The 144,179-nt window shown below is 40.2% G+C and overlaps 1 protein-coding gene and 1 pseudogene across 3 annotated transcripts; one reads left to right on the forward strand and one right to left on the reverse strand.

Moving 5' to 3' along the window:
* Positions 1-49,604: 49,604 nt before the first annotated feature.
* On the reverse strand, positions 49,605-88,131 carry MAP3K7CL (MAP3K7 C-terminal like). 3 transcript variants are annotated; one of them, XM_032865461.1, is made up of 6 exons: positions 87,684-88,131; positions 87,119-87,172; positions 85,511-85,619; positions 72,337-72,398; positions 61,697-61,812; positions 49,605-50,763 (listed from the first exon to the last, which is right to left on the reverse strand). In XM_032865461.1, exons 2-6 carry the CDS (start codon positions 87,152-87,154, stop codon positions 50,583-50,585), a joined length of 504 nt encoding a protein of 167 aa, XP_032721352.1. In that variant the 5' UTR covers positions 87,155-87,172; positions 87,684-88,131; the 3' UTR covers positions 49,605-50,582. The 3 variants fall into 3 exon arrangements, with proteins under 3 accessions (XP_032721352.1, XP_032721350.1, XP_032721353.1); XM_032865459.1 differs by lacking the exon at positions 87,684-88,131 and having other exon boundaries at positions 49,605-50,314; positions 50,554-50,763; positions 87,119-87,166; XM_032865462.1 differs by lacking the exon at positions 87,119-87,172 and having other exon boundaries at positions 87,684-88,129.
* Positions 88,132-111,525: 23,394 nt separating this feature from the next.
* Positions 111,526-128,140, forward strand: LOC116872358 (annotated as a pseudogene).
* The last annotated feature ends 16,039 nt before the right edge of the window (positions 128,141-144,179 follow it).

A 144,179-nucleotide genomic window follows, 5' to 3' on the forward strand; every position in this document is an offset into this window, starting at 1 on the left:
CCAACACTTGATTTCGGTTCAGGTCATGATCTCAGCTCGAACCCCATGTTGGGCTCCATCATGGACATGGAGCCTATTTAAAATTCTCTCTCTCCCTCTACCCATCCCCAATCATACTTCTCTCTCTTTCTAAAAATAATAATAATAATAATAACAATTTTTAAATCTCAGTAATAAAGTTTTATGTTGACTACATGTTAAGATGATAGTTCAACATATTGGGTTAAATAAAATATACTATTAAAATTAATTTTATCTGTTCTACACAATATTTTTAATGTGGCTACTAGAATTATAATTCTATCAGACTATTTTGATCTACATAATTTTTTAGGAAAGAATATAATAGCTACCCAAGATGTTTTAAAATAAATTATAGCATATATACATTTTTTATGTAAAAAGGGAAATTCAGCTCTTATAACCTTTTATTGAAGAAACTACCTGATGAAATCCAGAAAAGAATCAAAATAAAGAACTCAAAATTAAGGGCATCTGGGTGGCTCAGTGGGTTTAGCCTCTGCCTTCAGCTCAGGTCATGATCCCAGGGTCCTGGGATTGAGCCCCACGTCGGGCTCTCTGCTCAACGGAGAACCTGCTTCCTCTTCTCTCTCTCTCTCTCTCTGCCTGCTTCTCTGCCTACTTGTGACTTCTGTCTGTCAAAAATAAATAAATAAAATCTTTAAAAAAAAAGAACTCAAAATTAGAGAAGTCATGGTAAAGAGGACTAGTAATGAACACTGTATGCATTTAAATAAACCAAAAATGTGGAACTATGGTTGCAAAGGAGATACACATCTTGATGATATAAGAAGTAACAATATAGTAGGGGTCAATAAACTTTTCCTAAAAAGAGCAAAAGACTAAATAATTTGGGCTTGCCAGCCCTATGGTCTTTGTCAAGATGATTTAATTTCATTGCTGTAGTTCAAAAGCAGGAATAAACCATATGCAAACTAAATGATGGGGCTGTGTTAATACAAAAACTTTACTTACCAAAACAAGACCATATTGTCTCCATCAGGACTACTCCTTTCAATGCTGTAACTCAAAAGCTAAAATAAATAATATATAAACAAATGAGCATAGGCAATTGAGCAAATTACAATAAAACTTTATCTACAGGGGCGCCTGGGTGGCTCAGTGGGTTAAAGCCTCTGCCTTCAGCTCAGGTCATGATCCCAGGGTCCTGGGATGGAGCCCCGCATTGGGCTCTGTGCTCGGCAGGGAGCCTCCTTCCCTTCCTCTCTCTCTGCCTGCCTCTCTGCCTACTTGTGATCTCTGTCTGCCAAATAAATAAATAAAATCTTAAAAAAAAAAAAAAACTTTATCTACAAAAACAAGCAGCAGGCCAGGTTTGGTTGTAACCCTATAATAGAGGGGAGGGAAAAGAAATGTATTATGATAAAATCCCCATCTTCTTAGTGGGTGTTTCAAAACTACTATCTAAAATTGAAATATACTGTTTTTAAAACACATAAAATACCCTGTGTAAATTTGTTTAATATATTTTCCTTTAAAAAGGAGTTTTTCAGAAAATAATATATTTGGGGGTTAAAAAATCAGTCTAGGAATCTTACACAGTCATAAAAAGGAGTGAAATCCTGTCATTTGCAATGACATGGATGGAGCTAGATAGTATTATGCTAAGTAAAACTAAGTTAGAGAAATACCATATGATTTCACTCATATGTGGAATTTAAGAAACAAAGCAAATCAGCAAACAGGGGATAAAAAAGGAGGCAAACCAAAAACAGACTCTTACCTATAAAGAACAAACTGGTGGTTTCCAGAGGGGAGGTGGGTGGGAGGGGAAGGGCTTAAGTAGGTGATGGGTATTAAGGAGGCTACTCGTGAGGAGCATGGGATGATGTGTGGAAGTGTTGAATCACTAAATTGTACACCTGAAACTGATAGTACACTGTATGTTAACTAACTGGAATTTAAATTTAAACCCGTAATTTAAAAAAAAAAAGAAAAAAATCTGTCAAAAATTCATTTATTTTCTACCCATTTATTTTCTCTATCAGTTCAATTCAAATAACATTTAAAAATTTTTATTTATTTTTTTGAAAAATTTTTTACTTTAAAAATTTACCCAATTATTTTCTGTGCTACAGGATTAATATATTCCATCACTGCTGCTTTTTAACCCTTTTATAACCACATACCCCAAAAATGGGTAAGACTGTGTTTCTTTAAAATGGTCACTGAAAAACACACTTGCCCATCCATGTCACTTGGAACTGAAAAACTTCAGGATGCAAACTAAGCTACTGTATTACGATCTGTCATATTACGTTCGATATTCTCCAGATTCGACCCATTGTAACTCGCTGCCTTTTGCCTGAGTTACCTGCTATTTTTCTGTATTGTGTCAGCTACACTTTAAAATAGGCTACTGTTTTTGTTTCTTCAGCTTACACTCTTTGGTCAACTCAGGTCAACTATCCTGATATTGCGTGATCCCCTCTCATATCATCTGACCCTAAAAATACATCCTTGCAAAATCAAAGACTGTGTTTTTCTTTCCGAGTCATCTTGACAGGTATCCAGTTCCCAAACTAAAGAATTATAACGAATTTCAGGCATCGAGAGCACTGGGGTGAGAAAATCCTTTCATGGAGGCCCCTGCACCCAATCACCCATGTATGCTCCAGTTTTGTCCTTTAGCGAGAAAAGAGAAGACCCAGTCTCTGTAGATGGAGAGCTATCCATTGAACACAACCAAAGTCAAAAGGGACTTCCCAGTTCTCTGAGAAAAGCAACAACTGGAGCTTTATAAGAAAGTGCCAGTAACTCATAAACAACTCAAGATATCTTTTACAGGGAGATTATTTCTAAAACAATAAATCTTTTGCCTGATACTTGTTCAAACATGAACTCAAACCACCTGAACCCTTTATCAGATATTGTCCTTCAGTGTGATTTCTTTCTTAATCCCTGAAAAATTGTCCTACAATTCTGTGCATGGCTGGAACACCTTAAACAAGGTTGCCAATCATTAACTAAATGCCAGGCATTTAAATTTTAATACTTGTGATAACTTCTACTATCTATTTGAACTTTGTCTAAATATAGTAGTTCAGGCCCAAAAGGAAGACAAGAAAAACTTTTCACCTGAATCATACACATTATCTCTCACGACTAATCTCATCTCAATAACCATCCATTTTCTGGAAATCCTGTCACTTTTTCTTAAATAAAAAGAAAAATGAAGTTCCTTGTACTATACTGATTACTTCTACTTTTCTGATCTCATCATGGCTCTTAGGCTGTGTCATCTCAGTGGCAATGTAACTTGCTGGATAATTCTTATGATAGATATATTTTACTCAAGGGCCATTCAAATATTTAAAAATAAATTTCTCTTAAAGAGGAAAATCTATTCTGGACTTCAGATAGGATAATTCTCCTGCACTCCTTAAATAGTAAGGTGCATCATCAGAAGCAAAGCACCAAACACTCAGGGTCCCTACAGAAATAGTCATTGTGTTTGTTCAGCTGCACATACCCTCACATATCTCAGCCCCATGCATGCTGGGTATTTTTAGTAACTGCTCAAGTTGCCTATCTCTCTTTAGCATATTCTTTCATAACCCTAAGAAACTTCTGCCACTCCAAAAATTTATTCCCATTTTGCTTATAGCCAGTGAGGAAGCCATCACTTCTCCACAGATTTCCATTAAAGGAGTTTAGATAAGAGAATGAGATCATATTAGCAATGCAGGAATCACTGCTGTCTGCATCCACAAGGAAGAGCATGGTGGTAACCACCCAAAGCCAATATGGGAGTCAGAATGGCTGGGCCAGTGAGGCATGTTTCTCTGCCTGCAGAATGTCTTGATTCTTACATTGTGGTCAGTGATAACAGACAAGAGTGAGTAAGGACCATGGTGAATTTGTATCAGTATATCTGAAATATTTAGCTGCTTTCTAGAGTCAAAAAAAAAAAAAAGGTTGTACTACTAAATAATTTTTCATTGAGCCTCATCTTTCATTCTAGGAACACAAGGAGAAGGTTGCTATATTTGTTCTTTTTTTTTTTTTCTGTCACCTATGAATAAGGAAGGCAGGTGTTTAAACAGCAATATCTGAGACCTAAATTCAATTCTGGAAGGATTTTTAGGCTGATCAGTTAAATATAGAGGTAATTTACTGGGTGAGGTTATATACTTCCCACATAGCACAGTTTTAAGACCTTGAGCCATCATTAGAAAACAACTATTTGCTTTGGACTTAAAAATAATTGCTTTAAAAAAATCTTGGGTCCAGAGACTTCAACATGTCTCTCTTGTTGGTATTAACAGGCTACCTGTCTAATGTTATAGTTATAAGCATGGCCTCTCGAGTAGAGTACCTGAGCACAAATTCTACTGCCATTTATGAGCTTGGTCAAGTTATTTATGAGCTTGGTCAAGTTAACCTTTTGGTGACTCAGTTTCCTGATCTGGAAAAGCATCTGTCTCAAAAAGAAAATTTTTGTAAAAATTGGATGTGTGAATTTAATGCTCCTGGCATATGGTGAGCACTAACTGTGATTGCTGCTATTAGTCTGATTGCACGTCTGACACTTTTACTTCTTATCAAGAATAAAATGCTTTGTTTAAATTTGATTTTCTTAATGTCCTTACAGAAATTAGCTACTATGGCAACCTGGCATAGAGACAAAGAGAGATACACTATTAAATGTTGTTATTCCTTACCTACCCACTTTACATATTCATTCACTTATTCATCCATTCATCTGGCATGTATTGAACATGTATTATGGACCCCATATAGTGCAAGACCCTGAGAACACAAAGATAAATAAAAAACAATCTTCAGGGAAGAACAGAGAGTCATATATGCTACTAAGCACATAAATGTCTCAGGTCTATGGTAGAAGAATGAAGAACACAGTAGAGGTGTAAGTGAAGGAAAGACAAATTTCACCCTGGGAAAGGGTTAGAAAAATCTCCTTCGAAGAAGGGGTGTTTGAGCTGAGTACTGAAAGATGAGCAAAGTTCACCTGGGTCTGAGTTAGTCTGAGGGCAGAACATTATATGTAAAGAAGGACACAAGGATAACCCTGATGGGTAAAACAGAGTCTCTCCAGCAACCTAGTGGATAAAACTGACACAGATTCTTCCACATGCCAGATAAAATAGCATAAGAAACAATAGCCAAGCTTGAAAGAAGTAAAGGAAAACAGCCCATAGTTTCAAGAAATGAATGGGACATCCAAATACAGAGTAGTAAATCAAACTGATGCAGCAAGCCCCCAGGGATTGTCAGCCTTCCTTATAGAGAGGGCTGTTAATATCCAGGCAGGAAAAAGAAAAGAATATAGCCCATGTGAGGTAGAGAGGTGGAACTGAGATCTCTGCACTTAGCTGGGCTATCTAGAAAAAGGGAACTAGAAATATTCTCCCCACCAGCCTAGAGAAGTAGCAAGAAAACTTGCCATCTGCCTGGAACTAAGGGTGGGGAAAACATTGAAAACCCCACACCCAAGGCACATTTGCATATGAGGGTCCAATTTATATTGTCCCCATCAAAAATCCCAAGCTAAGACATTAACATAAAGCTGGTCCAAGACCCATGAAACCACTAGAAAACTGGCACAATTGGTTTTTCCATTATGGAGGGCACTACTCCCACAGGGGGGAAATCGACCCCTACTGAAGATGATCTCACAATGAAATAAACTAAAAAATCACACACACACACACACACACACACACACACACAGATATTGGGAAACAATCCACCATCACGAGAGAGAGTCAGCGAACATTACAAAAGGAAAATTCACATTACAAAAACTAGATATAATAAATGTGAACAAGACTGTAAAATAAGTAAAGTTTAAATAGTCAAGGAGATAAAAGTATGCATAGAGACAACAGTGAAAGAACAGGATGATGATGAAAAAAAGAGCAGAGATTAATGCAGTACTGTCCATTTACATATTACTTGGAGCTCAGCATCTCTACAGTGGCATGTGGGATGAGGGGTGGAGGGGTGGGGAAATATGGGAAGGGAATGGAGAAGAGACATCAAGAGATAAGTCCTGGGACCAGTCGGTAGCAGAGTTGGTTAAGCATTGGATGCTTTTCAGCTCAGGTCGTGACCTCAGGGTTGTGAGATCAAGACCCACATCAGGCTCAGTGTTCAGCACAGAGACTGCTTAAAACTCCCTCTTCCTCTGCCCCTCCACCCTGCTATCTCTCTGTTTCTGTCTCTCTTTCTCTCTCTCTCTCCCAAATAAGCAAACAAATCTTTAAAAAAGAGAAAGAGAGGTAAGACCTGAGAGGCAGACAGGATCAAGTTATGTAGGGTCCTGTGCCATCCTAAAAAGTTTAACTTTATCCCTTAGCAAGGAGAAGATTTTAAAGAGTTTTAATCAAGAAAGTTATGAATAGATTTGTTTTAAGATGTTCTCTTTGACCATACTTGGAAAATGAATGAAAGGAGACAAGAAAGGAAAATGGAGACCACTTGAGATTTTTACAGTAGACCAGATGTCTTTAGTTCCAAGTGGCATTTATAGAGTAAGCAACATTCAACTGCTTTTATCAGAGTTCCAAACTTTGATTGCTCTACAAACATCAGCAGAGCTCCAGAAGCTGCAGGACTGTGTAGAGAATTTATGCTGTTAGATGGTACAAATGTTGGGGATACAAAGACGAACAAAACATAGGCTCTGTTTTTCTCTCCTCTAAGTGCCCATAAGCTAGCAGGAGAATCAGACATGTAAATAAATAATTACACTGTGATGTATATAAGAGAAGAATTAACAGAACGAGGGTGGTGTGGGGGGGAGTCAAGATGGCAGAGGAGTAGCAGACTGAAATGACATCAGATCCCAGGAGTTCAGCTAGATATGTATCAAACCATTCTGAACACCAACAAACTCAACAGGAGATAGAAGAGAAGAGCAGCAATTCTAGGAACAGAAAATCGACCATTTTTTGAAAGGTAGGACGTGTGGAGAAGTGAATCCAAAGCAAAGGGAAGATAGACCATGGGGAGTGGGGTGGGGGGATCCTGGCAAACAGCAGAGTAGTGGAACACAAAATTGGAACTTTTAGAAGTCTGCTCCACTGAGGGACATCACTCCAGAGACTAAGCAGGGTGGAGCCCTCACGGGGGCAATGTGGTCTTAGGACCCGTGGGGTCACAGAAAGATTGGGCATTCTGAGAGTGGCAGAGCTGCCAGGTATCAGAGTGGGGAAGCCGACTAAAGAGACAGAGCTGAGGAGTGAGCTTTCAGATCAGGGTTACATTAAACCATGATCCAAGGCACAGTTAGAGCCACTGCTCTTCGAGCAGAGACCCTACAAGTGGCAGATCCGGGGATATTCACCTTCCTCCCCCAGGAAGAGCAGTGAGACAGGGATCTGCTGGGTTTGGAGACTCCAAACAGGGCTATGTGCCAGAGATAGAAATGCTTGGTCACAGGCCAGGTGAGCTCAGAGTGCAGCTGGAGACCAGGGAGAAAGGAGGGATTGACTGCTTTTCTCTGAAGGTGCACTGAGGAGTGAGGCCCTGCATTCTCAACTCCACTGGGCCAGAGATTGGGAGGCCACCATTTTCATTCCCATCCTCCAAAGTGGTGCGCAGTGTTCTGGGAACAAAAGCTACTGAGAGCTAACCTGAGCAGATTACTTAGCCCAACCTCTGGCAAGGGTGGTGCAATTCTGCCTCGGGCAAAGACATTTGAGAATCACTATAACAGGCCCTTCCCACAGAAGATAAGCAAGAACATCCAGCCAAGACCAAGCTCACTGATCAAGGAGAACAGTGGAACTCCAGAGCTAGGGGAAAGCAAAGCATAGAATTCATGGCTTTTTCCCCATGATGCTTTAGTCTTGCAAAGTTAAGTTTTTTTAACTTTATTTTTTTTCTTATTCTATTTTTTAAACTTTTCCTCATTCCTCTTTTAACGTGTTTTAACTAGTTTATCTTAACAATACCTTTCTTAAAAAAATCTTTTTAAACCTTCATTGCTATAGTCATATTTTATCCCCTCATTCTATTTAACCTTATTTTTTGTATAGATATAGGGTTTTATTTTTTCTAAAAAAATTTGGGATACAATTTCTTCTTCTCTTTTTTTTTTAAGATTTTATTTATTTATTTGACAGAGAGAGAGAGAGATCACAAGCAGGCAGAGAGGCAGGCAGGGTTGGGGGGAAGCAGGCTTCCTGCCGAGCAGAAAACCCAATGTGGGGTTTGATTCTAGGACCCTGAGATCATGGTCTGGGCCAAAAGCAGAGGCCTAACACATTGAGCCACCCAGGTGTCCCTAATTTCTTCTAACAGATCAAAATATATCCTAATCTAGCACATGGCTTTGTTCTAGTCTCCAGCCTGAGCACATTCCCTCCTCTTTTTTTCCTCCTTTTTTTCTTTTTCCAACCAACTTATCTTACCAATTCCTCTTTTAGAATGTTTTAAAAATTTTCATCTTTACAGTCATATTCCATCCCTTCATCATGTTTACCCTTATTTTTGTATATATACAAGTTTTCCTTCCTTTAAAATTTTGGAGGGTAGTTTTTTCTAAGAGACCAAAATACATCCAAAATCAAGTGGGTGGCTCTCTTCTATTCACCAGTCTAATATATATATATATATATATATATATATATATATATATATATTTTTTTTTTTTTTTTTAATTTTTAAATTTTTATTTCTTTTTTCCCCCTTTCTTCTCTCCCCAATTTTGGGTCTCTACTGATTTGGTTAATGTACCTTTTGGAGAGCTCTTTGCCTCTCTTTTAGTATTTTATTCTGTCGTTCGTATATTCTTATCTGGATAAAATGACAAGGTGGAAAAACTCACCACAAAAAAGAACAAGAGGCAGTACCAATGGCTATGGACCTAATCAATATGAACACTGGTAATAAGCCAGAACTAGAGTTCAGAATGACGATTCTCAAGGTGCTAGCTGGGCTCAAAAAAGGCATGGAAGGTTAGGGTTAGTGCTGTGAAGTGTGTAAACCTGGATATTCACAGACCTGTACTCCTGGGGAAAAAAATATATTATATGTTTATAAAAAATAAAATTTAAAAAAAGAGAGATAAGAAAGTGATAGATGAAGATCAAAATATCAGTTTCTATTATTAATAAACTGATTGAGGATTATGGCTATAAATTTGTGACCAAAAGAGCTTATTACTATTCTTTGCTTCATTCTCTGCCTCTCAGTTAAGTTCCAAGGACAGCTCACTTGAAGCAAAGTTTGATTCCACAAAACAGATATAGCAAGCATTTCAAATTGCATTGGTCCTGAATATTTAGTATTTAGGAAACTAAAAATCCTCTTTATGGAAGCTTTCTTCATGGAAACATTTTTAAGTGAATATATCTTATTTGTTAATAAACTTTGCTTTTCTTTTCTTCAAAAAAAAAAAAAGGCATGGAAGGTATTAGAGAAACACTTTCTGGAGAAACAAAATCCCTTTCTGGAGAAATAAAAGAACTAAAATCTAACCAAGTTGAAATCAAAAGAGCTATTAATGAGGTGCAACAAAAAATGGAGTCTCTTACTGCTAGAATAAATGAAGCGGAAGAGACAATTAGTGAAATAGAAGACAAAATGATGGAGAATAAAGAAGCTGAACTAAAGAGAGACAAACAACTACTGGACCACAAGGTGAGAATTTGAGAGATAAGTGATACCATAAGATGAAACAATATTAGAATAATTGGGATTCCAGAAGAAGAAGAGAGGGACAGAAGGTATATTGGAGGGAATTATAGTAGAGAATTTCCCTAATGTGGCAAAGGGAACAAGCATCAAAAGCCAGGAGGCATGGAGAACTCCCCTCAAAATCAATAAAAATAGGTCCACACCCTGTCATCAAATAATAAAACTTACAAGTCTTAGTGACAAAGAGAAAATCCTGAAAGCAGCTTGGGACAAGAAGTCTGTAACATACAATGGTAGAAATATTAGATTGGCAGCAGACTTATCCACAGAGAACTGGCATGATATATTCAGACCATTAAATGAGAAAAATATGCAGCCAAGAATACTATATCCAGCTAGGCTATCATTGAAAATAGAAGGAGAAATAAAAAGCTTCCAGGACAAACAAAAATTAAAAGAATTTGCAAACACCAAACCAGCCCTACAGGAAATATTGAAAGGGGTTTTCTAAGCAAAGAGAGAGCCTAAAAATAGTAGATCAGAAAGGAACAGAGACAATATACAGTAACACTCACCTTACAGGCAATACAATGGCACTAAATTCATATCTCTTAATAGTTACCCTGAATGTAAATGGGCTCAATGTCCCAATCAAAAGACACAGGGTACCAGAATGGATTTAAAAAAAAAAATCAATATGTTATCTACAAGAAATTCATTTTAGATCCAAAGACACTTCCAGATTTAAAGTGAGGAGGTGGAAAACAATTTACCAGGCTAATGGACATCAGAAGAAAGCTGGGGTGGCAATCCTTACATCAGATAAATTAGATTTTCAACCAAAGACTATAATAAGAGATGAGGAAGGACACTATATCATACTTAAAGGGTCTGCCAACAAGAAGATCTAACAATTTTAAATATCTATGCTCCTAAGATGGGAGTAGCCAACTATATAAACCAATGAATAACAAAATCAAAGAAACACATTGACAATAATACAATAATAGTAGGAGACTTTAACACCCCCCCCTCACTGAAATGGACAGATCATCCAAGTAAAAGATCAACAAGGAAATGAAGACCTTAAATGACACACTGGACCAGATGGACATCATAGATATATTCAGAACATTCCACCTCCAAGCAACAGAGTACACATTCTTCTCTAGTGCATATGGTACATTCTCCAGAATAGATCACATCCTGGCTCACAAATCAGGTCTCAACCAGTACCAAAAGATTGGGATCACTTCCTGCATATTTTCAGATGACAATGCTCTGAAGCTAGAACTCAATCACAAGAGGAAAGTTGGAAAGAACTCAAATACATGGAGGCTAAAGAGCATCCTACTAAAGAATGAATGGGCCAACCAGGAAATTAAAGAAGAATTGAAAAAAGTCATGGAAACAAGTGAAAATGAAAACTCAACTGTTCAAAATCTGTGGGACACAGCAAAGGCAGTCCTAAGAGGAAAGTATATAGTGATGCAAGCCTTTCTCAAGAAACAAGTTCTCAAGTACACAACCTAACCCTACACCTAAAGGAGCTGGAGAAAGTACAGCAAAGAAAGCCTATATCCCGCAGGAGAAGATAAAGAGTAAAGACAGAGCAAAAATCAAAGAAATAGAAACCAAAAGAACGGTAGAACAGACCAATGAAACTAGGAGCTGGTTCTTTGAAAGAATTAATAAGATTGATAAACCCCTGGCCAGACTTATCAAAAAGAAAAGAGAAAGGACCCAAATAAATAAAATCATGAATGAAAGAGGAGAGATCACAACCAACACCAAAGAAATACAAACAATTATAAGAACATATTATGAGCAACTCTACACCAGCAAATTTGACAATCTGGAAGAAATGGATGCATTCCTAGAGACATATAAACTACCAAAACTGAACCAGGAAGAAATAGAAAACCTAAACAGACCCATAACCAGTAAGGGATTGAAGCAGTCATCAAAAATCTCCCAAACAAACAAGACCCCAGGGCCAGATGCTTCTCAGGGGAATTCTACAAAACATTTAAAGAAGAATTAATACCTATTCTCCTGAAACTGTTCCAAAAAAATAGAAATGGAAGGAAAACTTTGAGGTCAGCATTACCTTGATCCCAAAACCAGACAAAGACCCCACCAAAAAGGGGAATTACAGACCAATATCCTTTATGAACACAGATGCGAAAATTCTTACCAAAATACTAGCCAATAGGCTCCAACAGTACATTAAAAGGATTATTCACCACGACCAAGTGGGATTTATTCCTGGGCTGTAAGGGTTGGTTCAACATCTGCAAATCAATCAATGTGATACAATACATTAATAAAAGAAAATATAAGAACCATATGATACTCTCAATAGATGCTGAAAAACATTTCACAAAGTACAGCGTCCTTTCTTGATCAAAACTCCTCACAGTGTAAGTATAGAGGGTACATACCTCAATACCATCAAAGCCATCTATGAAAAACCCACAGCAAATGTCATTCTCAATGGGGAAAAACTGAAAGCTTTTCCCCTAAGGTCACAAACATGGCAGGGATGTCCACTATCACCACTGCTATTCAACATAGTACTAGACGTCCTAGCCTCAGCAATCAGACCATAAAAAGAAATAAAAGGCATCTCAATCAGCAAAGAAGAAGTCAAACTCTCACTCCTTGCAGATGATATGATATTTTATGTGGAAATCCCAAAAGACTCCACTCCAAAATTGCTAGAATTCATACAGGAATTCAGTAAAGTGTCAGGGTATAAAATCAATGCACAGAAATCAGTTGTATTTCTATACACCAACAGCAAGACAGAAGAAAGAGAAATTAAGGAGTCAATCCCATTTACAATTGCACCCAAAACCATAAGATACCTAGGAATAAACCTAACCAAAGAGGCAAAGAATCTGTACTCAGAAAACTATAAAGTACTTATTAAAGAAATTGAGGAAGACACAAAGAAATGGAAAAGCATTCCATGCTCATGGATTGGAAAAACAAATATTGCAAAAACATCTATGCTACTTGAAGCAATCTACACATTGAATGCAATCCCTATCAAAATACCATCAATTTTTTTTTCAAAGAGATGGAACAAATAATCCTAAAACATGGAATCAGAAAAGACCTTGAATAGCCAAAGGAATGTTGAAAAAGAAAGTCCAAGTTGTGGCATCACAATTCCAGACTTCAAGCTCTATTACAAAGCTGTCATCATCAAGACAGTATGGTACTGGCACAAAAACAGACACATAGATCAATAGAACAGAATAGAGGGCCCAGAAATAGACCTTCAACTCTGTGGTCAACTAATCTTCAACAAAGCAGGAAAGAATGACTCATGGAAAAAAGACAGTCTTTTCAACAAATGGTGTTGGGAAAATGGGACAGCCACATGCAGAAGAATGAAATTGGACCATTTCCTTACACCACACAAAAAAATAGACTCAAAATGGATGAAAGACCTCAATGTGAAGCAGGAATGCATCAAAATCCTTGAGGAGAACACAGGCAGAAACCTCTTCAACCTCAGCCACAGCAACTTCTTCCTAGAAACATCACCAAAGGCAAGGGAAGCAGGGGCAAAAATGAACTATTGGGACTTCGTCAAGATCAAAATCTTTTGGACAGCAAAAGAAACAGTCAACAAAACCAAAAGACAACTGACAGAATGGGAGAAGATATTTGTAAATGACATATCGGATAAAGGGCTAGTATCCAAAATCTATAAAGAACTTATCAAACTCAACACTCAAAGAACAAATAACCCAATCAAGAAATGGGCAGAGGATATAAATAGACATTCCTGCAAAGAAGACATCCAAATGACTAACAGACACATGAAAAAGTGTTCCACATCACTCAGCATCAGGGAAATATAAATCAAAACTGCAATGAGATACCACCTCACATCAGTAGGAATGGCTGAAATTAATAAGTCAGAAAATGACAGATGCTGGTGAGGATACGGAGAAAGAGGAACCCTCCTACATTGTTGTTGTAAACACAAGCTGATGCAGCCACTCTGGAAAACAGCATGGAGGTTCCTCAAAAAGATGAAAATAGAGCTACCTATGACCCAGCAGTCTAACTACTGGATATTTACCCTAAAGATACAAATGTAGTGATCCAAAGGGGCACATGCACCCAAATGTTTATAGCAGCAATGTCCACAATAGCCAAACTATGGAAAGAATGTAGATGTCCATCAACAGATGAATGGATAAAGATGTGGTATATATACACAATGGAATACTATGCAGCCATCAAAAGAAATGAAATCTCGCCATTGCAACGACATGGATGGAACTAGAGGGTATTATACTGAGCAAAATAAGTCAATCAGAGAAAGACAATTATCATATGATCTCTCTGATATGAGGAATTTGAGAGGCAGAGTGGGGGTTTGGGGGATGGGGAAGGAAAAAAATGAAACAAGATGGGATCCGGAGGGAGCAAACCATAAGAGACTCTTAATGTCACAAAACAAACTGAGGGTTGCTGGGGGGAGAGGGGGAGAGTGGTTGGGTTATGGACATTGGGGAGGGTATGTGATACGGTGAGTGCTGTGAAGTGTGTAAGACTGACGATTCACAGACCTGTACCCCTGGGGCAAATAATACATTATATGTTAATAAAAATAAATTTTAAAAAAGGAATGAACAGAACAGGGAAGGCTGGAGCAGAGGAGTGTTGACAAAGGGATTACAGAGAAAGGGACACGTGAGTTGAAGCCTGAAGGGAGAGTGAGAATGAACATTCAATGCAGGAAGAATTTTGTAACTTCGATGGTTCATGAATATAATGCCAATATGATGAAAATTCAGGAACTACTTTCCACAAACTTCATATCTTGATGATATTCTGACATATGAGTCATCCTGCGGTATAAATGAAGAATAAAAATTGATCCTTAGAGAGCTTTTGATTTAATAATAATTCCTTATTTTGGTATAATGGAATACTTTCACAAGACTTACACACATCCACTTATCCTTACAAGAACTCTGCCTGGTTCGTCTTATTCTATGCACTTTGGGATGAAGAAATTTATTAATAGAAAAGCAATTAAAAACAAGACTAACTAACAAGAAATAACTAACGTTAGCAACCACACAGAGTGTGTAATGATGGTAGTGGGTCCACATTTGTTTCCTCTCACCGGGAAATTCCCAACTATTCTAATCCATCTAGGCCAGGACATCATGGTTTTCCTTCCCACATTCTGCTTTGACAAGGTGACTGTCCGGTAGCAGAATATACCGTCCCCAAATATGTCACTCTGGTATAAAGATTATTTTGAGTTAAAGGCAAATGAGAGGAAGTAGACGTAGGAAAAGCTCCATGCCCTCTCCTATTTGCCTAAAAGCAGGACATAAACTTACAAAGGACCCGCCTCCTCCAAGAACAAGAGTTAATCACAGAGACAACTTTAGACCCTTATCAGCCTGGAGATGGCACCAGAGGAAACTACATGACAAACCTTCCTACAATTAGCATTATCTGATATTAGTTTCCAATTTATCTGCGTTCCCACAATTTGCTGCCATGAAAACTCAGAAGTCCTTTTTCTTTGTCTTGTGAATTTTCTAAAAATGTATTGTTCCTTTGCTAAGATGCTATATAAGCCCAAGTTCTAACCAATACTTTGAGTTACTCACATCTGAGTGCTCCCATAGGTAAGCATAATGCACATGTTAATAAACTTCTGATTGGTTTTCTTTTTTCCTATCTGACATGTTTTAATCAGAGAGGTAAAAGAAAGTCTTCTCATTTGAATTAGATAAACTATTCAACTGCTAGATGACTTCTACTGGCTTGAATTTTACATATTTTGAGTTTTGTTCATTAAAAAAGCAAGGATTGGGGTGCCTGGGTAGCTCAGTGGATTAAGCCTCTGCCTTTGGCTCAGGTTGTGATCTCAGGGTCCTGGAATCAAGCTCTGTGCTCAGCGGGGACCTGCTTTCCACCCCCTGCCTGCCTCTCTGCCTACTTGTGATCTCTCTCTGTCAAATAAATAAATAAAATCTTGAAATAGAGATAGATAGGTAGATAGATAGATAGATAGATAGATAGATAGATAAAATTAAATACAAAAGCAAGGATTTATAGGGGCACCTGGATGGCTCAGTTGGTTAAGCGTCAGACTCGATTTTGGCTCAGGTCATGATCTCAGGGTGGTAAGATCAAGCCCCACCTCCAGCTCCATGCAGCACCTGGAGCCTTCCTAAGATTCTCTCTCTCCCTCTGCACTCCCCTTCATGCTCTCTCTCTCTCTCTCTCTCGCTTAAAAAAAAAAAAAGGATTTATTTTCAGTTTTAAAATGTGCTCATAGGGGCGCCTGGGTGGCTCAGTGGGTTAAAGCCTCTGCCTTTGGCTCAGGTCATGATCCCAGGGTCCTGGAATCGAACCCCGTATCAGGCTCTCTGCTATGCCGGGAGCCTGCTTCCCCCTCTCTCTCTGCCTGACTCTCTGCCTACTTGTGATCTCTGTCTGTCAAATAAATAAATAAAATCTTTAAAAAATAAATAAATAAAATAAAATAAAATGTGCTCGTATGAGGCTGTACTATGTGGAAATATTTAATATAAAACTATAATATCGTATTCAAACATTTTGCATACATTCTTGATAGCAATCCAACCCACCCAACCATTCTTTAAGATATTCACGGCCACCTTGACCTGGTCTCATGGAGCCTTTCCTAGCAAAGCACAAAAGACCTTTTTTTTTTTTTTTCTCCCAAAACAAAACTCCCTTCAGTGAAAATGCTGGAGCTCACAGCCAATCACAGACCAATATAAAAGTCGTATTTTCCATGCCCCTGGACCATTTCATTTGTTACTGAAGAAGCTTTGGATCATGAAACAGAGAAACTACTGGTGCAGGAGGCAGGATTATGCAGTCTTTGAATATGTAACTTTAATATGGTCTCTCTCATGGAAAAAAAAAAAGGCTGGGAGAGGTTAGAGATGACTTACTCACTCTCATTTCCTCATAAATAATATTCTGTATCCTCATTTACAATTTTAAACCCTGGCAGGTAGCTCTGGAGTTGGAGACCAGTCATGCACCTGTCCCTCTGCTATGCAGCCCTGATCACTTCCATTCACAGGCCCACATGGGCCACACGGACCACCATCTCTTGAGCTTGCATGGTTAGTGCCTTCATCACCCATGCAGTAGAAGGTGAAAGCATCCAGGGCTACAGCTGTGCTCTCTGCCTCCTCCATGGTGGGATGGTGGGGGGGAACCTACCTTAGAAGACCTGCAACGTCCACTACCACCGGGACAAAGGGCTGTCCCCAAGCTATTTTTCTCTTATTAATGTGTCTTTCATCTATATAATGTATAGGGTCTCAGCTGGAGAACCTAGAAGAGTAGTAAGAAAAAATATTTTCTCTTCCCTGCAAGTACTCCATCTTTGTCCAGAGCACAAATAAAGGCCCTGGTGGGTTTTAGATGGTGGGTTGCCCATGGGCAGTAACCATTAATTCCTGAGAGCAAGTGGTTCCTGAGGGCAAGTGGATCAGTTCATCGTAGTGCTGACTCCCTCCATATCCTGGTCCTTCCTTCCCTTCCCAGCTCCATTTGGGCAAGTCTGTCCGTCCACACCTTCCTCTCATAGCCCCATTGCCCTTGCACTGGCCTTCTCACAGCCTCAGCCCCAAACTTACAAAGCGTCTATAAGTAAGCATCTGAAAATGCTTACGTTGGTGTTTGATTAAATTCTGGGGATTCCCCGGAGTTCAAGTGAAGGTAACACACAGAAGGAAAGGGAAATACACAGAAATCAGACTAATATTCAAACGAACTCTGCCATATGTGCTATAGCCTAAAGAAGCAATTGGAGTTCAGAGAAGGAACAGCTAATTTAAATGTAGGATAGGTGCCTAGGCCAGAGCTAGGCGAGGATGGAAAAGAGGTATTTAGAGAGGAGAAAGAACTTTATAAATTTGAGAACTGAAAGGGATCCTAGAGCCCTTAGAGTCTGCCCTCCCGCTACCCTCAAGGCTTATTCTTAGCAGAGAGCCATACAAGCCAAGGTCCAGCTTGGGTTACGTGGAGCCCTGTGAGAGACAGGCCTACCAGAGAACATCACTAATGTCAAGAAATGGTGGGACAACAGGAGGACGCAAGGAAACAGAGTCTGTGAATAATGAGCTTCCACTGACAAGCAGAAACAGTATTACAACCTTATTAAGCTCATAATTCCCGTCTGTTAAGAAGTTCATTGTCCTGATGACCTGGGAGACACTAGAACAGATTGTTCTTAAGAATACCGTTTGCTTGAACAGCCGATATTAATTGTTTCTTCCCACTCAGAAGTACATTAGACCTAGTGGGACTTAAATTGCTTTAATAGTGGGGAAGCTTCCTCTTGGTTGTAAATTATAGTTCTTTGCTTGGACATTAAATCTTCAGGCCACCAGCAAACCAGAGTAGATTACTATTCTACCATAATACACTCTCATTCAAATATGCAAAAATACTTAAAGTTCTGGGGAAGAACAGCCCTGTACAAATAAACTCGAAGTATGGAACTACATGAGGTCAGTAAACCACTCCTAGTTTATAGCACAGGAGCTGGCAAACTAGATCCCTGAGGCCAAATCTTTGTGCCACTTGTTTTTGTAAATTAAGTTGCATTGGAGCACAGCCACACCCAATCATTTGTGTATTATCTACTTTCCTGCTAGAATGGCAGACGTGAGAAGTTGTGAAAGAGACAGGATGGCGTGCAAAGTGTGAAATATTTACTGTCTGGCCTTCTACCAAGAGTTTGCCAACTCCCTGTTACTCTTAGTTCTGTTAATACAAAATGTGATTCAGAATTCATCCCAATCCTACCTAGTTCCCTCTGTCTGATAAACATTTATTGAGCAACTTACCATGTGGTAGGCCCCAAAGCAGACGCTCTGAGGGGGCGGGATGGGGGGAAGTACAAAGATGAATAAGACAAGGCTCCTGCCAAGAAAGGGGTAACATGAGTAATTTCAAGGTGTGTTAAATACTGAGATAAAAGTGTGCTCTGACACCACGAAGCCAAAATAGGAGAACGTACCGGAAACTGGAGAAGGCGTACTGGAGACTTCAGACCGCAGCCAAGTGACAAAGAACAAGTAGTAGCTAGCCAATGGGAGGGACTAAAAGGAAACCAGAGGACTTCAGAGACTGCTCTGGCAGTCCAAAGCCAACATCTGGCTCTTTCTCTTTGCATTTCTGCTGTCCCAATCTTCATGAAGATAATGCACACACCACGCTGGGAGACACGGGTGTCTGGAACGTTACAGAGTTTCCATAGTTCACTTCACAAGACCTTGCAACTTCAAGACTAATGAAAGAAACAGTGAAAAGCTTTACTATTAAACCTGTGTCAAATGAAGTTTTTGTCTCCATGAAACTCTAGTCCTATTTTTTTAAAGCCCCTTAGGACTTACTGATAAATAATTCTACTTGCAAAAAATATAAACTTTTTTTTAACCTATAAAAACCTGGGGAATCACCACTATGCAATAGGTGATAAAAGAAAGCTTTTTCGGCCTCATTTTTGGCTGCACCCCCAAAACCAATTCAATGAGTGACAAATAATCCCCTAGAAAAAAAATTCTTTGTAAAGTTATCTAGATGGTGTGAATTGAAGAGAACAGAAAAGGTCCTATGCTCCAGCAGTATCTCTTCCACCAACCCCCAACCTATCTTCAGTTGCAGCCCTTTGAGGCACGCCTGTGGGTCACATAGTTAATTTCCAAAGCCCAAGTACTGCTCAGGAGTATACATCTGGTATCTGAAAGCTATCACACATTAACATCTTTCCTTTTAAGTGAGAACTCTAGTGGGAATTATTTTTTTCTGACCACTCACTAAAAAGTAAAACCTAAGGGCCTAGGACAAAAGACCACAAATCCTGTCAGGGTTTAGGAGGGCAGGAAAGATTGTGAGCATAAGACACTGCACTGGAAGATTTAAATGGATTATACATTACAAAAAGAGGGCCAGAGGGATGCCTGGATGGCTCAGTCAGTTAAGTGTTGGAGTCTTGATTTTGGCTCCATTCATGATCTCAGGGTCAGGGGATGGAGCCCTGTGTGGAGCTCTGCACTCAGCATGGAGTCTGCTTGAAAGATTCTCTCCTTCTCCCCCTAGCACCCCAATACCCCCATCCCACAGGCACATGCATACACACACACACACACACACACACACACACACACACAATTTCTCTCAAATAAATAAATCTTTCAAAAAAGGCGGAGGGGGTGGGTAGTGCAGAGAACAAACAGGAAGTATAAAGATTGAAGACTTGTTTTTCCATATGTAGGATCTGTGAATGTGTGTCTGTGTTGGTATATTTGTGTGTCTATGTTTGGCAGGGGCAGGCGTTTCAGAAGGAAGAAAGGCAGGATAGTAACAAAAAGAACAGGTAGGCAGAGGCTGTCAGAAGTAAACATTCCCACATTACAATTTTGCTTAGGCATTTTTAAAAATTATCTTAATTCTGGGGCGCCTGGGTGGCTCAGTGGGTCAAGCCTCTGCCTTCAGCTCAGGTCATGATCTCAGGGTCCTGGGATGGAGCCCCTCATCAGGCTCTCTGCTCAGCGGGTAGTCTGCTTCCCCTGTCTCTCTCTCTGCCTGCCTCTCTGCCTACTTGTGATCTCTGTCTGTCAAATAAATAAATAAAATATTTTTTAAAAATGTATCTTAATTCTATAGGCAAAGTGTAAATACATGCTAAGCTTTGTGAAGGTCTTTCCACATATTATATATACCGTGTGAACTGTTCGGAGGTGTTTTGTGGTTAACAGGAGATGAATATTGGTATTTTTCCATTTTAAGCATCATCCCCGAGGGTTAGAAAAAGGCTTTTTTTTTTTAAACATATTTATATTCTTTGCTTTTATAAATCTTGTGCCTCCTAATTTTGAGATTGCTTCCACCAGATGCCAATTAATTTTCAGCTCGGTGAGGTTATCATGGTCCACTATATCTCCAGGCCTAAAGGGAAGCATTAGAACATCTGTGCATGATTTTCTAAGGGGCAACTCAAAACTTACCTACACCACCTCCCTGCAGCTTCTATACCATTAGAGTAAGATTATTAAGGATGCCTTTATATGTTAGTTTTGCATTACATTACAAGGGAGAGTGGGAGGAGGGCTTCTCTCCTTTTCTCAAGCTGTCTTAGCTCAGGCTGCTGTAACAAAAATATCATAAACTGGGTGGTTTAAACAACAGACATTGATTTCTCACAGCTTTGCAGGCTGTGAAGTCCAAGATCAAGTTGCCAGCCAATTCAGCTCCCGAGGAAAGCTTTCTTCTTGGGTTTGTCATCACAGGCCAGTTCTCGCCTGTAATCACCTCCCAAAGGTCCTACCTCTTAATACCATCATGCTGGGGGCTGGGGCTTCAACATATGAATATGGGGGGAGGTACATTTAGTACACAGCACAGGCCAAATTGCTCTTCAAAAGAACCACAACAGGGGCTGGCACACACGTGGGCTAAACTTTCCAGTACCTGCAAACAAGATCTGTGAGACGAATGTGCAGAAAAGGAGAGCGGACAGAGGGCTTGAAAGAGGATTGTTTTCTAGCTTGCTGCCTCATATGTGCCCAGTCTGTGCATAATTATCAAGTAATGAAACTGGTTTTCCTATGTGATCTATAATCCAGTCCTAAAGGAGAGACCCAATGAAAAGATGATGTTTTAAGAAATACCATTTGCATTACATTTGAAATAAGGAAGAGCTCATGGGGGGCTTCTTTGCAGGCCACTACTCATGCTGGTTCATCACCTCCTATCTTTCCTGGTGGCGGTGGCAGGTAGGCAGTGTACACATCTAAAAACTGCATCCTTTATTTAGCCTAGCCTCAAATTTCGAAGGCCAGTCAGAAAAGGATAAAATAAATCAAAGGACTTGATAAAGTCACTCAGAATTGGTAGACACAGGGGTGCCTGAGTGACTCAGCTGGCCCCACTGTCCAGCTTTTGGTTTTAGCTCAGGTTGTGATCTCATGAGTAGTGAGATGGACCCCTGCATCGGGCTCCACACTCAGTAGAGAGTCTGCTTGAAGACTCTCTCCCTTTGCCTCTTCCCAGACTTGGACATGCGTGCGTACACTCTCTCTCTATCTCTGTCTCTGTTTGTCTCTCTTTCTCTCTCAAATAAATAAGTAAATCTTTTTTAAAAAAATGTAATAAAAATAAAAAGAGAAAATGACAGACCTACAGCACCAGCGGTGATCTCTCTTTGTTGTGCCCTTGGTAATTTTCAGTTAAGCCTTCCCTGTAGACTACAGATGTAAGGGTATCTTGGACTTCATGTCAAGCATTTCTGTCACTTATATAACATTGTTTAGTGGACAACTTAATATTATTTTCAAGAAAATATCTATAAACAATGGCTTTACAAATATTATAAAATTTGTTCTCATCTGAGGCACAAAATGTTTTTCCCCTAAATCTGTAAACTAGAAAATAATGTTAAGAAATAAAAATGCTGTAAATTTTAATTCACAATGGAAAGAAAATATTCTTAGAGCTGAATTATCTAACACAGTAGTCACTGAGCACTGTAGCTGCTTTTTTTTAAGATTTACTTATTTATTTTAGAAAGAGAGTGAGTGAGTGTGCTGGGGCGGGGGCACAGTGACAGAGGGAGAAGGAAAGAGAGTCCCAAGTTGACTCCCTGTTGAGTGCAGAGCCCCATGCAGGACTGGATCTCACGACCTTGAGATCATGACCTGAGCTGAAATCAAGAGTCTGAAGCTTAACTGACTGAGCCACCCAGGTGTCCGCCACTATCGCTATTTAAATTTAAATCAAAATCAAAATAAATAAATATTCAGTTTCTCCATCATATTAGCCATGTTTCAAATGTTCAAGAGCTACATTTGGCTAGTGGCTACCATATTTAACTGTAAATATGGAGCACTGTCATCATTACAGAAAGCAGTATTGGACAATGCTATTCTAGAGTTTCAAAGCCAGTCATTTCTTGACACTGAGAAAACAACTCTTGTTTTCTCTGCATGAATAGATTCTTAATATTTTAATCTTCAGTGAATTTGAGCTTTTTTAAAGTGTGAAGATACGTGATATCAGAGGCTTGTAAGAACAGAATTTTATTCTTCATTTTAGAGACAGATCAAGTTCCCTTGATAACTTTATTTTTAAACATCTTACTAGTGTCAAAGGACAGGCAAAAATCCAGAGTTGCAACAGTTTTTCCTAGAAACTTAATGCCTTTCAGATTTCTTGCAAACCATTAAAGTTCAGCACGGGGGAATTTAAAATGTTGAGTTAGTGATCTCATACACTCAGCTGGTTCTCTGAAGCTTTCATTCTTTCTCTGCTAAGCAGAATGCCCTTTTTTGTATTGCATTATTTTCCCATATTTGCAATTCTCACTTCCTCTTTACATGATACATGTTTTCAAATATTAAGGCTACTCTCTTCACTGACATGAATAAATATGAGCACAAGGGTTGAAGAAAAGAAAACTTTCAGGAATATTTCTGGAATTCTATGATCTTATAGGCTAATAAAACTGGAGACCAGGCATCTCCTTGGAACAAGAACAGTTACGAGTTTTTAATGTTTTAGATTTCAGTATATAGCTCTTCTTCCCCATAAAAGAACAAATGGGGTAAATCTTTGTCAGAATTTAAATTTTCCTCTCACTGCTTCCTCTGGAAATACCTGGAGGCTGGGGTCATCAAAACCTACATTCATTGTGTAATGAAAACATGGGCAAATCTCAGACATTTTAATTAAGGTCTAGCCCAAATTTGTTATTTAATCTGCCTTCCATGGAAAAAAGTTGATATTTAACCTATAGAGTCTCACCGTGGTTTTGTTTTGTTTTGTTTTGTTTTTTTTTTGGAGGGAGAGTGTGTGTGTGCACAGGGCAAGAGGAGCAGAGAAGAGAGAGAAAGAAACTCAAGCAGACTTTAGGTGGAGTGGGGACCCTGACATGGGACTCATCCAAGGATCCCAAGAACATGAACCAGAGCCGAAATCAAGAGTCAGTGGCTTCCCTGACTGATTTGTCCAGGACCCCCCTGTATAATGTTTATTGTGGCTACCACTGCATGGTTCTGATAGTCATACATGTGAAAATAAATTATTGTGATGAAGAATGTTATTTTTTTATTTTATTTTTTATAAACATGTAATATATTTTTATCCCCAGGGGTACAGGTCTGTGAATTGCCAGGTTTACACACTTCACAGAAGAATGTTATTTTTAATACATGCAGAATTTATGTTTTTAACACTTAGGAACTTTTTTAAATAGAAGGAGATCATTAATACACTCCCCCACTCTTTCTTATGATTAAAGAAATACTTAAAGAGACCAACTTCAGAAAACTAATTAAAAGTGTCCAACAATCTAGAGAATGTTATTAATTTTCAAAAGTTTACTATGATCCTCATAGATTTTCCCAGACCCAGCCATAATGTTGGTATAAAACAAACCACATAAGATACTGGAATTCAGAGAAGGGAAAGAGAAACAAAAGTTTGCATAAAAATAATGCCAGGGACACCTGGGTGGCTCAGTGTGTTAAGCCTCTGCCTTCAGCTCAAGTCATGATCCCAGGATCCTGGGATCGAGCCCCGCATCAGGCTCTCTGCTCAGCGGGGAGCCTGCTTCCCCCTCTCTCTCTGCCTGCCTCTCTGCCTACTTGTAATCTCTATCTCTCTCTCTCTGTCAAATAAATGAATGGAATCTTTAAAAAATAATAATAATAATGGCAAAGATTTTGAATATCCAAGAAGGGAAGCATCCCAAGGAATTCTAGATGGAATAGGGAGTGAAAAAAGGAAATACCAGGGGGAAATGCTGTAATCAATGCTTTTCAGACTTTAAAATGTATGGGAATCACATCTCACCCAAATGAAGCTTTTGATGAAATAAATCTAGATTAAGGCCCGAGACTGTATTTCTTTTTTAAAAAAATATTTTATTTATTTATTTGACAGAGATCACAAGTAGGCAGAGAGGCAGGCAGAGGGAGGGGGGAAGCAGGCTCCCAGCTGAGCAGAGAGCCTGATGCGGGGCTCAATCCCAGGACCCTGAGATCATGACCTGAGCCCAAGGCAGAGGCTTAACCCACTGAGCCACCCAGGCACCCGAGATTCTATATTTCCAAAAGGCTCCCAGGTTTTGAGTAACAAAGCCGCAGTAGATTCAACTACTACCATCGGTACATAACTCGCATTTACACTGATACTTTGTTATCTAAGATTGGCCCTCAAATAGTTTCCCTCATTTGATCATAAGTGAATGAAATCGGATTCTATGAAATACCTGCTCTAATATATCAACTCACACCTTCTACACCTGTCCCTCCCAAGCTGGACGGCATTAGATATGTCAGTAATACAAACGTTCCATGCTCAAAGTTTGGAAAACATTGAGTCAAACACAGGTAAGTTTCTCTATGGTAAGACTCTCAGAGCCTTTAACACAATGTACGTTATGAATCTTCAAGAGAGAGAATTGACTATACGTAATGCCTTCTTCCTAGCTAACCTAGTAATACCTCCTGGAGAAACTTGCCTACAGGGTGAATAGTGGTTATTGACAAGTTCTGAAGTCGCAGTGGTTCTTAAGTTGATGGGTATTACTTTGGTCACTGTAATTAGTAACCCATTCTTAAGGGTAACTCACGGATAAAAGAGTTTTCATAGATGGTCAAGGCAACAGGTTAGAAACAATTATGGTCTTTATACCAGTCAATTGGATGGAGCTAAGCAGAGAATACTAGTGTAGGAAACACTAGGAAGAGCACAATGCTGATAATATACAGAAGGTATGTTATAGAATTAGGATGTTTGAAAACCACCACTTTATATGGCACAGCATGGCTGTAACCTCTAAAGAAATGTAACCTCTAAAGAAATGTAAACCTCTAAAGAAACCTCTAAAGGCTGTAACCTGTGTCCAAACAGGACAGACTAATCCTTTGTGTATGAACAGAAACAGAATAGCTCATCATACATAAGAGCAGAACTGCCCCACCCTGGGACACAGTTTAAGGAGAAGTTTTCCAATTATGCCATATAGTTCCCTGTGATCATCGCCTTTGCAGGAAAGGAGCAAACGGAAATGTTTTCTGGTGTAAGATCTGGAAAGACTTATCTCATCTCTGCCTGACATGACAACTGGGAGAGATCTTCTAACTGTGTGAAATATGTGAAACCCAAAGCTTCAAGAAATACTTCTCCGAGACCTCTTGAAACTGGTTATGTTGAAATAAATAGTAGATTGCAGTTTTGCCTAGAGCAAAGAAGCTTCGACCAAAATGACTTTCTCTTTTATAAAAATGTGGAACTGCACACTTTCCAACTTCAAGAGGAGGTAGCAAATAGACTCTTAGGACAACCGAATCTCCCTGATATCAAAGACCCATATCACAAACCTGGGATGTAATGGTCCTCAAAATATAATTGTATCTGAATCGCATGGAGAGCTTGTTAAAACATGGATTCTTGGGACCCAGCCTGGAGTGTCTGATCCAGTTGGACTGGGATGGAGCCTGATGATTTGCATTTCTAAGAACTTTTCAGGTGATGCTGCCACTGGCAGCCCAAGATCCACACTTTAAAGAACACGGCTGGAATGGAAGGAGCTTCAGTGATCAGTTGGGCCATCCCCTTTCCCTCACAGATGAAGAGTCTGGGGCACATAAAAGAAATTATCCCCAAAGATGGGGTCATAAACAACCCCTTTGACCACATGTCTGTGTGCCATTCCCATGCTCTCCTCTCCATTCCTATTTATACTATACTAATATTTATACTAATATGTTTATACTAGTATATTTATAATTTATACTAAATATACTAATATTTATATTATAAAATTGTGAAAGACTTTGATGTGGACAAAAAAGATGGCCATGTGTCCTGTCCATCTACCCTTCTAATGTATTTTTGTTTTCACTTTCCTTCAGGTATTTTACAACTCTGAAAGTAGTAGAAAACTAATCACAATGCTAATGATTATTTTCTGAAGAAATGCAAGTGTATTGGGATCTGCGAAATACGACTGGTATGTGGCTGTCAGCACTAACCAAATATGCATCATATGTAAAATCAGACAACATTCTCTTTGCCTGTGTATGTGTGTGTGCGTGCATGTGTCCCTTCCATACCTTCTTGAATCTGTAGCATCTTCCTGGGCCCCACATTAAGTAATGAGTTAAATAAAATAAAACTCTTTGGCATGAGATTATATAATATTTGTATTGATTTGGGTATCATGATTTTACCTTTTCAAAAAATTACCATTTAACCTCATGAAAAAAAGAAAAGAGTGCTTTTTGAATGGCAGAATAAGGACCTACAAAAATCTGCAATAAAACTCGGGCAAAAGTCAAAATCAACTTTTTCCCTATTCTGGACATTAACTAAAGAGTTCCAAAATTCCAAGTCGTGTTTATCAAGAAAAATGGCTGCATCTTGTTAAGAACAATCTTTCCCTATCAGCTTCATGGTACCCTTCAGGACCAAAAGCTTCATAACTGTGATAATCATCAAGCCAGCATTCTAACTGTAGAGAATAGGATGGGTTTGGAACTTCCCAAAAGCTGCATAATTGTCAACATTTGACCAGTTTCTGGCAGGCTTACTGAAAATCCCCATTCCCAGGATGAGTCTTTATTTGACTTGACTCAGAACATGCTCTGTACCAACATCCCTGATTCTAGGGAATTTGAAAGAAAAAAAAAAAAATCAGTGACAATTGTTTTAACATTGCACCTGCCTAAGATGATGTTACTTATTGGGGCTAATCAAAACACCTAAAAAGAACAGAGGAAGGCAAGGTCCAGAAGGGACTTTGAAAAGCTCACATGCTTTCTTGGAAATCTAGAAGAACATGTTCAGGATTGTGTGCATACACAGAAAAGACATAAGAAGGTTCTAATCTCTCATCTCTAGATTGCATGGAGACTCTGCACAAGCTAAGGCAGAATTGTAAACTGCCAGCAAGATCACGGAAGATATTTGTTTTTGTTTTTTTTTTAACAGATTTTATTTATTTATTTGACAGACAGAGATCACAAGTAGGCAGAGAAGCAGGCAGAGAGAGAGAGAGGAGGAGGAAGCAGGCTCCCTGCTGAGCAGAGAGCCCGATGCGGGGCTCAATCCCAGGACCCTGAGATCATGACCTGAGCCGAAGGCAGAGGCTTAACCCACTGAGCCACCCTGGTGCCCTGAAGATATATGTTATAAAGGTTGGGAGAGTTATTGGTTCAAAGCATTTATGGAAATCTCAGTCGTCTAATCATTAGCTGACCACTAAGCTAACCAGGTAGAGACTTCAATGGTAACACATGACAAAAAACGCAGGCTTTACAGAAAGAGTGCAGGAAAGTCCCTAAACAAATGAATAAAAAAACAGCAACACTATAACAAAAACAAAAAACAGCAACAACAACAAACCCTGGGGAAAGCATCTGATTTCCAGTGTTGCCCCAATATATTGTTTAAAACAGAAAAAATATGAGACACTTAAAGAAACAGGAACTTATAGCCCATGCAAAAGAAAACAACCAGTCATTTCTCCCTAACAAAGTCCAGACTTTGGACTTCTTAAACAAAGACTTTAAATCACCTAATGAACTAAAGGAAACTATGTTTAAAGAATTAAAGGAAAGTATGAGAATAATTCAAAAACACAATCAAGAAAACAACTCTATTTACAAAAGAAAAGAAATTAGAAATAAATTTTTTGAAGCACAAGATTTATACACTGGAGATCTACAAAACATCAGTGAAAGAAATTAAAGAATATCTAAATAAATGGAAATGTTTTTCCCATACTCATGGGTCAGAAGGCACTATTACTGTTAAGATGGCAATATTCCTTCCACAAACTGATCTAGGCATTCAAACTAATCCCTCTCAAAGTGCAAGCTGCTATTTTTTTTTTCAGAATTTGACAGGTTAATTGTAAAATTTATACAGAAACAGACTATCCAAAGCAATCTTCAAAAAGATTAAGGAATTTGCAGGGGTTTTTTTGTTTTGTTTTTGTTTGTTTGTTTGAGAAAGAGCGCGCAAGTATGCACACCTCAGAGGAGGTGGGGAGGTGGGAGACAGAGGCAGGAAGAGAATCTTAAGCAGACTCCACACCTAGTGTCCAACACAGGGCTCCATCTCATAACCCTGAGATCATGACCTGAGCCAAAATCAGGAGTCAGATGCTCAACTGACTGAACAACCATGGCATCCGGAAACTTATAGAATTTAGACCTCCCGGTTTCAAAATTATTTATTACAAAGCTGCAGGGATAAAGTAGTAGAGACAATTTGGTAATGACGTAAGTCAATAGATAAGTAATAATCTTTTCACTCTCTTGGGTCCTCACTTCCAAGATAACCAAGAAAAGAAGGAATAATGGTCGTGCCAGAAAGGGTTCTGGCCAAGTGCAGCTGGTGTTTGCTACACCAGCTCTGCTAGTTGTGTGCCCAAGGGCAAGGCCATTAAGAAGTTCATTATTCAGAACATAGTAGAGGCCACTGTCATCAGGGACATTTCCAAAGCAAGTGTCTTCGATGCTATATGCTTCCCAAGCTCTGTGTGAGACTACATCACTGTGTGAGCTGTGCCACTGACAGCAAGGGAGTCAGGAATTGCACTCATGAAACCTGTAAGGACCAACCCCCTCCCAACCTTGATTTAGACCCAAGGGTACTACCCCACAACTTCCACAACAACCCATGTAAAGAGCTAAGTCCTTAGGACCGAAGAAAAACTGTTCTCTGGGGAAAAAAATAAAATGGAGTGTATACTTTAAAACACACATACACAAAACAACAACAATAATCTTTTCAACATACAGTGCTGGAACAACCAAAGCAAAAGAATAAAATTAAACCCCCTACTTCATAAAATTAACTATATGGTTTACAAATATTATCTCCCATTCTGCAGGTTATCTTTTCACTTTGTTGAACATGTCTCTGGTAATCAAACTGGAAAGCCAAATGTGTCAAATGTATGTGACATACATACTACATGTATGCCAGCCACAGGGGGGTGGGATATGCTTGGTTGAACGAAGCTAGGAGCAATTTTAGAAGATGTGTAAGAAATGGCAACTGCATTCCCACTTCCAAACAACTAGCTTATAAACAAATTTAGATTAGATCCATTCTTCTACTCTTCAAAGAATTTTTTACGTGTGTCCTTTCTATTGTTGTTTTTAATCAAATCAACGCTGCATTCCTACAGAAAACTCCTGAACATATGTTCTGAAATTTTACCTCCTGTTACCCAGGGTAGAGAGGAAGACAGAACAGGGGTTTTCCTGAAAGTGTGGCAATCGTAATGACTCATGCTACTTCCTTATTCTAACCCTTTCTATGAGCGGGGTGGAGAAAGCTCACAATCAGGCCTGGGGGAAACCATCTTGACTGAGAGGGTGTCCTTACTGTCGCGATTGGCTTTTTGTTTTCCTTTTGCCACAATGCAAAGCAAGGAAATAAAAATTCAGAGGAAGATAGAGTTTAGAACCATAACTATAGGACGGCAAGAAAGAGTCATCCGTAAAATACATGCAACATGTATTAAAATGAATTCCTGAATGTATGCCACTAAGAAAGTCAAACTCAGCACATTTCTTTGTTTGTGTGGTCAGGTACTAAATGACTCTTTAAGCATACAAAGCCAATAAAGAGAACAGAGGTGACGGAGGAGAAAGAAGTGTAAGGAGGACGGTAAGTGTGAACATAGTTTTCCAACGTGGGTAATCCAAATAGTATCTCAGTTCCCAAAACTCTGTTTGTTTTGTAATTTCATTGCATTCCTCTTTGAGATGTTTTCTCTCTGAATGACTGGAAGTCAACAGTCTCAGACTCTAAATCTGTCCGTTGAAGCAAAGCACTCAGGTCCTTTCCAATTCACTCATAAAAAGAGGAGTAATTGAGGGTTTTATACCTTAAGAGATTTCTCGAAGCATTGCATAGAGATTAAGCATCAGCAATTATGTAAAGCTATTCATCACTTAAAACTGAGGGGAAAGAAGCCAAGTCGTTGAGGAAACCAGAGCCAAAAAAAGGATTGCTATTTACTTCACTGAGCCATGCTGCTTTTGAAATACTATAATTCAGATCATTCAGTGAAACTTGTTTGCTTAAAATCTCCTTTTCTTTATTAAAAAAGAAGGACTTGAGTAAGGAAGGCATGAACTGCTACTCCATGAAACAGGTATAATTATACCCCACTGTATATGGTGGTATGAAAATTAAATTTAAAAATTTATAGGTAAAAGACTTAACACAGTGTCCGGCATGTATTAAGGAATCAGTAATGGGGCGCCTGGGTGGCTCAGTGGGTTAAAGCCTCTGCCTTCAGCTCAGGTCATGATCCCAGGGTCTTGGGATCTAGCCCCGCATGCATCCGAGCTCTCTGCTCTGCAGGGAGCCTGCCTCCCCCACACTCACTCTGCCTGCGTCTCTGCCTACTTGTGACTTCTGTCTGTCAAATAAATAAATAAAATCTTTTAAAAAAATTTTTTAAAAGGAATCAGTAAAACTTGGCTGCCATACTTTTTATTATTATTGCTGGAATTAGCTTGGCCATTATTATGGAGGTCAATCTGTGAGTGACAGGGACGTTGCTGCTAGTTAGAGAACTGATTCAAATTATTCAGAATGCTTATATTGTATTTCATGGACATGTACAGAAAATAAAATAATATTTCAGTTTTTACATCAACATATAATTAGTGCCAGATTCTTGAAAGAATCCTTAATTTTCATGCTATTGTCCAAAATGAACTTCAGGGCCAAATTCCTGTGTGTGAGTCTTAGACCCCAATAGCTAATTTATTCACCAGTTAATTTCTAAATCTTTAGTTATTTATCATTATAAAGATGTCATATGCCCCAAAAGCACTTTTTTAAAAGATTTTATTAATTTATTTATTTGAGAGAGAGAGAGAGAGAGAGAGTAAAAGCAGGGGTTTAGGGAGAGGGAGGGAGAAGCAGACTCCCCTCTGAGCAGGGACCCTGACTTGGGGTTCAATCCCAGGACCCTGGAATCATGACCTGAGCCTTAGGCAGCGGCTTAACTGACTGAGCCACCCAGGCACCCCAACAGAAGCACCCTTCAAAGAAAGATTACATGATAAAAAAAAAAAAAAATGGGGCAAACTTTGAAATTTGCTAAGCATCTTCTAGCTCATCCCCTGAGTTATCTATGTGTTTGTTTCCCTCCAAGGAGGCCATTTCACCACCTTTTAGATACAGAAGTTAACTTGTGGAAAATTTATTGTAATGCAAATGATTCCTGTCCATAAATATGCAAATTGTATTCCTGTGGCTATTGACCAGTTTTACCAGTTTTTCATGTATTTGAGAATTCATGTCACATTCTTTATCTGACTATAAACTTGTGGTTCTCTTTTTAAACAAGCAAGAACGTCTGTTGGTCCCTCATTAATTCCTGAGTTAACGAAAACCTTTGATACATGTTTCATTTTATATTGTATGGAAGTCATAATTTTATCGTCATTTAAAATCTCTCCTTTAATAAACATAAGCATCCAGTTTATATGACTTCCTGAGAAACACATCTGAAATTCAAGCATAGAACCTTCCCCGGAAACGTTCTAGTCAAGGCCAGAATTAGCCCTTCTTCCTGTGGCTTCTGGACAGTCACTGTCAGAAAGTCAGTCAGTCAAAGATAGCTGTCGAAGCTTACCAAGTGAAGAATAGTGTCCTGGGCATTTTTAAATAGCTTTTTCTATACAAGAAAAGCCTGCAATGTTACAATGAGTTGTGGGGGCAGGGGGGTGGGGGTGGAAGGTAAGTATTAACTTCAGGGAAGTAAGATCCCTCTAGAGGGCTTCCTGGAGAGAAAATTTGGAAGCCAGATTTGGGTTCAAAGAGGATTCAACTTATAAGAATGTATTCAAAACTAACACTCTTTGAGCTTTTAAACTAAAATTTGGCTAATGTCTTATGAGAGAGCAAATCATTGAAAAGCATTTTGTTTTCATATTTTATCATTATAGTTGCTTAAAATACAAGAATAGAGGGACTGGCTGGCTCAGTTGGAAGGGCGTGCAACTCTTGATGTCAGGGTCATGAGTTCCAGTCCCACATTGGGTGTAGAGATTACTTAAATAAATAAACTTTAAAAATAAAATAAAATAAAGCATAGGAATAGAACCGTTCAGATTTTCTCTAGGAAGTATGCTGCTAAAATTTCAGGGCTTTCTTTTTATTTTATTCTTACATAATTACAGAATTGAATATTTTACAACTATAATACCATTCCACTTATGTAAGTAACATTTTATATAATTGAAATAATTATGTGGGAGGAATCTAGTCAACCCAACTATGTAACCATCATGTAGGTTATAGAATTATAAAGACATTTAAAATATATTTCTATGTGAATGTGTAGTGTTTCTAACAAAAATGTTATCAAACTATAATCATATAATAACTGAAGATTATAAATAATGACCATTTAATGAATATGACTAATTATATTAGTGGGTGTGTAATAAAAAAAGAAGCAAGTATGAGAATTTAAGTATGTGTCACCAATGTGGAACATTTAATAAAAGATTACAAAAAACTAATGCGAGCTTTTTAGAATTAATACAATATGTTTTTAAAACTAGTAATAATTCTTTTATTGTGAGTATCCTCCACACATTGACTATAATTATTTTGACTAGAAGATGAGAAAATTTTGTCAATCACAACTCAAGTATCACCTTCTCTACAAAGCCATGCCTGATGCCCATAAGACAGAATCAGATGTTCTTTCCTTTCTGCTACCGTAGGGTGTATGCTGAAAGGCTAAATAATTGTTATTTACCATCAGTCCTTATCTATAGATATGATATAATGGAAATAATATAGATGTTAGAGTCAAATCAGATTTGAATTCCAAATTAACTAAATTGCTGCTTGAATGATCACAGATGAGCAAATAAACATGAACTTCAGCAAGAGGTACACAACAACCATTTTAGTATTATTGTATATGCTTATATGCGCAGTAGTGTTATAATGTTACTACGTATGCTTATGTATGTACTATAGCATTACAGTAGTATTGTGACTAAGACAGGAAAATTGCCAGGTGCCTGGTTGCCTCAGTCCATGGAACATGCAACTTTTGATCCTGGGGTTGTAAGTTCGAGCCCTATGTTGGATATGGAGATTACTTAAAAAAATAAAATCTAAGAAAAAAAAAAAAGACTAGGGGAGATCGGATATGTTGCCACCTGGAGCATAGCCGGTGCTTAATAAAGATTATTTAAACGTTTCCACCTCTTACATGGATGCTAAGTAAGCTATTTTATCAATTTCCTTATATATTTACATATAATGCTAAATAAACGTTGTAAGAGAAAAGTGGGAAAGAGTGAATTATGAATGCCTTCAAAGTTGTTAGTATTTCCCATCTTGTTTTGGTAAGTCATTGTTAATACTTTCTCCTCGACTTGGCTAGAGATGCTGTTTTGACACCAGTGTTTGAAAAAAAATGCAAATGACTGAGCAATTTCTGACCCTTGCAAAATGTCCCTGGTGCTTCTTCATCATTGACAGGGAGAAACGAATGTCCAGCACTGCTCAGCTGGGTAGAGATGAAACGTTGGCCCAGACAGAAAGATCCTGCCCCGCCTGTTCCTAGGGGTGGGGATACTGGTGCTGAGGCTCTGACACATGGGGAGTCACCAGACCTGGCCCACCACCTAGCTGGATTTCTCACCACCCATTTCACACCTTCTCACACTGGCCAAACCAGATGGCAGCCAGTGTCTAAAACTGCCAAGGACTTTCCACCCAAGATGTCTCCTGCCTCAATTGCATTTCTTCCACGTTTTGGCTTGCATCCTTTGCAACCCAATTCAGTTCCCATTTTGCCTAGAAAATTTTTTCTGAATCATCTTTCTCTTAGATCTCTATATCACCCCCTAAAAGACAGAGGTAATATCACCTCTTATAGGCCATATTCCTCTCTTTTAGGGTAATAAACTACAGAAGGTCAAGTCAAACCTTTATTTTAATAAATAATGCATAATTATCAGCATTAGTATGCCCCCAATATTCCATGAGACGTATGTGGACTATGGGTTGTTTATCTGAAATTCAAATTTAACTGGACACCGTATATTTTTATTGACTTAAATCGGGCACTCCTGCTGGCCTACATTGTATCATTTCACTTGTCTTAAGTTACACCATGAGTCACAGCTGTGACCAGGCTCTCGAAGGCCAAGCTGAGTGTCCATCTGCTTTGTCTCACCTTCAATTCTACCTCAGTCTTCCTGATGCTCCATCACCAAATGCCCAGCACGGTACCTTAAGGACCACTGGGAGGACAAGAATAGGGTCCTCATGCATTCTTTGATTCCTACAGGTAGCAAATACCTACTCAACGCCTATACAGTGCCAGGCACTGAAGGATATTCTGGAGATGCAAGTTTAAACAAGACACAACACTTGTCATAAAGGAGCTTGCAACTCCTTCAGGAAAACAGACGTGGCAGAAAGCAATCTCAATCAGTACAATAAGTTCCAAAATAGGGTGAGTTGAGCACACGGGAGGAAGGCAAGAAACCCAGTCTTCAGGGGTCAGAGGGGTCTTCTGGGCAGAAAAGTAGCTAGGTGGAGACCTAATAATTAACAGGCATGAACCAGAGGGCGTCAGAGAGGGAAGGCATTCCAGGTCCCAGCAGAGAGAACAATACGAACAAAGCCCTAAGGTAAGTAAGACCACGGCATTCATGCTTCACTATTTAATCAAATCTGTCTTTTAGTTCAAGCTTGTTTGGCCCATGGATGCCACTGTCTTTTAAGCTGCTTCTTAATAGTTTTTGTTTTTGTTTTTGTTTTTTCCTCAAGGAATTCAGTGATGACAGCTCTTTTTCCTCTCCTATCACCTGAGTCTTCTCTAAGCTCCAGGCTGGTTTCTCTCTCCTGCTGTAATCTGAGCATCTTCTTTAAGAATGTCAAGCTGCAGGGGAGCCTGGGTGGCTCAGTCGGTGAAGCGGCTGCCTTCGACTCAGGTCTTGATCCCAGGGTCCTGGGACTGAGTTCCAGATGGGCTCCCTGCTCAGCGGGGAGCCTGCTTCTCCTTCTCCCTTGCCTCTCCCCCCTGCTCATGATCTCTCTCAAATACATAAATAAAATTTTTTAAAAAATCAAAACAAAAGAGGGGCACCTGGGTGGCTCAGTGGGTTAAAGCCTCTGCCTTCAGCTCAGGTCATGATCCCAGGGTCCTGGGATCGAGCCCCATATCGGGCTCTCTGCTCAGTGGGGAGCCTGCTTCCTCCTCTCTCTCTCTCTCTGCCTGCCTCTTCGCCTACTTGTGATCTATCTCTGTAAAATAAATAAAATCTAAAAAAAAAAAAAAATCAAAATAAAAGAATGCAGAGCTGACCATGGCCAGCTCACCTGGGCTCACGTCACACCGTCCAGCCTTCCCCTCTCTGCTCCTTCCAACATTCTTTCCTATCCTCCCCTCAGCTAACTCTCGTTGCCCCATGGTGATGGGTGCCGGCACCCACAGCTACTCTCTCATCCGCTTTCAACAATGCACCCTCATTCTGTACGTCCTACCTAACCCAGCCTCGTCCATATGGCAGCGGAGAGGACCCTCGCTCAGTTCCAGCCCTAAAAGGGCAAACACGAGAGAACATAAAGTCACGACCCTGGCAAGAGGGCTGACAGGTGAAAGAAGGAAGTTTGTAGGTAAAACCCACTTAAATAAAGCTGCTTCTTTACCAACATTCTTTGTAGTAATCAACTATTGTTGGTTATTTTCTCCTCCCTGGCTTGTGCTTCACACTCCGTAAACTTTGATGTAGGAATTCACCTTTTGTTCTCATTAACTCTTAACAAATGGCATAAACAGTAGCTCCCTTTCTGTACTATGTGGGAAGCCAGGAATTTTAAGTGCCAGGCGGAGTTTGTGACAACAGGGTATCCGTGATGGTTAACTTTATGTGACAACTTGCCTGGGCCCCAGAAGGCCCAGATATTTGGTCAGACATTAGCTTGGGTGTTTCTATAGGGGTGTTTGGGGATGAGATTAGCCGTTAAAGTGATAGAATAAAGCACACTGCGCCTTCCAAAGTGGGCGGGCTTCAGGCTGCACCAGAGGCTTGAATGGAACAGAATGGAGGACCCCCTCCCCAATGGAAGGGAATTCTTTCTGCCTGAAAGCCAGCTCCTCCTAGGTCTCCAAGGGCCTGCCTTCAGACAGGAGCCACACCACCGGCTGTCCTGGTTCTCAGGCCTTCGGACTCAGATTGGATGCGTACGGCCGGCTCTCCGGAGTCCCCAGCTTCCTGACTCACCCTGGAGATTTGGGAACTTGCCCACCTTCATAACTGCATGAGCCAGTTCCTTGTACTGGTTTTGCTTCTCTGGAGAGCCCTAAGAAATACAGTAGCACAGGAAACAAAGCAAGCAGAAGCTATTTTGATTAGAATATGTGTTTTTCAGGCTGCCTGGGTGGCTCAGTGGGTTAAAGCTTCTGCCTTCAGCTCCGGTCATGATCTCAGGGTCCTGGGATAGAGCCCCCCATGGAGCTCTCTGCTCGGCAGGGAGCCTGCTTCTCCCTCCCTCTCTGCCTGCCATTCTGCCTACGTGTGATCTCTCTCTCTGTCAAATAAATAAATAAAACCTTTAAGGAAAAAAAAAAAGCATGTGTGCTTTTCATTTGTCTTATAAAGCTTTCACGATCCAGGTGTATCCTGTCTCCCTGGGAAATGAGTTCACTCTTCACTACACATGGGCAATGTGATTCTTATAGGTTAAGGTACTTTGACAAATATTCCCAGTATATTTAGTAGGACTCAGTCCCTTTCATACATATAGTCCCATGAATGTTCTCCACGTGTTTATACATGACAAAGAAGCAACTCAGGGTACTGCCTCATATTAGAGGCAGTCAGAAGACAGGGAAATATCTGTGAGTCCTAATATTCAGGAAAGAGGAAAAAAATCTAAAACCAATTAATGTTTTCTCTCTAGATCCTCTTACCTCCTATGATGTTATGCAAAGTAAAGATTTGGGAAGAAAGAGAAGATTCGAGGGCACAGAGGGAGGGGTAAAGTGGGAGCTTTGTGGAGCCTTCAAGGACATCAAAGTGATAATGATACAGTGCTAAGAGGGGCTAGCTTCATAGGTGTGCCACCTGTGCAGTTGCCCAGGATCCACACTCAGAAGGGCTCTGCTCTGGTTTTAAATGCTCTACATCAGGGTCTTGAGATTCTCAATTTTTTAACAAAAGGGCCCCAAATTTTCGTTTCACACTTGGTGTGAAATTTCATACAATTTATGCGATTAGTCCTCATGTTACATAAAACTTCAAGTTTGGTAACCAATTACAAATTAAAAGTAAGCATTTATTTATTCAACATTCCACCAACTGATTATTCTGATGGCCCTATACTAGGATCTAATAATAGCAAACCAAACAGATCTCATACTCCCATGCCCTTCCCACAGATAGAAAGAAGAGACAAGAAAAGACTTTGAGCAAAAACAATCAGGAGTTGTATACAATTGATCTTTGTACAAAGCTTGGAAAGAGACGTAGGCTTCTATCAGCAGTTCTTACAAGAGCTTGGATCACTGTTCTGAAAATCAAGAACTAGACCTCTAATAGTGGGGTAACATCTACATCCAGCCATTGAAGCGGCTTCAAAATCCCCGACCTAAGACCCAGCAATTACACTACTAGGTATTTAGCCAAAGGATACAAACATAGTGATTCAAAGGGGCACATGCACCCCAATGTTTATAGAATCAACGTCCACAATAGACAAACTATGGAAAGAGCCCAGATATCCATTGACTGATGAGTGGATAAAGAAGTGGTGGGAGATATAGATATACATAGATAGATAGATAGATATAGATATAGATACAGATACAGATATAGGGAAGCCATCAAAAAGAATGAAATCTTGCCATTTGCAATGACGTGGATGGAACTAGAGGGTATTATCCTAAGTGAAATAAGTCAGTCAGAGAAAAACAAACACCATATGATTTCACTCATATGTGGAATTTAAGAAACAAAACAGATAAACATAGGGGAAGGGAAGGAAAAATAAATAAGATAAAAATTGAGAAGGTAGCAAACCGTAAGAGACTCTTAACTCTAGGAAACAACCTGAGGGCTGCTGGAAAGGGGATAGGGGGATGAGGTAACTGGGTGATGGGCATGAAGGAGGGCACTTGATGAAATGAGCACTGGGTGTTACATACAACTGATGAATCACTAAATTCTATCCTTAAAACTAATAAAAAAAAAAAAATCCCCAGTCTAGGAACTGAATAATTTCTCACCATTGTCAAAACTTTTTGTGATCCATCTTTCACCCTTGACAGTTACCTGGTGTAAGAAAAAGAAAATTCCAAGAAGCTGGGGGTATATTACTTGGTACACAAAAGTAATCACCCTTACTTCCATTTCAGTCATTAAAACAGACCAAATACCCTATTTGCATGTTTTATACACATATATTCATATCAATACAAACATGCATCACTGCACAAAGTGACAGAGCTTTCTATTTGTAGAGATATCTGTATTAACATACTCTGGATAGATATTGAAAATGAAGGAATGTGGATATGATTAATATTTTTCAAGAACTTTGAACTGGTAGGACAAAGGAAGACACTGCTGTCCAAATAGATAAATGGAGAGCCTGACTTGCTGATATGATTGTGCTCTTGGTCAGCTCCCCCAGTGAAAGACTGCACCCCTGCTGACTCACACATAGCCTGAAGGGTTTGCATTTCCTTCCTGTGGCAGAATCTTCTCCTTGCACCACCACACAGTTCACTCCACATACTTGCTCTTTTTCTGCCATACTAAGTTCCAGACAATAGGATTGTATTAGTAAGCATTCCCCAGAGAAAGAGAACCAACAGGAGATACATAAAAAGAGGGGGATTTATGATAAGGAATTGGCTCATGTGTTTATGGAGGCTGACAAGTCCCCAGATTTGTCATCTGAAAGCTAGAGTCCCAGGAAAGCAATGGTGTAATTCTCATCTGAAAGCCAGCAGGCTTGAGAGCCAGAAAGAGCCAATGTTTCTGTCCTCATCTGAAGGCAGGAAAGAGGCAACATCCTAACTCAAGGCAGGCAGGCAGGCAGGCAGGAGAAGGACTTCCCTCTTACTCAGAGCCTTATGTTCTATTCAACTGATCAAATGAAACCTTCCCACAGGGACGCCTGGGTGGCTCAGTTGGTTAAGCCACTGCCTTTAGCTCAGGTCATAATCCCAGAGTCCTGGGATGAGTCCCATATCGGGCTCCTTCCTCAGTAGGGAGCCTGCTTCTCTCTCTGTCTCTGCCTCTACTCTGCCTACTTATGTTCTCTCTCTCTGAGAAAAATAAATAATAAATAAATAAATAAATAAATAAATAAATAAAATCTTAAAAAAAAAAATCTTCCCACATTAGGGAGGACATTCTGCTTTATTCAGTTTACTCATTTAAAAGCAAATCTCATGCAAAAACATTCTCACATACCCAGAATAATGTTTGAGCAAATATCGAGCACCCCATGGCCCAGAAGCATCTTGTGGCACCTTCCAGGATAGCCAGCGCACCCTGTCAGCCACTCTTCTTCTATGTCCCTTCCTCGCTGTAGCCATCTTAAACCATAACAATGAGCTGCTGCTATCTTGGACCTTAATAATGAGGGAGATCGCTCAATAATGACAGAGAAATTTGAGGCTTTCAAGATTTTATGGAGCGTAACCTCCTACTCAACCCAGGGATCTACATCTCCAGTTTTTCACATCATAGAAAAAACATCTTTCCACTGTTACTTGATGGTGGTGACTGGGGGTAGGGGGCAAGCATGGAATCTACCCTTGAAACAGATTCTTTTTTTTTTTTTTAAGATTTTATTTATTTATTTGACAGAGATCACAGGTAGGTGGAGAGGCAGGCAGAGAGAGAGAGAGAGGTGGGGAAGCAGGCTCCCTGCTGAGCAGAGAACCCGAAGTGGGGCTCGATCCCTGAACCCTGGAATCATGACCTGAGCCAAAGGCAGAAGCTTTAACCCACTGAGCCACCCAGATGCCCCTGATTCTTTTTTTTTAATCAATTAATGAACATATAGTGTATTATTAGTTTCAGAGGTAGAGTTTAATGATTTCTTAGTTCCATACAACACCCAATGCTCATTCCATCAAGTGCCTTCCTTCATGCCCATCACCCAGTTACCACCTCCCTCCCTCCCTCCCCCTCCAGCAGCCCTCCGTTTGTTTCCTGGAGTTAAGAGTGTCTTATAGTTTACCGCCCTCTCTGCTTTCATCTTATTTTTCCTTCCCTTCCCCTATATTCATCAGTTTTGTTTCTTAAATTCCACATATGAGGGGCGCCTGGGTGGCTCAGTGGGTTGAAGCCTCTGCCTTCGGCTCAGGTCATGATCCCAGGGTCCTGGGATCAAGCCCCATGTCGGGCTCTCTGCTCGGCAGGGAGCCTGCTTCCTCCTCTCTGCCTGCCTCTCTGCCTACTTGTGATCTCTGTCAAAAAAAAAAAAAAAAAAAATCCACATATGAGTGGAATCGTATGGTATTTGTCTTTCTCTGACTGACTTATTTCACAGCAGATTCTAATCCTAACCTGATGTGCCTCCCCTTTTCTCCCATTGCACATTACAGAACAAGGTTACGGATTGGACAGTAAGTTAGCTAAAATACATAGGACTAGAAAGAAAGAAAACTGTAAGACATGCATAGCCCACCAACAGTACAGTGAGGGTAAGAAGAAAACTTCATTCAGCACAATAATCTTTTGTGTGTCTTTCACAACATTCCGTTTCTTTCCAAAAATAACCTTGCGAAGCAGAGAAAGCTTATATTTTTGTCCTCGTTTTTCTCTCTGAAAAACCCAGGATTGCCCTGCTTGGATGATAATTTGGTTTTAAATGATTCCTCATTTTAAGCTAAGCAAAACCATGCAGTATCAAGTGAACAATCTAATATCTTATTAAATAGATTGCTATCAGTTTACAAACATTTATGGGGAGCTTTAAAAACCTCTTTATAAATGCAAATTAAGCCTTAAAGCAAGATTCTGAGGTACTGGTAAAATTCTGTTTTAACATGATGGACATCAAAATGACTGCTAAATTTAAACTGCATTTCAATGGAACCCTCTGGTCACTGTGGAACAAGAGAATCTTGGGCCTGTCATTTGTTTGCTGTACTGAGTTTTCAATAAAGCCAGAAAGCCCCATTGTTGGTGTCACAGTGCATAGTAGCATTAAAGGCCAGGAGAGGGAGGCCTGGCTGGTTCAGTCAATGAAGCATGAGACTCTTGATTTCGGAGTTGTGAGTTCAAGCCCTATGTTGGGTGTAGAGATTACTTAAAAGTAAAATCTATGGGATGCCTGGATGGCTCAGTCAGTTAAGTATCTGTCTTCAACTCAGGTCATGATTTCAGGGTCCTGGGATGGAGTCCCGAATTGCATCATCGGGCTCCTTGCTCAGCAGTGAGCCTGCTTCTCCCTCTGCCTGCTGCTCCCCCTGCTTGTACTCTCTCTCTCTCTCTCTCTGACAAATAAATAAATAAGATCTTTAAAAATAAATAAATAGGGGTGCCTGGGTGGCTCAGTGGTTAAAGCCTCTGCCTTCGGCTCAGGTCATGATATCAGGGTCCTAGGATCGAGTCCCACATTGGGCTCTCTGCTCATCAGGGAGCCTGCCTCCTCCTCCTGTCTCTCTCTGCCTGCCTCTCTGCCTACTTGTGATCTGTCTGTCAAATAAATTAAAAAAAAAATCTTTAAAAAAAAAATAAAATAAAATCAATAAAAATAAATAAATAAAAATAAAATAGAATCTATAAATAAATAAATAAAGTTCAGGAGAAAACCTAAAGCTGGGAGAGCTCTTTAACTTTAACCCTGTGTTACTCTAACTTATTTGACCATGAAACAGTGTTTTCTTCTCCTTTTTTTTTTTTTTTAATGCTTCACACGTCAAACACTGATGTTGCAAGAGCATGGTTTCAGAAATCCTATACCACATTCTACTTCGAGAGCACTTTCTTCTAAACAAATGGCAGTTAAAGTCGAGGTTGGGAAAGGGCAGGGTACACCCACAAAGCCATCTCCACACCACCCTCCCTAATTAGGATTGATAGATTTATCCAATTAAAAATACTGGAGTTCTCAGTTAAAACTGAACAGCAGATAAGCAGCTTTTTTTTTTTTTTAACGCAATGTTTGGGACATACTAATACTATGTATATTTATATATCTATTCATTGTTTATCTGATTTCTGAAATTCAGTTTTAACTGGGCATCTCATATTTGTCTGGCATCCCTGCCCCTAATCCCTCCTCAGGGAGGAGGAGCTGAGGGCCCTCTTGGTTTGTGTTTCTGGACATTTAATGGGGTTTTACAAAGTAGAAAGAATGCTGGGTTAAAATCACAAGTGTGGCTATCCTACTTTTCTTATGCACTTCTGAGCTATTTTTACCTTTTTTAGCTTGTTGGTCGTCTGAGCTAAACCCCCCCCATGTGTCCCTGCCTTTCCCTCCTGCTGTGTTCCGGGGGGGGGGGGGACATGGCACGGACTCCCTATCTGAACTAAAGCCACAAAGTTGACTTGTGATTGGGTTTGTGCCCTGGGAGCCACCAGCAGAAGAGGGAAGGACAAGTATTTATTGCCCATGCCTCTCCCCCTAAGCCCAGGCCTCTCCCTGCTAAGCTCTGGGAGCCCTGTGGCCTCCCGTCCCCACCAAAGCACAAGTTCTTGAGGATGTGATGCAGAGAAACCTCTCCTCCAGACACAGTCTCCGCCAGGTCCTAGTCCTGCTTCTTCCCCACTTCATCTTCGGAAGCTTAGAAGACTTTCCTGAGGCTGCCAGTCCCCAGGGCTTCACCAACCCTCCCAGTTTCCCTTAACTCTCCCCCAGCTTTGTCAATATTCCCTTCGTTAGGTCTCTTCTATTGGCCCCTTTTGAATGTGCTCCTGTTCCCTACCAGGACATTGATTATACAAGGTAAGAGGGAGATTTGGGAAATTCCTCACCTGTACCTTAATCCTAAATCTCAAACTGAAACGAGGTTTGCAGAAAGTCTTGCTTTGGGGATTTTAGCACCACTAATAAAGAGGTTCCTTACTTCCCATTTCTGGATCAGCTAGCTAAAAATCAGTGAATGCCAATCAGTAGGTTTTTGGTTTTTTTGTGTTTTTTAAGATTTTATTTATTTGACAGAGAGAGACACAGCAAGAGAGGGAACACAAGCAGGGGGAGTGGGCGAGGGAGAAGCAGGCTCCCTGCCAAGCAGGGAGACCAATACGGGCTCAATCCCAGGACACTGGGATCTTGACCTGAGCTGAAGGCAGATCTTTAATAACTGAGCCACCCAGGCACCCCAATCAGTAGGTTTTTATAATTACTGCTATTTCAACCGCTATTATTGTAATTAGCACCCTAAATATCTGTATTTATAATGTTGCAACGGTCGTGCAACAGTTTGGGGGTGCAGGCCAGTGTATTCAAATGCCGCAACACTCATCTCTCTCTGTGAAAAGAAGAACGTATAATCATAGAGATTTGCCTGTAGACCACAGTGACTCCTGGAAAGTCTTGAGTCTTGCTTCTTGCCTAGGATCTGACCACTGTGTTCACTGTGTTAGTTCTCAGAAAACCCTAAAATTTGATTGGTAAACCAGATGTTGTCAGGATACTTGGGGCTTGACACAATTGCAAGTTAAACGAAAAACAAAAACAAAAGTGGGGAGAAAAAAAAAAGAAAGAAAGAAACCGTCCCAACTTACCCATGGCCGATTTCTTGCTTTTTCCCAGCTATTTTTAAATTATCAAATCACCATAGTATCTATGGCATTCTAAAGATTGCAGAGCTTATGAGTCATATCCTTATTTACAGGAATGATGGGGAAAGTCAGCATGTTCAGTATTTACTCCATTTTTGAGAAATGAGCAGACAAGAAGCTGGGGGGAGGGACGGGGAGGACAGTCTCTTTCACACATAATTTTACGTTGTCCTGCTATCTCTTTATCTTTCCCTTCCAAGAGTCAGATCTGAGAGAAGAGCCACTGCCCGGACATGTTCAGTGACAGACAAAATTGGTTCAGAGAAGCCGATTGCAAATGCGAATTCTTCCTCTCATTCCACTGTTGAAAAACTTGGTTCCTCCTTTATTCACACCGGCTCGGTCCTTCCGCTCAGAATTCATATCCTGAACGCCTTAGTCCAAAACCAGCCAATAACGAGTTTTTAAAGGACAAACTCCAGAGGGAACAACTGTGTGTTCTGGCTCCTGTGACTCAGGCCATCGCCTCCCCCATCATTATCATATTATCTACACTTGCAAAAGCCACCCACACACAAGGACTGACTAGGAAGGAATGTTTTCAAGGTTTCCAAGAGCAAAATGAAACTTATGTTTTTAACACTGTAACTTAAAACCTTTTTGAGTATAAGACATTCATTTCTCTTTGAGGGAGCATTTCTTGGTAACCGTGAGAAATAATATATTCTCCCTATGATGTAATATGGACAGTCAGAACTGGAAGGGTATTCAAGGAATCTAATGGTTCATGCTATCAGCTTCATGGTTATTTCACCTCGGACTATGTGCATTTTGAGTTTCTATGTTCATGTGTGATTTAATTTCAATCTCAGCTCTGACTGTTACGGTTCCTTAAAACAACAAGATGGGTGAAAACATTGTCTTAGAAGTTCGAATTGCTTCAGAGTATCCTCTTGCCCATTCTAGGCTTGGAAACTTTGAAATGCTTATTAAACATTTTTTTAAAAGGTGGGGGGGTAGAAATAGTCATGGAAAAGCAGGAATATTAGTGTCATCAAATTAAACATATTAATGGTGACTGTGAAGGTAGACTCAGTCTGTCTTTTATTCTGTCAGGACACACCATACTACTGAGGGTTTATTATTCTCTAAGGAGAAAAATATTCATTGAAATGACTTATCAAGTAAAATGTAGGCAATAACCTGTATAACTAACCCTATCTTCTGACTTTCTGGCCAGCTAGCCAAATACTTACAGCATAAATACCCTTCATAGCATTTCCAACAATGGAAGGTAAGGTAACTTAAAAAAGAAAAACTCTTAAAACATGTCACTGTAGAAGATAATGTGTTCACATTGTACCCCCTGTGCTTAAAATTCAATGACTTCCTAATGCTTTTGGGATTAAGGCCAAAATTTTTAATGTAATCTTCAAGTTTCTGCTTTATTCTACAACCTCATCCCAAATCACACTCTCCCAACATCTTCATAATCAGCCACATTGGTCTTCCTTCAAGGCTTTGAATATGCCACAGGGCCTTTGCACATTTTCATTCTGTCTAGATGCCTTCCTCCACTTGCCTCCACTTGTGTCTTAAGCTCTTATTCATCCACCAGATCTTAGCTCAGTACTTATCACCTTTAGGAAATCATTCCAGACTCCTTATCTCATTAGATTCTCTTTCAAATGTGCATTCATAAAGTATGTTTCTTTTCTGCTTGGCATTTACTTACCTCATTTCTATGGTATATCTGTTATCTATTCCTGCATAATAAATCCCCTTGAAATTCAGTGGCTTCATACAACAAACATTTATTATCTCTTGGTTCCTGCTAATCAGTATCTAGGAGCAGCCTGGCTGGGTGGTTCTGGCTCAGAGTCTTGTTACATTGCATCAGGATGTCAGCCAGGGGGTGCCTGGGTGGCTCAATCAATTAAGCATCTGACTCTTGATTTCAGCTCAGATTGTGATCTCAGGATTGTGAGATGGAGACCCTCATTGGACTCCACTGGGTGTGGAGACTGCTTAAGATTCTCTCTCTCCCTCTCCCTCTGCCCCTTCCCACTTTCCTCTCTTAAAAAAAAAAAAAAAAAAAAAAAAAAAAAAAAAGAAAGAAAGAGAGAGAGAGAGAGAAAAGATGATGTTGGCCCAGCTATAGTCATTTGAAGTCCTGCCTGGAGATGGAGGGTCTGCTTCCAGGTTCACTAGTGTGGCCTCAGTTTTCCTTACCATGTGGGCCTCTCCAGGACTTGCTTGAATCTTTTCAGAACAATGGAAGCTGGCTCATCCCAGAGCAAGTGATCCAAGAAAACAGAGAAGGAAGCCCTAGGTCTTTTATAACCTGGTCTTAGAAGTCACATACTCCTCCATTTAATTTGTTAGAAACAAGTCTTCAAGTCCAGCTCACACTGAAGGGCAGGGAAATTAAGCTCCACCTTTGGAAGGGATTTTTGGATGTATTTTAAGACTAACCCAAGACTACTTTTGGGTAAATGTCTACCTCCCTTACTAGACCAACGGTATCTTGAGAACAGGACCCATGTTTCCCTTGTTCACTGTTGTATCCCTGGCACCTTCCGGAATGCCTGGCAAAGTACAGCATTCAGGAAATCGTTAAAAGAATGAATTAAATGATAAAGGAATGAACCTTTGTATTTCAATCCCAGTGTTAGGGAACTCTGGACAAATTCTCTAATATAAGTCAATGGTTTTGGATATTGGGTTTAATTCTAGCTACCTCTCAGGCTATTGTAAGAATTAAACAATACAGCCTATATAAAGCACCCAGCACCATCTGGCACAGAATGGGGCTCATTAAATATTACTTCTCATCTTCTTTGTTTCAATGACATATGCAAACCCCCCGGGCCACACTGATTCTGCTTCTCACATCCCTCCATCTCTCCCAGATTGTGACTCCACTTCCATTACTACCATTCTCCGTCTTGCTCCCTCCTTCCTACTGCCCTCCTGACAATTCCTGGTACTTCTGGTATCTGTTTTGTGTGACCCATCCCATGTTCTGCAACCACGTGAAGTATCTTTAAGCCTTCCGCATTTCAAAACGTTTTTGTCCAAACTCCCCCCCCACAACCAGAGCCCAGTGGAATTGCCCAACTTAATTTTCCACGACCCCCCCCATACACACTCTACAAGAAGACTACTTACTGCCCCTAAATGTGTGGCCCTCGCTCTGTGCTTCCCAACCACTGTCCTTCTGCTTATGCCATTCTTTTCTTCTCTGAGCGCCTACTATAAACCCCATTTATCTTATTGCATTCGTGTTTATTCATGTGTTCCAGGAACTAGAATGTGTGTGCTATTTCTGTTACTAAATTGGAAGCACAACGAAGGCTGGGACTATGTCACTCATTCTTATATCCTCTATTGTAGTTCCTCTGCCCTGCACCAGGAAAGTGTATAATAAACTTCTGTTGAATTGAGTTTGAATTCCAGATGGTTTTTATTTCCTTATTTGTACTGCCTTAATGATACATCCCAGCCCAGTACCAGAATGAGATAGAGCAGCATGGTCTGCCCGTACTGATGATGAGAAATTTGACTTCCAGCCACACAGAACCACGTTCTTTTCACATCTACATAAACTAAAGGACCTACAAACAGCGAATCTTTCGTAGAGCTATTGCAGGATGTAATACAGGCTACATTTTCCTTTAATTCTAGCTCCAATGCAAGTATTTTCACTTAATATTAATAGGACCTCTGTGCTCATTTTTGATTATTGCTAGTAGCAATTTTCATTATTGCTAGTATTTTCATTTCATTATTTTCATTATTTTCATTATTGCTAGTAGCAAGAATACAGTAAATGTATTTGAAGATAGAAAATCCTTAAATGATTCTGGGTTATATCAGTAATATGCAGCACTAAGTAAGATTGGGGAAATTTGCCAAATGAAGAAATAGATGGGACTGACGATGTAAAATATTTTACCTTTGGACTGCTCTGGTAATGCTTCAAAAGGAGATGATGTTTTCATATTTTCAATGAATAACACACACACACCTAAGGAAATTCTTACTTTTGAGTCATGAATAGATACCTTTTGGAAGCATATAGTAAATTTTCAGGCTGAGACTGGCACAGACATGAAAACTATTTATTCAGTGTCTCCTTAATATATTACCAGTAGTGTTCAAACATTTTGACAAACAAAATTATTTTCATTCTGATGAGCAAAGATATTTTGGAACTGTATTTCCCTGTTCCTCCCCATTATCTATAAGGGGCCATGACTGCTTGAATTCTGCAAATAGATGCAACTATCTTCCGACGGGCAGTGACCAAAAACAAATTCTTGTGTGTAAATGTTGGTAACATACTCTTCATCCTCTCAGTTCATTAATCCTGGATTTATAGAAACTTAGTGGACAATCCCTCCTTTGTGTTAGTATCTATGAGCCTTGGGGTTACTAATGAAGAAGGTTCTACCGGAATAAAAGAGACTTTCATTTTTGGTCAAATGTTCAACCAGCTTCAGGGTGAATAGGCACATGTAACATTAAAAACTTTGAGATCTATCTAAAAGCTGTATTTTACAAATGAGGAAATTGAGAGTCAGGAGATTGAAGGACGTCATGGACTCTGCAGCACATGGCAAGAAACTTGTGACCCCGCAATGTGCTTCCCAGTGACTAGGCTGGTCCTGGGTGTATCAAATTTGTCATCATTGGTGCATTGGGCCAGATGATTCTCTGTAGTTTGGGTGTTGTCCTTGCATCACTGACCTATAGTCTCTAGACACCAGTAGCAACTCTTTAACCTGGTCATGACAACAACAACAACAAAATGCCCCTAGACTTTGCCACATGTCCCCCCGGGGTAAAATCTTCCCCTGCCCCATAACAGCTGGTCTCTTCTAAGCCATCATACTGGCATAATCAACTATTCTCTTTTATGTTTTCTGGAAAATACCTTAAGATACTAATGCATCATATTAAATATTAGAACTCTGAATGATTCCTGTGAGAAACCACAGTCTTTCCAAGAAAAGGGACTTCACTGCTTATTTCACACATTCAGATACAACTAAGAACACAGCCTGACTCGGGGTAACCAAACCCAACTAATTTTTAGCCTAAGAGAAGCTCAGAAAGAGACAAAACACAGACTGACAATTTTGATTCATGTTTAATGAAAAAGAAGTTACATGAATAGAAATGGACATAAAACAAAGAGATCAGTTTGGGGAAAGACGGTGATAGGTGGAACAAGGGAAAAATCATTTTATTCCTGAATTTATTCATATATCCTACTTGTTATTGCTGATCCAAAATATCTCCTCAAATCCAAAACAAAGTCATAGTTACAGTTTTGCTGATGTTTTCATGGGAACTCACCAAAGTCATGTCCAAACCATACTTTTCCATCCCCCCACCCATGCCCCCAGAACACACACAAGCAAAGGCAGAGATGTTTACTGGTTGGTAACATGGCGTGAAAGAAATGCAGCCTTATCAGCCTTTTATTCCAATAGCAAGTTAGCACTGGCAGATGTGTTTTTGGCACAAACATGCTTTCTGCTAATATTTTCATGAGAAAGCGTTTATGATAGGCAAGCATTTATTCTTAGTACAATCAATCATTGAGGGATTAAACCTAACTCTGGTGAACATAAATATGTGTGCAGACATTTCTGACTTCAGGTCCGAGCACAGTTGAAAGAGTCAAAATGTGAAGTTTAAAGATACACGGATATGAACCTGTGGCAAGCCTCTCACTAGTTTGTTTCATGGCTCAATTCTGTTCAGGATTCTTAGTCAAGTCAGTCAATATTCTATTTTCCTTCATTTTGTACCCTGATGTACAGGGTGATCACATCTTCCTAAAGAAGAAAAAAAAATCTTTGGAAATGAATAATTGATCTCTGAAAACATATTATAGCCATAGGTTTGCTTTAATCATCTTCTTTCAAATAAAATATCCCTTCTGTCAAACTCGATCGGGCAAGCATTAAATTCATTATAGACGTCTGCCACGTGGGTAATAAAAAGGAATAATAAAATTTTACACACTAGCCCTTGAAAATAAAAATCTTTTGGCCAGCACACAGCAGTCACCAACCTTCTATGCTCACACTGAATCCTTCAAAGTTAGGACGAGCCCTGTCTCTTCTGATACTGTATTCTAAGTTTCTCCAGCTGTTCCACACATTGGGACTGAGCCAACTTCAACGTCCGGTTCTCCTCCATCAGCACCTCGAATTCCCGAGCCAGCTGAGCGGCATCCACCTTCTCCTTCTCTGCCTGATCCAGCTTGGCGATGAGCTCCTTTCTGAAGATCCAGGGGATGGGTGAGGAAAAGAGCACAAGATTTTTTTTTTATTATTTCTTTTCAGCATAACAGAATTCATTGTTTTTGCACCACACCCAGTGCTCCATGTAATACGTGTCCTCCTTAATACCCTCCACCTGGCTCCCCCAACCTCCCACCCCCCACCCCTTCAAAACCCTCAGATTGTTTTTCAGAGTCCACAGTCTCTCATGGTTCACCTCCCCTTCCAATTTCCCTCAACTCCCTTCTCCTCTCCATCTCCCCATGTCCTCCATGTTATTTGTTATGCTCCACAAATAAGTGAAACCATAAGATACTTGACTCTCTCTGCTTGACTTATTTCACTCAGCATAATCTCTTCCAGTCCCGTCCATGTTGCTACAAAAGTTGGGTATTCATCCTTTCTGATGGAGGAAGAATACTCCATAGTGTATATGGACCACGTCTTCCTTATCCATTTGTCTATTGAAGGGCATCTTGGTACTTTCCACAGTTTGGCAACCGTGGCCATTGCTGCTATAAACACTGGAGTACAGATGGCCCTTCTTTTCACTCCATCTGTATCTTTGGGGTAAATACCCAGTAGAAGAGCATAAGAGTTAATGCAAGCAAATTAAAGGGTGCAATCACAGCGTAATGGAAGCAGAACGTTTCCTTTGGCTTTCCTGAATTTCACCATCTCTACTGGCTTTTCCAGCTTCATGATTTTTAGACACTTTATTTTACTCTAGAACCTCAAACAGACACCTCCAAAATACTAAATAGAGACCAAAAAAGCTCAATGAGTCCTTCAATGGTCAAAACAAAAGTGATTTTTTTTAAAAGAATGTAACAGATCATAAAAATTGCAATTAGTTTAGGGCAGAAAAAAACCCAAAAGTGAGTTTATTATTTAAGATGGGATCTATTGTCCTGTGGGTAGAACTATAGTTTGTCTCTTACCTTGTCTTTGTCTTCCATATTCAAATACTGTCTTCCTTTGTTTTCTACTTCAGAGCTTAACAAATCTTTATTAAGCTTCTTTGAACTAAAGAATCCAACTCCTTCCTGCAAATATTATTTTCCATCTCCTTCCCTGCTGCTTGTGTGTATTGTGCAGCCCTATTTAAAAAACAATGTATCTACGTTTCATGCTGGCCTGACTCTAGAATTCAGGAGGTAGGCTAAGGTTATCGGAAGGAACTTGTAGTGATAAGTTCTTAAACAAATTCAGTTCTCAGTAATTGCATGTAAATAATTCATTGATATAAATACACATAATAAGGAGCTGAAGATTCCCAGTCTATGTTTAAATTCATCAAACATGACGACCCAAAACAGGTCCACTCCCCTTATATGAGTTAATTAATCCTGAACTAGATCTAACCAAATTCTTTGCCTATAAACATGTGTCAGATTTCCTTCTCTATAGGTAAAAGCATAAGAAACCTGGAAGACTGCCTTAACCAAGTGACCAACCTTGACCTCACCAGTAAGGAGATAAATAAGATACCGCTGGCACCAAGGACACATCCTTTTTCTGGTATTTTTGCCAAAAATGCATACACTAGACAACCTCAAATTGATGGAAATTTTTACAAAATTGCTAGCCTGTAGTCTTCAAATTGCTAGCCTGAAATGTTCCATATTTAAGGAAACTAAAGAAAAGTGACAACTAAGTGCAATGTACAATTCTGGACTGGAAAAAAATTGCTGTGAAAGACATTGTTCAGAAATTGATGCAATTTAAACATGGATTAAGTAGTAGTAATGCATCAATACTGAAATTCTTAATTTGTAATTATGGTACTATGGTTAATGAGAGAATGTCCTTATTCTTAGAAAATACTGAAGTACTGAAGCATTTAGAGCAATGGGGCATGATTAGATAGATAGATAGATTGCAGACAGATAAATATCTCATCTCACTGAAAGAGGGAGAGAGAGAGGACGCCAGTAGTATGCAATGTTGACTATATAACAAAGTACAACTGGGGAAGCTTTGAATAATTAGTGAATCCAGCAAAGGATATACCGGAGTTCTTTATATCATTTTTGCAACTTTGTTGTAAGTTTGAAAGTATCAAAATAAAAAGTTACCCAGGAAACGGACAAAACACAAATCAGAGTTGAAGTTCTTGTATATTCATCCTTCTCCCCGTGCACTGCCTTGTGCACTGACTTTGATGACCACTGAACAAAACTAGGCATTGGAAAGAAAGTGTCCAAAAGGGACAAAGGGAAGATAAGCTAGAACACTGCTATATAAATACACAAGGTTTCTTCTTGATCTTTGAATTTTCCATGGTATTTAGAACATAAAGGCTCTTAATAAATACTTGCTGAATGAATAAAGAGTAAGATACCTCCAAGACAAAACATGTGTATTTTAAAGAAGAGGAAATGGGAATGCGCAGTGCTTAACTTATTGGAAAAAGTCACCTAACTCATAAGAGCCAAAAATCAAACCTATCCTTCTCATTAGATGTTTATGGCTCTTTGCCTCTAAGCATAGTTTAAGAAGGAAATGTCAATAATTATTAGTAAAGTTCCTTATGTAACTGTCCTAGAGAAATTAATAAGACTTAAAACTCAAATGAACTGTGTGACACAAATAATTCACATCGAAATAGAGTTTTGCTTTCAAATCATGGTCTGGAAATTGGGAGTACCAGGTATAACAATAGTGATGGTTGTGGTTCCATATCTGACCTTGCTTAAAAGTCCTCAAGACATCTGTTATTAGTTTTAACTGGTAAGAAAAGATAAATCACAAAATCACAGAATTTGCAACTGAAAAGAATGATCATGATGGTCTAGTTCAGTTTTCTTATGTTGGAGAAAGTCAATAACAATTTCTTCCTTTCTGGAATCAAGAGGACTCAAATGATAGGTTTCTAAATTAGCTTGATGTATCTGATAAGCAAACATATATATATTCAATGAATACTGTCAAAATGTATGTTGTCTTCTGTCCAAGTCATATCTATATAGACATGTTTATGTCCATCCATTAGCAAATCATAATTAAACCTGGCACATCAAGCTATGGAGACAATCTTATAAACAGATGATCTGAGGAACAAATCAATATCTATAATTGGCTAAAATGTGGCCCTGCCTTTGATTGTGTGTTTATCATTTCTAGCACTCCCTTCAGTGTAATGTGATAAGGGGGTAGGAGACCATCATTACAGGAATCTTATTTCTTTTTTTTTTAAAGATATTATTTATTTATTTGACAGAGAGAGCGAGATCGCAAGCAGGCAGAGAGGCAGGCAGAGAGAGGAGGAAGCAGGCTCCCTGCTGGACAGAGAGCCTGATAATGGGGCTTGATCCCAGGACCCTGGGATCATGACCTGAGCTGAAGGCAGAGGCTTAACCCACTGAGCCACCCAGGTGCCCCATGGAATCCTATTTCTGAAATCAAGAACCTATAATATAGTTTCCAACATGATGTACTTCAGCAATAGAAAGGCCTTGACCTTGGGTCCATCATAGATCATCTGCCATCCCCATCCTACGCCCTATGCCTGGAAAAGTTTTTGTTTGTTTGTTTGTTTTGTTTTGTTTTGCTACAACAAATGGAGGAAGGGAAAGTGCAAGTGAAGAGAACTTTGAAACTTTGTGGAAACTAACTCCAAAATTAAAACATGAATTCACCTGTTACTGGCAAGACCACTATCATCATTCTTGGGACTTTCAAAGATGACTAAGACTTTTATTTGGAAAAGACAAAATCTAAGATGTTTTTGCCATAATGAGATAAAGAGTTCTGGATGATAATGTGATAAAATACTATCTTCATCATGGGAAGAATTTTATTCAAAATAGTGATTTAGACTGCACTATTGGTGGTTCTTAAAAGATGTGTGTTCTAGTACAAGCACTGATACACAGGAAAAAAGAAGTAGATGCCTCAAGATGGCAAAAAAGGATGTGAAAATCTACCTTCATTTTATGTGGGTGGGGGAACAATCAATGGTATTGAATTGGAATTGCAAAGCACAGTCTAGACTGTGGTAATTGAAGCCCTACGAATGAATAATGCATAAGAAATAAATGTATTACATCATTTGGGAGCCAAAGGGCAACACTTCTTGCAGGAAGAAGTGAGATTTGCTCTAGAGTTTCTCTTGGCACAATTAATCTTTTGGGCCGGAAAACTCTTTGTGATTAGAGGCTGCTCTATCCACGGGCATCACAGAAGGGTTAGCATCATCTTTGGCCTCGATTCACTAAATGCCAGTAGCATCTTTCCCCACCCCCGATCATTACAACCAAAAATGTGTCCAGCCATTGCCAATAACCAGGGGTTGGGAACTGAGGAATTGGTCTAGTTAAGAACCACGACCCCAGAGGAAATGGAGAGTTCCCCTATTGATCACCCCATGAAGAGTTAATCCTAGAGGGGTGCCTGGGTGGCTCAGTTGATTAAGTATCTGCCATCAGCTCTGGTCATGATCCCAGAGTCCTGAGATCGAAGCCCACATCAAGCTCCTTGCTCAGCGGGAGCCTTCTCCCTCCCTCTGCCTATTGCTCCCCCTGCTTGTTTGTTCTCTCTCTCTCTCTCCCTCTCTCTCTCTCTCTCTCTCTCTGTGTCAAATAAATAAATAAAGTCTTTTAAAAAAGAGAGAGAGAGAGAGAGAGAAAGAGAGAAAGAGAGTTAATCCTGGAATAGGAATGGATGAAAGGCAAAAATTTCCTCATTCTACTCCCCCAAAGATTGGAGCCTCTTTCCTTAGCCAGGGAAATCTACTTACAGGCACTCTCATTGAGAAGTGGTAAATATTCTGTCCCTTTTATTACGGTTCCAGGCAGAGATTAGAAGGAGAGATACTGAGGAATGAGATTCTCGGTAGAAGACTGAACATCAGATAATTAAGTGGCATAAAAGGCCCAAATCATTATGACTAGGGCATACGCTGGTACTGGGTGACGGGGTTACACTGCAAACACTTATGGAGAAATATCTCCATTTACTATTGCTTTATGACAATAAATTTGCTAATTTCTGGGGGCTGTGTAAATTTTTTTAAAGAATTTTTTTAAATGCTTGGAATATAAAAGTGAAGTTTGGTTTTCAATGTTTTCTAGCTGTGATACCATTTTTCAAGGAAAATTTCACCCTGAAGTGAAACAAATGAAACTGACCAGATAGGACTTTCTCTGGTTGGTCTTTAGACAGTTCCCTGCATAACACCCGCTCTATCCCCAATCTTTGAAATGTTCCCCAGAACACAGCTTAAAAATCTCTACCATCAGGAATGTCCTAAAGAAATGAATGTTTCTGGTTAAACATAAAAATCTATCATTATTGGAAAATAAAGAACAAATTAAATGTCATGACTGAAAACAAATCATAACAGGGCTATTTTTAGACAATGCTGTTACCAATCACATATGCTCCCTTTTCCCCATCCTGATATATTTCCCTCAATGAGATGTTGCTCTTTCAATAACCGTTTTATGATTTTTTTTTCTTTTTTAGAGAGAGAGAGAAGATCACAAGTAGGCAGAGAGGCAGGCAGAGAGAGAGGGGGAGGCAGGCTCCCTGCTGAGCAGAGAGTCCAATGCGATGCGGGGCTCGATCCCAGAACACTGGGATCATGACCCGAGCCGAAGGCAGAGGCTTTAACCCACTGAGCCACCCAGGTGCCCCCCGTTTTATGATATTTTTTTAAAAGATCTGAAGATAGGGGGTCCTGGGTGACTCAGTTAAGTGTCAGACTCTTGGTTTCAGCTCAGGTCATGATCTCAGGGTCCCAGGATTGAGCCCTGTGTCAGGATTCCCACTGAGCGGGGAATCTGCTTGTTCTCTTTCTCCCGCTTCACCAGCCCCTCTCCATTCATGTGCGCTCGCTCTCTCTCTCTCTCTCTCTGAAGTAAGTAAATAAATCTTTTAAAAAAGAGATCTAAAGATATAGGTCTGATATTTTTATATTATCCCCATATTTTTATGTTTTGCCTGAACCCACAAAAAATTATATAACAATTTTTTCAATTCCATAATCAAAAAAGAAATAACCCAACTGGAAAATGGGCAAAGAATCTGAATGCACATTTCTCCAAGAAGACATAAAAATTGCCAAAAAGCCCATGAAAGGATGCTCAACAAAGTTCAGCTATCAGGGAAGCATCAGTCAAAACCACAATGGGACATCATTCTGTGCCCACTAGCCTGGCTATAACCAAAGAGACATAATAAGAGTCAGCAAAGGTATGGAGAAATCAGAACCTTCATACATTTCTGGTGGGACTATAAAATGGTGTAGCCACTTTAGTAATAGTCTGACAGTTCCTCCAAAGATTACCCATTGAGTTATCACATGACCCAGCCATTCTAGTCTGGGGCACATACCCACGTGAACTGAAAACATACCTCCACACAAAAACTTGTACTCAGATGTTCCTATTTAACCAAAGGGCAAACAATCCAAGTTTCCATCAACTGATGGGTGGATAAATAAAATACAGACTGCCCGTACAATGGGATATTGAGTACTCAGCCATGAAAAGTATGCTACATATTACAACATAGATGAACCTTGAAAACATCATGCCAAGTGAAAGAAGCCAGTCAAAAAAGACTGGATATTGTATAACTCCATTTATATGACATATCCAGAATAGACAAATCCATAGAGAGAAGGTAGATGGGTGTGGACCTCCAGACCATTGGAGCGGGGGAGAGGAAAGGGGTTCAAGGTTTGTTTCCTGGGTGATGAAAATGCTCTAAAACTGTGAGGGTGGCAGCACAATTCTGGGAACATACCGAAAACCAGAGTTATCTTTAATTATGCAACATTTTTCATCCTGACTTTTCTAAGAGTTTATCTCTCTTTCTGACATTCTAAGTCAATCTTTTAAACACTCCAGCATCTGGCACACATTTCACATATACAGAAGACAAATGGTTTCTCCTTTGAACAAGATAAAATACCCTATCTGGAGCAAAACCACCTTTACTAATTGTAAATCTGGTTGTAGATCTAATTGTAGCTTAATCATATACTTTAACTTGCTGTCAAAATATTGGTGATAAATTTCAGAAGTCATAAAATGTCTACCTCTCACTTTTTCCCATTACATCTACAAAAAGACTGTGTTATATTTTAAAAGTTTACAATATTTATTGAGAAAAGCATGTACACATTCCATTTTTATTATATATGTAATTTTATAAAACTATTGGTTCACATTCAAAAGGTCTAAAAAGAGGCAGAAATAATAGTAGGAATTCTGGACAGATGTCAGAATTCTTGGTAAGTTTTTAAAGCCTTCAATAAAATAGTCATTTTTTTCAATTGAGAAGGAAAAAAATATCCAATAAAAGTAAGAACAAGCTTTTCATACATCAAATAAGCCAGAAGTGATTCTTTAAATTAAATTCACCACATGCTGAGTTTATAGTCCTAGAAAATGTTTGACTCTCTTTATCTATCTAATAGACATGATTTAAAATAATAGTTATAATCAACTCTTCTCTCCCCTCTGCAAAGTCTCCCAAACTTGATCCAGGGTGACCCCCTCTGGAGATGAGAGAGAAGTTCAGCTTCACCTGTCCCCACATGGTTCCACCAAAGAAAAACTCTTATTAAAGTACCTGAGTTACCATCTCTCCTTGGTCTAGCTCATGCTAGCCAATCACCAGAGACAACATAATTGCCCACACTTTATGAAATGAGGGAAAGAAATTCACATCCAAATCATCAAAACACAGAGAGATAATGAATTGATTCAGATCCATTTGACCTAATTTATCTTGCTTGAACACAAAGAATGTCCAGGAAAATATCTGTTATGTAATGAATTTCTGCTTCAGTAAAGTGTTCATGAAAACAGTGATCACCAAGAACTCCTGGAGAACCAGTCTTATTTATTTAAATAAGACTGGTTTAAATAAATATCTTTTAAATAAAAGATATACCATACTTCCTATTTTAACAATTTATCCTAGCAATTCCTTATTGCTGATATCGACTCTGTATTTTAAATATGGACCCTACAAATTACAAATGACACATCTGTTACAGTGTTTGTATACATAGAGGGTATTACCATGTCTTATAATTAGTCACTCGAAATCACCCTCACTCGTGTTTGACTCTATGCACGTGTCCCTGCTTGGTGCTTGGGACACAAAGAGATGCTAAAAGGTGACCATGTTTGTAAGGAATTCGGCACAGGCAGAAAGTCAGGACATAAAGTTAAATAGATAACTACTGATAACACCAGCCCACAAATATGCCCCAAAAATCATTCCAGGGGTTCCAGGGTGGCTCAGTCAACTAGTTGGGCTTCTAGCTCTTGATTTTGACTCAGGTTATGACCTCAGGGTCATGAGGTCCAACCCCACCCTGGCTTCTGTGCTCAGTGTGGAGTCTTCCAGAAAGATTCTCTCTCCTTCTGCCCCTCCCCCAGCTCGCTTGCACATGCCTGCTCTCTCTCTCAAATAAATAAATATTAAATCTTAAAAAAGAAAAAAAGAATCATTCCAGTGTATTTTCTTTCACCCAGTAAGAGAGATGAACCTCGTGCCCTGGTTGGGCAGGGATATTGGCTAAGAACTCCTTGAGGGTGGCATTTGGGCAGGCAAAAAGGAAGGAACCAGTGGTCCAGACCTAGAGCTTGTTGTGTGAACCAGAGCACAGGAGCAGGAAGAGCGAATAGGCCAACATAGCTGAAGACTAAGGATGAGGTAGAACATTCCACAGGGGTGCTAAGGCCATCCTGAGCTAGAGCTTACAAGCCAGGCCAAGAACTTGGTGTCCTTTTCCAGCAATGTGAAACCATAGGCAGGGAAACCAGTTTAAATATTGCATTGACCAGGATTTGAAGCAGCAGGTCCTAATCCCAAATAGCAGAATCAGGAATGGAGAAAAAAGAATTTGAGAGACTTTATTAAAAAAAAAAAATAAGAAGAAAGAAAGAAAGAAAGGAAAAAAAGATAACAAAAGAATTTGTCCTTTGCTGTACATCTAGCCAATCATTTAAGAAGAAAGTAGGGGGAGGGGAAGGAGATAACATCATAGTTTCAAGAAAAGTCCAACTTCAAACAGGCTTAGGGGAAACATAAGATTAGTTATGCAGAAACAGCAAGGATATGTTTTCAATAAAAGACCCTATGAGTCACCAGTACATCTTATCCTATTTTTTTAATGAAACACACAAAAATATAAACTTATGAAACATACAATTTAGTGGGTGAATTTGGCATTGCAAAAAAAAAAAAAAAAAAAAAAAAGGCCACCCATGGATTAATTGAAATAGGCCAAGTCCTCTAATACTTTCAATCTAAAGAGTTTACAAATAGATACATGATTACCTGTTTTTTCTGTCTAAACAGCACAGTTCACATAGACACACACACACACACACACACATGCACGAGGAGATACATTTATAGGCTACTGATTATACAAGTCCTCCTTTGACTTCCCCATGGGTATTAATAAGCTTCTTCAGCTCCTTTAAGAGGCTTTTTTAGGACTCAGATTGTGTGCAAATGTGCAATCTGAGCTTTCAACCAATTTATGAGAACTCTCAGATCAAAACCAAAGTCTCAGATAAATGAGGGGAAGTTGTGTTTTTCTGATCTCCTCATAAACATCTTTTCATCCCTTTAGCCATAAGCCCAGGGATGATTTTATGTTGGAAGCACAACACAGAAAGGAAATAAGAAAAAGTTTGTTAACCGAGAGTTCTTAGAGTAAGTGCAAGTTCTAACCCTACAACCCATACAACTCCCCACCATGTTACTCCATCCAACCACCATTCTGGGGAAGGCAGAAGGGGGAGGGGAGCTCAGGGAGGGTCTTAAAAGAGTCCCAAGAACTTTATAAATTTCTCAAAGCATATTTCATTTGCTTTGATTTAAAAACAAGGTAATAAATGCATACCATGTATCACTTCAGGAAGAGAAAGTGGGAAAAAAGTAGAAAGTTAAAAAATCAAAACATATTACATGTCAGGCACTCAGCAAAACCTGATTCAGCATCTGCATCCCACATACTGTGCTTGGCTTCAGAAGTACGATGGTGAGCATCACCTGGCTCTCCCTGCACTCAGGGATTAAAAGCACTTAGCAATTACCATGTAGTAGGAGACGCAAATATTAGCCAAAAGATCTCACTAATAAATACATAAGGATGGGCTAAACAGTGCTGGGGGGGAAAGATGTCTGAGGCTTTGAAAGCAGGAAAGAATGGGGATCACTGGGGTAGACACTGGTAGAACCGAGTGCAATTAAAAGGAGGAGAATTCTGCAAGAAAAAGCTACGTGTGATTAAAATTAGAATGCTTTAATTAATTTAATTATTAGGACTCTGTAATTTCCTACAGCAGAACTGGAATGGTAATGGAAGCTATAACATTAAAACAAACAAACAAACAAACCTCTTCAGGCTACTGGACTATAAAATGCAGTTAGTCGACTAATACATTTATATTATTCCAAAGATCTGTCCTATAGGCTTCCTTACTTGACTTGATGCGGGAACTCCTCCATTAAGCATTATCAAAATTCACTCCAAGACAAAGTGCTCTGGGGCCTTTGGGCACATGCACAGGGAGCATAGTGTGACTGTGGGTGGTATTCTGGTATTTTTAATTTCCTGAACTAAAAATGCTTATTAAAAATTTAAGTTTCTGTATGAAAAAATTAAAAAATTTTTTTTAAAAATTTAAGTTTCTGGTCAGAAGTCTTCCTACTGTTCTTCTCAGTACTCCATAAAGTAAAGCATTTTGTCTTCAGCAGTCCCATTTGGATCTTTTCTGTAATCAAGCATGATATACACAGAAGTGGCCTAGTAACCTCTGACCCACAGACTCTCCCTTGCCCCCATCCCTCCCTCTTACCCTCAAGCTCTGCCCGTTCCTTCCCTGCCTCCCCCAGGTCCATGACCAGCAGACAGTACTCAGAGGCAAGAGCATTCAGGGGGGCAGTACTCACTTCCTTTCCTCAAGCAGAGCGATTTCCTTTTTGACCTCATTGTATTCTTCCGCTATTTGGCAGTGCTGTTTGAACACCTGCATGGATTCCGCGGAGTCATGACAAGGCGGCAGAGGCTTCACAAACAACAAGAAGAAGAAATCAGTCCATTTCTTCGCATCAAATATATTATCAATGATTTCGCTCCACTGATGTCCTTTAGAGGGACTTTTTTTTTTTTTTTTTTTTTTTTTGCCTAAGAATAGCATCGTTGGTCAACACTGGACAGAGTTTGGCTGATTCTACTTGACTGAAAATAGGGAGGTGGGCTGACGTTTCCCCACATTCACCTTCCGGTGTCATTCATGGGCTTTCTCAGGCCTGAGCCAGAACAGGGAGGCCCAGGACATGCTCATTATTGGCCATGCACTGGAGTAAAAATAGGTCATCTAATAATTCTCTACTTCTCCCCAGAAATCTTAAACTCTGCGAAATATTTCAGTGGTCTGCTTTAATTATCCCCTGCTTTCTATACCTGTAGCCCAGAGGCATAGTCTCATCTTGGAGAATGGAGTAGCCCTACGAGAAAGGCTCTCTTCTGAGAAATGCAGACAAACTGAAGAAATGTTGCTGGGCTGGAAATAAAGGATTAGCAAACCCCATGAAAGACCCAAACCTCAAGTGAAACAATGCTTGTCACATGTGAGGCCAAAGAGAATGTGGATTTTTGTCTTTTTTTCTCTCTCATCCACAAGGAAAACAAAGGCCAGGAGGGAAAGCCTTTAAACACTTAACATGTGGAAATCCTACTCCTTTCCAGAAGTTATTTTTTAAAGAACTAGCTTTCCTTGAGTTTGTAATTCTAATTTTTACTTCGGAACACATTATTAAAAACATTACCTTAAGAAACACTAGCTAATAGTCTTTTAAAGAGTGTTTTAATCACCCTAGTCAATAATTCACAGAAAATGGCATATACCTCTCAGAAATAACAATTTCATTATTGAGTGGGCTCTCTGGTTGAATCCTTTTCTTGTTATAGTCTATATATCTAAGTATGTGTCTGACTAAGTCATATTTTCACTAATTTTATATTCAGAAATTAGGAAGTGATGCATTTCTTCCTGCTTTCTCCTCTCTTTATATTCTTTGAGGACAAAGATTTCTTCAGGTATTGTATTCAGCAACCCCACGAGGATGTAATAGAAATTCTATGAAGTTCTATAAAATCCTATAAAGTCTGATCAACAGATAAGATGACCCCTCTTATTTATCATGAGGCCTCTGACTAGAGGTCTTCTAAAGGAAATAAAATTTGAAATAAATTTGCATGGAATTTACCTCCATGTGGTACATTTCATATCCAAATTCATGGAAAATCTAATAATAGTTGCATTATGGAGAATCTTTCCCTTCTGCCCCATGAACACATTTACAACATGAACTCAGCCTGTTGGAACACTATCATCTCTCTTTATAGAAATAAATTGAAAAGTACTGCCCAGTAATATTACAGTATAATGCACCCCATGAAACAAAGCTCTTGCCAAAGGAATTCAGAACTCCTGGCTCCTCTGGTCTATGTCCTAGAAATCACCACCCCCTCATCAATTCTCACCTATTACCCTGGCAGATTACCAGGTATAACAGTAAGGAGAATGAAAACAATTTACTCCGGGCACCCTAGCCAAGTTGCTATTAAATCATCTGTGTCCTCCGTCCTCACTTGAAGGCCATAAGACTCTTTGCATCCTATTTCCTGTCCTTACAAACATCACGTAGACTATATTCAGCTCATTCCGTAACTTGCTAATACTTGTAGGTCCCTGAGTCACAAAATCAGCATAGTCACCTATGTGACAGCCAAAAGATTCTAGGATTCTGTGCAAAGGGTTCATGTCCTTAAGAGGAAATAAATGAATGTAGCCATGTACAGGAAGAAATGCCCTTGGCTGCTATGATCAAGAGGGAAAACTGAAAGTTACATATACGTGTGTCTGTGTGTGAACATACAACACTATGTCATAAAGTTATATAAATAATTTTCTTAAGTTCACATATATAATTCTCTTAAGAAGAGAATATACATTTACATATATAATTTTCTGAAGAACAGAGTGGTCTTTTCCCCCCTTAGCTTTCTACTTTGCAATCCTTTTTACTAGTGGGAATTTTTTTTGTCTGTTCTGATTTACTGACACTTCTTAATTGTGGGAAATTTGAAGATATTACATATAGGTAGTGTGATCGTGCTGCTAAGGGTACATGAGGATAAGGAGACTTTCAGAATAGATTCAGTATCCTCATATGCTCTTAGCAGGATGATCATGCTACTTACACAGAACACTATTTTCAACATTTCCCACAATTAAAAAGTAGTGCCAATTTAAAAAGGAAAAGCCAAAAATACTTAGTGTTCAGTATCTCAGGGAATAAAAGAATGCCAGGTGTCACTTCAAGCCTCCAGCTCCCACAAGCTCTGTCTTCACCCAACCTGGCATGTAACTCAGCACCACTTTCAGTTCTCTCAATTTGTATGAAAGCATTAAAGCGCAATAGAGTCGGTTTTCTTAAGCAAGGAAGGAAGTTACATTGCATAGCCCACCACAACATTGTAAAGTCATTTCATTAGATGCCGGGGGCTGGGAGAGAAGTAGGGGACATGAGGAGCTATTTAACGGGTATAGAGTTTCAGTTTTCCAAGATGAAAATGTTCTGGAAGTTAGTTGTACAATAATGTGAATAGACTTAACATTACTCAACTGTACACTTAAAAATCACCAAGAAAATGTGTTATGTGTTTCCACCACAAATTTAAAAAGTTAATGCAAAAAAAGAAAATTATCTTTAGAGCTTTCTGCTATCCCTACTCATCTTCTTTTTTTTTTTTTAAGATATTATTTATTTATTTGACAGAATGAGAGAGATCACAAGTAGGCAGAGAGATGGGGGAAAGCAGGTTCACTGCCGAGCAGAGAGCCTGATGCGGGGCTCAATCCCAGGACCGTAAGATCATGCCCGGAGCTGAAGGCAGAGGCTTAACCCACTGAGCCACCCAGGTGCCCCCCCACTCATTTTCTAAGAATTGCTGCAAAGATTCACTTTTAAGAATTGTGGCAAGGATTCGCTATCTGAGGCTCACTTCATATGCAACCTAATGCTCCCTCCTTCCCAAATTTCTCCCCAGGGAACTTAAAGTTTCTCATCCCTTTATGTCTACAGTCATTCACCACAAACCCTAAATGTCATTAGACAAAACAAAGTACCCCTGGTAGCAGGATGCACTGTCGTTGGAAGGCATTTGATGTTTATCCCAGTCAAAGAAACTCCTCAGAGCATTGTTAAAATACATATGGTTCCCATCCCAACACGAATTCTGATGAAGAGTATTAAGATATTTAGGTTTAGGGGAGCCTGGGTCACAAGTAGGCAGAGAGACAGGCAGAGAGAGAGGAAGGGAAGTAGGCTCCCTGCTGAGCAGAGAGCCCGATGTGGGGTCCGATGCCAGGACCCTATCCCAGGACCCTGGGATCACCACCCGAGCCGCAGGCAGAGGTCCCAACCCACTGAGCCACCCAGGCGCCCCTCTATTAGTTTCTTGGAATAAAAATTAACTCATATTTTTGCTTTAATGCTCATTGCTTCATTTCGACTATTCCATCCGAGAGGCTTTCGTAGTCGTCATTCGCTGGGAACAAGCAAAGAATAAATAAACTCTTCATGTTGACAGTGAATTTCTTTTCACATTAGGAGAAAATATTTTTCCTTATTTTATCCATAATTACTACCTCCTCCCACACTCTGGATACATTTCTCCCACACTCCTGCCTAAAGGATGAACTACTGCATCCCAAAGACAAGGAGTCCAAAGATACTTGATTGGAAAGTGAAAAGGTAAAGGTATTCTTCATGCACTAGAGCACATGTCCTGTGGAATCGCAGAAACGACCCTTCATACTCTCTTAATGCTTTGGTATCTAGCCTAATCACAATACAGCAGTTCTAAGAAGGTTAAATCAAGATATTCTCCTAATAACAACTCAAGCCAACTTTGAGGCACATTTTTCCAAGACCCAGATTGAGGTTGGAATGAGGTCAGAGCCCAGGAGGGGGCACTTGCTCCACACTCACCCCCTATCCTCCTCTCCACCCCATCCCACAGGTGCCTGAGGATGGAACTTGTAAGGGCTTTAAATTACACACGCAGTGAGTGAATCGCTATTACCCCTGGTATCCACCCAATCAACAGGACAGATTTAACAAGATGAAGTAAGAGAGAAACCGCAGGCTCCTCTTCCAAGAATGCTGGCTTGAGCCACACCATCCCATCTCTGCTCTCTGCCTGGGAGTTTATAGCAAGCTCCTCCTGAAATGGACTCCCGTCCTCTAGAAAGTGCCCCGTGGGAAAGAATCAAGCCAAGCATCTCTCTGCAAGGGGCAAAGCCAACTTGAGTGCTTCCGTTTTCTACTTGGCTTCTTCAAATACTACTGGCCCCATCTACTTCAAAAAATGTAAGAATTTGATTTTCCTCTCCCAGCTTCCCACACAGAAGATTATATTTAGGAAGCTAAATATTCTACAGTTGCTGAGCAGACTTTTTATTTGTTCCTTGAATCTCAGTGTTATCTTTATTTGGGGGGGTGGGGGGTGGAGGTATCTGGTTTGAATTTATGTTGCATTTTAATGTCCCCAAATGAAAAGGTTCAATTTGTTAAAACTAAAAGGAAAAAAACATCATCAGGACTAATCACAATATTTGAAAACTCTGTTATCTTAGAATTTAAAACACTTCTGAAAATATTTTAAGAATTGGCACTTCTATAGTATCTACCTGATGGCCAGAGTCAACACTAGTCATTGTACCACATATCTTCTATAGAATTGAAATGAAGGATATTTAAGTCATTTTTATTAATGTAAGCAATATTAAAAGGAGAGATTACTCAAGAGTGTCTCATTTTTATTAATGTAAGCAATATTAAAAGGAAAGATTACTCAAGAGTGTCTCTTTCCAATAAAGCATCTTATTGGATGGCTATTAGGCTTCTCAAAATAAGCAAATAAATAAATAAATAAATAAAAGTAAGATACCATAGTAAAGCTCCAAGGTATCTGGCTATATTTTCCATGTGGTCACAGCAGCCAATGAATGATAAAATACTTTTCAACATGTGTATAAGGAAGAAAATGCAGACATTTTCAGTGTTTTCTATGGAATTATTTCCTAATTGTGTTTCCAGATGGATGTTCAAGACCAGCATACAGAATTCCAGAATACTAAGACTTCCCCATTTGTTATCATTTTCCTTTCCAAGATATCAAGCAATACCCTGACAATAAGACCTGAAAGAAATTTCTGGAGAGACTGCTTGGATAATAAGATATTACAGCACACAACTGAAGCTAAGAAATTGTTTATTTGTGGAGGTGACATCAGTTTCTGGACTTACTAGACTCTGTCTGAGAAAAGGCAAGTTCAGTGTGTACCACAGAGACACCTGTCACTGTCTTCTCAGATTAGATGAGAGGACATTAGGAAGCATTGAAGCTATTGCTCAATTTGGCTTAAAAAATAAAGCCATATTGTTTTCAAAGTATCTTAGCTTAATGAAAAGAAGAGAGCATCAGAACCTGTATCCCTAACTCAAATATCCAAAGAGATGCTTCTCTTGTCAGTTTACACATACAAAAATAAATTACTAGTTCTTAAATACTTCATTTAAAAAAAAAAGATTTCACTAAAGAAGGAAATTAACACGAAGTGAGTGATTATTTTGCCAAGCACTGTGCTAGATCTACTCATTACCACATTTAATTCTCACAACAGTGTGAGATCAATATTGTCTCCATTTTGCAGTTCAGAAAAGTGAGGCTTAGAAGAAGTAAATAATATGCCCCAAATCATGAAAATGGTACGTAGCTGAGATCCAAATTCAGGGCAATCTAATGCCACTGTCCCTATTCCAGCCATTATAATTCCCCATTAAGGAAGTTTGTTACAATTTACTTGTTACCATATTCTCTACCTGATTATGAAAGCATATTCTTCACTGCAGTGCAATTAAGACCAGATTACAGCCCAACTTTGGATCATCTATAGGTCAAACAACGATCTCCAAAACACAACAATACGGTTAGATTTTAAAACAAACATGATGCCAACTCAGACCATCCTTCAGAACAAAGAGAGAGGTTGAGCATACCCTTGTTTTCCAATAGAAGGAAACTGGAGCCTAAAGAAAAAATAGTGATTTTTAATCATTCTTAGAAGTGGACATAGAATTGAGCCTCCTTTCTTTGGACTTTGTGTGCTAAACCAGCTCTACCCAACTACTGCCTCTAATAGCCAGAGAGAATTTAGAAACCAAGTTCTAGGAAAGGAATCTACATAAAATAGAATCAACCTACCCATTGCCCCCTAGCTGAGGCCTAAGGTCCACAAACAAACATTAGAAAGAGATGCTCCTTTTAACACCTACCTTACCCCAAAGTCTCTTGCCCAACCTTATGCTTTAATAGAGACATCAAGAGAAATGTTTGTCACGGCTATTCTTGCATAGGGCTTTTTTTGGCTTCTGTGAAAATAGAAGCACCATGAATTACATGCTCCAACATGTCCACATTCTTGGCAAAGCAACAGAAAAATCTAGGGGGTCAAACTGGTAAGAGAGTGTCTACCAAATAGCTACTTTATAGCTCCATTTTATAAACAACACAAGAATGTGTAAGAGATATCAGAAAGTCAGAACCGACTTGACAACGTTGTCCTATAACCACATTATGGCAACCTCACAAACCAGAAACAAACAAATAAAAAAAAAACCCTCTACTTATCAAAGTAATTTAAGCAGTCCACAGGTTTCCTAAAAGCTATAAGGGAAAGAAAGCTACCAAGATGCAGAATTCCAGGTCGAGTCGGAAATAGCAAATTTACTCAGATCAAAATCTGACCTCAGGGTTCTCATCTCTAAAGTGGAGACATAATAGTTTACACGATTATGGTGAGGCTCACATGAGATTATCTGTGGGGAAACATCACTTGCCTAGCGACACTCCGTATGCACGGTGGGATTTAAATTTGAGGCTATGCAGAGAATAGCGCTGGCAGTAATCACCTGGCATCATTCATTTTTCATTTGGCAAGTTTTGAAGGCTCCTGTAGAGATAATGAAGACTCAGTTTATCCTCGAGCAAATAGTGACAACCACAAGGCACTTCCTCTGCCTTTGTAACCTGACTTTTATTCTTCCATAGAGGATTATGATGGTCGGTAAAATTCCAAGAGCCATCACTGTGTGATGAAAGCACATGACACTGACTGTGAAGATGGTCTGTTCCACAGAATGGATTGCTCCTTTCCTACATAAAGCATTTTCATTGCTTTCAATACAGAGACTTCCTGCTGCAGAATGCCTTAAATTTATACGCTTATGCAAAGCATGGAGAGAAGAATCTGGTTTTGGATGTGATTTTTTTGTCTTAGCTCTCCCCCCTCTCAATTCCCACCATTTTGTTTTCAAGTCATTCATGTCCTGGAGTATAGAATAAAGGTAGCAGCTTACCACCCCAGGCAAAGGGGACCCTAACCAAATGGTTACGACATGGACAACTGGCAAATGTTTATAGCAAACTCAATCATATCCTTCACCCAACAAACAAGCACTTACTTAAATGATTTTAGGTGTGAAGCTGGAATTGTTCCCTCTATTCATGAAGATGTAAAACAATACCATATTTTAAGGGTAGGGAATCGGGGATCAAAACCCATGAGTCAGAAAGTAGCATCTCAACTGCTTATCTTGTTAAGGATCAATGAAGATGAAATAGTCTCATTGGATTAAAATAACTAAATAGACCTAATTTCATATATATATATATATATATATATATTAATTAAATGGAATTAAAACCATAAAATCCAAATGGATCTTAAGATGCTCTAACAGAAAAATTGTCTAGAGAATTGCCAAGGGCGCTATGAATATCCTTTAAAGAATGATCTGTGAAACAGGGAAGACCATCAATGTTCCCAAAGGAAAAAAAAATTTTTTTTTGTCAATACAAAAAAAGTAGAATTAATGGGGCGCCTGGATGACTCAGTTAAGTGTCTGCCTTTGGCTCAGGTCATGATCCCAGGGTCCTGGGATCCGGCTCCCTGCTCAGCGGGAAGCCTGTTTCTCCCCCTCCCACTCCTGCTGTTTGTTTTCCCTCTTTTACTGTGACTCTCTCTATCAAATAAACAAATAAAATCTTTAAAAAAAAAAAGTAGAATTAATGATCATTGTTGTTGGAGACCAGACCCTGAACGTGTTTTTATTGTTTTATTTCCAAAACATGTATACTCGTTATTTTCACCTAGCTGCCATAATAATTAATGAAATAACCTTGAGGCAACAATAAATTAAAGAAGAAGAAAAAAACTGGGACTTGGAGGAGAAATAGCTCGTTTTATGTTATAATCCCAACTATACCACTAGTAGCACGTGCACAGCCGTTTTGTGAGAACAGAATCAAAGTGGGGGAAGTTGTGTGTATAGAACACGCCAGGCAGCAAAGCCGACTGAGAGCTGAATGGTTCTCCATGGAGAGAAAAAGTGATATTGGAACGATGTTAGCTATCAGAAACTAGGGGAGCTGGGTTGAAGACCCTGCGTGGGGACCAGGAGAAGGAGGAGATAAGATGGCTGATAGCCGCAGAAGAAATCTTCAGGGAGAACAGCTCTGTCCTTTGACAGCTGTGTGGTGATCAGCATAACCCTCCCACCTCTGGCGCTGTCCAGTAATCTCTGCATAACGGATCCCGGTCTGTTCAGTGGGCTTTCTGTTGGAGGGCTGTGACAATGCCCAGGACCATGGCAGATGTAAGAAAGAGGACTCTCCTCCAAGCAGTCTAGTCACACTCGAGTCTTGCTGGGTTGATTTTTTTTTTCTTTTTTTTTTTTTTTCGTAAGAGACCATTCCAGTACTGGAACACAGGCTCTTCTGATCTGACCTGGCGACTACTAGGTTTTTAACCAGGTGCACTGAGTACTGAAATCAGAACTGGAACCCATCAAAAAGGACATTGTTTGGGTTGCACAAGGGCTCATTCTTGGTTCTTCCCACCTCAGTCGAGGCCTGTTCAGGACTGGGGGTCACGAATGTGAATGATATCAGGATACCAGTCACACCTGTAAATGGGAAAAGCTGTGGGGTCTAAGACAACAGGGGACATCAGGCCTGATAGGAAATAGAAGAGGCAGATCCCTCCTAAAGGCTTTCAAAATCCATACTTAGAGAAAAAAAAAAAAAAAGTAGTGACTAAGTAAATATCTGTGTGCCAGATTCAAGACCCCTATTAGGTTTGTCTAAGTGTGACTGCAAAGTGAGGTACTCAAGAGCACGTCTGACCCACGGCCAATATCCACGTCTTCCAGGCAGAGCCTCTTCCTAAAGTCATCTTTGCCTGGAATCACCATATCATCTAAAGAAAACTGAAATGTCATAAGTCAGCTCCTTTCAAAGGATTCTGGTGTACTAAAATGGGATCTCTTTGATAGAGCGTCTGTAAACTATCTGTAAATACACAAATTAGTTTTTCTATGGACCAAAACCACACAGTATTCAGAATGTTTAACTTAAAATAATTATATTCTACTGAAAGTTGTCAGAGGACGGGGGAGGGGTTGGGGGTGGAGGAGAGAAAAGAAGATTTTTCTGAAGCCTCCTCTCCACCCCCCACCATCCATCCATGACAAGTCACCTCCACACAGTTTGCCCCTAAATCACTAATTCAAAATGGGCAACCAGCGCAATGGTACAGAGACATTCTCAGCGAAAGAAGGCAGGGACCAACCCTGTTCCCAGGCTCCAGAACTACTGAAAAGTTGGTGCTTGCCTATTGGGTATTTACCTCAAATATACAGATGTAGTGAACAGAAGGGCCATCTGTACCCCAATGTTCATAGCAGCAATGACCACAGTCGCCAAACTGTGGAAAGAACCAAGATGCCCTTCAACGGACGAATGGATAAGGAAGATATGGTCCATATATACTACGGAGTATTATGCCTCCATCAGAAAGGATGAATACCCAACTTTTGTATCAACATGGATGGGACTGGAGGAGATTATGCTGAGTGAAATAAGTCAAGCAGAGCAAGTCAATTATCATATGGTTTCACTTACTTGTGGAGCATAAGGAATAACACGGAGGACATGGGGAGATGGAGAGGAGAAGTGAGTTGGGGGAAACTGGAGGGGGAGACGAACCATGAGAGATTGTGGACTCTGAGAAACAATCTGAGGGTGTTGGAGGGGAACGAGGTGAGGGGTTGGGTGAGCTGCTGGTGGGTATTATGGAGGGCACGTACTGCATGGAGCATTGGTTGTGGTGCATACATAATGAATTCTGTTACACTGAAAAGAATTTTTTTAAAAAGTAGGTGCTTGCTTACACTATAAATTCTTGATATTCTGGTGCTATAGCCAGATACCCAGACAAGGAGGTTAAATGCGAGTTGCGTGACTTTGGAGTTCTAAAAGTAGAAGCCTGGATGACTTGACTTGAAAGCTCCCCGCTCTGTTTCCAAATCCGTCCTTTCTCAATGAGGCCACGTGTCCATTCACTACATCCGTGAAGCTAAGGAGGAAAAAGGAAAGACTCTCAATATATCCTTACCTGTAGCTGCTGGTCTAATTCTGGAAAGACCAGAGGAATGGCGTCTTCAGAAGGTGTATCATCTAAAATATGAAAATAAAAGGATTCTTCACTATAGAGCTCTTTCTCTCCTGGGGTGGGGGGGTGAGGGATCCCGTTCTCACCATCTTTAAACTTAGACAATTAAATCATCAATATATACTGCTTTAATTATTCTCATCACGTCAGGCGGGGCCACAGAGAATACCAAAAAAAAAAAAGAAAAGAAAGAAAGAAATCTTGTTCATTTTTGATACAAACAGAAGCCTGGAGAGCATAGATGGCCCGGCCAAAATTCTGCAAACAAATACCAGAATCCTCCACGGTTCAGTCTGGTGGCTCTACAATTGAGAAGCACTGCTTGTCCTTCAAAATTCTCACAGTAGCCAAAACCAGATTCCCTGGTATGCAAGAAAGTGCTTTAACAAGGCGCTAATGCGGTGACCAGAGCAACCTCAATGGGACAGAAGAATGTGTTAGTGAAAAATAGAAGTTTGACTCTGAGTGACTCCGAAGTTGGCAAGCTTTGATGTCCTCACCACAAACCACCACCACCAGGCAGCAACCCAGTCAGAGAGGTTCTTCCCTGGGCAGGAGGCAGCAGTCCCCACCTGAGGCCCCGTGCACTGCCTTGATGTGGGAGAGCGAAGAGAGCTGTGGGCACTCTGACCTCAACCGCCTTAAACTGATGACTGGCAACAGGCAGGTGTTGCTGGATCAAAAGACGTTCTCAGAGGCATCCAAGGAAACCTGAGAGGAGTTTGGCCTAAAATACTCAAATCACCCCCAAATGTCTTCAAGAACAAACTGTGACCCAGCTGCGCTACAAGAGGACAGCCCCTTGTCAGCAGAACCTCCTATGTCCAGGTGGACTCTGGCTCTGCCGGGCCATCCATTCCTGTCCCCTCCATGTTGGCAACACCTACCCCGAGATAGACAACTATGAGAATAAGACAAAAGACAAGCTAAAGAATCGTTTAAAAACCAAATCTCTGGGGTGCCTGGGTAGCTCAGTGGGTTAAGGCCTCTGCCTTCGGCTCGGGTCATGATCTCAGGGTCCTGGGATCGAGCCCCGAGTCAGGCTCTCTGCTCGGTGGGGAGCCTGCTTCCTCCTCTCTCTCTCTCTCTCTCTCTGCCTGCTTGTGATCTCTGTCAAATGAATAAATAAAATCTTTAAAAAAAAAATCTCTTTTACATTGTAACAAAAGAAAGTTCATGGCTTTTATGTTCTCACTATCATAACCCAATCTGTTTCTAAAACTGTGCTATTCTATTTGAACAAGAGCATATACTATGGGCTGTACCCAATGAAAAAACAAGTCTCCTCTCCCTACTCTCTGAGAGCAGAGTCCAGAATAAAACACAGCACGCAAGGAGCTCCTGGCTTCTAAGGCAGTAAGATTCTTTGAAGGCATCAAAGATAATTACCAGGAAGAGAATTCAAAGGAGGACAGTTTTTGCCTCTGCCAAACACCTCAAGGGTCACTGCAGTTAACAGCCTCTGGTATATTTTAGTCAAGAGTAGTATAAGAATACTCCCATTTAGGGTAGGAGAAGAATAAATGAAACAAGATGGGATTGGGAGGGAGACAAACCATAAGTGACTCTTAATCTCACAAAACAAACTGAGGGTTGCTGGGGGGAGGGGGTCTGGGAGAGGGGGGTGGGGTTATGGACATTGGGGAGGGTATGTGCTATGGTGAGTGCTGTGAAGTGTGTAAACCTGGCTATTCACAGACCTGTACCCCTGGGGATAAAAATATATTGTTTATAAAAAATTAAAAATTAAAAAAAAGAATACTCCCATTTAAAAGTGGCTTAAGACAATGATAATGCATCACCAAATTTGAATCCCCTTTTCCCTGTACTTATGCCAGACGACAGATGCCCGCAGGTTCACTAACACTGTTCTGCTTCACAGAGCATGTAGAAATGGAGAAATCTCCCCCAGGATCCTTGCTGCGGGCTGGAGGACTGCATCAAGAGGACACAAGGAGATCTAAGCCCCAGGCCCTCTGAGAGCTCACTTCCTACTCAGAATGACAACTTCTGCCAGATACTGTGGTTTTCAAGTCTATCCCTTCATCGGCAAAGAGCTGGACAAAAAGCAGAGATATTCACTTGCTGTTACTGACCCTATACAGGTAGCCTTTGTGATGAAACCTATCGTTTGTAAAACTGACTTGGGTCTAAGGCAGATTTAAATGCACTTCAATAAAATATCAGTAAGCCAGACATCATGATTATGTCAGTTCATTGACTTCAAGGCCAGAACAACTTGGCACAGGTAAATGGGAACATCTTATACGTTGGCACCCCAACCCTAATAATCGTAGATGAACAGGCACTCGTTAGAAGGAGAAACCACTTCTGTAAAGTACCAGAATAGATAGTGCCTTCCAGAATCCTAAAAGTCAGCCAGGAAGGGAGCTCAAGGCTTCCTGGGATTTAATCTACCTTGCTGTCTAGGAAGTCATACACCTTCCTGCTTAGTTATAAAAAAGAAGAAAGTTACTCAATTGCTTTACTAAAGTAAGTAGCCAACTCTGATAGGACCTGGAATTAATACAGTGCATTGTAGAAATCTAATCAAACCGTGGCACTTCTGTGTAAGCTGATAATTTTGACAAGGCTTAAGACTGGATTTCTTGAGTTTAAAAAAAAAAAAAAGTCTAACTCACTGACATAGAAACATGTAACAGATGTTGTAATAATGATGAGCAAAATAAAGATAAGACTTTGGTTAAAGAATGGTTCACGCTGGATTAATCCAAGCGGGAAACGGCAGCGGAAGTAAGAAAACCAAAGACAGATGTAAGGAGACGACCGAGTCTGGAAGCCAGGACTGCCTTTCACTGCCCAAGGCCATCTGGTTCAGCGGGCGTCCCTGCCCGCCAGAAATTTCAGGGCTTGTGAAGCTGCTTACAAAGCTGGTCTGAGTTGATGTGCGGTGTGTTTACTTTTAAACAGTGGCTGCCTTCTTTGACTGGTTTTAAAAATAGGCAAGTATTCTAAAAGCAGAATGATGAATCACAGGATTGGGCCAAAAGGAAAGAAGGAAGATGATTCAAGCAGACGAGTAGCACAGCTGTTCCGCCAACATTTGGCCAAATCGTGGTAAAACATTTTGACGGTGACATTGGATCGGCGTTCCTGATGGCAGTTGGGTTTGTTTTGAAAATTCAGAAGCACAAAGTGGATTGTACAGTAGGTATGCAAGAGACCCTCTCTCGGGCAAATTTGGCTTTTTTTTTTTTAAAGGAGAGCAGTTATAATATGACAAAATCAGAATGCAAGTACATTTTTATTGAAATATATTTATTTACCAAATAGTCATTGAATGCCTATGACGTACCAGGCAAGTAGTCAGGCTCTTGCTAAATTGGCAAATCACTTTATCATGTTTTTTAATATATTATTATTTTAAAGAGTAATTTATCAGCTTCATTATTCAAAATGACCCTGTGGGCTTTAATGGACCAAGCAAAGTGTATCCTACAGAATTTTTGAATATTGGAATATAAAGGAAATAATTTAAAGGTTTTGGGGGTTTTTTGTGGGGGTTTTTTTTTTTTTTTTTTTTTTTTTGGATAAGCAGATGTTTGCTGCCTGTTTTGCAAAACACAACATGACTAAGTCAATGGTACTTAAGATAGAACTTTCTTATTGTATCCCAACCATTAAGACATGCCATAGTACATTTTATGATGGGCTCGTCCCAGTATCTATGGAACAGCTGTTGAGTTGCTTTTGTGGTTATTCTGTTTCAGATTTCTTTAAATTGTCTTCTCTGTGTTTCTCCATGAATCAGATAAGTGGGAACCGCTGGGGCTGTAATCCAAACCCTCGATGTTATTTAGCAATGAGAGCTATGTGGTTAGAGTTTTCAGAGAATGCTGCAGTTGGACAGGGCTAAGCCATCATCCGGTCCAGGACTCAGTGAAGAGTAAAGGACAAGGGCCCCAACAAAGGAAAAGTCTCGTAAGATGTAAGGGTATTTCCCAGCCCAGGGTCTCCACTGTACTACTCCACTCTCCTTCACTTTCTGGTCCATTGGCTCCCGACATTTTTATATTTCACGACAGTGAGTTTTCCTCAAAACATTGGGAATCATGCCTTAGAGTGTCCAACTTTTTATTCAGCTGGTGAAGATGACTCAAAACACCTACCATGTGTCATTAGGATCTCTTTATGACAGAAAGAACATTTTAGCCCCCAAATCTTAAGACAAAGGTAATCAAAGAAGAGTGTCCATTATAAATTGATAAATTTAGCTTTACAGACAAAAGCAAACACACACCAAGAAAACCTCCCTGCCATGCCCTTGTTTCTTCTGTTGTACATCTAAGAAGTGAAAACTTCATCAAAGCCAGACCAGGTCTGTAAAGCAGCAGTTGAGAACCACTGTTCTGGGCAACATCTTGACTGGACTTTGGGATCCATTATCTCCCCCTTCCACTGGGCTCTGTGGGCAAATCCTTGGCAGGAAGTGTTTAGGTTTCCACACAGAGAAGACCTCAGGACAGAGACAAGCCATGCTCAGAGGACATGCCCCATCCCAATCCCCAACCAGAAACTCAAGAGGCAGCCCTGCCCAGAATCTACTCCATTTGACTGCCTTTTCTGTAGTCAGACCTGGCCCCATGAGCCTGCATCTACGAAGACTCAGAGAGACCTTCCCCCAGCTGGGCCCTGCTCCTGGTGTAATGCTCTAACAAGAGGACTTGAAATTCTTAGAGAGTAGCCGGTGGTTTTTGTACTGTGCCTCCACAAATTATGTAGCTATCCTGCCGGCTAGTGTCCTGGAGATCATCCTTCGGGGCACCAGGGACAGACTCACACTTAGGAGGCAGATGGTTTAGACAATGGCTACGGTGCCAAGGCTCATGCAGAAACGTCCCTGGAACTGTGAAGACTCCTAACCACTCGAGACACAGTGGATCAATACACATTCTGTAGGGCTCCGGTCAGGCACTTTTTAATATGGACAAGCAACATAATCTCTTCGAGACCTGGTTTCTCCTCCCCTTTCTCAAAAACTTATTAGTAAAGGAATACATATGTCAATTCATTCAGCCTAAAGCCTGATACCTAGGAAATAATCTGTAACAATAATGAATGTTTAATATAACTGAGCTTACTTTCCATTCCTTTTCAGCATAAACCCAACCAAAGGGGTAATGGGGGGCAAGGGACCTGCGTGTGGAGGTGTGCACATGAGAGTATGTGTATGATGGTGGGGGTTGAAAGTATTATTCCTCGTCTGAATAATACAGACAGGAGGCAGGGAGAGAATCACTGTTTCTGATTGCTTAGTTCTCCCCATGCTGGTTAAGAGAGATTTCCCTGGTGCAGCCACAACCTCAGGTCTCGTGGGTTTTCTCTCTTCATTTAAATCTGAATTTAGGAAGGGTTTCCCTTTAACTTCCTTATTAAAGCAAACACTTTCTGTATGAAATACTATTTTTAAAACTTCTAATTTATGCATGAAAGGTCTTTGAGAACTTTCATTTTAAATCTAAATCAAGATTCATATTTTATTTTTAGAAATAAGTGATCTAAGGTTCTCAACTCACATTACTAATATATCAGAAAAAAGTGCTTACTTCAGCAGCACATATACTAATATATCAAAAAAAAACTTTTTAAAAATGTCTGTATACCTTGGTTCTTGTTAGAACATCACGTCATTTTGAAACACATCAAAAGCTTTTTGAAATTTTGCTTCCTGCCTGTGAAACACTGGACATGTGAACCCTTCAATACACACTGGATTTTCAGGGCCCATCAAATTAAAAGTACAGACACGGATACGGATACAGGTATCAGTTTCGTATGACACCTAGCAGATTGCCAGTTCTTTATAATTAATAGTAATCATCATATCACCTCAACCAGTACCTACAAATAAAATCATACATTAAGGGATTCCTGGGTGGCTCAGTCAGTTAAGCATCTGCTTCCAGCTCAGGTTATGATCTTAGGACCCTACCACTGAGACCCTCATCAGGCTCCTTGTTCAGCAGGGAGTCTCCTTCCCCCTCTCCCTGCCACTCCTCCTGCTTGTGCACACTCTCTCTCTAACAAATAAATAAATAAAATCTTAAAAAAAAAAAAATCATACATCAAACAGACTGAATTTCTCCACACAGAGAGACCTGATTCAGTTTAAAGACAGGTTTTATGTTTCTTAGAAACATTCATCTAGCCACTATTATTGTAGCTATGAGTTTGTGAATCTTACCAGTTTATTCTTTTGTAAGAATATTTTTACTTATTTAGCTTACAACATATTTTCCCAGAAACATTTGCTTCAAAAAGAGCCAGTTGGAGAACTATTTATTTCACAACACACCACCAAATAAAACTTATCTCTACATTTCCTCTTTCCTGCTCTATAAAAATATAGCACAACTAACCTTTCTCTACCATTTCCCATGACTACTGAGAAAGCTCTTTGCTGTCATAAACAATCATGCTTCTCTCTCATTACATGGCCCCTACCTTCAAACGGGTAATCAAGCAAAATCAGCCGCAAGGACCCGGCTTTGAATCCCTTCCTACTACTTATTAACTGCTTGATTTGAGGTAAATTCCTTAACCAACGGTCCGCATCTGTGAAATGGGTATAATGACATCCTCCCACAGAGTTGCTGCCAGTCTAAATTGATAAGATGATATGAGCAAAAGCATCTAGGTACCCAAATAATGACTTCCCTTCTAGCCTTTGTGGCCTTAAGCAACAGATACAAATGGATAAATCCAGCTCTATCTCAAAGAAACTTCATCCATATCAGAATAACAAACTCAAAGTGGTTACAGATATTGTATTATTGATTTTATAGTATTTGATGATTATGTTTCTACTATGGTTCTCAACTCCATGCTTTGTAAAAGATGTAAATATAGGAGATCCCTGCCCCCTCAGCTCCCCCCCAGATGGACCTATGAGGGCTTTTGACTGCTTGTTGTCACAGAGTGCTAAAATAGCTTTGGAGGCAGGGTCAGAGTTAGGAAAGGTGACTTGAAAGAGCCCCAAACAGCTCCCTGAGCCCCTATTCTTCTAAACACCATCCTCACCCTTCACTGGCTGGTAAAATTCCAGGGGGAGCTTTAAACCTTGACTTCCTACCAATTCCCCTGTGGGTATTTAAAAATATATATATATACTTAGAGAGAGAGAGAGAGAGAGAGAGAGAAGAAAAGAAAAAAATAGCCCGAGAGTTTGTTTGTTTGTTTGTTTGTTTTTAAAGTAAACCTCAATATTCATTCACTTAATGCTCAGTGTGAATGAGGTTTTCCAGTCTTTCCAGAGAACAAGGATTGAGAGCATGGAGCAAAAGAAGACAGAAAACATTAGGGTCCTGAGGAGGGAGAGGGAAATAATTCCCAAAGCTACCAAAGGTAGAAAAAGTTGAAGGAAATCAATGATGACAAGAGACCTTTCACCTGCATCACGATTCTGTTGAGAACCAGTTGTGCACGTGCACACTCGACATTCACACAACGGCCAGTGAAATTAGATTCAAAGTTCACTACTTCAGCTGTTGGACACAATTCCCGCTGCAACACAAACACCCTGATATGTGAGGAGAATAGTAGTACTTCAAAGAGATATTGACAGAATGGGTCTTGGATTTTTTTTTAACTGTCATATGATTAATTCATGGCCAGATATGAAAAATTCTAATAGCCTGAAAGAATTTTTTTAAAAACAAAATGTTGAGGGGCGCCTGGGTGGCTCAGTGGGTTCTGCCTTCAGCTCAGGTCATGGTCCCAGGGTCCTGGGATCGAGCCCCACATCGGGCTCTCTGCTCAGCAGGGAGCCTGCTTCCTCCTCTCTCTCTCTCTGCCTGCTTGTGATCTCTGTCAAATAAATAAATAAAATCTTTTAAAAATAAACTAAAATAAAATAAAAACAAAATGTTGAAAGCTACCGGTTTGGGCTGATACTAGTATCCTTGACTCCTCCAAAAAAAAAAAAAAAAAAAAAAAAAAAACCTTAACAACAACAACAAAAAGAGCCCCAAAGCCAAGGTCTAAATTTACACGAGTGTAGCAGATTTAATAGCTTGACTGAAATAAAGGAAACTCAAGTAATGAACATGAAATCCTCATGTCTGTCCAACTCCAAATTCTCTCCAACTGGAGAAGAGCCAGTGATTCTCTAATAACCCAAGAGATGGGATTCATGTTTCTATTCTGCATATTTTCTATTGGGAAAACTAACTCCAGAAATATCCTAATTTAGAAAGTTAACTCTTTGGAATTCCCAGGTTAGAAGTAATGCCAATCATATCATTAGTTTATTAAAAAGAGTCATTGATGCCTTCAGGAACCGTTGTGAGCTAAGTGTTACTTAATGAAAGGTTCTGATGATGGGCTAGAAGTGGTGATTGTATTTTAAAGGGCTTTTTCTACAACACCCCCCCCCACTTCCCCCACTAAAAACTTGTTTACTGTATTTAAGCGCCTGGAGGTCCACAGTCTATCTGGAGTTTGTGGTGCATTCTGCTATCAATAGACCATGATCAACGCCCCATCCAGAGCCAGTCTGTCAACAAGTCCTTTCAACCCTCCCTTCATGATGTACTCTGAATTCAGTCATCCCATTCCATCGTCTGATCTAGGCACTCAGTACTTTGTCTCTGTACCGTTACAAAAAGCCTCTTCCGTGGCGCTTGGGTGGCTCAGTCGGTTGAGCGTCTGCCTTCGGCTCGGGTCATGATCCCAGTGTCCTGGGATTGAGCCCCGAGTCTGGCTCCCTGCTCAGTGGAAAGCCTGCTTCTCCCTCTCCTGCTCTTCTACCTGCTTGGGCTCACTCTCATTCTCTCTCTCTCTCACAAATAAATAAATAATAAAAAAAAAAAAAAAAGCCTCTTCCATTCTCTTATCTCTACCCATTCCAGACTATTCAACCAATCAAACATTTACCATTTTCATCCTATCACTCCCTTGCTCAAGAACTTTAGACATTCGATTTTTTTCGGATCAAATTCAAACCCTGTTGTTGAACTTTTAGGATTATATTAATCCTAGCCAATGGCTATATACACAGATATTCCAGGTAAAGCTCAAAGCAGGTTCATTTAATGATATGCCACTCTTCTACCCTCCAGACCTCTGCTCCAGCTGATGAGAATTTTACTATCTCATGAATATATCATGCTCTTCCTGACTTTTAGGTTTTGCTCAGGCTTTCTGTTTGGAAGGAAAAGGAAGAATTTTTGGAAGTTATATAGCCCATGGGGCTCCTGGGTGGCTCAGTGGGTAAAAGCCTCTGCCTCCAGCTCGGGTCATGATCTCAGGGTCCTGGGATCGAGCCCTGCATCGGGCTCTCTGCTCCACAGGGAGCCTGTTTCCTCCTCTCTCTGAGCCTGCCTCTCTGCCTACTTGTGATCTCTGTCAAAAAATAAATAAATAAATAGAAGTTATATAGCCCCCATTTTTTTACCTGGTACCCAGAGATGGCTCCTTTCCTACACTGCCTTTTAATACCCCACCCTTCTTCAAGAGCAGGTTGAATATCACATCTCCCAAGAGGTTGGTCAATCCACAGATTTTTTTCCCCCAACTCTCTTTATGAAACCTATGGGAGGGATCATGCCATACTTTACATTTGCACATCTCACTCACCTGTGGCAGAGTGCAAAAGCATAGAAACTAAGTTCAGCTAATTGATAAGAGGAGAGACGGGGTACCCCAAATCCACCAATTGCATAACCACTATCTAAATAATCTCAGGCCAGTTATACTATAATCTTCATCTTGACATTAAGTGGATGTGGAAGATGTAGGTGAGACATAAAACTGCTTAAGACATCTATATTTTCCTTAATAGTCCAGAACCGATCATCATAGGTACAAGGACCATTTGAGTCCTGAATCTGTGTCAAGCACTATGCTAAATGCTTTCCCTATATAGTGATATTTAATTGTTATAACCACTGTGTGAATTATCACTATATACATCTTGTGGGAAACTGAGGTTCAGCAAAATTGTGTGACTTGCCCAAGATCACACACATGGTGATAGAGATGGGTCTAGAAACCACGTCTCGGGGATTCCAAAGCCCTATATCCTTAACCTCTACGCCAAATCATGTCAGAAAAATATGCAAAAATAATTCTAAAATAACTAAAGGAATGAGCACTGTATTAGACTCATAAGAAATGAATAAATTTAATATTAACAGGCAAAAAGTTCTCTTTTCTCATGGACTCTGCATACCCCTCAATGATCAGTCCATAAATATGGAATTACTTCCCAAAATTCCATCTAGTTTCCCTATTTACCATGGGAATCTAGGATGTTTGCCTTTGTTTTCCCTCTAAATGTGTGCTCTAGAATGCGCTGGAATTCGAAAGGCATGCACAGTGTGCGTGATTGCAAGTGTTGCTCAGTGTGACACTCCACAGGCTCCTTACTCAAGAATTCAGAGGGAGTGTCTCCAAATATCTGTGAAGCATCTTTCTGTGCACTCACAACTTCACATGCATACAGAAATACAGATTGCTGGGACTCCATCTGTCCCTACTGTCCCAGAATATACAAGAGTAGGGCCTTGGAACATGTATTTTTGGTGAGTACTCTCAGGTCATTATTTTAAGAAAGGCTGAGAAACACAGAAACCCACTCCTGCCTTGGATTCTCGAGTTAGATGCCTTTTTAGAGATGTGAGGACATACAGATCACAGGGAGAAAAAATTTTTTTTAATTGTAACCATTTATTTATACATCTTCCCATGCATCTTTTTGTGGAGCTAGAGAGTAGGGATTACTTAAACAACAACCCCTTTTGGAAGCTCCCGTATCAATAAACATGAATTTTGAAAGTGGGCATTCTTGGGACATTTGAAAGACTGGGAAGAATCAATCTAAACTGACTGATTTAAAAAACAAAAATATACAAGAGCTTCTAGTCAGGAGCTGATACCATTCAAAGGATGGTGGCAAATTAATGACAAGCTGTGTATCTTGTATTTCAAGGAAGAATCTATGCAGCTCAAAGATCAAGATCCACCTCTCCATGGTTCTGTTTTGTACATAAATTAAATTATGTTAAAATAAAGATGAGGAGGGCGCCTGGGTAGCTCATACAGCTAAGCATCTGCCTTTGGCTCAAGTCATGATCCCAGAGTCCTGGGATCGAATCCTGCATCAGGATCCCTGCTCAGTGGGGAGTCTCCCTCCCTCTGATTCTCCCTCTGTTCCTCCCCCCCTGCTCATATACCTTCTCTCTCTCAAATAAATAAACAAAATCTTAATAAATAAATAAATACGACAAAGAAGAAACAGTACATGTATCTGTCTCACCCAAAATTATGATATAATAACACTGCTTGAAATAAATAACCTTTATGTACTGAAATTGTCTTTTTAAGACTGCTGATTATAACCAGACTTGTTCTGCTCACATGGCACACGATCACAAGGAAGTAAATTATACTTCTCTGTCCCTAGATTTGGGGGCTCGTATGTATCTGTCTTGAAAGCAAACCACTCAAGCATGAACTATTCCTCAAAATCTTACATTTATGAAATGCATGAAAGCAGGAGGGGTTCCTTTTTTTCTTTTTAGAGTAGTGATATAGAATAATAGAGTTCAGATTCATAAGTCTAGAGACCTACATTTAAATCATAATTCTATTACCTACTAACAGCGTGGTCTCTGGACCTCAAGCTCTGTGTCTGCAAATTGTCAATACTAATGTCTATATTACATGGTTATTTTTGTTAGTATTTACTTATTTATTTAAGTAATCTCTCTACCCAGTGTGAGGCTTGAACTTCGGACCCTGAGATCAAGAGTCACATGTCCTACCAACTGACCCAGCCAGGTGCCCCTACATTGCATGGTTATTTTGAAGATTTAAAATAATGCATATGTAATAATACATACATTTCCTAATACAAAAGAGAAATGCAATTAATGTTAGTCATCCTTTCCTTGTTGGGATGGGTGGTTTGCCTTTTGGGAGGATTTCCCTTTACCACTGCATTTCAAGGCAACCCCTGAGCAGAGATATAGGACAACAGCAGGCCATTGGGAAGAGGGTTGAAAGAACAGGTGACGGAGGGTCAAGGCTTCACCTCTTCTTTCTCTAGAACAAATCCTCTGCTGGGGTCTGCACAGTCCAGGAAAATGGAGGCAGATGTACCATCACCATAATCACTTGGTATTAGTGAAGCCTGAATTGGCTGGGTAATGTCAGACTTCACACAGCCCAGATCCTTATTCTGCATTATTTTGGGGATAAACTTGCTTCTTCTCAATTATTACTTCTTAAAATATTACCCCTCTAGGGGCAGCATACAAAGAAAAATAGATGACTGATCGACTGATAGATAGATAGGTAAATAGACTCGGTCCTCAAAAGTCCCAAGGTTGAAAGAGTAATGTTTGAGTGTGTGATATGGATTTTAACAGATGACAGACTGAGAGCCAAGGCTGATGCCAGTGAAAGAGATCCAAGCATTCCCTTCCTCGTGTCTGTGACCTCACACCACCTGAGGTCCCCATCATAGGTGGTGTAATTCAATATGTGTGTTAAGAGGTCACTGAAGGGAGTCATGACAAAGGGCTCTAAGTATGGCAGCCTCACCTCAGACCTTACTATTTCAAGAGGGTCTGCCTCACCTGTCCCATTCATCACTCTTGGCTGAAGTCTGTTTGTTCAGCCGGAAGTGTGGGAGCACCAGTGAGAAACCAGCATTTGGAACTCGGGCTCCAGGAAATGCTGCTGGAACCGGGACAGGGATTATTTTTACATCACCTAACCAACTGCCAGAGCTTTAATAAACGTCTCCTCACACAGTTTCTATGATGACATACATGGGAATTGTTAGAAATTGTTATAGCTCCGGGAATTTAATGCTAAAAGAAAGTTAAATAGGGAAAGCAAAAAGTGCTAAACAACTCCTCTGGTTGTGCTAAAACAACCAGACATCAGAGGCGGGGACAGGGGTGGGGGAAGCATCCCCAGAGGCATTTCTGGAAGCCACGCTCCAATAATGCTTGATGAAAAATCACACGCCCCATCATTAGGTCATGGCAGGCATGCATTTTTTAAACACCCTATTTGGAGCAGGAAAGGATGACCACAAAGCAGTGACAGGCAGGGAGATGGCCCCCTTCCTGGGTACAGAGCTTACCTGAGGCATTATCGAGGCTGAAAGCAATGCGTACTGGCTTATCCGCAGGTACCCTGGCTGTGCTGATCATGTGGGCACCTGAGCCTTGGCCTTCCCCTGGGTCTTCCAGCTGTAAGGACAAGGGAGAGCCGTTGTCACTTACCCAAGTCATCCCTCAAATACTCAGAGGATCTTGGGAATCGGAGGGAAAGTTAGTAAGCATTGCATTCATATTTTGAAGATACTCCCAGTTCCTAGCTCTCTTTCCCTACATGGAAAGTATTCACCTGCCCCTTTTCAAATTCTTTTTCTGGCTTATAAAAAAAAATTGTTTTGGAAATACATATCTAGAATAAAATATACAACGTAGAGCAAAATCTCCACCCACCTCACTTTTTTAGTATCCCTTCACACTGACTGATCTAACCCTGGCCTTCAAGTTCTTATATAGTGTTTTATTTTTAATTGAGGAGGATAAAGAAGTCCTAATAGAACATCAGATGGCTTCATATTAAATTAGCTTCTCACACTCAAAAGCCTAAATTGGACCTGAATTATTGATCTGAATTATTGAGTGATAAAGAATGAATATCAAGGACCACTTCAAGAAATCCAAAGACATTTTAAAATATCCCACAGTTGTATTATGAATATTATGTGCTTTAAATATCTAGTTAACTACCTATAAATCTATCAAATTTTTATCAGGTTGCACATCTTAACAATGTATTGTACAAGCAAAAAAAAGGACTTAAAAACATCCTACAGATGTTTCACTGTACCTGCTAAATTATCATTAATAAACTCAGATGGGATGAATGGAAAAACATCCTACAGATGAGTTGGGATGGGAAAAAATACATGCATATTTCCTTGTTATAATAATGGAATTTAGCTCAAATACATTTTAGCCAAGATATTTGATCATTTTTGTTCAGTGGGACTAAGGAAAAGAGATTGTTATGAATACATGATATCTTCATTATTTAAATACACATGTGCAACTTTTCTATTTTTAATCCTGCTTCCCCTAAACTCTCTACTTTCCTTCTCATGTAGACCATAAAGCAAAAGCTCTGAGTGATATTTTTAGGAAAACGTCTCTAAAAATGGCAAAATATAAATCATCTCTTAACCATCCCCAGCAAGATTCTGGGAACTGTTTAGCAGGACATTTTCTCAGAGCAAGGTTTCCGACTCTTTCCCATAACTTTTTTGTATCTAAAAATAGTGTCTAGAACACTGAATTTTGTTTTTTACACTTATTTATAGAGCAAACTCGAATGCATACATACATACACACACACACACACACACACACACACGTATATTTAGACATACATACATATGGACTCATCCTACCCAGTATATGGAAAGAGAACAGGCTTATATTAAACACCTCATATAGCTTTGGAGAAAAACCAGCAGCTGTTTATCACCCAGTTAGAATCGTATTTGGCCCATTCATTTAAAACCACAAACAGCAATGAACCATAAAGCACTCCGAGTCATGTCCTTCTAAGTTAGAAAAAAAAAAAATAATAACATGAAACATTCAACTTAAGAAAAGGGTAATATAAAATTGCTGTTACTTGACTCTGGATTTGTTTTATCTTAGCTCTGACATACATTTCTGTGTAGTCTCCTCTGCTTAGAATCAACCATCTTGTTAGCCACCTGTTCCTAGGGAATAGAACAGACTGTCTCAAATTTAACAAAACAAACAATAAAAAAAAAAAAAAACTTAAAGTTGTAGCTAAGAGAAAAAGTCTGACTGTTATGCACTGTACCATCACCAACCCATCGTAGCCTAACATCTAAGGATGAAAAGCTCTGCTCTTTTGGCTCAATCTCCCAATGCTTTCCTGAACCAAGAAATAAAGCACAAGAGGTGGGAATTTGCCTCAAGGTTTCCAACGCGGGGAAATGAAACTGATAAACACAGCTCATGAGAGCCCCTCCCCTCCACACAACCGAGAACATCTGTCTGCCTTGGAAAGGATGACAGCGGCCAAGTGGGGTGGATTTTGAGCTCCTCACGGTGTCAGCCAGGAGAGCCCCTCAACCAACTTGCCTTTTCATCACACCGCCTGGGGAAATGGACCACTGATTCCTCCTCTAGGCTGTACCAGGGCTTCAGTTAAGTTGCTGGTGCCCCGAGCATTTAGTTCGGTTTTCACACCTGTTGCCTTACCTCACTTAGTTGAGTGTCTGCACTTGTGTAATCCAGGGCCAGCCACTGCCTTGGCCAGTCGTTGCCTTTGTGGAGTGAAGACCTAGTAAGAGAGCAGGCTGCACCTGCTGCATAGCAGTCACGGACAGTCTGAGGAGCAATGACAGCTGTCAGGGCACTTCACTGCTACCTGCTCTCCCCCAGACCCCGCGTCCCAAGGCCTCCCTGTTCCGCTTCCCTCCACAACCCCTCTCTCCTTTCCTTGCCTCTCCACCAGCCAGGATGTGGTCATGCTTCTAGAAAAAGCAAGTGCAAAAGAAAACCCTCCTCCTGTCAGAGGCATTGATAAACAGCAAGTTGTGGAGAGTCCAAATGTTTTAATTCATTAGTCCTGGCAAACCTAAAATACAAACAGACTTGCTTCACAAGACAGGAATGTCTTCAGCGTGACCCAATCGGTGTCTGTGTCTATTCCAGCAAACTGGCAAAGATAGCATGACTCCAGTCAGCAAAAATGTCGGCAGCTCCAATTGGCTCAGCAAGACCCGGCCAACTCGGACAAGTCACACGCAGGCTGACTCTCAGATGATAGCAGCAAGGATCCCGGTTAAGAACATGGGGCTTGAGGGGCGCCTGGGTGGCTCAGTGGGTTAAGAACGTGGGGCTTGAGATGGACGCTGATGGGCTTGATGACTCGATCCCATCTACAAACACACCCGACTGCAAAACCAGTCCATGGTGAAAAGGAATGGAGCATTTCACTTGTTCATCTTCTTTAATAGCTATAAACCTGCAGGTGCTTTAGTTTAAGAGTTGGATGATGATGTTGAGTGAGGTTGAATAATTAAAGATAAAAAAGTACAAGCCATAGACAGAAAGAGTAGTCTATGCAGAGTACCAGATAAAGAGCCAGTGTCCAAAATCCAAAAAGAACTCTTTAAACGGTAGGAAAGCAAACAAACCAATTTTTAAAAATACGTAAGAGATCTGAACAGAAACCTCACCAAAGATATATGATGGCAAATAAGCATGCAAAAAACTGCTGAACACCACAGGTCATTAGAGAACTACGAACGTGAGTAACCACTACACACATATCAGGATGGTCAAAACCAAAACAAGGACAGCACCAATACTGATTAAGACACATAATGGCATGGCCAGCTTGGAAGACAATTCAGTAGTTTCTCACAAAACTAAGAGAACTCTTACCCTATGACCCAGCAGTCCTGCTCCTTGGTATCTACCCAAAGGAGTTGAAAACTACTGTCCACACAAAAACTCACACCAGGATATTTACGGCCACTTTCCTCATAATTGCCAAAACCCAAAGGCAGACAAGACGTCCTTTGGAAGGTGAATGGATAAACCAACTGTGGTCCATCCAGATAGGGGAATCTTATTCATGATAAAAAGAAAAGAGCACTCAAACCACAAAAAGACATGGAAGAAACTTAAGTGTATATCTTTAACTGAAAGAACCCAATGTGAAAAGGCCAGAGACTGGGGGGTGCCTGGGTGGCTCAGTCTTTAAGCATCTGCCTTTGGCTCAGGTTATGAACCCAGAGTCCTGGTATCAAACCTCACATCAGGCTCCCTGCTCAGGGGGAAGCCTGCTTCTCCCTCTCCCAGCCCCCCGCTTGTATTCCCTCTTTCTCTCTTTCTCTCCCTGTCGAATAAATAAAATCTTGAAAGAAAGAAAGAAGAAAGAAAGAAAGAAAGAAAGAAAGAAAGAAAGAAAGAAAGAAAGAAAGAAAGAGATAAAAGGCTACAGACTACATGATTCCAACTATGCAACACTGGGAAAGGCAAGATTAAGAAGACAGTAAAAAGATCAGTAGTTCCCAGAGGTTCCGGGGAAAGGCAGCAGCGTGGGTTAAACAGGTGGGACTTTTAGGGCAGTGAAACCATACTGGTGATACTATACTATACTATACTACACTGTACAGTGATACTATAACGGTGAATACATGTCATTATACATATACAAAATATACAACACCAAGAGTGAACCCTAACCCAAACTGTGGACTTTAGTTAATAATACTGTACCTATCCTGGCTCATCATTTGTAACCAATGTACCCTACTAATGCCAGATGTGAATATAAGTGGGAAAAAGCATTGGAGGGCATAAGGGAAACCTCCTTTTTATTTATTCTTTTCTGTAAGCCTAAAACTGCTCAGAAAAAGAAGTTTAATAAATTAGTAAAAGGTCTTAGCAGATTGTTGCTCAGTCAGTTGATCTCAAACCAGGTTGTAATCTCAGGGTGGTGAGTTCAAGCCCCTCACTGGGCTCCATGCTGGTCATGAAGCCTACTTAAAAAAAAAAAAAAAAAAAAAAAAAAGAGGGGGGGAGGGCTAATTTGTTATGATATCCACAGCAATAAGCTACACAGATTCAGATAATTAGAGCCTTCACATAGAAACCTATTTGCATTTCTAACAGCAATTCTTTACAGGAATCATTATTACTCTTGTTGTTTTATGGTTAATAATATCACCTGACATAATGCATTATAATTTATCAAAGGAGTCTTATCCACTATCTCATCCTCATCTTCCCTGTAATCCTATAACATAATCATGGTCAATATTGTCATCCTTACCTCCAGATGAGCAAACTGAGATTCAGACAATACAAGTAACAGTCTTAAGGATAAATGATCAGTATAGAATAAAGAATACAGATAGGATCCAAGTTTTCTAATTTTGGGTTCATCCTATTTCCACTACACCAGGATGCACTCTGTAATAAATACCCACACTCACTCCCAAATCAACCCCTCAGTGCACCTTCAGAAACACTGGCGGTGACATCAACATTGCCAAGCAATTTAGCAACTGGAAGCATTTGGATTCCAGTGAAGCTGACCCTTCAGAATGGAAAGACCCAGAATGAGGTAGCACCTTCCTCCACTGCCCCATCATCAAAACTCTGGAGGAACCACCCAGAGATAGAAAAGGAAACTTACACATTAAATACAATAGAACAATCATTCTTTATGTTATTGTCAGAAGCAACTAACAGTTGCAACATTGATCTTTAGGCAGACAATTCCTCAGCGTTAATTAAAGCAATCCTGGGGACTGCCCAGTTTGTGGGCCTCAGTGTCAATGGCTCTGCCCTTGTCATATCAAAGATGACATCAACAGTGATATGGTGGATGCCCAGTTGGTAAAGAACTATAAAGAGAAAGATTTCATTAAAGGATAATTTGGCAGCAACCAGAAAGGAACAAAAAGAACACATCCAAATAATCTAAATGTGCTCCGTCCAAGTCTCATGATATAAATTCAAGGTTTTAAACAGTAATTAATATTCACTAGCTCTTCTGTTCCCATAAGAGCAACAATGTATTTCTTGGCTCTTTATCTAAACACTTTCAAGAGAGTAACAAATCTGAAACCCAAGTGAAATCCCTTCCCACAACTGTAACCCAAAATAACTACGTGGTATTTTAAGAATTTAATAAAATTGTACTAATTCAATCAAAAAAGGATTGTGAGTATACATCAAAATAGTAACTGATGAACAGTATGTCTCTGGGTAAAAGCAATGTGTATAATTTTTATTTTCTTCTCTTCAGCAATAAATGTATTTTATTGTGAGGTGAAAGTTAGTTTTTAATAGTATTCTAGGAGCTTTTCAAAAAATGAAATCCAAACTTGCTTCTGAATTGTGATCTATAATATGCACAGAGGCTCATGGGACAGGTCATCATTAATGGGATCAAGCCCCGCATCAGGCTCTCTGCTCGCCGGGGAGCCTGCTTCCTCCTCTTTCTGTCTCTGCCTGCTTCTCTGCCTATTTGTGATCTCTGTCAAATAAATAAATAAAGTCTTTAAAAAAAAATTGGGGTGCCTGGGTGGCTCAGTGAGTTAAAGCCTCTGCTTTCGGCTCAGGTCATGATCCCGGGGTCCTGGGATCGAGCCCCACATCGGGCTCTCTGCTCAGCAGGGAGCCTGCTTCCTCCTCTCTCCTCTCTCCCTGCCTGCCTCTCTGCCTACTTGTGATCTCTGTCAAATAAATAAATAAAATCTTAAAAAAAAAATTAATGTGGTCCGAATGTCTCGATACAATTCAATAAGCATTTGAGGAAGATTTATTTACTTACTTAAGTAATCTTTACACCCAACATGGGGCTCAACTCACAATCCTCAGATCAAGAGTTGCACACTCTTCCAACTGAGCCAGCCAGGTGCCACTCATTTGAGAAAGATTTAGTACGCTCCAGGCTAGTGTTTCCCAAACATGCCTCATCACTGGGCTCATGCCTTTTAAAAATCCTATTCCTAGGCTCTGCCATGGCAATGACTCAGTAGGGCTGGGATGGGCCCAGGGTTTTGTAAATTTAAATAAGAAATACTAATGCCTATTAACAATGTTTAGGGAATGCTTTATAAGACATTCCTGACCCACGGTTCTAAGGAAAGACTGATTATTTCATGTCATGAAATAACCAACCCTTGAACTATGTGGGGACTTAGGGGTACCAACATCCCCCTGCTGGCAGTCAATCATCCACACATAGCTTTTGATTCCCCCCAAAACTTAATTACTCATAGGCTACTATTGCCCAGAAGCCTTACTGTTAATATAAATAACTGAGTAACACATATTTTGTATGTTTTATTTATTATATACCCTATGCTTTTTTTTTTTTTTTAATCTGAGGAAGTGAGAGAGAGAGAGAGAGAGAGAGCAGGGAGAGGGAGAAGGATAAGCAGGCTCTCTGCTGAGCAGGGAGCCCAATGTGGGTCTCCATCCCAGGACCCTAGTGTCATGACCAGAGCCAAAGGCAGATGCTGAAAGTACTGAGCCACCCAGGTGCCCCTATATACTCTATTCTTACAAAGAAGTAAACTAGGAAAAAAGAAAATGTTAAGAAAATCATAAGGAAGAGGAAATATAGCACTGTACTGTATCGAAAAAAAATCTGCATATAAGTGGACTTGAATAGTTCAAGCTTGTGTTTTCCAAGGGTCCTCTGTATTTTGTGCAGAGGAGAATTCAGGCTAGCAGAACAATCATCTTTATACCACTAAGTAAGTTATACCACTAAGCTCAAGGCTGAACAGATGAAAACAATTAAACCACTCAATGGGTCCTGCTGGGGGTTTGTGGCTCCCTCATTGCAAAAGACAGACTCTTCTGGGTCCCCAGCCTGGCTCCGTCTCTTGTTGGTATGGGACTTTGGTAACGTTGCTTAACTAATCTGTGCCTCGGTTTCCCCAAGTATGGTATATTTGTCATAGGCTGTTTTGATTAAAGATCAATAATGCCAAGAAGACAATAAGCACTGTGTAAGTAAAAATTATTATTTTAGGGGCAAAAGCTTAGGGAAAACCATATGCAACGGCTATCTAGAGTTAGAAGGCCTAGGTTTGCATTGTGATTCTGGGCAAGTTTACACTAAACACTTGACATACCAGCCTCAATTGTCACTTAGAGCAGGGGTTGACACACTTCTTCTGTAAAGGGCCAGAGGGTAAATGTTTTAGGCTTTGCATGTCATACAGGCTCTGCTGCTTGACTCACCTCTGCCCTTTCTGCTGTCAAAAGGGCAATAGACAACATGTAAGTGGATGGATGGATGACAATTAAACTTTATTTATAAAACAGGAAATAAATGAGCACAGCTGTATTCCAATAAAACTGTACTTATAGACAATGAAATTAGTTTTTCATACAATTTCCAAATGTCACCAAATACTATTCCCCTTTTGGTATTTAAGGTTTCTTTGAGATATAACTGACATATGACACTATATTAGTTTCAGGTGTAAAGCATAATGACTCAATATTTGTATATGCTGTGAAGTGATCACCACAATAAGTCTGGTTAACATCCTCACCACAAATAGTTACTGATTCTTTTTCTTGTGATGAGAACTTTTAAGATCTACTCTCTTAGCAACTTTCAAACGTATAGTAGAGTATTGTTAGCTATAGTCCCCATGCTGTACATTACATACCCAGGATTTCTTTATTTTAAAACTGGAACTTTATATCCCTTTCATATTTGTCAACTATTTAAAAATATAAAATCCACTCTTAGCTCATGAGCTAAACCAAAACAGGCAGTGGGCCAGATTTTTCCTGAGGTCTATAGTTTTAGGACCCTTAATATACATCTTAATATACAGAATGAGCCCAACAAGAAAGTATAGGATAGCTCATGGTTTCCCAAACTAGAATAATACAGTGGGGGGGAGGGGGTATGGGAAGCATTTTTTATATAGAATTTTAATGGTTTTATACTATATGTTTATCATTTATAGTTGATTAAATTTGACATATGTGTCCCAATTTCTGTAATAACTTAGACATCAGGCTCATGGAGAAGAATGACATTTTCTTTAATATTCTTGACTGTGGGAAATTATATTTATTTTATATTTCAAAGTTTGCCTCTTTCCCAAGAATGTAAACTAGAACTAATAAAACCAAGTTTTAAAACTTGTTACTACAGTAGAGATTTATTTTATCATTTTAATATTATCCTAAGGAAAATGTGAATTTCTTTGCACCTATAAATATCCCAGTGTGTACCCCAAAGGGCAAGAATACTCCCTTCTTTAACACATCTGAAGAGTGGTATAATACCAAATAAAAGCCCCCATAGTTGCCCAATATCATCAACATCCAGATAGTGCTCAGATCTCCAGTTTTCTCACAAATGTCTTAAATTACTTTTTCAGTTCATTTTTTATTTTTAATCAAGACCAAAACAAAGTCTGCATACATGATTGGTTGCTATTGTTTTTACATTTTTTAAATCTACAATTCATTTTTTGGTAATTTATTTATTTTAGAAAACCATAGAGGTTCCCTCTAGACTCCCTATAAGTTGACATTTAGATCCAGAAACTTGATCAGACTCAGGTTTGATTTTTTTTTTTTTTTTTGGTGGGGGGCTGGGAAAAGCAGGACTGCTTCATAGGAAGTAAATACTATTCTTTTAAAGAAAAAGTATTCTCCAATATTGACTTAGATAATTTTGATAATAATGTTACCTCAGAACAAGCATAAAACTATGTGCAAGCTTCTCACGAAACTTATTAAAACCAAATTGATAAAGCACTTATAAAAAAAACATGTTTATAAATTAAACACAATTAAAACACCATTTAACCCAATTAATTTAAGATGACAGAAGGCTTCCCTGAAAATAACCAAGTATAACCAACTTGAATATAGTAGTCATTAGGTTTCCTCTGTCCACACTGCTACAAGCATGATGACTAGTTGCTTATGGGACTTTCTTCTGCGACCTACTTTGAAATTCATGCTTGATTGGTGCCCATGACATCCTTGCCCTTCACACAAGCATACATGATCAAGAAAGTGCTCAGCAACTGGTGTCTGCAAATATTGGCGTCTTTTTTTCTAACCACAACTGCTTCTTTTGTACCATATTAAGCCATGAGCACAGCCGGTTAAAATTGGAAGGCCTAAGGAGATATAACCTGAATATTTTTCTGACATTTCTCTAATGAGTTTCAGTTTTAAGGTTACATCTTTACTGAAATTACTAAAGAAAATCATTGAACTACTGCTAAAAATCCCAGACACTGAGCTGTATGGTCCATTAATTATTGTGGTTGTCTGTCTTCTTGGTGTATGTCTTTACTTTGAAAGCCTCCAACTGTTGAGAGCAGACCAAATGCCAGTCAAACCTCCCATGTGATTGAGGGAGAGTAAAAACAAGCTTTAGCTTTAAATTGGGATTTAAATCAGAATTCTTTCAGGTAGGAGAGTCAAAAACCAATTTAACATTGGCATAAATAACAAAAGATATTTATTGGTTCTCATGACTAGGTAATCCAGAGGCCTTCTGATTTCAGAAATGGATTTATACAAAGGCACAGAGACATCAGGAATATGTCTCTTCACCTCCTGGGTCATCTTTCTCTAGAGTTAACTCCATTCTCAAATGGAGACTCCCCATGTGGAGGCCATAAGCTATCTAAACTCACATCTTACGACTTTAAAAGCCCGGTGAAAAAAGAAAATATATTGGGCACCTGGGTGGCTCAGTGGATTAAGCCTCTGCCTTCAGCTCAGGTCATGGTTTCGGGGTCCTGGAATCGAGCCCTGCACTGGGCTCTCTGCTCAGCAGGGACCCTGCTTCTCTACCTCTCTCTGCCTGCCTGTCTGCCTACTTGTGATCTGTTTGTCAAATAAGTAAAATATTTAAAAAAAAAAAAAAAAAAAAGGAAGGAAGGAAAGAAAAGGCCACTTAAAAATCCTATGCTACTATCTTTGGAAGTAGGATATATCAGTGTCCCATGAGGCACTCAGATTTCAAGATGGTGGTGAAAATGACCTTGGTGGGTCATCTTACCTGATGGGGCAATAACTTCCAGACCTTGGCTAAGTTCTTTTCATATACATGACATCACTTAACCACAAAACACACCTTTAAGATGACTACAGTCATTTCTGTCTTATAGAAGAACAAAAAGACTCCAAAAGTTTTAGTAATTTGCTCTAAGTTGCAGAGCTAATAAAGTACTAGACCAACTTTTTTTTCCAAGATAAATTTCTTCATCTACAAACCAAAATCCTGTTCAAGGCATATGGCTCAAGTTGCCTTTGTAGAAGATGCTTTTTCCCATTGCCAGAGTGGGAGTCTCAAAAGTCATTTCTTTATAAAGGAGAAATGCAAAGTCTCAAAAAATGCAGGGTGTATTTATTTTAATAATCAAATGCCAATAGATATAAATTTTGTCACCTCATCCAATGAATAAAAATGAGTTATTCCTTGTGCAGGAAATCAATATGAAGTCTCCATAATCAGCAGTCTGAGAAACACAGAATATTAGACTGGACTAGGATCTTAATCCAACTCCTTGGGGAAACTGAGACCCAGAAAAAGAAGGTTATGCCCTCAGACTGGAGAACAAAAAGGAAGGAGACAAGCACTAAAAGTTCACACCTGTTCCAACAGCATCATCCTCTTTATAAGCTTAAATTTATACAGGAGTCCACATATACCAACCAAATATTACTTTTGAAAGCACAATAAGGCTCTTATAAGGTATGGATTTATACCATTTAAATTTTGAAAGAAAGGCAGAAGTGAAGTAGGAGAAATTCCTGATCTCACTGATTCTTCTTACACAAAACATCATTTCCCTCACCTCTCCATGCAGAACTGATCACCAAATTGGGTGACTTCTTCCCAAATATGTTTCACAACATCCAGGTGGTGATATCGTCACCAAAACAACATCATTGTTTACCTTCCTTTAAAAAGAAAGGTCTGAATCACTATCATACACTGATGAAAAGCATCCATTGGACAGAGGCAGGTTTTGGGGACACTGACTCCCACAGACCCCTTCCAAGAGCCTGGGTGGGACCCCTGCAATGGGTTCACATGGTCATATGTCTTTATAAAATCTGCAAAACTGAAATAGATTAGCAACATTGAGTAAGATTTTCATCTCTTACCAATTCTACTTCCCCTCTGTCACATTTCCTCTTGTGTTGAGTAGAAATGGATTCGCAGTAGGAATTTGACTAAAGGGAAGTTGAACTGGAGATACATGTACTATCCATATACACCTGCGGTTCTCCACCTCAGTACAGGATATATGTCTGGCTGAGCCAGTGTGGGAATGGCTCCCAGTACAACCCCACCACCCACTGTGCCAACTCACAGCATGACAACACCAAGGTGCAGAGCCATTGGTCATCTCATAATATCAGTGTGCCTTAGAGGGCATGCACCATTTTCTAGACTTCTCCAACAAAATTCCATGAGCTTCAAACACTACTAACCAAGATCCATGCCTCCATTTCTAAAGAGACTTACAGGTAAAGATGGCAGCTCAAACATTTTCATTTCTAAAGCCCTACTAAAATGACAGTAAATGGGGCGCCTGGTGGCTCTGCCTTTGGCTCAGGTCATGATCCCAGGATACTGGGATTGAGCCCCGCATCAGAATTCTCTGCTCATCAGGGAGCCTGCTTCCTCCTCTCTCTCTGCCTGCCTCTCTGCCTACTTGTGATCTCTATCCGTCAAATAAATAAATAAAATCTTTAAAAAAATAAATAAATAAGAATAAATAAATAAAATGACAGTAAAGTTTTTTGTTGTAATTAGCTTTTGTTTTTATTGGTTTTGTTTTTGCTTTTAGGCATAAATCCATAAGGATGGGGAAAATAGGGACAAACACAACAGGAACAAAGTTTTACAAGCTGGAAAGCAGGTGGAAGGGTATTAAGAAGGGATGAGTAGCCTGCTGATATCTGAATCAAACCTTTAGCAAGGTGAGTTGAGATTCAAAGTGGATTATAATCTTCATAACAGGAGGCAAAAAATAGAAGAATCCGTAGTCGGCAATGTTTTGGGGCTCTGAGTCACAATACTGGAAACCACAAGGAAATGGAGCTAGTCTTGAATCACCTAAAGATAAAGTTATTTCAACCTAGAATTCTATATCTGAGCAAACCAGCAATCAAGAGTGAGAATCAAGATCTTAAAAAAATAATAATTTATATCTTATACACTTTTCTCAGAAAGCTATTGGAGTAAACTAGAAAAGAGGAGCCTCAGACACGGAGACAAAAGAGAAGGGAAAATACTTTCAGGATGACAGTAAAGGAGATTCGAGTGACCCTATGGACCAGGAGCAGAGGGCAGTCCATCTCCAGTTCCCCCAGAGGCAGGTCCGAAGACCACAGAAACGATTGCTTAGGAATAGGAAATGGTTAGACTTTGTTGGTACCATATGAGAAGAGATTTATACTGTTGGCAGAAGAGCAGACATTTAGGATTGAATTAGTGACAATACATGAACTGAAAAAGGAAACAAACAAGAAGATGAACTTAAGGGCCGTCTGTAGCAAAGCAGAAGGAACAGTAGTTGACTATTTGCCTCAGTTGTGAATAGCATTTATATGACCTTAATAATGTAAATACCAAATATTGATCCAACTAAAATCGCACTGTTGAAAAGAGGTGGTGTATGAGTGATGGCACCAGGGTACAGGGAGGAAGAAGCCAATCCCCATTCTCCCGCCAGCAGATAATGACACACACCAAAAAAAGCAAGAAATGGTAATGCAAACGCATGGTGCCGGGGTTGGGAGGTAGAAACCACATCATTCTAGAAGGCAGTTACCTCTGGAAGGGAGAACTGGGAAGGAGGGCTGAGCGCTGTTAGGATTTTTCAACAAATCTTGCGGAAATACTTAACTCGTCAGTGTATGAGCATGTCAAACTTTGATAAAAGTTAAGATGTTCAAGGCTCCATTTGTGGGCCGCGTCTTGCCTAGAAGATAATATTCAGCATTCCAAGTCCTTCTCACCTTGACCTCTTCTCCTCTGGTCTCAGCTCATGGCCTTCTCTCCCTACAAGGGGCCACACTGAGCCCTCAGTGCCTTCAAACACAACAGCCTTTGTGCCTACTCTGCGCTCTTGCCGATCAAGGCCATCTCTGCTGTCACCTCCTCTGTAAAGCCACTTGAACTCACTATTCCCAAAGCCCTTTGTGCACGCTCATGCTAAAACACTCAGCAGCACTCAGGGTTGCTTCCATCTCTTTACAGTTTGGCCCCCTTTCCTCCATGAAACTACAAGAGCGAAGGCACATGCACGGTGCCTGGTCCATAGCAGAAGTTCAATAAATATTACGGGAACTAAATCGAATCTGGGATCCAAGTGTCTAGTGGAGAAGACATCCAGAGAGAGCAGGGATATCAGGAGAGAAGTTAAGTTATCAGTTTATTCTGCCGGTTTTTCTAATTTTGTCTACTGCCAGGCCTGAACTGATCTTAACTCTAGATCTGTTTTTGTGAAGAATCAGTAGTCAAAAAGCCACAGGTATGGCCAAATGAACGGAGGCATCTCTGCCCTAAAAGGCACGCTTGAAGAACATACCACGTCATTGTTGACTGTGGGCCTCGGTTTTGCTGAGTGGCATACAGTAGTCCCCCCACTTCCCAGTAGTTTTGCTTTCCATGGTTTCAGTTCCTGCCAGGGAACCATGGTCCAGAAGCCGATGACCCTCGTTTTGACGTTATCATCAGGAGGTCAATAGGAGCCCAGCGCTGGGTCATGATGCCTGCACCATTCCCCTCACCTCATCTCATCATGCGGGTACTTTATCAGCTCACGTCATCGTAAGAAGAGTGAGTACAGTACAATTAAACATTTTGAGAGACAGTCCACATTCACGTAACTTCCATTACAGTGTATTATTATCATTGTTCTTATTCTTAGTTATTCTTACTCATCTCTTACTGTGCTTACATTATAAATTCAGCTTTATCCTAGGTACACGTGCACAGGTAAAAATACAGCATACAGAGGGTGTGATACTGCCCGCAGTTTCAGGCATCCACAAGAGTCTTGGAACCCAGCCTTCATGGATAAGGTGGGATTACCGTACACTCTCCAGGCCAGAGCTGAGTCGCTCCAGAAAACAAAGGGAATTGAAAAAGCTGTGTGAGAAAGAGGAAGTGAGAAAAGAGACCAGACAACAGGATGCCAAGAAGAGAAACATGAGAGTACAAAGGAATAGTCTACATTTTTCTGGGCAGTATGTAATCCATCTCCCTAGGAAACAGAGTAAAATCCACCTTGTTCACCAATGCTTTTGGAAATGTGTATTTTGAGGAGGTAAAAAGGTAGTGAGTCTGGGAGTGCCTGGATGGCTCAGTCAGTTAAGCGTCTGCCTTCGGCTCAGGTTAGGATCTCAGAGTCCTGGGATCAAGTCCTGCATCAGGCTTCTTGCTCAGCGGGGTACCTGCTTCTCCCTCTCCCTCCACCCCTCCTCATCACTCATGCTCCTCTCTCTCCCCCTCAAATAAATAAATAAAATATAAAAAGCAAAAAGTAGTGAGTCTAAACCCAAGGTTGCTCGTGGGGAGACAACAGAAGTTACCCAAAGGGCTCAGCCACTTTGGAATATGACACATGATACTCCTGAGTGGTGTCACAAAGGCCAACGACACAGAGAGTTGCAAGACTCATCTAAATGGGAAGCTGCTGTTATGGAAAAATGTTGCTGTTGATGGTGGAGGTATTTAATTAGTTAAATTGACAACTCAAACGTTTCCATTTCATTACCAGCTTACATAGACTCCCTGTTTTCAGAGGTAGGAGAAAAGTAAAATGACTTGGAAGGGCAGTAAAGAAGATACACATTAGCAATTCACCTTTTTCGTGGAAAAAGTCACCAACATGAGAGTAAAAGAAAAAGGACCCAACACGGTGTTTCAGTCACCTTTTCATCTTGGTTCTGTCTCTCACTCACTTAGCCACATTGACATTGTTACTTCCCATCCCAGGGCCACAGTTTCCCTGATCTGAAAGTGAGAGATTTAAAATTGACCCACTGAGCCACCCAGGTGCCCCATAAAATTGAGGCTCTCTGAAATTTCTATAATTCCAAATTCTTTCATTTGGGGAGGTAGAACAGCCCTAAAAATGAAAAAAAACAAATTATCCTCAGAATTCCTTCACTAGTTTTGATTCAGTAAAGAGGCAACCGGTTTGTAATAAACCAAAAATACATTTTACAGCAACCGTCAAGAACAGAATGAAGATAATCCCTCTTCTTTTTCCTGTTGAAGCCAGTTACCAACACCACCCCCAATTTTACTGCCAAACCCATTTAGTCATCAGGTATTTCATACCCCAGCAAAATCCATTCAGTCCCTGATTATACTGTGAAACCGGAGGAAAGTGACAAGGAAGAGATCATGTTTTGTTCATCAAAACATTTTTCAAATTAAGCCATCACATCCTAAAATAGTGGATTAGAATCACCCAGCAGGACTTCTTCCTGAAAGCATGCAAATGCATAATCTTTGTTTAGAAGTGGGGTGTCAATTACTTGTGCAGATACAAAAATGACTAATAGCTAAAGCCTAATAAGACACCTGTCAATTTCCCTTTTTTTAGCTTGGCCACTTTCAATTCATAGAAGTTGTCCAACACAAACAGCATTTTGCTGACCGTTGTGTGTGTGCTTAGGCAGTGATAGCATTCAAACGAAAATGGAGTTTCAGATATTTCCATCCGCTTCTTAAAAATACATTTTAAGAATTACAGTATTAACCACAAATGAATGGCTGCCTTGCCTCTCCAATGAGATACAGAAATAGCATCGTTAAGTCCATCAGAGAAGGGACAGCTTCCCAGCCTTGCTCCAGCTAAATGAGAATGAAGAAAATTTCCTAGAAGAGGCTAGAAATAGAAACAGACATTTTCCTGGAACAGAAAATTCCCAGGGAAGGACAGGAGATGATCTCCTTTTGAGATCTGAGAATATATTAAATATAAGAAACCTATCAATAGTGAGGACAGAGTTCACAAATGCTTCTGTTGTCTGAGGTGAGGGCATCCTTTATTAATAAAAGCCTTACTCAAGACTAGCATAACCAAGGTAAGAATCCAAGTGATATTTCACAGGTTGTCAGATTGTCACGGCCGGCACGACAAATCGACCAGGAAACGTGAGGGTAAGAGGATGGTGAAAAGAAATTAAGAGACAAAGAGATGGGGGCAAGAGGAGCACTGAGGATGATGTCCAACAGTACCGATTTTATTCCACATCTTAAAAGCATTTATAAGGCAGATCACAATAGAAGGAGTAAAACATCAGTACCTAGTCAGATGACTGCAAGTTCCTATAACAAGTTTACATTAACTACAAGCAAATCTCGTGATGCCAGGTAGTCACGGCTAATGCCATTAGCACGACAATCAACCAGGGAGTGGGTTATGGGAGGTACAGGAACAACAAGGACCAACTAAGAATTCATGACCCTGACCACATTGTTCCCTTCTGTAGCGAGAAGGTGTAGGAAGTCACGTAGGCGAACGCACGACACATAGCACAGACCCTTTCTCAGTGTTACTCAACTTTCCCATCCTTAACCCCCTGTCAAGGTGTCTGGACTTTAAAGGAGACACAAGTCAGGGCCTGGTTTGGTCCTTGACTCCAACCGTGCCATGGCCTCCAACACCAGACTAGTCCTAATAATTTAAATTTGACAAGTCTGTACTATAAGGTCCTTTATGGACAGAGTTCCATGAAAATGGAAGTTATTTGTCAGGAAAGCATTCCTGAACATGAAAAAAAAAATTATTGCTTTTAAAAGTCCTCTGAACTAACTGTAACTACTTCATCCTATGGATGTTAAAATTCTATATATATGAATACATATAAATATGTATATTCAAACATTTTCAAACATTTTTATTTACTATTAAAGTATAATTGACATACAAAGTCAAATTAGTTTCAGGTGTATAACATAGCGATTCAACAATTCTATATATTACTCAGTGTTCACCAGGTAGATGTAGTCGAATTTTTAAAGAGGCTTATTAGCATGCTTTTAGAATTCCCTTTCCAAATTTAGATTCTGCAATTCACATGAACATACATTATGCTCCCTTTTACCAAGAGATAGAGTAAATGAAGATGAATGAGAATTTGGAATGAATAGTATTTTGTATTCCATTTAGGTTTTTTAAGCAAGGTTTTTAAAAAAATTATCTCCTATCGATCTGAGCTGTTTTTAATAATTTTCTTTAAGTACACAGTAAGAGCAAAAAATAGAGTAATTTTAACTAGGTCTTTCCAGCTTTGTCTCCATGAACATTAACAAGGAATTGGAGCACATGTGATTACATTACTAATGCTAGAACTAGATTTCTTTTAAATCACCTAAGTCATTCCCTGCTTTAACCCATGAAGGGACTCATCCATCATTTATATTTACATGTATCTTTTAAAAATAATTTACACCTATAAGTTCCATTCATATTTTGAGAATAAGTTCCCAGTGTCATTTACCTGACTCTTCTAAATTCATGTAGTTTAATAAGGTGAGAATACCAAGGTCCATCCAAGAACAGAGTTAGCACAACTTGAGATCTATTCTAGAGCACTAAAGCATTGTAAGTAAAAAACAAATCTCATAAACTGCATATTTCCATGGTCTATCACTGTGGATGGAACAGAAGATGCATCCAAAAATGCTGAATGAATGAATAACTTTTGCTGAAAAAAGCATAGAACATATGTAAATAAACCACGTAGGAAGCCATGGGACAGAGCCTAAGCCTCCATTTACCACCAACTCACTCAGTTTCCTTCAAGTGGTGACAACCTCTTCAGTTCTCAGAATACCGAATTGTCATTTTTTAGATCTAACTAACATTTACATAGATTGCATATATGCTAAACGCTGCTTTGAGAATTTTAAACACAGGGGTGCCTGGGTGGTTCTGACTCGGTTTCGGCTCAGATCATGATCTCATGGTCTCATGTGAGACAGAGCCCCACTCCACTGGGTATGGAGGCAGCTTGGGATTCTCTCTCTTCCTCTCCTCTGCCCCCCACCCCCCACCTCTCCACTCTTTCTCTTTCTCAAATAAACATATTTTTTTAAAATTTTCTTTAAATACGATGATTCATTTAATCCTCACAACAATCCTATGATTAGGGCCAGCTTCCTGGGCAACAACGGCCTCCCTCCCCCAGAAGGACTCCACACTTGGTTTAATGCTCTGCTGTCGCCATCTTGAAATTGGAACAAGGGGCCCAGCATTCACTTCACTGAAATTTGAACAAAGGGCTCTGCGAACTATGTAACGAATCCTGTCTATGAAGTGTTAGAACTATTATCCTTCCTATTTTACAGATGCAGGAACTGAGGCAAAGAGAGGTTAAGTAACTTGCCCAAGGTCCCAAAGTTGGTCATTGTTGGAACCAGGATTCAAATTCTACACACCTCTGAACAACCCTCACCCCTGTCGCGCCCCTGGTGGGAGACGCTAGAAGCCCTTATGCTCAGTTCCTCGCTGCTTCTACAATCCTAGCTTAGTCCTTTACTGAGAGGAATGTTGTTTTCATTCTTTCCTCCTTCAATCAAGGCTTTTTATAGCTACAAAATCGCGGTGGATAAAGAAAAAGATATGTTGCATTCACAAACAAGTCGAATTTGAAAAAAGAACTGCTTAGCTAAATGAAAGGTGAGAGGGTTTGAAATGGTCATGGCAGGGGCTTAGCTATTTAAATGACAAGCTAAACAGGATACCTTTGGGGCTATTTCAGGCTCTGATCCCCAAATTAGAGCTTTTAGGAGTGGGATCCAGAGCCCTACATGGGAAAGACCAAGTTAGCTGGGAATGGCGATGCCACAGCAGAAGCGGAACACATCAAAGGGAGCACTCCCGTGGCTGCCTTTTATAGAAGTGAAAACAGCCCAACTGCCCTGTTGTGCATCCCCTCAATCCCCGCCCCACCCAGGGGGGAGCATAAATAAAAGGTTTGCATCAGCTGAGGATCAAATACTAAAGAAAAGCATTAAGATATCCCTAGGACTCAGAGTCAAAGGTCAGGTGGGAGAAAAACATCTGGCCTCCCTTGGCTCTTGAGTTTCCTGCCAACTCTCTACCATCCCCATCTTCTATCTAAGATAACTGTGAGTTTTTTACCTTGACTAAAACCTATGAGCTCAAGTGGATGGACTGCAGACATTCCTCAGTAATCCCGGGCCTGGTCCAGACCACTTAAACTCTGAGAGTTGTTACTGTTGCTATTATTATTATTATTATTATTAATTATCAGATCACCTAAACTCTGAGAGTTGTTATTATTATTATTATTATTATTATTGGCTGTTGTCTCATTTTCTGTCTGCGCTCTACATTTGATTTTTTAAGCATCAGAATAAAACTCTTTTGTTTTATTAATTGCAAAACTGTCTTCCAAATATAGGTCAATAAAAAGACCAACCAGATTTGGGCACAAACGTTGTCTCCAAAGAGAATCCTGGAAGCTGCTGTTTGGAACCCAGCACACTCCTTATTGCAAACTGCCCTTGCAACGGGCAGACCAGAACCATGTGAGCTGCACCGAAGAGAGAGACCCAGTAATTGATGGTGAAGTCTTACATGAAGTGAATGATTTTCAAGAATCTTTGATTCTCGGATAAAACTGCATGTTTTGTGATTGGAGTATGTCAGTCCAATATAGGGTCCCATAGTTCTCAGACTATTGTAATTTTTTGATTGGTCAGTAGGGTCTCTGTACATTCTAATACCTAGTCAATTAGCCAGCATCAGTCTTCTTAGGAGGTCTCCAACCTCTGTCTCCCTCCTAAGAACCACCAAGAACCAAGTAAGAATTCCCGAAGAGGTTCCCTGTCCCCAAGTCCATTCTGCATTTGGCTGATGTCAGATATCCTGCTTCCCCCTGAATTCCTTTCCACGACATCATTGTTCCATGTGCAACCAAAAGTCAGAAGCACTGACCCTGAAAGCGCAAATTTGAGGATGCACCTGTGAAGGCCATGGTTGTCAGCAGGGAAGTTTGCAAGGATGGTGACTGACCTGGACCTCTGGACACAAAAACCATCTACAACCACGCAGGTCGTGATCTAGGTTAACATCACATCACTATTCCAGGAAGCCTGGAAGATGAAGTTGTAAATAATTGGAGTGTTTCAGGAACTTCCCTAAAATTCACTTTAAAAACATTCACTTAAAAATATTCACCTAAAAAACACTATCCAGTGGTCCTTGATGAGTAAATAACCACCTCTCTGAACGGTAGAACCCTCAACCCAGTCATCAGATGATTCTTTATGCTTCCTGACAGGTGGTGTTCTCAGTTTATCCACTAATTCTAAACCATTATATAACAAACTTTGCCCAATCCCAATCAATTCCCCCCAAGTTGAAAGACTCACCTTAAACCAGGCTTCATAAAAATCCCCCCTTTACCCTCTCACTGCCAGGAAGCTACTGACTCTGCTTTGCTTTATCAACATTTTGATACTTGAAGGTTCTTTCTATTCAGGGAATCAATAATCACTTCTCCCTTCCCCTTCACAACCAGCTCCCACCTATTTGTCTCCCCTGAGGGCACAAATGCCACATCATCAATAACTGGATTCAAGGAAAGCCTCGAGCTCTGTGAGAGTTGCAAAGCAGAGGAGTGGTACGTGCTTTCTTCCCAGGCAGCTGGGCGGAGACCTAGGAATCAGCATTGGAGGACCCACGTCAGCCTGCAGGAATGTATGGACCTCCCAGAAATGGTCTCCCTGTCCTTCTGAGTGGTGAGCTAAGCCCTCCCTGACCTGGAAGCTGGGAAAGCCTAAGAGATAAGGAAGAGAGACCCACTCTGGGGGTCTCAGCAATGGGTTAGCAGCCTACCTGCGTCCATCAGGCCTTCCCAGCAGACTTGGCTGCCAACTTTTGGAAATGCCAATGAGCAAAACTATACCACAGTGAATGGACAAAGGAAAACAGACACACGTAAAAGGAGGCTCAGAGAGAGAGAGAGCAATCCACCAGATTGTTCCAATTCAGCACAGGCCAAGAGAAATAGAAGCGTAGGAGAATGCCAAAGGGAGAAAAATGAAGCCCCAATTCATGTCCAAATCAGGTTGGAGCTAAAAATTATCATTTTCCAGCTAACATTTCACAAGATGAGTTGGAGGAAAGGAAGGCCATGTTGATATCCAAAATGGTGGTGTAAAATAACTAAAGGAATAAATATCCTCTTTGCACAAAGCAAAAATATAAATAGAATCAGATATATAAAATATATAAAAAATATATATAATATATATATTATATATATAAAATATATAAAATATATAAAAATATAAAGAGAAGTAAAGAATTTTAAGAGAAAATGGTTATAATCCAAGAATCCTATATTTAAATCACCTATCAGTACAAATCATAATAGAGTTTCCAAGGCACAGAGGGAAAGGAGAAAAAAGAAATCATCGATAAAGTAAATAAAATCTTAAAAGAAAAAAAACTATGAAAGAGACAGTGTTTCAAGTACTTGTCATGTAGTAACTAACTTAACCCTCACAAAATCTTCAGGACTATGGTACTTGTATTAACCTCATTTCACGAAGGAGGAGGGTGAGGCACAAAGTGATTAAGCAACTGACCTATAGACACAAAACAAGAAAGGGGTAGAGGCAAGATTAAAACCCAGGGAGGGGTGCCTGGGTGGCTCAGGTCATGATCCCAGCATCCTGGGATTGAGCCCCTCATCGGACTCCCTGCTCAGTGGAGAGCCTGCTTCTCCTTCTCCAGTTCCCCCATGCTTGTGTTCCCTCTCTCGCTATTCTCTCTGTCATAAATAAATAAAAATCTTAAAAAAAAAAAGGGGATCTAGTGCCAGATCCTTAGTTTTTAAACATAGTAGTCCTGAATCGTTCTCAAATAGGGACTCTTGAAGAAGAAACATACTAAAAGGAGAAATTCTAACAAAAGCATACAATCACAAGTTAACTCTTTCATGGAAAAAAATATTGACATTGAGAGTTGAATCTGGGGGGTAGGGAAATTTTAGAGTAAAACTTCCAAAGTTCTCATTTGCTGGGAGAAAAGGTGGAAGGAAGAGTAAAAATATTCCGGACTCAGCTAATCAATATGGTGAAGTATAAAGAGTGTCTTGATAGGGGAAATCACTGATGACTTCTTTTCAACAATGGTAGAGAAATAGGTATATAATTATGAGAACCAAAAATGGAAGATAGATTGGAAAAGCATAGTAATTATCAGGGGAAAAGGAATGAATTACAATTTGATCAGACCTACCAAAGAAAGGAAAAGAGAAAATAACTATCTAAAAATAAATAAATAAATAAATAAATAAATAAATAAATAAATAAATAAAATCATATATAAGGAATAAAACCGAATGCATCGGGGTGCCTGGGTGGCTCAGTGGGTTTAAGCCTCTGCCTTCAGCTCAGGTCATCAGGTCATGATCCCAGGGTCCTGGGATCGAGCCCCACATCAGGCTCTCTGCTCAGCAGTGAGCCTGCTTCCTCCTCTCTCTCTGCCTGCCTCTCTGCCTACCTGTGATCTCTGTCTGTCAAATAAATAAATAAAAATCTTAAAAAAAAAAACAAAACTAATTCATCAATGCTTCAACTACAAAGCAGAGAATGTCAGATTGGGTTAGCAAGGAAATCCTAACTGTATGGACTAATTACAAGGAAGACACACGAACAAGTGATAAAGATTTGCCTTTGGGGCATCTGAGTGGCTCAGTAGGTTAAGCATCTGCCTTCTGCTCAGGTCATGATCCCAGGGTCCTGGGATTGAGCCCCGCATGCTCAGTGGGGAAACTGCTTCTCCCTCTCCCTCTGCTGCTCCCCCTGCTTGTGCTCCCAATCTCTCTCTCTCTCTCTGTCAAATAAATAAGTAAAATCTTAAAAAAAAAAAAAAAGTAAAAGAAAAAGATTTGCCTTCATAATGCTAGAGGATTACATTTGATTTCAATCTTTCCAAAACTACAACAAAAGATTTTGTAATGCATGCGCACAGAACCTTAAGGAGACAGAGGAGAGGAGGCAACACAAAGCTTAAGTCTGGAAATACCCAGATTTGAGAATGACAGAGGGCTGAGCACACCACAGGGTATAAGCCATCAACAGGGAAAGTCAAAAACCAACTTGATTTACATCACAGAATCCTCCAAAGCCTTAGGAACTGGTGGTACCAGGGACCTCTGGAAGGGTGGATAAAATAAGAAATGAAAATAAGGAGGATGAGTTGAAATCTGTTTGAGGCATAGTCAGACCCTTACATTTCCCATTCTACTCCATACTGCCAGGAGAAGAGTGGTGTTCTATTCTCTGGAGAAAGGAGAAAAGAGGGTGAGTGGGTATAGCTGCTGGAAATGGGGCCGAGTGGGGAGGTAGAATTAAGTGAAACCGCAGGTCTTCCTGTCCTCCCTTCCACAGTGAAGCAAGCACCCAGGAGACTGAAGATTCTTCTCAGGAAAATCTGACAGGCCCAAGAAGCCCGATCTGAGGAGGAGGAGGAGCGTCCCACAAACACAACAATAGCCAGATCACCCTCCAGAGCACAGGCCCACCTGTGCCTTCAGAGCTTCCGGCCAGCACTTACCTCCTTATTTTTAAACAAGAGCAGACAACCAGAGATCACCAGACACCTTAGGAACATGTCTACTATGGAAAATACAGGGAAAAACAAAAACAAAAACAAAAAAAAACAGAAAACCACAAAACAAATTGGAAGATGCAGAGACTACTGAGAGAGGAAAAAAGTATGTCTTACAATACATGTAGCTAGAGGGTGGGGGGTTGGGCGGAAGAGATAAAGGGGATTAAACATACACTGATTGTGATAAGCACTGAGCAATGTATAGAATTGTTGAATCATTATATTGTACACCTAGTATAACTAATTTAACACTGTATGTTAATTACACTTAAATCACTATATATATATATGTTCAGATTTGCTATATATATTCAGAATATATATGTTTATATTCAGATTTCAAAGAAAATGAAACATCCATGAAACGAAAATAGGATAGTATAAAACAAAGACGCATTCAGAGAAGGAAAGAAGTTCTTTGAAATTAAAATCACAAGGGGCACCTGGCTGGCTCAGTCGGGAAAGTGACTCTTGATTTCAGGGTCATGAGTTCGTGCTCACTTCGGCAGCACATATACTAAAATCAGGATCATGAGTTCAAGCCCCATGTTGGGGGTGGGGGGAGACATGTAAACCTCTCATTAAAAAAAAAAAAAAAAAAAAGAACATGAGAGTAAAAATGAAAAACTCAATAGAAAGGGTAGAAAAGAAAATTATGGGCCTACCAGCAAGTGGAACAAAAAGGCACAGAGATGGAAAATGGAACATAGTAAGAGTTAAGAAAATCAGAGGACTAGTCCCACCATCGTTTGAATAGAGGAATTCCAGAAAGTGAAAATATAGAAAATGTACCTCAAAGTTAATGGCTTTAGTTAAGACCCCTTAACTAATTAATCATGGGTGATTAAAATACATAATGGCAGAGATATATGAATGTATGTTCATATAATGAATGTGAGGCTTTTTATGAGGGAAAAAGATTAATTTTGTATTTAAAGTAAAATGTCTGGTCCCAAGGTGTAACTGAAGATAGTAAAAGAAAAAACTAGAATGGGTACAAGTTATAGGAGTTTTGAAGAAAAGTGGAAGTGTACTCAAATTTGCTACATCAAGGATGAAAATTAAATATGGAATATAATATCCCTTTAGACATCATTGGACTGATAACCTCTTAAAAACAGAAAACATCTCTTGTTGGCAGGGCTGTAGGGAAAATACACAATTTCGGATTGCTCGATTAATGTCTTCTTGGAGAACAAACTGACAACATCAACTAAAATTAAAGATTCTGTATACCCTTTCACCCAGAGGTCCCACTCCTGGGAGTCTACGATACAAAAAATGAAAGTACAGACAGTATAGTAAAAGATCATTTACTGGATCATGCTACATAATAGCAAAAATGGAAACAAAGAGAGTGCCCATCGGCAGCAAAAAGCTGATTCAATCACAATATTGTTATACAAAGGATTATCTGTCATATAGCCATTCAAAAGAATGAATTAGAGCCACTGAAGCTGGCTTGGAGGGATTATTCTAGAGCCTGATGAGTGAGAAAAGCAAGATGCAGAAAAGCATGAATAATAGAATTTCTTTGTATAAAATATATACATAGTCATAAGTAGGCTTATGTATAGCTCTATTTGAATGTGATTATTTGGGCATGGAGAGAAATATGAAAGGACACTTTTATGAACATGGGCTGGGAGGAGGAGTGGTGGGTGGTGTGGGCACTCTAAGGATGGGGGGAGGGGAAACCAAGCCAAAAGGAAAAGAAATTGACTAAATAAGGAAGCAAGATTTGAACACATTTGTTCATTTATACATAGATGTATAAAGTTTTTTTTAATTTATAGGGGAAAATATTGTTTTACTTTCAAAAAAGGGAGAGCATTATTTGATACATTTAATTGTCACTTTGTGAAGCACAGTCTGAAGAGATGTTTTTGCGGAGAAGGCGTACGGATGCCCAGCAGATGCATGAAAGAGAAGGGATGAACACCTCTACGAAGGCTGAGGAAGATGAGACAGAAAGGTCTTCTTTAAGTATGGAATCCCCCAGAGCAAGCTCTAGTTCCCATGTTGGCATCCTAGACACAGAGAGCAAAGATCAGGACTGGTCCAGAGGCTTAATCTGCAACTGGGTCCCACCCCTAAGCCGGGGCAGATACCTGGGTGGAAATCATACGGTTCTTGGCACAAGAGGAGGCAGCAAATGAGAGTTGCCTCCCTGCTCATCAGAAAACAGCGGAGTTCTCAGTGTGAGAAGTCCTATCTCCGTGTCCCTGTGGGTAGTCCTTCAATGGGACCCAGAGTTTGGCTGAGAAGAGCCGGTTATTTACAAATAACTATTAAATTTATCTCGTCAGAGGCAGAGCTCGCTAGGCTCGTGTGCCCCCAGAGGATTGATCCATGAGTCTCCTAGGCATGAAAAGACGGCAGGAAGGACACGGTGGAGAAGCCAGTGCCTGCAGAAAGAGAATGTCCACCTCGGTTAATGAGGATTAGCTGAAGGACATGCCGTGGTTCATAGCAGTCGTACTTTCGGGGTGATGCTTCCGGGAGTGCTGTAATTAGAGATGGCCACACACACATTCTGTCATTTAGGCAGGTCAACAAATAGGCAGCCCTTTCCTGTGTGTGATTCCAAGTACTGCCGGCTCAGGATAGTGTCAAGTTTCTACACAGGACTTTTCTAATCCAGACAAGCTTTCCCTCTGAGGAAAGAAGCTTCTCAAATTCACGGTATGTGAGTAAGGCAGGTCAGTGAGGAGCGGAAAACAGCAAAGCTCGCCTCCACGTGGAGGAGTTGCTTGATGTTCAGACCTCTGTGTGGTTGTAAAGGAAATGAACACTGTGGGGCATCCCCATGCAGATGACACACATTTAACTGTGGAAAGAGGTTTATTCTGCTGGGACAACGATAGTTGAAATGAAAATACATAGCTCTGGCTGAGAGGAGACCTAGAGAATGTTTCTGGAAGGAGAACAGAAGGAACCTCAAGGGAAAATAATGTGTTGTTTTAATTTTTTTTAAGATTTTATTTACTTATTTATTTGACAGAGAGAGATCACAAGTAGGCAGAGCAGCAGGCAGAGAGAGGGGGGGAAACAGTCTCCCCACTGAGCAGAGAGCCCGATGTGGGACTTGATCCCAGGATCCTGGGATCATGACCCAAGCCAAAGGCAGAGGGTTAACCCACTGAGCCACCCAGGCACCCCTAATGTGTTGTTTTTAAAGGATCACCTGGGGTGATGCTGATGCCACTGGTCCAGGGACCATCCTTTGAGGAGCAGAGCCTTGGAGGACACAAGCCCTAAGACTGAATGACAAGAAAATATGTACCAAAAAGAAAAAATGCAAACAGCATCATGGCTGGAGTTTGTGTTGATGGGAACTTAACATGGTGGTCCAGTGGGCTGGAAAACCATGAAGGATGAAAATAGGATGGTCCTTTTTAAGTACTTGCTACATCATAATAAGTACCTAGTACAAAGGAATTTGTCAAAACTTCTTAAGAGAAACACACAGAAATATCTTCTTTTTTTTTTAAATGTTTTTTTTTTAAGATTTTATTTATTTATTCGACAGACAGAGATCACAAGTAGGCAGAGAGGCAGGCAGAGAGAGGGAGAAGCAGGCTCCCTGCTGAGCAGAGAGCCTGATTCGGGACTCGATCCCAGGACCCTGAGATCATGACCTGAGCCGAAGGCAGAGGCTTAACCCACTGAGCCACCCAGGCGCCCCAGAAATATCTTCTTTACCTTGATTCTGTCATCCGACCCACAGAACTCAGTCAGTTATCAAGAAGGCAGGCAAGAGTTGTCCTATGCGAGAGAAAACATCATGGAGCTGCTTTGTGTCAAAAACCAACCCAAGAAATGAAAAGAGGAAGTACAAAACACAAAGCCCACCCCCACCTGGTCAGTGTCAGGCTAAACGTGGGAGTGGGTCCCCACAACACACTTCTCACCCAGCAGACCAGGCCCACTATTCACTCCCTAGGCCACTCACTGATTAGTGTGGGGGCAAGTGTCAGGACCACCATGAAAGCAATGGGCAGCCCAGAAGCGATTAACTGTGTTCTTTAGGTGCATTCTTCTACCAGATCTTTAATTTATTGTGAGTGGCCTTCAAGGCACCAGGAATCCAGGAATCCCAATGTATTCTGGCTCCCTTCCCAATGGAGACCAGCACGGATTTGGATGGAAGGAAGAAACAATGGAAAAGTGGAAGGTAGAGGCAATTTGAGTTTCACTACAAAGATCCTACAATGTACCAAGTTCCACTGACACATTCCCCAATTGCCTAGACAAATTAATATGCTTTTGAATGGAGTTAAGCTCTGTTTGCTTACAGAGCCACTTTGTTCAAATATATAGTCATATAATTAAGATAATTTTAACTGCAAGTAACCAAAATCCCAACTCAAAGAACTAAAACAATAAGAAAATCTGTAGGGTATAAGACACAGCTTTGGTAGTCTGGTTTCAGTGTTGATTAATTCAGTGACTTGACTTCATCACAGACCCAGTATTAATCAGGATTCTCCAGAGGGGAAAAAACCCTAGGCTTCATATAGGTGTACAGAAAGGACTTATTGTAAGAGATTGGTTCATGCAGTTATGGAGGCTAAGAAGTCCCACAACCTGCTAACTGCAAGCAAGAGGCCCAGGGAAGCTGATGGTATAGCTCCACTCCAAACCCAAAAGCTTTGGAACCATGACAGCCCAAGAACCGGGAGCTCCAATGGCCAAGGGCAGAAGAAGATTCATATTCTGGCTCATGCGAGAAAGTGAATTTGCCCTTCCTCTAACTTTTTGTTCCATTAAGGCTCTCAAAAGAGTGGATTATGCCTCCCTTCCTTGGTGAGGGTGATCTTCTTAGTCTACAGATTCAAGTGCTAATCTCTTCTGGAAACACTTGCACAGACTCACTCAGAAATAACGTTATACCCTCCATCTAGCCATCCCTGAGGCCAGTCAAGTTGACACATAAAGTTAACATCACACCCAGGTTTTGCTTCTTTATTTTTCAAGTTTTTGTTTAAACTCTAGTTAGTTAACATATATGATTAAATTGGTTGCAGGTATAGAATTTAGTGATTCAACACTTATATACAATGCCCAGCGCTCATCACCAGAGGATGATGAGCCAGGTGCCCTCCTTAATGCCCCTCACCCATTTAAGCCATCCCCCAATCACCTCCTCCAACAACCCTCAGTTCGTTCTCTATTAACTATGGAGTCTCTTATGGTTTTTGCTTCTTTAAGCTCTGTTATTCTCATGTTGGCTTTATCTTTCAACTGACTCTTTCCATGGTCACAAGATGGCAGCAGCACTTGCAGAGGTCATAGCTAGATATGACAAAATCAATATAAAGAAGAAAATATTGGGGTGCCTGGGTGACTCAGTTAGGTAAGCAGCGGACTCTTGACTTCAGCTCAGGTCATGATCTTAGAGTCTTGCGATTGAGCTTTGCATCAGGCTCCACATTCAGTGGGAAGTCTACTTGAGGATTCTCCCCTCTCTTTCTCTCTCCCATTGCCCCTCTCATGTGCTTGCTCTCTCTCTCTCTCAAATAAAAAAATATTTAAAAGAAGAAAATGTCTGTTTCTTGTATTTCACTCTTGGGAATCGTTGTCATATTCCTCTATATTACATATCTACTCTAGTATTTAAAAAAAAATTACTCCAAAAATTAACAGGTAAGGCAAGGATTGGCAAATTTTCCCTCCATAAAGAACAAAATGATAAATATCTTCAGCTTTGTGTGTCACACAATCTCTATTGCAATTACTCACCCCTGCCATAAGCAATACGTAAATCAAAAGACATGACTGTGTTCCAATAAAACTTTATTTACAAAAACAGGCAGTAGGATGGATTTGGCCTTCCATTTATAGTGTGCCAACTCCTGACTTAAAACAACAAACATCTTTTACCTCTCACTGTTTCCATAGGTGAGGAATCTGGGCATATCTTAGTCCTGGTTCTCATGAGGTTGTAGTCAACATGGGGCAGTGGTCATCTGAGGTCTTGACCAAAGCTGCTTCCAAGATGGCTCCTTCAAGAGGCCTCACTACGTGTATCTCTCCATACAGCTGCTTAAGTGTCCTCACAACATGCCAGCTGGTTTCCTCCAGAATGTGAGATCTGAGAAAGAGTAAGAAAAAAGCCATGACATCTTTTTAAGACCTGGTCATATATATTTTGTCATATCCTAGTCTTTGGAATTGAGTCATTTGTCCAGCCCACATTCAAGAGTTAGCGAATTAGCATCTCTCTTGGGATGGGTCAAAAGGTAAAAAAAAAAAAAAAACAAGATGATGGCATCAAATCAGTCTTAATTTCTTGGGCCAAATGTGTGCTCCATTTCTAATCATTGAGATTTAGCTTTATTCCTGAAGCCTGTTTCTACTATGTACTTGATTTCTCTGTTCCGTGGGCTTCAGTTAATTGACCTAAAACTCCCCCAAGATAGAGAGAATCTTCAAGCAGGCTTCCCCCTGAGTGTGAAGCCTGACACAGAGCTCAGTCCTATGAACCATGAATTCATGATCTAATCCGAAACCAAGATTGGATGCTCAACCAACTGAGCCACCCAGGCATCCTCCAAGACTCTTTTTCACATGTGCTAGTGCGAAGCCACAGGTCTGCCAGGTGTGGTTGCACAGTATGTACACTGTGTAAGAGGCCCAGATGAGATGAAAAATTGGGACTGAAATCCAGCCTATATTCAGCTCATTAAGTCTTGTTCCCTGAAGAAGGAAACAATTTTTATCATTCTTTTGCCTGGAGGGGCCACCTCTGCAAGGATCTATGGAAGGTGACTTATGTAACTGAGATGCTGATTTTTTACATGATTTGTCCCCAACCTTGGTTTATTTGTCTGTAACTCCAACCTATTGAGACTTACTTGGATTCTAACTCTGATACTCACCACACTCCCTATGTCTCCATCACTTTCTATATTAGGGTGTTACATACACCCAGAGAATACATGAGACAATCCTTTTGGGTGTAGGTTAAAAAAATTAAAAAAAAAAAGAACTTATATTTCTGGGGGGTTTTATTCATCTAGAGAAAGAAATAAAATTAAGCCTTACTATTAGTTAATTAACTAGTTAGTTGATATTTATAAATGAATGTTAGCAGATGTTCATAATTTATATATATATATATATATATAGAGAGAGAGAGAGAGAGAGAGAGGTGGATGCTCAGAAGTTCTTAACGATGTATGATCAAGAAATATTAAACAGTATTGTTTTATAGCGTCATCTAAGTCACTGATAAAAATTTTAAATGAGGCCAGGCTGAAAACAAAACCTTGAGATCAATGCTGATCCAGCAGGCTGTCTGGGTACAATTTGGCCCAGCATCTAAGTTAAATCCACTGTTAAGTAACAGATATTCCATGCTAGGCAGCATCTAAGATGGTCCCCAGTGATCCCAGCTCCTGCTTTTTCTTCCCATTTAAATGACATTTCGCATACATGTCAAGATTCTTTGTAAAAATGTTGAGCCAGAGGTGTCCGACAAAGCTATATCCAGATTCCTGGCCCACAGAAACTGAGATAAAAAATGTGTGCTGTCATAAGTTGCTAAGTCCAGGAATTATTTGCGACACAGTGATAGATAACTAATAGACTCTTCTAAGTGACTTATAATAGATATCTCTAAACTCACAACAACAAGCAACCCTGCAACCTAGATACTATCATCCTCGTTTTATAGGTGAGTAAAGAAAGGCTCAGAGTATTTAAATGGCTTTCCTGGGTTTTAAAACAGCTAGCAAATGACAGGATTCAGTTCTAAAATCCATAATCTTTTCCACTTACACTAAGATATTCCTTTATCTAGCTCTATGACCTTGAGCAGGTAACATCAACCTCATAGTTTCCTCATCAGTAAAATTGGGGAGTGAAACAAATTATTCATCTCTAATATTATAAAATTTCATCCCCACCCTCTGTTTTGGCCACACCCCAAAAAACAAGTTTAAATGATTTTTATGGTAGAAAATGTTAAGGGTGACGGCGAGGGTTCGAAGATCACTTGACTTAACTAAAGAAATACGTTGAAGTCAGAAACCACTGAGGCTAAGGAATCTCCATTTTTTCTGTAGCTGGTGCCAACAGCTTCCCACACGTCCCAGTGCTGCCACTCAGAGGGTAAAAAGGGGATGCGGTCTATTTCTTAAGAGGAAAGGAAGAAGCTTCTACTCTAACAGAGATCTTCCAGCTGCAAAAATGTAACGAAAGTACGGTAACTTACTTTTGCTGCAACTCAGCATACATCCATCCCCTTAATAGAGTGATGTGACAGAAAGAACTTTTCGGTGCAATGCAGAGAAAGAGTTAGAGTAGTGGCAAAGACGGACACCCTGATCGACAGTGTGATAATTGCAGATGTATTTACACTTTTTTTTTTTTTTAAGAAAGAGAGGAGAGAGGGACGCCTGGGTGGCTCAGTGGGTTAAAGCCTCTGCCTTCGGCTCAGGTCATGATCCCAGGGTCCTGGGATCGAGTCCCGAATCAGGCTCTCTGCTCAGCAGGGAGCCTGCTTCCCCCCACCCTCTCTCTGCCTGCCTCTCTAACTACTTGTGATCTCTGTCAAATAAATAAATAAATAATCTTTAAAAAAAAAAAAAAAAAGAAAGAAAGAGAGAGAGAGAGAAAGCATGGGGAGGAGGGACAGAGAGAGGAGTATACAGAATCCTAAACACTCCATGCTCAGCACGGAACCCAACTTGGGGCTTGATCTCAGGGTCTTGATATCATGACCTGAGCTAAAATCAAGAGTTGGATGCTTACCTGACTGAGCCACCCAGACGCCCCAATTTCCACCTTCTGAAGTGCTGTTTTACTTTATCATGCTTTGCTATCGTTTTCACTGGCTTTTGTGTGTGTTCTGTTTTGACTCTTTCAATCTGTACCAGTGTGTCTTCAAAAACCAGTGTTTTCAGTTAAGCCTCAAACCCGAAAATATGGGAGCCACTGCCCTAAACCCTAGGACAACGGCCCAAGTTGATCAGGGAGAGGACCTTTCAGCAGAGGCCACGTCAAAATTCCACCTGTCACTATGGCATCTTTGGGAGTTAAAGGAATAGAGAGTTTCCACTTTAATCTAATAAGGAGACTGGTGTCCTCATAACTGAAAACACAAAGTCCCGATAAACAAACAGGTAGACAATCATAAATAAGGGTACAATGAGCTCCTCTCTTCCTCAATGGAAAGAGGCCCAATAATAAATCTCTCTTTGGGCTTAATAGTATTTAGCAAGGCAGACCAGTTAGCAGCTTATCTGATCATTCATTTGTTTCTTCGACAGCTCTGCCACTTACTGGCTAGGTGAACATAGACAAGTTATTTGCCTTCTCTAAGACTTAATTTCAACCTTTGCAAAAAGGAGAGAATTACGATACCTCCCTCATGTATTATTGTGAAGGTTAAAAAGATAGAACAGGGCACAGTGGTGCAAATAGTGGGGACTGATTAAATGCTTGATTTTCTTCTTTTGCATGCTTTTTTCTCTTAAGAAATTTACATTTTTAAAAATCACCATGACTGCTCTAGGGAGACCCCATATAAATAGAAAGAATGGAAACAGGGAGATGAGTCAGGGGCTATTGCAGTTGCAAAAAGGAGATCCTAGTGGCTTGGACTCAGAGGGCGTCAGTGGAAAAGGAGAGCAGTGAGTAGATCTGGGATGTGTTTTTAAGGCTTTGTATTTTGTACTTCTTCTTTTCATTTCTTGTGTTGGTTTTTGACACAAAGAAGCTCCATGATGCTTTCTCTCCCATAGGGCAACTCTTGCCTGCCTTCTTGATAACTGACTGAGTTCTGTGAGTCAGATGACAGAATCAAGGTAAAGAGGATATTTCTGTGTGTCTCTCTTAAGAAGTTTTGACAAATTCCTTTGTACTAGGTACTTATTATGATGTAGCAAGTTACTTAAAAAGGACTATCCTATTTTCATCCTTCATGGTTTTCCAGCCCACCTTGTTGAGTTCCCACCAACACAAACTCCAGCCATGATGCTGTTTGCATTTTTTCTTTTTGGTACATATTTTCTTGTCATTCAGTCTTAGGGCTTGTATCCTCCAAGGCTCTGCTCCTCAAAGGATGGTCCTTGGACCAGTGGCATCAGCATCACCTCAGATGATCCTTTATAAACAACACATTATTTTCCCTTGAGGTTCCTTCTTTTTTATTTTTTATAAACATATAATGTATTATTAGCCCCAGGGGTACAGGTCTGTGAATCGCCAGGTTTACCCACTTCACAGCACTCACCATAGCACATACCCTCCCCAATGTCCATAACCCCACCAACCTCTCCTTACTCCCTCCCCCCGGCAACCCTCAGTTTGTTTTGTGAGATTAAGAATCTCTTATGGTTTGTCTCTCTCCCGATCCCATCTTGTTTCATTTATTCTTTTCCTACCCCCTAAACCCCCCACATTGCATCTCCACTTCCTCATATCAGGGAGATCATATGATAATTGTCTTTCTCTGATTAACGTAATCATTAAGCGTAATACCCTCTAGTTCCATCCACGTCATCGAAAATGGCAAGATTTCGGTTTTTTGATGGCTGCATAGTATTCCTTTGTATATATGTACACCACATCTTCTTTATCCATTCATCTGTTGATGGACATCTAGCTTCTTTCCATAGTTTGGCTATTGTGGACATTGCTGCTTTAAACATTCCGGTGCACGTGCCCCTTTGGATCACTACGTTTATATCTTTAGGGCAAATACCCAGTAGTGCAATTGCTGGGTCATAGGGTAGTTCTATTTTCAACTTTTTGAGGAACCTCCATGCTGTTTTCCAGAGTGGTTGCACGAGCTTGCATTCCCACCAACAGTGTAGGAGGTTCCCCTTTCTCCGCATCCTCGCCAGCATCTGTCATTTCCGGACTTGTTAATTTTAGCCATTCTGACTGGTGGGAGGTGGTATCTCATTGTGGTTTTTACTTGTATTTCCTTGATGCCGAGTGATGTGGAGCACTTTTTCATGAGTCTGTTGGCCATCTGGATGTCTTCTTTGCAGAAATGTCTGTTCATGTCCTTGAGGTTCCTTCCATTCTCCTTCCGGAAACATTCTCTAGGTCTCCTCTCAGCCATAGCTCTTCTTAGAAATTCAAATTTATATTGAGACAATTGTCATCCCAGCAGAACAAACCCCTTTCCACAGTTAAATATGTTCCCTTCTCCCCTTCCCATTGTGTGTGGATGTGTTACCCAGGCTTGCACTGTCCATTATGGTAAATATATAAACTTGGCATTAATGCCTATAGGAAAAATGATTAATTTCAAGGGGATTCAGAAATGGGTGGGGGGAATAGATGAAATAAAGGGGACTAAGAGTACTCTTATCATGATGAGCACTAAGTAATGTATAGATTGCCCACAGCAGTCATTTCATTTACAGTTGTACAGCTATCTGAACATTGAGCAACTCCTCTACATGGCGGCAAGCTTTGCTATTTTCCACTCCTTGCTGACCTACCTTACCCACATACCGTGAGGTTTTAAGGGTAGAGTTTAGAGGATTTACTATAGGGCACAAGGATAGAGAAAAGTCCCTATTAAGTCAGGAAATGAAAGATGTTGGCAAGGTTGCAGAGAAAGGGGAACCCTCCTACACTGTTGATGGGAATGCAAGCTGGTGCAGCCACTCTGGAAAACAGTGTGGAGCTCCTCAAAAAGTTGAAAATAGAGCTACCCTATGACCCAGCAATTGCACTACTGGGTATTTACCCTAAAGATACAAATGTAAGGATCCGAAGGGGCATGCACCCGAATATTTATAGCAGGAATGTCCACAATAGCCAAACTATGGGAAGAACTTAGATGTCCATCAACAGATGAATGGATAAAGAAGATATACAGTGGAATTCTTTTTTTTTTTAATTTTTAAAGATTTTTTTATTTATTTGACAGAGAGAGAGAGATCACAAGTAGGCATAGAGGCAGGCAGAGAGAGAGAGGGAAACAGGCTCCCTGCTGAGCAGAGAGCCCAATGCAGGGCTCGATCCCAGGACCTTTGGATCATGACCTGAGCCGAACGCAGAGGATTTAACCCACTGAGCCACCCAGGTGCCCCATACAATGGAATTCTATGCAGCCATCAAAAAAGCAAAATCTTGCCATTTGCAACAATGTGGTTGGAACTAGAGGGTATTATGCTAAGCAAAAGAAGTCAATCAGAGAAAGACAATTATTATATGATCTCTCTGATATGAGGAATTCGAGAGGCACGGTAGGGTGTCCTGGGGGGTAGGGAGGGAAAAATGAAATAAGATGGGATCGGGAGAGAGACAAACCCTCACAAACTGAGGGTTGCTGGGTGTGGCGGGGAAGGATGGGGTGGCTGTATTATGGACATTGGGGAAAGTATGTGCTATGGTGAGTACTGTGAAATGTGTAAGCCTAATGATTCACAGACCTATACCCCTGGGGCAAATAATACATTATAGGTTAATAATAAAATTTCTGTTAAAATTTATATTTAGCTTATTTCATCCCAAAGAAAGGGAGCTTGACACAATAGTGTCTAGATGAGCATTGTCCAAAGAACTTTCAGGGACGATGTAAATGTTCAATATACATGCTGTCCAATATAGTAAACATTAGCCACATAAGCCTTTTAAGAACTTGCAGTGTGGCTAGTATGACTAAGGAATTAATTGATTTTTTAATTTTATTTAATATTTTTATTTTAATTTCAGTGTAGTTAACATACAGTTATATTAATTTCAGCTGTAAAATATTATGATTCAACAATCCTATACATTACTCACTGCTCATAATGATGTATACTCTTAGTCCCCTTTATCTATTTCATCTAACCCCCCACCCACTTCTGAATCCCCTTGAAATTAATCATTTTTCCTATAGGCACTATGGCCAGGTTTATATATATACCATATTGGATAGTGCAAGGCTGGGTAATATGCCCTCTAGATGTTTCCCACTAATATTCCTTCTAATTATACAGACACAATTTACCTACAATTTGCTCTTATGTACACTTTTATGATCTTGTCCAGTCTTAACTACTTGACCAGTTTCTATTGACTGAGCTAAAACCTGGAGAAAAAATTATCAAGACTTCTGTACTTCTGTTTGCCCCAATATTATCAAATTAAGGGATAACCCATTTTGACCAACTGTAAACATCATTATAAAAATGATATCTTTACATGTTGTAATTAAACTGGAATATTGGTCTTTTGCCCAAGTTATGTGAAGATATACAGAAACTATACATCATGTTGCTTGGCCGTAGTGCTTATAGGAAAAACTAATAATTTCAAGAGGATTCAGAATGATGGCTATGACCTAAACAAACTGGTAATAAATCCACTGTCTTCTCCCCTAAAAACTGAAGTGTTCATCATACCATAGTACCTAGCAGACATCTCAAGATTGACGTATGGGAAATTGTAATGGTGATAGTTAAAATTGAAAATAAATTTTAATTTTGTTTTATCTCCTATTTTATGCATAGTAATAATATCTCCAATTTCCTTCTCTATTTTCTTCCTTTCTTTTCTTTTCTTATTTTCCCTAGCCAGCTTGTCTCCATGAAGCTTGCCAGGCAAAGCCTCGTCACTGCCTAAAATCACACATAGATCACACAAAGCATTTAGTTCCAGAGCCAGACTAGCCAATACGAATTTGCACCACTTAACAAGACACTATTTTGCTGTATTGACTAAGCAAAGAAGCCTATCAAATCCACCAATGCTTATTGATGGAATTGTTTCCAGCAACAGTTCTTAAAGTGTGGTCCCTGGACCAGCAACATCAGTATCACCAGGAAACTTCTTGGAAATTCAAATTCTCGGACCCCAGCCTGGACTTTCTGAATCAGAAAATGGGGGGATGGGACCTGGAAATTTGTGTTTTAACAAGCCGCCAGGTGATTTGATGCATGCTGAATTTTGAGAGGCACTGCTCTAGAGTTTCTCAAATTCAACACTATTGTCATTTAGGACAGATCATTCTCTGTTGTAGGGAGGTATCCTGTGTATCGTAGAATATTTAAATGAGTCTCTGGAATCTACCTGCTAGATTCCAGCACCATCCCCCTAATGTGACACCCCAAGATATCTCCAAACTAAATCTCCAATGCTAAATATCCCCTGGGAGGACACAATTGTCCCAAGTCGAGAACCACTGCCCTAAAGTCACAACTATGGACCTGGACAGGTCCAAGCCTAAATCATGACATAGAAACAATCATGTCAATAACATCTATGCATTCAAGGGTTCACAAGTATGTAACAATTTGACATAAGCTAAGGTTTGAATCATTTATAGTTTACAAAGCACTTTCCTACTTACGTCACTTGTTCTCACATTAATCCTATGCAGGAGATAATTCTCATCATTCTTGTATTCCTGCTAAGGAAACGGACATTCAGAGAGGTTATTTGATGTGCCCTGGTCATTGATTGTTAAGTAGCCAGGCTGGAACTCAAACCCAGATGTTTCCTTTTTCTAGATAAAGAGGAGTATCTTATTAGATGGGTTATAGAGGGGGTATTTCTATCCTTGAAAAATATCATTGCTGGGGTGTCTGGGTGGCTCAATTGTTAAGTGTCTGCCTTCAGCTCAGGTTATGATCCCAGGGTCCTGGGATCAAGCCCCACATTGGGCTCCCTGCTCAGCAGAGAGCCTGCTTCTCCCTCTTCCTGCCATTCCTTCTGCTTGTGCTCTCTGTCAAATAAATAAACAAAATCTTTTTTAAAAAGAAAGAAAGGAAGGGGCGCCTGGGTGGCTCAGTGGGTTAAGCCTCTGCCTTCAGCTCGGGTCATGATCTCAGGGTCCTGGGATTGAGCCCACATCAGGCTCTCTGCTCAGCGGGGAGCCTGCTTCCCCGCCCCCCCCCTTCCTGCCTCTCTGCCTACTTGTGATCTCTCTCTGTCAAATAAATAAATAAAATCTTTAAAAAAAAATAAAATAAAAAGAAAGAAAGAAGGAAAGAGAGAAAAAGAAAGAAAGAAAGAGGGAGGGGGAGGGAGGGAGGGAGGAAGGAATCAATCAATCATTGCTCTTGGAACAAATCCAGTATTAGCTGAGAAATAATAGTTGTAGGAATACTTAAAAAGATTGTTCAATATGAAATGTGCTGTGTATGCAAGAGTTGGGTAAACCTATCCATAGACAGCATGTTCCTTGGAAAGAAAATCTTTGTGACAGTTCCTGTGAGCCTTCGAGATGGAGGGAGATTTGTACTCAAATCAGAGAAGAACAAAATGGCACAGCTAAACAAAGTCAGGGGGATTGTTTTCCTTCTAAACCACACTTTTTTGGAGAAAGTGAAACAATCAGAATCATCGGCTGAAAGAGAGAAAGAGAAAAACCCAAAACGCCTGAGAGCCGTTGTCCTGCTGTGACCTGGATCCTCGCAGAATAAAGGGCTGTTCAACTAGCATTGGGCTCCTAGGGAACAGTGTGCAAAAAGCCCACAAGGCCCACAGCTTCCAGAGAGTGGATGTGATACCCATCCAGAGGCAAGCTGGGGATTTCCAGGAGCACAGTAATAGACTTTGGCTTCTGAGTGTGCATCCAATCACCAGCAGCCAACTCACTGACCTTTGGACGGTCCTTCAACAAGGCCAAACTTGTTGCAGAGCATAAAACTGAAATTCTAAATAAAGATCAAGGCCAACTCAAAGTCACCATGAGACAAATGACCCCAAAGAAACTTTTTGATGTCAGTTCTTTTTTGCTCTGAGAATTTGAAACCTCTTGCGTCTTCTGTACAATTATTAATGGTCCTATAAACTGGAGTTTAAATCTGGAAACATTTCTAATCAGAGGAAAGAGCACTGGGCCTAGGGTCAGAAGGCCTGGGTTCTGGTCCTGGATGTTCAATGGAGAAACCACTCGGCCTGCGCTGACCTCAGGTTTGGGTTTTTGTTTTTGTTTTTGTTTTCCATAAAGCAGACAGGTGTGACTACAGAAAGTCTAGGATTCCTTCTGTGAGTATAATACTCTTTACCAACATCTGTAACTTGCAGTTCATATACCCTCGGCTTGGGAAACACCATGCATGATGTTTAAAAAAACAGGATTTTAGAGTCATTCAGACTGAGCATGAAATCCCAGCTCTGCTGTGTTAGTTGGGCCACACAAGACAACTCCCTAGCCCTTCCTATCCTCAGTGACCTGATCTTTAAAATAGAGGTGATAGTAATAGTACCCAACCCAAAAAGCTATTATAACTATTAAATGGAATCATCCAGATAAAAAATTAGCACACAGTCCTTAGCACAAAAGAAGAATGAAATAAATAGTAGTTGTTATTATACATTTGAAAATGAATCGGAAAAATAAAATTGAAGGGTTTTTTTTTTTAAGATTTTATTTATTTATTTGAAAGAAAGCAGGTGAGAGAGAGAGAGAGTATGAGCAGAGGGAGAAGGAGACTTCCCGCTGAGCAGGGAGCCCCATTTGGGGCTGATCCCAGGACCCTGAGACCATGACCTGAGCCAAAGGCAGCTGCTTAACTGACAGAGCCACCCAGGTGCCCCCAAAATTAAAGGTTTTAATTAAAATTTGTACCTCATAATGTGACAGAAAGAGCCACTTAAAAATTGACTGGCTAGGAACTATTATTTACATTCTACTAAAAAGTTCTCGGAATTGGTAGATAAAAGTCTCTCGAAGGAACAGAGGCTATTTCTCATGTTTCGTGTTTCCAAATTAGTAGATAATTAAAAATACAGAGTCCCTGCGTACATAGTACCATTTTGTAGTACACTCTGTTCTGCTTGTTTTTAGTTAGGGATACACATACACAAAAGAGTGAGGAAAAAAGGAAGTCCCAAGGATGTAGCAAATTAAAAAAAAAAAAAAAAGCATCAGTACATAAGAGAGGACACAGGCTTGATGATCCTAGCTCCACATAAAGCAAGGAAGACATTACAACTGATTTTTGTATTAGTAGAAAAGTAAAAAAGACTATTTCCTATGCTTTTTACATATTCCATTTTACATATTCCATTTTGTGATAGAAAGCAGAAAGAAAAGAGAACTTGTACCTCTTTTATTATATATATATTTTTAAATTTCTGTTATTGAAGTTTAGCTAACATACAATATTATGTGAGTTTCAGGTGTGCAACATGAGGATTTGGAAATTCTATACATTATATAAGGCTCAGGGGTGCAGATGTAGTCACCATCTGTCACCATACGTTATCATAACGTTATTGACTATATTCCCTGCGCGGTGCTTTACATCTCTGTGACTCATTCATTTTATAACTGGAAATTTGTATCTCTTAATCGCCTTTCCCTGTTTCACCCAGTTCTCCCCCACTGCTCCCCTCTGGTAACCACCAGTTTGTTCCCTGTATTTATGAGTCTGTTTCTGGGTTTTGTTCATTCGTCCTGTTTTTAGATTCCGCATGTAAGTGAAATCGTATGGTACTTGTTCTTCTCTGTCTGACTTGTTCTACATAGCATAATACCCTCTAGGTCCCTCCATGTTGTCATGAATGACAAGATAACTGTTTTTAATCTTACGAAACAGTTTGTCCTTTTTTTGGTCAGTAAGTGGTTGGAAGGACCTAAATTAAGGAAAGTGCACCCTCTGCAGGCTATTTAGTAGAATTTTAAAAGAAAATCAGCCCAGTGGCTCTCTGCTCCTCCTGGTTGGACAGACAGCCGCATCTTCACATCTTCTGGTGCAGAGTCAGCCTCGACCCGGACCCCCGAGACATGATGGCGAAGGTGGGAGTGAACGAATTTGGGGATTTGGCCATCTTGGGCGCCTGGTCACCAGGACTGCTTTTAACTCTGGCAAAGTGGATATTGTCGCCATCAGTGACCCCTTCATTGACCTCCACTACATGGTCTACATGTTCCAGTATGATTCCACCCACAGCAAATTCCCTGCAATCAAGGATGAGAACAAGAAACTTGTTATCAATGGAAAGCCCATCTCCATCTTCCAGGATTGAGACCCTGCCAACCTCAAATGGGGCGATGCTGGTGCTCTGTATGTTGTGGAGTCCACTGGGGTCTTCACCACCATGGAGAAGGCTGGAGCTCACTTGGAGGGTGGGGCCAAGAGGGTCATCATCTCTGCTCCTTCTGCTGATGCCTCCATGTTTGTGATGCACATGAACCATGAAAAGAGTGACAACTCCATCAAGATTGTCAGCAATGCCTCATGTACCACCAAATGCTTGACCCCTCTGGCCAAGGTCATTCCCAACAACTTCAGCGTCATGAAGAGACTCATGACCACAGTCCACACCATCACTGCCACCCAGAAGCTTCCCCTCTGGGAACCTGTGGCATGATGGCCAAGGGGCTGACCAGAACATCATCTCTTCTACTGGCTGTAGGCAAGGTCATCCATGAGCTGAATGGGAAGATCACTGGCATGACCTCCCGCATCCCCAGTCATTGCTCTCAATGATCACTTTGTCAAGCTCATTTCCTGGTATGACAATGAATTTGGCTACAGCAACCACGTGGTGGACCTTATGGTCCACATGGCCTCCAAAGAGTAAGAGTTCCCTGGACAACCAGTCCCAGCAAGAGCAAGAGGAAGAAAGAAGTCCCGACCTGCTGGGGAGTCCTTGCCTAACTCACCCCCCAACACACTGAGAATTTCCCAACCTCCACAGTTTGCATCCCAGACCCCCTGAAGAAGGAGAAGGGCTTGGGAAGCCCTACGTTGTCGAGTATAATCAAATAAGTATACTGTACCAGAGGGGAAAAAATCGGCACAGTGAAGGAGTCTGTAAAAATAATGAATGAATGAATTACATGTCACATAACTACTTCTACAGTTTTTATCATGAATTCAATAATGATGAAAATAAAGGCAAGAAAACAGGTTTGATAATGAGAAACTCGTATTAGGTCATGCCAACCCTTTCTTCTTTTCTTCTGTCCTGCCCTTTTTCCCTCCTTCCTTCTTTCCTTTCATTTTTTTTCTTTCTTTCACTCTTTGAACCCCTCAGACACACCTTTTATATAAAACCTATGTAAAGACAGAGCCATAAGGTCAAATGCAACTTAGAGATGCATGCTGCTTATTTCTATACGATGCCTTCATGAGGTTAATATGTCATATATGTTTCAAAGCCCAACTTCACAGACAAGATCAAGACACAGTAAGATCACAAACATTCACCAGCTACAAACTTAATAGAGTGAAGTGCATAACAGTAAGCAGCCCTCAACTTAGGAAGGGGTTATCTTCCCTAAAGGCGGTCATTTAGAATTAAAACTCTTTTTCTCATTTGTTCTAGGGCAAGTTTGCAAAAATACAAATACACGTTACACTAATAACACCATGATTTCTGACTCATCAAACAATAATATAGCAGTATTTTTATGAGAAAAAAATATAAGGCTTGACTTGGTATCTCAGGAGCACATCCTCTTTTTCTCGAACAGTATGAGCAGCCTTCCCAGCTTCTGGATTCAGAGATGAAAGGTAATTCTGACACACCCATAGCAGATAGCCCAGCACCAAGAGCTTGTTAGCTTCCTATGTTGCCAAAAAGGAAGCTAACTCAATGGGACAATCACACCCAAGATTTCCAAACTAGAGAAGAAGAGAAATAAAGGAAATTCTTTGTCTCTGAGGTCAGAGAAAGCAAAACTACAAAGGGTAGACTGTCTTGCCTTCTTCAACACACACACACACACACTCACACGTACCCATGCACACACACCTTTCCTTGTGTTACCAAAATTCATCCATAAATTGGTCAACTGCAGGCTAAGACTGTCTGTAATGATAATAATAACTGGGCTTCAAGAACCTCAAGAAATATAGCATTAGTGTTAGGGAATATATTTCCTATTAACATTTTTATTATTTGCAGAGTAATTTATTTTAAAACCAATTTAATTCCACTTAACCTATCAAATAAAACTAGCGTGGTTAAATTAATCTTTGCAGGATGTTGAATATCTTAAGGAGAGCTTTAGAGAAGGAGATAAAGAACCCAGAAATTATATTTATTCCTTACACATAATTCAAAACATGATGAAAATGTAGTGCAAGGCTGCGAACTTACATACTGTTTATCAAATATAGATCACATATCTTAAAATAAGCAAATGTAGGAAAATGCAACAAAGGGGGATAGCATTTATTAGTTGCTATTTCTTATGCTTATATTTAAACTTCTTAATCAAGAATATTTAGAATGGCCTACATTATATGTCTATTTAAGCTTCACTTCACATAAACTCCTGAAAAAAAATGAAAGCATCTATCTTGATCACTGTTATTAGGACAACAGTGCACGTATTTTCACAGCTCTGCTCTCTACTGAGGGCACAGTCTTGAAATTCAGCACTTTGGAGAAATATGGGTGTTATTTAATTGTGCTTCAGAAAAAAAGTGCACAGTGGTTCAGTAGAGAAGTTCTTAACCCACTCAATTAACTTAGTAGATTAAAACATAACCAGAATTCCCCTCTTGGGCATTGAAGTTTTGTTTTCAGTGTAATCCTTCCAATAGTCCAGGTTTGATGGAAAGAGATCTATTAATCTGTGTCATAGTATGGTGGTTAGGAAAATTAGCTTTGGAATTAAGCCTGGATAAATCCTTCCTGCATCTTAGGAGTCGGGTAGCCAAAGACAGGTATCTTAACCACTTAGTGCTTTGGCTTCCTGCTCTGGAAACTGGAGTTCATGTATTGAATACCTATCATGTGCCAAGCACTGTTCTGAGAGCTGGAAACATAATAATAATGAATATGTAGGATCCAAATGCTCAGGAACTTGACTTTCAAATGAGCAGAGACAGAGTTTTTAAATCACTCGACAGGAACGTTTTCAGGGAGTGTTAGGTTTTCAATGAAAATAAAGCAGAGCAATGTGAAAGGGTGTCAGGACGTACTCTGAACAGGGTGGTCAAGCTAACCGTCTCTGCAAGGTGAGACTTCAGCCGGGACCTCAATGACCAGGAGCCATCTGCGCCAAGGTCTAGAAGAGCTGTCCAGACAGAAGGAACCCCTGGTGGAAAAGCTCCAAGGAGGGAAGGAGCTTGGTGTGTTTTAAGAATAAAAGGAAGCAGATCAAGTGGGAAGGAAGCAGGATGTGAGATAGAAAGAGGAGGCATCACGTTGAGCCTTAGAGGCCCTGTCAGAGGGTCTAGTTTTATTATAAGTACCCTTGGAAGCTATTAGAGGATTTTCATCAGGGTGGTTATAAAGATTAAATGAGAAAACCTCCGTGAAGCGTTCCACACAGCAAATGCATGGTGCATAGCTCACACTCAGCAAGATGTATTGTCATCATGGCCATGTGAACAACATGGACATATAATACTGTAAGGCCCAGGATCTTCATTCATGTAAAAGTCGGGGTTGGAGTACCTGGTTGGCTCAGTCAGCTGAGCATCTGACTCTTGATTTCAGCTGAGGTCCGATCTCAGGGTTATAGGGTCGAGCCCCTCATTGGGCTCCGTGCTCAGCACAGTGCTTGTCCCTGTCCCTCAGCTCCACCCTTGCTCGCATGCTCTCTCGCTCTCTCTCTCTCTCTCAAATAAATAAACAAATAAAGTCTTAAAGCAATAAAATAAAAAGTCAGGGTCAAGGTAATGTAATATTACCTGAGAACAAGGCCTGAATAGAGGATAGGAGTCAATTGTCAAGCACCATAACACCAAATTCTCATTATTGTGGTCCCTCTTCTACTCTGTGGTCTTTCTCATTAAGATTATCATCAGTCAAACTGAAGTCGAGGGGCGCCTGGGTGGCTCAGTGGTTAAAGCCTCTGCCTTCAGCTCGGGTCGTGGTCTCAGGGTCCTGGGATCGAGTCCCGCATCGGGCTCTCTGCTCAGCGGGGAGCCTGCCTCCTCCTCCTGTCTCTCTCTGCCTGCCTCTGCCTACTTGTGATCTGTCAAAAAAAAATAAATAAATAAAAAATAAAAAAAATAAAAAAAATGAAAAAAATTAAGTCAAATCTTGGGCCAGCACTGTTCACCAGCCTTGACTTTTGCCCTCTGGAATGAAATAACAATGTGCCTCTGGCAAAATCAATCTGAAGGAGCAAGACTTAATTCCATGGTCACGATGAAATGCCTTAAACATTCCTTAATTTCTCCGAGAGCATTGCCAGGTAAGTGGACTTTCTATTTCCCAGGGTTAGTATGAATCCTTCCACGCATTTCCCAGAGCTGGTGGGGAGCAAAAACTTCCTGGGCTGGGAATATGGAGAAGTCCATTTCAAGTTGGAACTCACATGGGTGCGCCAAAGATTTTTTTTCCCCCCCTGGCCACACTTGACCATCTGTGCCTTCTCTTTCTGTGAGAATACCATATAAAGCCATCCTTACTACGTGGATCATTTCGTTTACTAAATCATGGTTTATTTTTTCCTCAGGATATCACATGCTATTTTGGTGAAGGTTTTCAAAAGGTCTTAAGTGACTTGGCTTGAAATTGGTTTTGTATTAAGGGAAAGAACCGGTGTCCCAGAGTTTCAATCAGCACTTCAATAAACAGGCGACTGACCTCCCGTAGACTTCCCAGAGGTTGCCAACAGTAATAGTTGGCTATAAGATTTCCAGAGTTCATTTCTTTCTGTTGCTTTTTTACATTTGTCCTACCCTATTTTTAATCAAAACAGGACTATGACTGAGGGTCTTACAGGAAAAGATTGGGAGAGGGCTAGCATACAGTGAGATCTATTGTCACATCCCATCTAACTCCTGAAATTTCAATGATGTGAACTGCTTGGTTTCTCCATGGAAATAATTGTTTTTAAATATTTTATTTATTTATTTGAGAAAGACAGAGAGAGAGCACAAGTGGCGAGAAGGAAGGGAGATGGAGAAGTAGATTCCGCACTAAGAGGGGAGTCTGATGCAGGGCTCAGTCCCAGGACCCCGAGATCATGACCTGAGCCAAAGGCAGACGCTACACCAACTGAGCCACCGAGGTTCCCCTCTTTGCATAGAAATAATTGAACTACCCAAGTTGTCTTTCACAGGAGTGGTAAAGAATTAGGGTTCTACATCAAAGCCATCACATCTTTTCTTCAAACAACACACTAACTATGTCATTAGCATTTAATAGTATTAAATATAGTGACACTTAACTCACCTATCCCCCAGTATTAATTGGGGGAATGAGGTTTTCTCCATAAATGAATTTTCCAGAAAAGTGAAGCTTCCCCCATCAAGGATCAAAAGATGTTTTTTCATCATTTTTGAGAGAATTTAAATGTATTTAACATCTTCAATCACCACTTAAACAAGATGCAAGTATCATTATTTGTTTTGTCTTTTCCCATCCAAAGATCACCTCAAGAGTAACTCACTGCTGCATACAGTCAGTTCTCCAAATAGCCCCACTTTGGCTCCTCTAGTCCTTTACATCTCCTTTAAGAATATCAGGCTCTTGTCTGTCTGGCTATTATCTGTCACTCCTTACTACTATCAGTAGGTCTAACTGTTAGCTTGTGCATTCTCACACCTGTTCTCATTTACCCTATATGAGAAACTAGACCACAGTATAAAGCTTATGGGAATGAGCGGTATTTTTTGATAATAATTCTCAGTCCAAAAGGCCCCAGGTAAGAGCCTAAGAGTCATTTTGTATCTCAAATGAGAAGAAAGTGGTGGGCTTGAGGATGCAGTTTCCTTGCTAACATGTTTTCCATTTTCTTTTGTAATTTTTTGGCAAAGCTTGAGAGTCATCTTGAGACAATTGACTGTGTAATATACTGCATTTTCTGAACATATTCCTTCTCTGTGTCTCCCATTTATGCATAAATTATCTTACTCATCTCACAAAGTTAATTTCCAAGTGTTGTTAGCCTGTTTGTCTAAGTTGTCAAAAATCCCTGTATAATGATGTAGCGGGATAAAAAGATCTTCTGGAAGGGGATTTTTGGTAGCCATACCCTTCTTCTTGACCAGGATTTCTGCTGTGACTTAACTTTCACCTCAGTAGTATGATTTGGCACAGTCAGAACAGTGAATGTTTGTGAAGGAACAGAAAATAGTTAAATCAAATAGCAATGAGAAAATAATTTTGCTAGCCAACTACTACATAAATAGACACTGGATCTGTTCTTACTTTTATCTCCCTTAGACTGCCCCTAATGAAAATCCTAGTGGAAATCATTGTAATAAAAATAGCCAAAACATTAAGAATAGGACAAGCAAGCATGACAATGGCTGATAAGCATTTGAACCATCAAGCATCCTTACTAATCCAACCACAAAAATAAGTACTGGCTCATGCGCTAAGTACCCAAAAGAAATCAGGGACCATCTTATATGAATAAATTAGTGTCTATACCTTAAGGAAAATAATTCTAGAATGATCCTTTAGTTCCCCCTTTTTTTCTCAGAGAGAGAAAAATAGATAGAGGGAGCACATGACAGCACGGGGGTGGTAGGAGAGGGGCAAAGGAAGAGGCAGAGAGAGAATCCTAAGCAGGATCCACCCCCAGAATGGACCCTGATGCCTGGCTTAGTCTCATGACCTTGAGATCATGACCTGAGCCTAAATCAAGAGTCAGACATTTAACCCTTCCCCTTATTATTTCTAATAGAATCTACGTTTAGTAATGTAAGTTCTTAAGTTTGTTTTAAACTTTGCTATTTTTGTACTCATAGTTGGTTGTGTTTCTAGCAAAAACTACAAATTCCTCTCCCTATTAGTGAAAAAAAATTATTCTGAAGTGAAGTTTCTAAACCCTTGAATCATCCTCAAACCATCTATAAGTCCATAAACTTGTACTTTAAATGCATACATGTTTTATCCTACCACATTTCATAAAGGATTTGATGTGGCTTATAAAAAAAATAAAATCAATAAAGATTTCTTTTAAGGTGAGATAGTCTGAGCAAAAAAAAAAAGAAAGAAAGAAAGAAAGAACAAGCAAGAAAATAACAAATCCAAGTTGTAAGAGTAGTATATAGAAATGGTGCACCGTTGGCCTCTATGCTTGACAGAGCTGCGCTATACATTTGGCTCAAAAATTCCAGCAGTTTAAGAAAGAAACACAAAGGTGTAAGATTCATACAGGCCATAAAATAAAAACAATGGTGGAATAATGAGATAAGTTTTCCTGACAAGTCACATAAAAAGGAAAAGTAATGAAATGCTTGACATCTATGAAAACAGGCCTAGAGTATAGACTACATACAGTCCATTACATTTGGCTGTGCCTTTTACTATTCCTTATAATAAGACAATGGCATGATACCAAAATGCAATTTGTCAACTCAATTCTCCACATAACTAGAATTTTGATGGTCTGGCTTGACCCAACAACAAATTTGTTATCTAAAGGGGAATGAACTGTATGGTATTAGGGGATTGCTCACAAACATAAATTTTTGCAATTAGGCTCTAATAGGGATAAGGAATGATTAAAAGTTATATTCTCAAACTAGAATTCTAGGGTACAGATATTCTGTGCAGCAAAATAAAGCGGGGAAACCTGAAGAACTAACTGAGGTAAACACCCAAGTACCTTTAGAATGGATGGATAGAATGCCCTGCAAAACTTTCTGAATTCACTTAGAAATATAAATAAATGGAAAGGCTACCAAAGCTCAACGAACAAAGAATGGCCACACTAATTTTTTTGCTTGCATCTTTTTTGTACAGATACTACCAATTATTCACTGTGGCTCAAGAAAAAGAAAAAGAAAAAATCTCAGTAAAACACTGGAGGAAATCTTAATTCAAGTAATACTGCTTTCTAGTGAGCCTTACAAAAGATACATTCATCCTGATATTTTCCCAAGATAACCTGCTGAGTGGAATTGTTGAAAAAAAAGCCAGTGAATGTTAGAAAACTCTGACCAGAAAGCGTGATTGAAGTTTGAGTGATTATGGTAGACTGACTGCACTGCTGTCCTCAATTGTCATACATCCTTGCATCTACACTCTCTGATACTGCCCACTCACACTGATTCTGGCCTGGGTCATGTGTCCTACTTCAGCCAGTGGGGTAGTAGCAAATTTGAAAAAGGGCTTGTTCATTTTGGCTTGCTCTCTTGGAACTCTCCATTTCAGTGAGCACCAGTCCAGGTAGCCTGCTGGAGGATGAAGCCATGTGAGACACAACTAAATTGTTCCATTTGAGGCCTCCTAACCTGTCAATTCCCAGCCTGCCCACCAGCTGACTGTCCTTGCCCTAATGCAGTCCTTGCCCTAATACAACAAAGCCTGGTCCAAATCAACCAAAGTGCCCAACCAGCCCTATACGTGTGAGAAATGATAAGTGGTTGTTGTTTCAAGTCACTAAGCTTTGGAGTGGTTTGCTATTGATAGTTGATACAGCAATCACTAACTACTACCATGCCTGAATTTGAACTATTCTTTTATGTGGTATTAGAAAATAGGACCAAGAGTTGGTAAAGTCATTTCTAGAGCTTGGTGATATTAGTAGATAATATTTACTACCTTTACCCTGAGTGGGAGTAGGGAGGGATTCCCTTAGCTCATCCAAAATTAATATTAAATATTAGGAAATGAGTAAAAAGAAAGGAGGTTTTCAAACATTATTGTTTTACTCATTTTGAGATAATTGTTCAATTGATCAGAAAACTGTTCTTCCAAACCCAGGTCTTTACACTGGTGTTATGATACAACTTCTATATAGGATTCTGGATTGGGTTCAATGTTGTACTGGTTAACCTACAACTGGTTGCTATCCACAGAACCAAATACCGAGTAAAGATTAAAAAAAAAAAGATGGGAACATCTTATCTTGTTCTTATCTTACATAGAAGACTTTATCTTACACTGAAGATCTATACTGTAAGGGCCTGGTTAGCCAGAGGGAGCCATTTGGTTGTAAACTTAGATTGACCCTCCCCCCCGCCCCAGGAACTTACTCGCAAAGCCCTGATACAGGGGCAGGCCAGGCCAGGTGGAGACATCCAATCAGTAGGGCACGCATATATTTACTATGGTAAATTGAAATCCAATTGGCCACCCGTATTGCCGACCTAGCATGACTGTGCAGTTTTCCCTGTGTATTGCAATCTCATTGGCCACCTGTGTATAAGCCAGGCTCAACCACCTCTATAAAAGTTAGTCTGTGAGGCTGGGAAGGGTTATCACCTCTTTGTAAGAGACGGCCCGACTGGTCGGTTTGATTCTCAATGCTTAGCATGAAATAAAGCTTTGCTGGACCTTCGCTTTGCATCAGTCTCGCTCCTTTGATCACGGACCCATTATTGGGGGACCCTAATATATACATTTGGCTCAAAAATTCCAGCAGCTTAAGAAAGAAACATGAAAGGTGTAAGATTCATAGAGCCCATAAAATAAAAACAATGGGGGAATGATAAGTTTTCCCGACAAGTCACATAAAAAGGAAAAGTAATGAAATGTTTGACATCCACGAAAATAGGCCTATAGTAGAGACTACATACAGTCCTTATTTATCTCTTATGATCTTATCTTCTACAGAAAGATTTCTGTATAAAATATACAGAGAGGAAAAATACTGTGGAATAGCTTTGCCAAAAGCCTGTTCCTTCTATAGAATATTGGCCTGAGAAAGCTAGACTTGCAATTTGTGACAAGAAACTAGCTAAAATATTTTTTTAAAGAAACAGTAATCTGATAAATCCATAATTAGAAAAGGGTAGAGGATTTATCTTTTTTTAAAAGGTTGGAGAGCAGGATACATTATATACTTTGTCCATCAGAACAAAGTTAGAAAGGTCAATCACCAACAGACCATAAGCCATTTTAGTAACAGAAAATCTTCACGAAGGAATTTATTTAATTCGACCTTTTAAATCAGAAAGACTACGAAAGAAAAGGTTCTCTGCATACACTAGAAAGAAAGCAATTTATCTCAAATTACGAGTTTGAGAAAAGGGGAGTCTCATACTGTTTGCTATTGGGGTGTCTTCAATCATCCTTACCAGATTCATCTCAAAATCTCTCAGCTCTATCTGTCAGGTCTGGGCCAACCACAAGAAATTGAGTTTAAAAACATAAAAAATCCAAGTAAAAACTGGATTTGGCAAGATCCTGAATGAGTTCCAAATTTCATTTCCTATGTTAGCTCACAAGGCTGGCCATGAGTGCTTTCAGCTTCCTAAAAATCATACACACAGGAACTTCTCAATCAACATCCCATGTAAAAACAGAAACCACTCTAAGTATTATAAGCAGAAAGGCCTTAATACAAGGAATCAAGATGCTTGAAATATCCGTGATAGGAAGGAGTGGCGAGCTCTAAGATGGCCTCCAGGAATAAATCCCAGATGTCACAGAACTGACCCACCTTGGGAACTATACTTTCTACATGATGGGAAAGTTGAGAGTCAAGAAACACCACCAGACAGTGTGAGAGATCAGGAGTACCCCACCACAGCTCTAATGCAGAGAGCCCAAAGACAGGATGCAGAAGCTGTCTCCTGGCCACACATTTTTGGAGACGAACTATGGAATTGGGATGCCAAAAATGCATCCTGTCTTGACCCTATCTGCTGGAGGACACAACAAGTCCTCATGAAAATTAGCCAGGTCTCCCTACCACCTTCCACTCCTCACACGAGTGTGTCTAACTGCTGGAGACTCATTGATACCCAGGACCATAACCACAGGGGAACCTGGGAAGTACAGTTTGGGCTTCCTGGCCTCTGCAACACAGGTCGGCACAAGGGCACCAGTCTCGCATGTCCATCAGAGGAGCTATGACGGTAACTCCTCTTTTTTCTGTAAGAGGGACTGAGGAGCACAGTTTTAGTGTATCAGCAATCCTTTAGTAAACACAGAAGGGGAACTTGTCTCTCAGGCCCTGAGACAGAGATGTCATCAGTCTCCAGTGATCTGAGGCATCGCCTATGGAATCTAGACATGTCTTGTTCCATTTCTCCTTTCTTATCCTGGTAACCTAACCAGCTCAGTCCTGGCTAGGCACAAATCAGCATGGGGCAATTAAGCCAACATTTAAAGTAAGGGAAATGATTGCATTCATACAGTTAAAAATCTCCATTCTCAGAATGGCTAATACTCAGGGAGTGATTAATGATAACACATTTCATTTCTTTTTACTTTGCTTTGATCCAGAAAGACTTCAGGGGAGCTGTTCACTAAGCATTGCCTTGGACAGACTGGCTGGACTACTTATCTTATCTTACACGATCTGAAGGTGGGTCACACAAACAGCCCATGTTGGAACAAAAGAGCCATAAGGCGTTCCTTACATGAAAGTTACAGATGATCCTGGCCCACGGTCACCATTAAGCGTGCCAGCAATTCTTGCTTAGGCCAAGGCAGTCACAGAGGCTTGTAGTATCCTTGATTTGAGAATTCAGCAGAACCTGGGGCCTTTTTGTTAGATAGCAATTCATTGAACCAACCGGATGTTCTGTCTTGGGATGTTTAAATATGAAACACACAGAGACCCACCTGAGGGGGCAGGGCAGCTAAGAGACACATAGAGACAAGGAAAGAAGCTGAAGCTAAGATGTAGAGAGAAGAAAAATGGGCCAAGAGTTGAAAGAGGTGAAGAGAAGCAGAAACCATAGAAACAGAGATAAAATTGGGTATAAAAATAATAACTCAGAGGGGCCCCTGGGTGGTTGAGTGGGTTAAGCATCTCCCTTCAGCTCTAGTCATGATCCCAGGGCCCTGGGATCCAGCCCTGCATCAGACTTACCGCCCAGCGGGGAGTCTGCTTCTCCCTCTCCCTCTGCCACTCTTGCTCTCCCTCAAATAAATAATAAAATTAAATTTAAAAAAAATAGTAACTCAGAGATACCAACCTGTAGCAGTATACATGAAAAGTCATCTCACCCTAGGATAGATATGCAATTTCTTACTTTTTTGCAATCCTTAATAATCCATACCCTCTAAAGTGATTTCTTTTCCGTGCAACCTCAAGGAGCCTAACTCATGTAACACCGCTCCCAGAGTAGACAGAACTGACCTTTCCAGGTTTGTGCCTTGTTTTACTGTTTAGAATGAGCAGCCTCTGTTTGGAAATGAAGTTGGTGGGAAATTTACCATTCAACGTCTCCTTGGGGGTCCCAGAGAAATGGCTCATGGGAAATTAAATCTGTCTTTGGATGTTTTGAGGCCGGACGAATGCCTCCATCTGTTCTTTAACAGACCAAGTGCTTAAATGGTTCTTCCTGCTAGGGATTCATGGAATAAATTTAAGTCCAAAGATGACAGAAATGGGGCCCAACATCTGGAGGACAGTGGGAAGTCTGCTAAAGGCAATATGTGCGTTGAGGTGAATCTCGGCTGATTTATCAGAAAAATTAATCAAGACTAAAAAAGTCCTTATAAGAATGGAGAATGCTTTGACATTAATGCCTCAAAATTCATATGTTGAACCCCTCATCTCCAATGTAACTGTATTTGGAGATTGGCCTATGAAGAGGTAATTAAAGTGAAATGAGGTCCTAAGGGTGGTGTCCTGATACAATACAATCAGTGCCTTCTAAGGAAGTGACATGAGAGGTCTTGCACACAGCAGGATGGCAGTCACCTACACGCCAAGAAAGAGGCCTCAGAATAAAACAGCATATTCTGTTATGGCAGCCTGACCTGACTAAAAGTCCTTGGTAGCCATCATCTCTGCCTCCCGTAAGTTTGAAAAACACAAGCATAACTAGCACCTCCTATGGAAGTTTTTCCCTGTAACTAAGAAATGAGGAAACAAAACCTGGGATTTAAGGCCTCCTTCAGTAAAACGATTAATGTAGCCAAAAGACATATGGTAGGTTTACTTGATATTTTTAAAATAAGGTCTTAAGTTCCCAACTACACCACATGCTAATAATAATAGAGGAATTCTATTCCCTGGAAGGGAAACAAGGTCCAGCTGAACAACCCAAAATAGAGAAGATACATATTTGATCATGGTGTGGGGATTGGTGTCAGCAAGAGGGTCATCTGCCTCTGTCAGCTCAGGGTCAACCCAGCACCCTTTTTTTTTTTTTTAAGATTTTATCTATTTGACAGAGAGAGATCACAAGTGGGCAGAGAGGCAAGCAGAGAGAGAGAGAGGAGGAAGCAGGCTCCCCGCGGAGCAGAGAGCCCGATGCGGGACTTGATCCCAGGACCCCAAGATCATGACCTGAGCCGAAGGCAGAGGCCCAACCCACTGAGCCACCCAGGTGCCCCTCCCAGCACTTCTTTTGATTCCAAACATGACCACCATCACCAGCATTTGGATCGATGGAAACGCTCAGACTAAGATACCTTTCCTGATGCTGAGCTCACGAGAGATTTAATCATCTGGAGCGGATCCCCTTTGATTGTCACTAGGGAAAGTAGTCAGGAGTGACAACTGAAACCATCTACACCCACACAGCTTGATGTCCACATAAGCATGACTTTACTAGTGCAATGTCATCATCAACATAATTATTCCAGAAAACCCTGGCACAGGAAGATCAAAGCTGCAAATAACTTTACTGTACATTCAAGGAAGTTCCTGAAAGATCCTCCAACTCCTCAATAGAAAGTATCAAATGACAGTTTATGTTTCAAGATTCTTTGAACGTCTTGCCTCAAATCCTCATCTCACTGTGTTCATCAATTCTATATCATGTTCCTTCTTCAAACCGACCCAAGCTCCTCATTACCTGGACTTCAGAAACTCATAAATGTTCTAACTTTGCAATCCTCAAAGTGAGGTGTTACTAAGAGTGTATCAAAGTAGTATTCCCCTTGCAGTACAATAAACTCAGCTTTGTCTCATTAACATGCTGTTTTGGTGATATTTTAGAAAGCCAATATTCTATAGATTAGGAAATAATCCAGGGTAACAAAAGGCTGTAAGATCTCTAACAATACGGGGCTAGAGAAGTGTTATTTCAGCAGAATGGGGAGGACGGGAGGCTTTCAAATGATGGAATAGCAAGATGTGCCTCTTTGAGGACCAGGAATCAGTTCTGGAGTGAACCCTCTGAAGATAGCCACAAGGAAAAATTGTGCCAAAAAACTAGGAGAATGGATCTGCATCTATCCATGTAGACTTTGTGTCTATTCGTGTAGACCACACAGGCAAAGGCAATCCTAAACTAAGCTGGGTCTTGGCAGAATGTTTTAGGATTCTCCTGGAATACAAGAGGATGGGAGGCCTGCAAAGAGTTTCTCCAAGGCCCTTTCCCTCTCACCTCCACTAAAAAAATTATTAAAGAAGACAATGTAGGTGATAAAAACAAACTTTAATTCAAACTTCATGAAGCAGTCACCTTATGGAGAACTACAAAGTGGAGTGCAAGGCAAAAAGCTCTAATAGGATAAAGAATAAAGAATAATGGGGCACCTGGGTGGCTCAGCTGGTTAAGTGACTGCCTTTGGCTTGGGTCATGATCCTGGAGTCCCGGGATCGAGTCCCACATCAGGCTCCCTGCTTGGCGGGGAGTCTGCTTCTCCCTCTGGCCCTCCCCCTTCTCATGTGTTCTCTTTCTCTCTCTCTCATTCTTTCTCACTGTCTCTCAAATAAATAATAAAATCTAAAAAATATAATAATAAAATAAAATAAAGAATAAGAAAAATACAAATAGGAAATTTCTGATTGTCTGGGGCCACACAGTCAAACTTGTTTGGAGTGAGAAGGCCCAGGGTTGGCTTGGTATTTGGGGATTGGCTGACTGGATATACTGCATTTCTGGGCAGCAGAGTGTTTCCAGGGACACAAAAGTTGTCTAAGTTTCAGTTTGCTGATGTGGCACCCTGGACAAGAGTCTTGTCTTGGATCTAAAAGTTCAACACCTCCCTATCCCCTCTGGGAAGCTGTTAAGAAGAAGTTTCTCATCATCTCCAGGGTTCTGATGAGGCATTGCTATGGCTAATCCTATTCTTTTTTTTTTTTCTTTAAGATTTTATTTTTATTTATTTATTTAACAGAGAGAGACACAGTGAAAGAAGGAACACAAGCAGGGGGAGCCAGAGAGGGAGAAGAAGGCTCCCGGCTGAGCAGGCAGCCCAATGCAGGGCTCCATCCTGGGACCCTGGGATCATGACCTGAGCTGAAGGCAGTTGCTTGACTGACTGAGCCACCCAGGTGCCCACAGTGTCATTCTTTTTGGCATGTGGGACAATGACTCCAGGGAGCTGGCACCTTTGGCTAATTTTCCTTTCATTGTCAATGTCAGTAATAAACTGATTCTAAAAGTGGCTCATTGTATCTTCACCATCTAAATCAGTTAGGGCTTGGTCTTGAACTTCCTTACCTCATGCATGCTTGACAGAAACTTGTAACGCTGTGAAACAGACATGGTAGTCTGAGGCTCAATGTTCCACAGCCTCATCTCTACTCCACAGATAACAGGCTAAGAATGGGAGGTTTAGAAGGAAATAAAGACATAAAGTCACCTATAAGGAGGTGGGTGCTTTTTTGCACTCCCCTGGTTCTCCCCAATCATCCTGGCCTGCTGCTTCACTTCTTATTCTCCCTGATTGCAAGGAATGATCTGGTTTGCTGGGTGACTGACATGGAACCAGCTTTCTTGATTACATGGAATTAATCCATTAAAAGTCTATCACCCTTTTTTCTGTTTATCTACTGCAATTCAGTGCAAAGCACCAATCATGGACAAGCATGTCTGGGCGTTCAAACTAAGCCACAGCCTCCAAAGTCCGGTGATACTCTGAATCCCAGCTGCCTGACTCCTGTGGGATTGTTTCCAAACATGGAAAGGGAGCCACAGGTTCCTTAAACCCAACTAGATTTGATTAAAACAGAAAACAAAGAAACACATTTAAATGTATAAAGGGAAATTAAGAGATTTTAACAAGAAAATTGAAGTAAAATAATAACCCCAAACAAAATAAATCATAAAATCCAAAACCAGGGAAACCTGGGTGGTGCAGTCATTTGAGTGTCCAACTCTTGGTTTCTGCTTAAGCCATGATATTGGGCTCCTGAGAATGAGCCCTGCGCCAGGCCCTCTGCTCAGTGCAGAATCTGCTTGAGATATTCTCTCTCTCTCCCTCTTCCTGCCCTTCCCACTTGCTCTTGCTCTCTCTGTCTCTTTCTCAAATAAATAAGTCTTTTTTAAAAATCCAGACCAAATAAAAAGAATTAAACTTTAAAGGAAAATAGTGAAAAGTAAGATACAGGGACATGAAATAAATAATACAAATAGGTGGGAGGGGTAGAAGAAAAGCCTAAAGATTAAAGATCTAACAGGAACCAGTAAAATTAAATAAGAATACCCCCCCAAATTAAAACATACAGACAAGGCAAAAATGTTAAGACAATTCTGAAGCACAGAAATTAAAACTTTAGGCAAACGAAAGAGGAAAAAAAAATAGAAATGGTCACAGGAAACAATTGGTGACCTAAGTCCTTATCAAAATTCTGAGTTGGCTTAGATGTCTCCAGCCAGGAGTGGACCTGTGGGGGCAGTTCAGAGGGAGGCACCACTGATCTTCCAGGTCTTTAGATGGTGGAAGCTATGTTTTCAGTTGGCACTTAACAAGAGGGACCTGAGTTCTTAAATCAAAGTAACAGACACCTACAGTCTCCTTGGCCTTTTGCAAACTCATGGGCAGACTCTTTTGATTGCTCTGTTTTGTTCTCTGGTTTTACAGCATGTACGTCTAGATGGGAAGAACAGAGACC

Source organism: Lontra canadensis, unplaced genomic scaffold (assembly GCF_010015895.1).
Source record: "Lontra canadensis isolate GAN:19392208 unplaced genomic scaffold, GSC_riverotter_1.0 scaffold29, whole genome shotgun sequence".
Classification (NCBI taxonomy): domain Eukaryota; kingdom Metazoa; phylum Chordata; class Mammalia; order Carnivora; family Mustelidae; genus Lontra; species Lontra canadensis.

Coding starts and splice junctions, on each gene's coding strand:
- MAP3K7CL (XM_032865461.1), bottom strand. CDS start 87,154: ATGGTTGATTCTAAGCAGAGGAGACTACACAGAAAT. Junction 61,813..72,336: donor AATTAGACCAGCAGCTACAG/GTAAGGATATAT, acceptor TTGTTTGTGAAG/CCTCTGCCGCCTTGTCATGA. Junction 50,764..61,696: donor GCTCTGCTTGAGGAAAGGAA/GTGAGTACTGCC, acceptor CTGGATCTTCAG/AAAGGAGCTCATCGCCAAGC.